The 144,179-nt window shown below is 39.1% G+C and overlaps 1 protein-coding gene and 1 long non-coding RNA gene across 3 annotated transcripts; both read right to left on the bottom strand.

The window, feature by feature from the left end:
- Positions 1-27,466: 27,466 nt before the first annotated feature.
- On the bottom strand, positions 27,467-31,946 carry LOC103099716 (uncharacterized). Its single transcript, XR_008914777.1, has 3 exons — positions 31,407-31,946; positions 31,204-31,295; positions 27,467-27,610 (listed from the first exon to the last, which is right to left on the bottom strand). It is a non-coding gene; the product is annotated as an uncharacterized LOC103099716 (long non-coding RNA).
- Positions 31,947-35,084: 3,138 nt separating this feature from the next.
- On the bottom strand, positions 35,085-113,094 carry LOC130453566 (casein kinase I-like). 2 transcript variants are annotated; one of them, XR_008914741.1, is made up of 2 exons: positions 112,919-113,094; positions 35,085-36,548 (listed from the first exon to the last, which is right to left on the bottom strand). XR_008914741.1 is itself a non-coding variant. In XM_056809724.1 (2 exons), the coding sequence occupies exon 1, from the start codon at positions 40,155-40,157 to the stop codon at positions 39,171-39,173; it is 987 nt and encodes a 328-aa protein (XP_056665702.1). In that variant the 5' UTR covers positions 40,158-40,753; the 3' UTR covers positions 35,085-36,548; positions 38,240-39,170. The 2 variants fall into 2 exon arrangements, 1 of the variants encoding a protein (XP_056665702.1); XM_056809724.1 differs by lacking the exon at positions 112,919-113,094 and adding an exon at positions 38,240-40,753.
- Positions 113,095-144,179: the final 31,085 nt, after the last annotated feature.

The raw sequence follows: 144,179 nt of genomic DNA, 5'->3' as shown, positions 1-144,179 counted from the left end.
TCAGTTTCCTCCTTTGCAAAATGATGGGGTTCAATTAGATCACTGGTTCTCAAAATGTGGTCTGGTGACTCTCAGTCTTTCTCAGAAGGTCTTCCAGGTCAAATGTCTTTTCATCATAATACTTAGACATTTGAATTTCCAATACAATAAATACCCATAGATATAACCCACAGAAATAGCAACCCTCCATATTTTTTAGAGTGTAAAGAAGTCCTGAGACCAAAAAGTTTAGGAACCACTGAACTAGATTTCTTTTTTTTAACCCTCACCTTCCATCTTGGAGTCAATACTGTATGTTGGCTCCAAGGCAGAAGAGTGGTCAGGGCTAGGCAATGGGGGTCAAGTGACTTGCCCAGGGTCACACAGCTGGGAAGTGTCTGAGGCCAGATTTGAACCTAGGACCTCCCGTCTCTAGGCCTGGCTCTCAATCCACTGAGCTACCCAGCTGCCCACTGAACTAGATTTCTAAGGTTCTTTCCAGGCTCAAATTCTTGATCCTATGAATTCCGACTCCGTGTTGCCTTACCCTGACTAAATGAGATACTATATAGAAAGTGTTGTGCAAACTTTGAGACTGAGCTATATAAATGTCAATTATTATTACAGATACTCAGCTAATATTGTATGATAAGCCATGGCAGATACTTTTTAAACATTATTTTTATCCTTGTAGCAAATATTCCATCCATTCCTGAAAAAAAAAAACGTATCACCCATCCAGGCAAAAAGGGTTTAGTTTCCTTCTAAGCCGTATTGTAAGTCTGTCACTCACTGAACATGAAATTTTGGTAAGCTAAGAGCTTATTTCATCTAGAGGTTAGCTTCAGACAGACAGTGAGGCATTGTTGCAAATTGCTCACCACCGAAGGAATTGCTTTGATACAAAATAATTGCTGGTGATTTATTTTTAAAGTGCTCATTTTGAGGCCCATTTCCCAGATTTTAGAGGCAACATTTTGCCACACTATATTAGCTACATGGTGCTGTGACACTTACTTATTAGCTGTGTGACCCTAGGAAAGTCATTTAACCTTTGTGCTTCAGAACATAATCTCAGAATTACCTTCCCTATTACAGAAGCAGCTGCTTTTGTGAAAGGAGTTGACACACTAGGAGTTCCCTTACTGAAGAAATCACTGGTTTTGTCCATACTCATGTGTTCACCAGTTATATAGCCAATCACTTACAACCATCCTAAGTCATTTGTACATACTAAGGTCACCGACTCCCATGTCTAGCTTTGGGTTTTTTCTATTCTAAATTAGCTGGTGTGACAGAAAAATAAAAGACTTGGGCCTTCAATACAATTAGACAAATATTTATAAGGCATCTGCCATGTAAGGCTATACTCAGCAAGATGAAACAAGGGGATGTCCTTCCTCTCAAGTTGCTTACGATTTACCAGGGGTAAATGTACTGAATACGTACAGGATGATTTGCATACATATTGCATATATATATATATATCGATAGGTACATATCTATAGACATATGTATCGAGGTTGTAATACCATAGTATAGCTTTCTATAAGCCATTTTCACACACTCACCCCTCACCGTATTTTATTTTAATGTTTATCAGACTTTCCAGTACAGGATATAATTACTGACTCTTTACTTTTTTGCTGAACTTATTTCCTAGTTTTTCTAAAAATCAAAACTTTTAGCAATTCAATCTTTCTCCTTTTACTTTTTCTGGATAGAATCCCTTTCTTTGCAATTCAGCATTTCAAGGAATAAGAGTAGTTGAGGGAGCTGATGCCAAAGTGGATAGAACACTGGACCTAGAGTAAGGTGTGTAATAAGAATTTTGTACCCTTGACCTATATTTCCCAGCATTCTTTTTTCATCCCCACATTACATCCTTATGTTTTGTAGATAAGAGTTTGTGTAGCTCCTCTCTCTCTCATTCTTTCTCTCTCCCTCTCCCTCCCCCCCCTCCCTCTGGGTCTTTCCCTCTCCCTCCCCTTCCCCTCTCCCTCTCCCTCTCTTCTCTCTCTTTCTCTTCCTCTCTCTTTCTCACTCCCTCTCTCTGTCTCTGTTTCTCTATCTCCCTCTTCTTCTCTCTCTCTGTTTCTCTGTCTCCCTCTCCCTCTTCTTCTCTCTCTCTGTTTCTCTCTGTCTCTCTGTCTGTCTCTCTTTCTCCTTCTCCTTCTCCTTCTCCTTCTCCTGCTTCTGCTTCTGCTTTAGTGGTCCCAGAAACTGCTCTTTACTGATGGTTTTTACTTTCCTCTACTTCAAGTGATTACAAATACATCTTATAAAATATAATACTCGGAGTGATTGGATATTAATTTTTAAGCTTACACAGGAAGACCTGAGTTCAAATGTAGCCTCAGATACTTTTTGGCTGTGCAACTCTGGGCAAGTCACTTAATCATTATCTTCCCTCAGTTTTCCCAACTGTTAAAATGAGGATAATAATAGCACCTCTCTCCTGGGGGTAGTTTTGAGGATAAAACAAGTCACCATGTGGAAAATGGTTGGCAAACTTGAAACCATTCAGTAAATACTAGCAAATATTATTACTATCTCTTTTGGTTAGCCTCTCAGAACCCAAGCCTATCTTTCATTTCTTTGTTTTTAAACCCTTACCTTCCATCTTGGAGTCAATACTGTGTATTGGTTCCAAGGCAGAAGAGTGGTAAGGGCTAGGCAATGGGGGTTAAGTGACTTGCCCAGGGTCACACAGCTGGGAAGTATCTGAGGCCAGATTTGAAACCAGGACTTCCCATCTCTAGGCCTGGCTCTCCATCCACTGAGATACCCAGCTGCCTTCCTATCTTTCATTTCTATTGGTGTGAGTAAACTGGTAATACCCTTTCTGGAAAACCAGCTTTTCTCAAGGAGAGGGAACCTTTCAATGTCTTCCTGAAAATGTGGCACCTAGAACATAGCACTCTAGAAGTAACCTGATTGGGGGTGGACAGAGAACAGAGGACCATCACTTCCATATTCCTGGAAGCTAGGCCTCTTTTAACAGAGCCCAAAACTGCATTAACATTCTTGGCAGCCATAACCACTGCTGACTCATATTGAGTTTGCAATGCATTAAAATCCCCAGATCTCTTTCAAATCTTTGTCCAGCTGCTCCTCCCTCCTCTCCCACTGGCCCCTCTGACTGTCAGAACTCAAGCATAAAACTGTACATTTATTCCTATATTGCATTTCACATTGTCCACCCTGGCCACTGCTCTAGCCCATTGCGGTTTTAGGGGATCTTGGCTCTGGCCACCATCCATTCTGTTCTCTCTTCCTCTTACTTTTGTGCCATCTGTAGATTTGGCAAGCATGCTAGGTACGAATTAGAACAAAGTCACATGAGTAGTAGGTGTCAGAGCTTTGACTTCAACCTTAGGTCTTCTATCTCCCAATGAGTGCTGGTCTTTCCACTTTGCTGAGAACCGGCTTATGTATGACTCTGTTCCCTTTATAAAAGAAATGGGTTTTTATGCTTCTGCCATTTGGACATCCAATAGTAACCCAGATAATATACATAAATACTCTGCAAACTGCAAAGTGCAGTATAATCAGCTGTTATTATTATTCTTTATCATTTAAGGGGGAAACCCAAACATTTGAACAGCCATTTGTTTCTACTGGCAAGCTGTGCCTCCCCCATCTCATCCTGGCCAAGTTGATCTTCAGAACTAATTCATAAGACTTTTCCTTTATTCCTGTGGCATTTCATTAAATTCAATTGGGCCATCATTTTAGCCATTCTAGAATGAATAAGTGAAAAAAATGAATGAGAGAATTTTTAAAAAGTTAAGTGCTGGGGGCAGCTGGGTAGTTCAGTGGATTGAGAGCCAGGTCTAGAGATGGGAGGTCCTCTGTTCCAATCTGGCCTCAGACACTTCCCAGCTGTGTGACCCTGGGCAAGTCACTTCACCCCCATTGCCTAGCCCTTACTGCTCCTCTGTCTTAGAACCAATACCCAGTATTGATTTTAAGGCAGAAGGTAAGGATTTAAATAAAATAAAATAAAAAGTTAAATGCTTACCATGTGCCAGTTGGAGACAAAAGTGAAATAAAACATATAGCGAACCTAAAATCTCAAAGTGAAACAGTTCTGGCTCTCAAGGAACTTTTTTTAAACCCTTACCTTCCGTCTTGGAATCAATACTGTGTGTTGGTTCCAAGGCAGAAGAGTGGTAAAGGCTAGGCAATGGGAGTCAAGTGACTTTCCCAAGGTCACACAGCTGGGAAGTGTCTGAAGCCAAATTGGAACCCAGGATCTTCTGTCTCTAGGCCTGGCTCTCAATCCACTGAGCTACCCAGCTGCCCCATCTCAAGACGTTTCTAACAAGGGCATTCAACACGTGTAGGAGAGTGGTAGCCTGGGAATGAAGGAGGCTTTGGCTGGGGGGAACACAGTGCTGTTGAATCGCCCAATCCATAGGGCAGTCCAGTGCTTTCCAGAAGCAGTGGAAATATTGATTATTGGACCCAAAGCAAAAGGAAGAATGATGGGAGGGCATTTCCTCTGTGCTATGGAAGATGGTCACATGGCTGGGGTATATGACATGATCTGTCCAGCGCTGGCTACTGATGATGTACTAGGTGAGTTTGCACTCACTCTCTAACTTAGTTACTAACTCCCTGACAGCTGAGCCCTGGGCAGGAGTTCCAAAGTTGGCTTGATGGACTCCTCTGGGTACTGGGGATATGGTTTCCCAAGTGCCCTGCTAGGCTTTGTTGCTATACTTCTGCTAATGGATTGTAAAAGATGTAAGCAAACATTTCGAACTTGTATTTACTGTTTTCATGGGGAAAGGTAACGCCGACACATACGCACCATAATAAAATCTTCACGTACAATGAGACGAGGCCTATAGCAACAAACCAAAACCAAAAATGCAGGCACGAAACAAAATAAACAGTTGAGTGAGAAGTTAACTTTGCAAAAGGTAATTAACACACTGCTTGATAGAAGCCAATAAAATCCAAGCTTTTCACACTTGAATAACTTTAATGGTGTTTTCAGTGTGACTCACAAGGAAGTTAAAAAGAGGATAGAGAGCGAGAGAGAGAGAGCGAGAGAGAGACAGAGAGGGAAGGAGAGAGAGAGATCTTTGCTCAAGTAGAGGATCTGTGTTTTCTGCCACAGTCATGACAAAAATAGATTAAAGGAAGCTGGAGAATGGAGGCAATTATATTATTTAAGTAATTCAGGCAGAAATGGGTCATTTGCAGGTTATTGCTGTTGTTTTTTGCCTGAATTGTCCAAATGATTGCATCTATTCTCCTCCACCCTCTGGCATAAGAAGCCCCCCAACCAAAATGGGAGCCTGCCTCTCTGAGGGCTGGGAGTGTTGTTATTCGAGCTTGATACTGTGGTCAGGCCAGAGGAGGCCAATTACAATGGAGAATTCAGGCAAAAGCAATTTTGATATGAATTATCCAGATAATTGCCTTCCACTTTAGTGACTTGGCCTTGAAGCATAGCAGGAGTGTTGGAAAAGAAGGAAATGATGGGAAACAAGCTGTTAGGAGAACAAAAGGAGCCACCAAGCCACAAAAGATATCCACCAAGTATAAGGGAGAGAGCTACTGAGGGCCATGCATGCATCCAGCACTGAATACCTTGTTCAGATGGATTTTTCTGCTATTCTGGCATCCAAGCTGCTTTCCCATTGGCCTCTGGCAATTGGATTTTGTTTTGACATGTTGCAGTCTGGAGAAAAACGTGTTCCCATGACACGGGTGTTGATTGCAGCTGTTTCATGATTGTTACAAGTTCATCTCAATGTTCTCTCACAAATGTCTCTGATGCTGCCAGCTCTCCAGCTTTTCTGTTCAATATAGCTATTCATTGGTTAAATGTTCTTCCATCTGACATAGCAGGGCTGAGGAAATTTGTTAGAGGCGGCCAAGAGTCTGCCATGTGGTCATCAGATTTCTGCAAGAAACTTCCAGGATGGCTATCCAGATCCCTCTGGCCTTCAGGGCAGCCATATTGCCAAGATCTTCACCACATGGAATTGGTACAATCACTCAATGGCACATGGGTTTGTCTTGAGCAGGGGAACTGCATCCCTACCCCCTTCACCATCACCATCACCATCACCATCACCAAATAGCTCTGCTGTAATGTACCAGGGCTCCAACAGCAGAAAAAAAATCAAGGCAAGAAGAAAACATTTTAGAAGATTTTCCCATTTTAGAAACCAATTATTCAGGGCCCAGGGACACTCACGTATCTCAGGGCACCAAGTGATAGCATATTTTTTTAAAGAAACGTCGCCAAAAATGAATTCCAATTAAAATGGGCTTTCACCCTTATTTTATAAACATTTGGGGAAAACCTCCTTGTCAACTGTCATTTCACACATGCAAAAAAATGTACCCACATTCAACTGTTTTGTTTGTTACAAAAGTTCCAGATTCAAACCTTTTCCAAACAGATGGCTCTTGCTTTGAAAGTGGATAAATTATGGCTTTGACAAACCCTAACACTTGGGATGGCTGCCACCAAAAAGAATCAACTCTTTTTAGAAAACTAAAAGAATGCAGAGAACAACACAACACATTAAATATTAAAACTAAATTTTTGGCCCTCTGTTACCTTATGAAAAAAACGACTGAAAAAAATAAAAAACCTCGCTTTGCTCTTTCTTATCTTGGCTTCCTGGCTTTGGGTTGGCAAGCCCCATGTTTCTGAGTTTTAATTGTCCATCAACGGTATGTTTCCAAATTTAATCTATGATTTGGCAGTAGAAGCAACAAAACATTTGTTCTCTTTCTTCTGGATGCAGTTGCAATCAATTGGATGCACAAATGGCAAGAAGCATGCTACAGGGAATCTCTGTCCCATCATGAGAAAGCATTGGGTGTTTTGACAAGGGCATGGTAGGTTTTACAGAATCAAAACAAAACAACCCAGGAAAAAATCACAGCCAGAATTTCCACAAGCATGAAGTTGGTGATGCATTAAAAAAATGCCCTCCTAATTCCCATTTCCCATTTATTCTGGATATAGCCAGGCCAAAGGGATAGCCAGGGATGTTAGACCTAAAGGCGAAATAGATAGGCAGGTGGAGAGAACTGAGATTTCTTACAAGGCATCATTATGGTCTATTGGAAGTAACAGCAGGAGTATAATCAAAGGACCTGGATTCTAGTCCCAACTCTCTAGTCATTGGCGATGCTGGCCATTAGTATTTCATTCTGTGTCTCAGTATCCTCTACAAAATGGAGGTGGACCATATAGGATGTAAGATATAACACCAACCAGCTCTAATACTCTATGAATCGGTATGTATTTTCTGATTTTCCCAGCAACTATGTATGGTACAAAGGTTAGGAACCTCAGAGCCAGCATGAGACTCAAAATCATAGACTGACAGTAGGCTCAGATTCATTAACCACTTCAAACGGTGTTTCCAAATATACTTAGTTCTTCACTGGTAGCATGGTCTCAACAATGTAATCACTCCATCCAACAATGTAGATTACAACTTATGCATTCTTGCCCATCCTTTGTAATTCTTGTCCATGTCCTTCAATAAATCCACAACAGAAAGATATCCCAGCATGTTGGGGGCCTTCCTCTATATCTCTTGACCCTACATGAATACCAATTGAATCATTTGGACCATCCTTTGGTTATCTCTGTTCTTAGTGTATGACCCTATGACCAACCCATTCTTTTTTCTGGTCATAAATTTATCTGATGACAACTCTAACTCTACTTCTATAAAATCCCTCAACTGGAACGTGTTGTAGCCTTCTCACAGCCCACCATCCACTTTTCCATTGCACTTTGTGCAATCTACAGTTTCAATTATTTAGAGACTGATATTCCATTACAGCCCCACAATGTCAAAGGAGCACTGTTGCTTTTCATCCTTCAAGACATTGGGCAAAACCCCCAAATATACTTGATAATATGGTCTATAATGAGGTCATGCTGAAATCCTCTCTAACATGGAATGAAAAAAGTCAAAATCAAACCTTTAACAGATTTGGGGGAGTTCTCCAATAGACAAGTAGTAGAATAATTATATAGTTGAGGACAAGGCAATGAAAGAAAAGTATTCTGAAGCTTGTCTACATAGTTGTTCCAGATAAACTATTTTACTAGACTTGGCCAGTCAATTCAGTAACAGAAATAGACTCACTTATTTCTGTACTGAATTTCCCTAGAGCTAAAGAAGAAGAGACTAAAGCAGCAAGCTGTCTGTCAGTGCATATAATATATGCATATATATGCATACATATTCATCTGTAGCTACAGAAATTTCCTATACTGACTAGAGACATGCTTTTATTGTATGTAATGACTTCTTTTGTGTATCATGTGTATGATGTATACATATATCATGTGTATAAAATGTACATATGTGAGGGTGTAATGGAGGGATTGACACATGACTAGATTATCCAAGATGGTGTCACTCATGTGGAAGACACTATCCTATGTGGTCCACTCATGAGTCAAACCCCATCTGCCACATATCTCTACTATGTACATACATAAAAAATATCCTAATAAGCAGCTACCACATCTTGGTAGGTTATCCTAGATAGACTGTGTACTCTACTGGCAACATCTTAAGAATTTAGGGTCACCTCCATACAATAATGAGGCATCAGAATAGGATCTTAGTGGAGAAGGCATTCAAGGCATACTTTAAGAAAAATTTTAAACGATTACCTTTCATCTTGAAATCAATACTAAGTACTAGTTCCAAGACAGAAGAATGGTAAGGGCTAGGCAACTGGGGTTAAGTGATTTGCTCAGGGTCATATAGCTAAAAAGGTGTGAAGATAGATTTGAACTCAGGACCTTCTGTCTCTAGGCCTCAGGCTTACTTTTAATCCATAGACTGATCATAAAAAGTGGTGTATAGACTCTGGAGTACCTTTTTCCTCCAGAGTCTATACACCACTTTTTATGATCAGTTTTTTTTTTCCATGGAATAGTGGAAGAAAAAGTGTGGGCATTAATTTGACTATATAAGACTAGCCTATAATTTTACAGAAGGAATGAAGACCTCACCCTGTACAAGTAACAGAGAATCAATACCTTAGAGCTCTAATGAACCTTGGGGGTCATCTATTGTAATTCTCTCATCTTAAAGAGGAAAGGTAACTTTCTTAAGGTCTTGTAAGCTATAGAGTGACAGAAATAACCCTAGTGTAGTGGCATTATGATGTAATAGATAAGGGAGGCAGCCTCTAGGCCAGGAAGACCTACCTAGGTTTGAACCTTACCTCTGACATGTAGTCAATCCATTAATAAATAAACATTTATATAAGTACTTACTATATACCAGGTACTATGCTAAATGCTAGGGATACAAAAAGAAGCAAAAAATAATCCCTGCTTGCAAGGAGCTCAAAATTCTTATGGGGATATATATACACAAAATATAATACAAAGCAAGCTATATACAGGATAAATAAGAGATAATTAACAGAAGGCCCTAGAATTAAGAGGGTTTCAGGAAGGTTTCCTGTAGAAGGTGGGTTTTTAGTTGGGACTTAAAGGAAGCCAGGGAGGTCAGTAGCTGAATTGAAGAACATCAATAGTTAGACGGTAAAATCTGGAATAGAATCCAGCAAAGGAGACAGAAAAGTAGTCGTCATATAGGTAGGAAGACAACCAGGAAAGAGTGGCATCCCAAAAACCTAGAGAGAGGAAATTATACAAGAGGAGGATGTGATCAACAGTGTCAAAGAAGAATGAGGACTGAGAAAAAGCCACTGGATTTGACAACTAAGAGATCATTTCTAACTCTGGAGAAGAGTAATTTCAGTAGAAAGATGAAGTTGGAAGCTGGATGATAAGCGGTTAAGAAGGATGTGAGAGAAAAGAAAGTAGAGGATTCTAGAAAGCCTAAGCAAATCACATAACATCTCAGCATATAGAATGGAGGATTCAAACATAAAAGTCTACAGCCCACACACTCCTGAGTGAGGCCTGAACAGATGTAATTAGGACACCAAAATGTAACTGGGCAATACTTGACAAAATAAATTGAAGTTTAATAGATCATAGATAATGTTAGTGTGATTTTTTCAAGTCAATCTATGGCCTATAGTTACTTTTTCTATTTGAATTGGATACCATTGGTCTAGATGACTCTATAAGACTATAAGTTGAACAAAAGGTGCCCACTGGCACCCAAGATTTCCCTGAACATATATGTGTGTGAATAAAAATTTAATTTAATTCCCCTAAATTACATAGGAAAAAGTTTCCAAATACATCCCCCTACCCTCCATCCCTACTGAGATGGCAAACTATCTGATATAGATTTTACATGCACAATCATGTAAAATATTTTTCCATATTAATTGTTTTGCCGAAGAAAACTCAAACAAAAAGAATTAAGAAAGTGTCTATACGGGGGAAGGTTGCATTGGTCTGGATTCAAAGTCTATCAGTTCTTTCTCTGGAAGCACAAGGCATTTTTTTAATACCATGAGTCCTTTGGGATAGTTCCAGATCATTGTATTGCTGGGAATAGCTAAGTTATTCACAGTTTTTCATAATGTTCACAGTATTGTTATTGCTGTGTACAGTGTTCTCCTGGTTCTGATTATTTCTGCTTCAGTTTGTGTAAGTCTTTCCAGGTTTTTCTGAGCTCCTCCTACCTGTCATTTCTTACAGCACTATAGTATTCCATTACAATCATATTTTATAACTCACTAGACTATTCCTCAATTGATGGATATCCCGTTACATTCCAGTTCTTTGTTCCCACAAAAAGAACCTCTTTAATCATTTTTTGTACATATAGTTCCGTCCCTTTTTGCTTTTTATATCTTTGGGATAAAAACCTAGTAATGCTATTGATGGGTCAAAGGGTATGTTCTGTTTTGTAGTCCGTTGGACATAGGTCCAATTTTCTCAATTTGTGTCTCAATTTTCCCATATCCCCTCCACGTTTGGTCATTTTCCTTTTCTGTCATAAAAGCCAATCTGATAAGTATGATAAGCACCTTAGATTTGTATTAACTTACGTGTCTCTAATTAATAGTGTTTTAGAGCATTTTTGCATGACTATAGAGAGCTTTAATCACTTTGGGAATTGCCTGTTCATATCCTTTGACCATTTATTGATTGGGGAATGGCTTATATTTTTAAATACTCAACTCATTTCGTTATACATTTGCAAAATGAGGCCTGTATTAGAGAGACTTCTAAAAACTTTTTGCACTATTATGATTACTGTGTAATACTCTCCATCCAATTTCCCTCTGTTTAGTTTCTGATCACATTTGTTCTCTTTTCTATCAGTTCCACTTCCCTTCTCTTATCTCCTTCTCCTCCTACTTTTCTGTAAGGTAAGATAGATTTCTACACCCAAATGATTGTCTATGTTCTTCTCTCTCTGAGCCAATTCTGATGAGCGTAAGATTCACGTGCTCCCCTCTCCAACCACTCTAATCTCTCCCATCTTTTTCTGCACTGTAAAATCTCTATCATACCTCTTTTATGTAAAATAATTTACCCCATTCCATTTTCCCTTCCTCTTGCATTCTCCCAATGCATTCCTCTTTCTCATGACTTGATTTTATTTTTTAAATATAATCCCCTCTTATTCAATTCACACCCTTGCCCTCTGTCTATGCATTCTTTTTCTAACTGCTCTAATAATGATTAAGTTCTTAAGAGTTACAAGAATCATCTTCCCATGTAGGGATGTGAAATGTTTGACCTCATTCAAATGACTCTTGATTTCTTTTTACCTTTTTATGCTTCTCTTGAGCCTTGTATTTGAGAGTCTTAATTTTCCATTCAGCTTTTGTCTTTTTATCAGGAATGTTTGAAAGTTCTCTATTTCGTTGAATACCCTTTTTTTCTCTGAAGCATTAAGTTCATTTTTGCTGGGTGATTATTATTTTTTAAACCCTTATTTTACATCTTAGAATTAATACTGTGCATTGGTTCCAAGGCAGAAGAGTGGTAAGGGCTAGGCAATAGGGATTAAGTGACTTGCCCAGGATCAAGTATCTGAGACCCGATTTGAATGTAGGACCTCCCATATCTAGGCCTGGCTCTCAATCCACTGAGCTATCCAGCTTCCCCCAGGGTAACTGATCCTTGGTTGAAGTCCTAGCTCTGTTTTTGATCATGGCTTTCAGGTAGTCCAGTAATACTTCTTTAGATTCTCTTTCCTGGATTTATTTTCTAGGTCAGTAAATTTTCCAATTTTTACATTTTCTTATTTTTTTATCCTTTTGACTTTCTTTGATTTGTTTCTTGATGTTTCATGGAGTCATTAGTTTCCACTCATGCAGTTTTATTTTTGAAAATTTTATTTAGTCAATTTAGAACATTATTCCTTGGCTACAAGAATCATATTCTTTCCCTCCTTCCCCTGCCCTCACCCCTTCCTGTAGTTGACACACAATTCCACTGGGTATTACATGTGTCTTTGATCAGAATCTATTTCCATATTGTTGATATTTGCATTAGGGTGATCATTTAGTCTACATCCCCAATCATATCCCCATCAAACCACATAATCAAGCAATTGTTTTTCTTCTGTGTTTCTGCTCCCACAGTTTTTCCTCTGGATGTGGACAGTGTTCCTTCTCCTAAATCTCTCCGAGTTCTTCAGGATCACTGCATTGCCACTAATGGAGAAGTCCATTACATTTGATTGTACCACAGTGTATCAGTCTGTGTACAATGTTCTCCTGGTTTTGCTCCTCTCACTCTGCATCAATTTGTGGAGGTCATTCCAGTTCACATGGAATTCCTCCAGTTCATTATTCTTTTGAGCACAATAGTATCCCATTACCAACATATACCAGAGTTTGTTCAGCCATTCCCCAATCAGAAGGCATCCCCTCATTTTCCAATTTTTTTGCCACCAAAAAGGAGCGCAGCTATGAATATTCTTGTACAAGTCTTTTTCCTTATCTCTTTGGGGTACAAACCCTGCAGTGCTATGGCTGGATCAAAGGGCAGACAGTCTTTTAGCACCCTTTGGGCAGAGTTCCAAATTGCCCTCCACCATGAAGTTTTAATATTTTAGAGTTGCTTTTCTTGTGTGAGCTTTTGTATTTCCTTTTCCATTTGGCCAATTCGGCTTTTTAAGAAGTTCTCTTCAATTATTTTTTTTCTTCCTCTTTTACCAATTGGCTTATCCTATTTTTTTAAGATATTAATTTCTTTGGTATTTTTTGTGTCTCTTACTGAGCTATTGACTCTTTTTTTAATGATTTTCCTGTGTCACTTTCATTTCTTTCCCCAATTGTATTCTCCCTCTCATATTTTATTGTAAAAATCCTTTTTGGGCTCCTCCACTAATTCTTTGGGGTCTTGACAGCAATTAATATTTTTTGGAGGTTTGAGATACAGCAGTATTAACTTTGTTGTCTTCTTCTGAATTTATGTTTTGGTCTTACCTGTCACTAAAATAACTTTACATGTTGTTTCTTTTTTGTTGTTGTTATTTGCTAATTTTCTAGTCTTTTCCTTTTATTTAAATTTTTTTAATGGTTAAAGTCAGGTTCTATAACTATAATGAAGGGAGCACTGTTCCAAGCTTCCAGTTCTTTGTATAGCTGCCTTTCAGAGCTGACTCTGGGGATTTATCTGCTTTCAGTTTTTCCAAGGTGGTAATGATGTAAGGAGACATGTGTTTAATACTCTCCCAGCCTGTCCTCTGGGCTTTTGTGACCACAAGCACTCTTTCCTGCCTTGGACCTGTGACCAGGGTCCCCTGTTCCCTTGTGACTGCAAGAGCTGTTGTGTGGGGAGTGCTCTTCCTCACCCTGAGAATGCAACCCAGGACTGCAGTCTGGAACTGTGTATGAGCAATGAGACAAGAGTCTTGCAACAAAATCCAAGAAAAGGATCCTTGTAATATCCCTCTGAGTAGTTATCTGACCCTCTGACCCACTATGGCTAAGTGCTCTGGAAGACTTTGCTGCTGATTCAACCACCCCCAAGTCCAGTTGCCACAGTGGGGCCTGCCTTGGCATGTTGCTTTGTGTTGCACTTCCAACTAAGCCTTCTAAGTTGCTTTTGACTGACAAATCACTTTACTCCATCTTTTTGTGAGGTTTGCTGCTCCAAAATTCATAGTGAGCCATTATATCATAATTTTTTGGAGGATAATTTAATAGAGATTAGTTGGGTCTGTGTATCTTCTCCACCATCTTGACTCCCTCACCCTCTATTGAGATATGAATTACGTCAAATACTCTAAGATCTTATATATATATATATATATATATATATATATATTTATATTTGAAAAAATACTTATCTTTTTTTGTGGGGGGAGATTGTATCTCCCTATCTTATTCAAGCTAGAAGTGCTAATCTCACTGCTGATTGGGGCAGAATCTTTGACCTACTCTTTTCTTATTTGGGCTAGTTCTATCTTTCATGGTAGCCTGATCTTCCTCTCGCCCATCCTCCAGAGGCCATATTGGATTGCAGATTCCTACTTGGTTTTAGTTCATCTGTAGCTCTTAAGTCTTAAAGTAGTCCCCCACCTTAGCCTCTCTCATAGCAAGGGTTAGAAGCACATGCTACCAAGCGAGGCCTAATGTCATAACACAAGAGATCAATTGTCAGCCAATATGGGGCAAAAAGAAGATGTAGAGCCCAAAGGAATACATTTAAATATACTCTTCTGGAAGGTCTTCTCCATTACTGCCTAGGCACTGACTGAAACTATAATTTCTAAAAATGTTATGTTTCCTATCTTGTTCATGACTACTATCTGACTATTTTGATTGTCGTGAAGAAGAATAACATCTCATTCTTCATGATGGCAGAGGACTGTTGGAAGGATCAAATGAGATAATATATGTAACTTGTCTTGCAAACCTTGGAGTACTTTATGAATGTCAGTTATGATGCTAAATCGAGTAAGGTTATGAGCCAGAAGAACTGATGAATTTTCTTCAGGGAAGTCAGAGGCTCCAAAACGTCCCTTCCCCTCCCTTCTTCTCAGAGCTCTGCCTCTCAGATTTTAACCTTTTCCTCTCTCCCCAACCTTCAACACAGGCCCTCTCTCTTTCCTTTACAATGATGAGCATAACTGGCCTGAAACTGGAGAGCGATATCAGAGTTGAATTGATAGGGAAGCATTTAATGATTCTATAATATTTAATAATTCTAAACCTTCTTTGATTATATTATAATTGAATAAACAACTCAAGTGAAATCAATGATAAAGAAACAGTTTTTCCTTTATATGAACATTGTTCTTCTTGTTATTGTTTGGGGAAGAAAGTCTGGGCTTACGTGTTAGTTTGTTGCTAGGAGAAGGAGGGGGATTCCACTAATACAGTAACTTTCAGTAACTTTTTCATCAGTAGCTTTTTTTAACCCTCACCTTCCATCTTGGAATCAGTACTGTGTCTTGGTTCTAAGGCAGAAGAGTGGTAAGGGCTAGGCAATGGGAGTCAAGTGACTTGCCCAGGGTCACCCAGCTGGGAAATGTCTGAGGCCAAATTTGAACCTAGGACTTCCCGTCTCTAGGCCTGGCTCTCAATACACTGAGCCACCCAGCTGCCCCCTCATCAGTTACTTTTTAATACTGAGAGGTTAGAGGACTGGTCTGTGGTCATCCTGTTAAAGGCATTTTACTGAAGTCTTCCTGCATCCAAAGTTCTCCCTTTCCCCACTATGCCACGCTGTCTTGTAAATAGATATACATATACCCACCAAAAAACAGAGCGTTAGTTATGGCATAAAAGAACTACCCAAGAATTGAAGTGAAATGTTAATAAAACATTGCATTTTGTGAACTTTATCCACATTGCTGGGCTATTGTGGAAGGCTTGCCATCTTCTTAATTATAAACGACAGTATTTAGGGGGCAGGAAATCAGAAACTTGAATGGAAAATTCTCTCCAGACAAAACTTGGCATTCATTCTATCCCAGTAGCAAATGTTTTTACAAATCTTAAAATCAAATCAATTCAGCTCTTTTAGAACAGACAATAATGCACATTTGAATAGTAGCATTTATACTATTTGGGGATGAAAAGAAAAATATCCTGTGATTGGATGATGCCAGATCCACAGTTTTCTCTTGGAGAAACAATAGGGTGAAAGCCTGGTATACCACTATTTCTATCCATGTGACTTTTTTAAAAACATAGGATTCAGAGCTAAAAGGAATCTTCGGAGGCTAGGCCCTCATTTAACAGAGGGAGAAACTGATTCCCAGGAGAGTAAAATGATCTTCCCAATACCACCTCCCAAAGGTGGCAAAGCCAGGATTTGATCATAGATACTCCAAGTCTTCTTCTAAATCTAGGACTTCAGCTTTTCCACATACACAATGGAATGAACAGTAATATTTTGTATACTTCTATTACTTGACTCCACTGGCACAATAAATATGCAGTAATTGTGATAAGTACATTGGAGCGGCACAAAATGCTATCTGCAGTCTAACAGGGAAAAGGTTATTAACACGTGGGATAAAAGAAGACTGGCTAGAAACAAGCCCTTGCTGAAGAATCCGGCTATTTCATGGAAGGAGCCCATTTCAGGCCTACAGTCCATAGTAAAAATATAGTAAATGCAAAATTCAAAGGATATCCAAGGGACAGAGAGCTAGTTGGTTTGGCTGCAACAATACATATATGGAGGGCTAAGATATATGATAAGTGGGAAGTTAAGATGACAATATATTATAGAGTACCTTGAATGCCAGACAATGAAATTTGTAATTTACTTGGTAAGCGATAGATTTTTGAGCAAAAGTATCAGACAAACAAATCTATAAATAAGGAAGATCCTTATTAACAAACCTGATTTTGGTCTCAAATGTCTGAATAATTCAAACAGAAGCCATAAAACCAGCATTTCCCCAATAAGTGCCTATATTTCCCTCTTCACGCTGGATAGAGAGGAGCCATGACCCATGTCCCCCAACCCCCCCCAAAATGGATATTACCCATATGAAGTAAATGGGTGCTTTCAACATTAATATAAAATTGCTGGATTTAGGTTCAAATTCCAACTTTGCTACTTGTGACTTGCTAATTATGATCAAAGATGAGTAAGTCTCTTAATCTCATTGGGCCCTCATTAAAAATTAAGAGTGCACTAAATGATTTCTTGGGTCTTTTCATCTTTAAAGCTACGATGTTATGACAGACACGAGATCTCAAAAGGCAGCACAATTTGACCCCAAAGATTACAAAATAACCATATCTCAATCATTCAAGCAAAATCTTACCTCAGGCATCCAAGAAATTTGGGCAAAAACAAGATGTATTCAATTATCCAAGTAATCGTAGGGATTTGTTCAATGTAGGGAAAAACCTTTTAATAATTAACTAACTCATGACACAAGTAATGAGTTCCTCATCAGTGGAGGACATCAAACCAAAGCTGAATGGCCATTTATAGAGCATGTTACTGAGGGACTGGCTGACCTGTGAGGTCCTTTCCAACTCTGAGATTTGGAGATTCTACTATCTATCTACTCCAAAGATGGCTACAGGCAATATTTCAATTATCTTACAACATTACTCACTATAGATTCAATTCCATAATCCTTGCTTTTAAAAAAATCTCAAATGAGTAAACTTATAGCACATTGTTGTAAATCATGTGATGTGCTATCACTAGGGGTATACTGAGGCTAATGATTTGAATTTGGTCTCTAATTTTCCTTAAATCTATTAACAGGGGGCAGCTGTGTGGCTCAGTGGGTTGAGAGCCAGGCCTAGAAATGGGAGGTTCTGGGTTCAAATCTGGTCTCAGACACTTCCCAGCTGTGTGACCCTGAGCAAGTCACTCACCCCCATTGCCTAGCCCTTACCACTCTTCTGCCTTGGAACCAATACACAGTATTGATTCTAAGACAGAAGGTAAGGGCTATAAAAAAATCTATTAACAACAAGAAAGCCTTCCCTTCATCCAGGTTTAATTTTCAAAATTTCACATCAGAAATCTAGCCATGAAGATTCCTGCGCAATGGGAATAGTGAAGATAAACACATTTCCTCTGAGGGGCCAGGCTTACATTTCAGCCTTTGAATGGGTAGTGCTTAAGCAATCCTCTCCCATGAATTTTATTTGCTACCATTTCCTACCTTCTCCTCATTTTCCTTTTGTTCCTGAGACCCATAATCCAAGGCGACGGTGAGCTACACCCAAGTTCCTTTCTTGCAAATGTCAATGAACTAAGAAGATGTGCAGATTGAGCTGCAAAAGTAAATGAGATGTTAAGAGCAACAATTTCTTTAATTAATGAAATGTTCAGTGCAGGGTGCTTATAGTATAGTAAGAATTATTTCAACAATTAGCAGATTTTATACATTTAACCACAGGTGCTATATATTAAATACATTTTATTACCAGAGTAGGTGACTTTAATTAATAAGAAAAACAAAGGGTGGGATGTATTAATAATTAATTCATTATGAACAATGATCAAAATAAATAACAATTATAAATAAAGTTAATAAATCCCAGACCCCAAAGTAACTTATCAGCATAATAACTTCCTATAATATTTTGGCTCCTGCCTTCTCCAAGAAGGTTCCTTTGTTGGTTTTACTTACTATTAGCAATTATACATTATTGAAATATACAATTATTGCTATACATAAAGTATTCCATGGTGAGTCAGTAAGTGGTGGCACAAGTAATTTATTAAAGGAATGAAGGGAATAGTTGAGGGTGCCATAAGAGGCAATGCGACACCATAAATTTGTTCTCATCTTGAGCATACTCCATTGTTCAGACTGATTCTCCTTTAAGGACTCTAAAGGGCAAAGCTGAGGAGGGGAGAACACTCTTCGTTCCCTCTCCTTATGCTGAATTTGAAGAAAGAATCAATGAAATAAAGCCAGCAGCCTATTGAAGCTGCCAAATCGTACACTTGCTTGTGTGCTCCTGGCACATATACATAAAAAAATGGAATAGAAAAGATTCTTCTTTCCTAGTGAATTCCAGGGAGAGTGTAGGAATCTCCTCTTGTCATGTGGGAAAATGGGCTATTCCATGTCTGCAGGAGGCAGTCTGGTATTTTCTGGCTCCCGTCAGAAATGTGCCTTTTCTGCTTTGCAAACCAACACTATTAATATTCATCCTTTTCTTCTGGGGGAACACTCTATTTTCATATGCTTTGGTAAAGACCTTCACCCCAGGAAATTCAACTGAAGTGTTTTTCTAGTTTCACAAAAAAGCCTCAGTGTTTTGGGTTCTCTATCCTTTTTTGCCAGTGTAGCCACATAATTGCATACGTGTCCTCTAAAAGAGCAGATACAGTCACAACTCTCTTGTACTCTTCTTTCTTTGGGGTTTTTGATACTATATTGCTTGCTTGATCCCTCCCCGCCCAAGCCAATCCACAGAGTAGCTATGCTAACCCCACACTGAACATCTCGATGAAAATTGGAAGAGTCAATCTTTTGTCTAGGTGTATACACATACCTATATAATCAGTATGCTATAAATCACACATCTGGATGAGAGGCTGACAATTTTACTCTTCATTGAAAGAAAGATATATTTAGACACAACTAGGATAATGCCACCAGGATTAAATGGATAAGTGTTAAACTAAGCATTCAATTTTATTGCATTTAAAATATGATTACAATCTTCCATTCTAATCTATGCAAACAATTTCTCATCGATGAAACCCTAGGAAGGGAGAACCTACTAGCTCCCAAGGAATCCCTTGAACATATCTAATTATTAGGGAGTTTTTCCCTACTTGAAACCCCAAATGGTCCCTTTGCAATGGCTACTCATTGTAATATTGTCATAGCAGGAAGGGGCTCCTATCTGATCTAACCTGTACCTTACCAAGAATCCCCTCACCAACATCTTTAGTAAGTGACTATGCTGAGGACCCACTTAAAAATCTCCACTCGGAAGAATAAAGCAGCAAAAAGGACTTGAGCCCATAAATGGTGTATACAACTATCAGTGTAAAGGGAACAGTGGAAACAGCAAGGAAGGAATCAAAATGGGACTTCTGTAGGTAGAGACCTCTCTCAGAATTGGGGCAAAATCAGCCAGTCTCATATGTCACAAAAATAGATCCCAGAGAAAGGATCCATGTGCAGAAGGCATGGTGGATCTTCTCAACACCAGAGAATGATCACGTCTAAATATAAAGAACCTTTTCTCTTTTTTAATTCCTCAACATTTAAATTAATTGGTATTATGGCCTTCAGCATAGTTCTCTAGAAGACCAAGTTCCTTCCTTTCTAGTGTTAAGGAGACTCTCAGCAACCAGCAAGGTCTCCTCAGGTTACTAGTCCCAAAGCAGTGTCATCAAAAAGTTGAAGATGACTCTGGCACTTGGCACCGAGTGAGTGTCAATGTTCTTTTGTTCTCATTCAAGGTTTCTTCATCAGGTCAGAAGTGACAAATTTTTTCAGCCCAATATTTCTTTTGTCTAGCATCACACTCCTTTTCCATCGCTTCATTTTGTAATTATGACACTCTAGGGCATAATTATGTCATGGATAATGACAATAATGTACTGTTCAAGAGTAAGATGAAGCCTATCTTTCTGACTTAAACTGTAGAGTCTTATTGCTTTATTAAAAGTGAGTAATGTTACACCTTGTCAACCGAATACTCTAAATCAATGCCTTGCCATGACCCTTGTCGTGTTTTCATTTCCCATAATATTTACTTCATGATTACTGTAAATCACATGAGGCAATGGATTCCTAATGGTTGCTCAGAAAACCTCTGGAGGATCAAGTCACTGGGCTCTTGGCTTCCTGCCACCTGACATGTCATGTCTCTCCCAGAAACAAGCTGCTAGGTCAGTTGTGGGTTTTTTGCTCCGCAATGTTTATTCTCCAAAAAGAATGACTTTTCAAAAGATCATGTACTAGAGAATCAAAGTGCAGGATCTACAGAAACTGGGGTGGTGTGGTTGTTGTTGTCGCTGTTGTCATCTATTTGGGTGGAAAAGATCCAACTTAATCCCTCTCAGATCCTCATTTCTGCTACCACCCTGTTTGACAGAATGATGAGCTGAGAAAATAATTTACCCAGACAAATAAACTCATAAGACCCAACTCATTTCTAGAGCATCACTTGTTAGCATCCGCCTTATCAGAACAAAAATTATGGGAGGAAGATGTGATGGCATATCATGTGGAGAAAGCTTACACAGTAATTATTAGGGTTTTCCCCATATATATAGTCAAGCTGCTTGGTAGAGCACACCTGGTTGAGTAGAAACAGGAAACAGATTACTGGACTTCAGGAAAAATGGTAATGGAAGTTTGAAAGCAAAATAGGCAACTTAGAGAGGCGACTGAAGAGGGTAGGTAGGGTTGGGCTAAGGGATGAGGGGATGAACACTTTTTTGGCCTGGGCTTTATTCTCTCTTTAAATCATGCTTCCCTGGCTAAAGGCATCTTTAGGCCTTACCCCATTTTTTCCCTATACAGTTTTTCCCTTCAAAGTTTAGATGAGAAAAGGAAGAGATAAAGGATGATAGTCTACAAATCTAGCGAAAGGGTTTTTTTTTTTCTTTTTTAAATATGGGAGAGACTTAGCCATGTCTGAAGCAGGAGGAAGAGGAAAAACCACAGAGGCAGGGGGAGAGGGGAGGCAGCAATCTATAGGAGAAGATTGTGTTAGAGGCAAGATTTGATCTCAAGTCTACCTGTACTTAAGAGGACCAAAATAAGACAAATGAGTAGTTCAGTTATTTAAGTAATTTAAATGCTCTGACCATATGCACCATTAATCAATTCAGTCTATATCATGGAAACCTACCATTCCTTTTGTTTCCAAATTTTCGTTTCTATTAATGTATGTCCTGATTGGCTATCAATGATTCCTGAATTCAAAGATAAAAGCACATTTGGTTTCAAAGGCAGGTTGTCAATGAATCATGTTTATCCCCTGAGATATCTTTTCAGCCTCCTTAAATACATTACTCCTAGAATCATCCAGGTAAAAAGGAGAACTCCATCCCTCCTGGTTTCAAGCCCAACCACTCTTTACTTACTTCTTTTCCTGGCTCAAGTTTCTACCTTGATCACATTCCCCCACTTCTCCAGAACTCCAAATCCTTAATAACGAGTTCTCTGGTTTTCTAATGAACTATCCTGAATCTGGACAAAGACGTAATCTCATAACACCCCAATTACAGGGACTAAGGTACAAAGTCTTAAACTTGCTTCCATTGTCATTGTTCATTTGTTTCAGTCATGTCCAACTCTTTATGATTCCATTAGAGATTTTCTTTTGGGGGGGATTTTATTTAATTAGTTAATTTAGAATATTTTTCCATGGTTACAAGAGTTATCTTCTTTCCCTCCCCCTCCCCTCAACCCCTTCCTGTAGCCGACACGCAACTCTACTGGTTTTTACATGTGTCCTTGATCAAGACCTAGTTCCCTATTATTGATATTTGCAGTAGAGTGATCGTTTAAGAGTCTCCATTCATTAGGGGTTTTCTTGGCAAAGATAATGAAGTGGTTTGCCATTTCCTTCTCCAGTTCATTTTAGAGAGGAAGAAAGAGAGGCAAAAAGGGTGAAGTGACTTGCCTGGGGTCACACAGCTAGGAAGCATGGAGGGGCCAGTGAAGACTCCCAAAGAAGAGTCTTTGTAACTTCAGTCCTGGAGCTGTATCTACTGCACCACCTAGCTGCCTCCCTTAACCATTTGTGCCTATCAATCATCTCTAACTTAGTCAAACCCAGTTAAGTGTGGCTAGTATGCTCTGTTTACCTTCATGTAAGTTTATTGGATTATATATTTCAAGCGAGAAGGAAACTTAGAGGCTGCCCAATCCGTGTCCTTAGTTTTCAGAGGAGGAAACAGGTCCAGAGGAATGGTTTCCTCAAGGTCACACAGGCGACAGAGGGAGGATTCAAACCTCAGTCCAGCCCTTTTCTCTTTTTATTTCTTTCCCATATACGTGGCCTAATGACAGACATGATGATAATATGGCTTGTTTGGGGCTGGCAGAGAACAAACAGCTTTCAAACAGTAAAATGCTTTTCTAAGAAAGATCTGACAGGAAATTCTAGTTAAAAGCAGCCAGATCATCTAATGTAAATTCAGCACTCCAGTATGCGGGGAGCTGGATAACTAATTTGCATTGTACAAGAGGCCTTAAAGAATAACTAGTAGTGATGAAAATAAATGAGGAGGGTAAGTAAATGAGAGCATTATTATGCAGACATTTATGAACCATTAAGCATAACCATAGCTAGGGAAATAGCTTTCTGTTTGCTAGAGATAACCACTTTGAACTCTGATACATAATACCATCAATGAGGGATACAAGAATGTTTACACAATAAGTAGAATTAAATGTGATATCTAGTTCTCTCGCTCTGGTAGAAGAAGCTAAAGAATACGATCTATTACCAGTGTTCTCCAGATCGATCAAAGGGAAAATGAGTTGAGTAATAATCTTCTCACAGAGATGTGCAAAGCACAATTTATTTTGACAAAGGGGCTTCCACTGAAAAGTTCTCTCAGATGCCACTCTTGCTATGCACTTCAAAAGCCAATGTTGAATCTAGCCAAGTCATCAAAGTGTAGATGCTGTCATCATTCCACATACCAAACTCCCACTGACTTCAATCAGGAACGTCATAGTCAAAACCCCAGCAGGATGTGACCCCAATTTTTTTTCCTTGACACCAAATTCAATGACTCTACTCCAAAAGGGGCAGATAATTCTACTTTTCTCATGGACATTTTAATGCTGGCAGCTTATAAAGGAACTTTGGGAAGTGTATTACTGTGACCTATGGCTCTTGGCCTCTGTTCACACCAATGCACTTACAAATATTACACGATTAAGCGTTTTTTCCCCAATGTGAGGGGTATCACCATGTATTTCCTAGGGTGACAGAACTCAAAGCAGCAGGAGTCCTTGGAAAAATTACTTCCAGAAGTCGAATAAGACCATTAGAAACCACTCCCATTCTTTTCCTTTTTCAGAAAGCAATGGCTATTATTCTCTGTGGTGAGAAGATTACTTTGGACTTTTCCCCCCAATAGCTTCTCACCAATGATGCCATTATTATATGTCTAACAGTACCACTGATAATAGGGACGTTTTGCCTCCTTAGAAAGAAACAGATGAAGCTGCTGATCCCCACAGTGCAAAATTCTAGAATCTAAGAGCTGGTTGGGGCCTCTGAGGCTACCGTGTTCCAAATGACAGCCAAATAACATCCCAGGCTTGTACTTATCTAGTCCTTGCCTATTTATGAACGCATACTGAGAGTATTTTTAGTCTTGCCATCGTCGCCAATATGGATCCTAGTTGAACAGGCTTCTCTTCCCTTTGGGCACCAGAGTAAATCTAACAAGAGGCCTTGTTCAATCGTAAACCCTGCAGAAATTGGTGAAGTTAAACTCGGGCTGCCTCAAAGTTTGCCGGCTGACCCTCGATATTTTTGCTCCAGCAGTATCAACCTCTGCACTCAGCCCTTAATCATCTAAATTCTCTGTGCCTTGGGTTTCCATGCACCTACCTTACAGAGTTTCCAGGGCCCCTAGTGTCTTTCCTGAAGCCCATTTTCTCCAGTGCCAACTGTGTGATGGACATTTGGAACTGTGTGTTCCTTAAGCAACTCTAGCATGGTATGAACAAAACAGAGCTTGTTACTTTTCTTTGAAAGCACCCCCCTTCCAAATCTCCCAGCTTCTCCTTTTGAGTCTGTCACTAAGTTGCTATATGATCTTAAATAGGTCATGTCTACATTCTGTGCCTTGAGTTTCTTATCTGTAAAACTTTGAGGATTAGGCTAGATACCTTTTATTAACATTGAAGTACTTTAGATATGCCATTCATTATTATCACTCTTACTATTACCCCTATATTATGGTCTTTCTTCGATGCTTTATCATGTAGAAGGAACGTAGGGGGTTCTTGAAGGCCATTCTAGGACAGTTCAAACTATGACAGGTTTGACCAATTTGAGAAGGCTTCCCTTGTTCGAATTTAATAATACCTAGCATGTATATATAGCACTTGTAGATTTTCAAAGCACCATAAAAAATATTCTCATTAGATCCTCACATCTATAGGAGGCAGGAGTTATTATTATCTCCATTTTACAGAGAAGGCAACTCACACAGCTAGCAAGCAACTGAGGCAGAATTCAGGCTCAGGCTTTCCTTACTCCAGTTCCAACAAGATTTAGCTACTGCCCCACTGAGCTGCTCTGCCTTGTGATATCCGATGTGCCTCTTTTCAAGCACCAGCCTAGATCATCCTGGAAAGGCTCATCTCTAGGCTTGCTAAAGGGTGATAAATGTTTTGGCCACAGTTACTTTTGAAGGTCTTCTACTAAGTTGTGCTGGGGTGGCCATCTGTATTCACGGAAGGCAGTTCACCATCAGAAAATCACGGTTTCTTGTTGTCCTAAGGAAGAGAAGGCTGATAACTGTTATCATTCTAAGATTCTCTAAAAGGGAATTCTGGGTGAGAATGGTAGGGAAAGCAATGAGGCCAGCGTGAGTGTGATCTATCCCTATAAAAATGAAGAGCTCGGCGGCAGCAGAATCCAGCAAATACAACACTAGACATTTGACTTCAAATCCTGCTCATGACACTTGCTGGTTGGATAACCTTATGCGGGTCACTTCAGATCTGTGAACCTCAGTTTCTTCATCTGTAAAACAGATAAAGCAATGGCTCCTAATTTACGGGGTAGTTCTGAGGATCAAAGGGCGTAAGGTCTAGAGATAGCACTTTGCAAACTAAATGCTAGCTATTCTGATTATTCTTAATAAAATATCTACACAGATGCCCTTTTTCTTTTCATGGTGCTGAGATACATTTCTGATTTTTGAAATAAAGTTTTTGATATGAAAAACAAAATTTCCCCTAAGACTCTCTCTCTTCATTTGCCAATTTATTTATTTGCTTATTAATGTCTACTAGGTACAAAGTTGTTTTTTTTTTTACTTAAAATCTCATTTCATATTACTTATCTAAGCTGATGTCTACTTACTTAGCTCACCATGCTCATTATTTTTCAAATTCATACTTACAACAATGCACAAGTGAAAAGGGCCCTGACCTAGAGGACTTGGGTCCTAATCCTAGTTCTAACTAGCTATGGATGTGAACTTTAAGTCTTTAGCTCTCAGGGACATATGTATATTAATATCACTGAGAAGACAGAGCAATGAACTTGGAGTCAGGAGAACTGAGTTCAAATTTCACCTCAGGCACTTACTAGCCATGTGAGATCATGGGCAAATCACCTAATCTCTCTATGCCTCAGTTTCCTCGTGTGTAAAAAGAGAGATTAGACTCAATGATTTCTGAGGTTTCTCTTAGCTCTAGCTCTGTGATACTTTGATCTTCAAATTAGGGATATGAATTATTAGAGACTGAGCTATAAATCTATGATTTTGTGACCCTAACATGAAACCTGGGTCCTCTGGGAGCCCACCTACCTTGTAATAAAACAGGACAATTGGACAGTCTCATCTGCAAGTCCAGTTGTCATCTTTGGCAATGAGCCCTTAAGAATGGCAGTTTAAAACTGTATAACTATCGTTCAGTTGTGCCCAACTCTTGGTGACCCCATTTGGGGTTTTCTTGGCAAAGATTCCAGAGTGGTTGGCTATTTTCTTCTCTATATAATGATGGAGCTTAACTAGAATGTCTGAATTTTCTGCTCATAGAACACCAAACCCTATGCTGAAGGAATGAAAACACTGTGCCCATCATAAGCAAGTCCTTGCCCATGAAGTTCAATGAAAAGGGAGTCTTTTACTAAGGGGTGACAGTGCTAGTAAGTTCTACTTGGCTCACAATGCAAGCCCAGGACAAATAAGGTTAATGAGAAAGAGCAAACCCAGACGTTGGCTCTACTGTCCTAACTGGTGACTATCTCACTTCACCCCCTCCCCAACTCTCTGGCCTTCCCTCCTACCCCTTCCAGCTCTGGAGCCAAAATCATATCAGTTTTCCCATGATCCTGAATGGGGTTTTAATACACTCTCACATAGTCCCAATTACTTGCTCTGTAATCAAAGTGTGCTCTCCCTGTCCCCCCCCCATATGTGTTTATCTCCCTGCGGGCAGGGATTATACTTGCTTTTATATCTGTATTTATATTTTAATTTATTGTATTGCTTTTATTTGCATTTGTATTGCTTTTATATTTGGATTTATATTAGTTAAGTTCCCAAGACTTAGTATAATGTTTGTTTAATAATAAACAAATGGTTAATAAATGCTTTTAAATTCATTTATTTATTTACTTTCAAAAGTAATCTCAAAGCAAAGAGGAAGAGAAGAGAAAAGAGGAGAGAGAGAGACAGAGACAGAGAGACAGAGAGAGACAGAGAGAGAGAGAGAGAGAGAGAGAGAGAGAGAGAGAGAGAGAGAGAGAGAGAGAGAGAGACAAAGAGAGAGACAGACAGACAGACAGGCAGACAGAGAGAGAGACGGGGGAGAGAGAGAGACAGACAGAGAGAGAGAGAGAGAGAGAGAGAGAGAGAGAGAGAGAGAGAGAGAGAGAGAGAGAGAGAGAGAGAGAGACCATAAAAAGTTTTACAGAATCTTGACCAACCAGACCTTGTATATAAAGAAAGCTGGTAGGAATTTCACTTCTTCCAAATTCAGAAAATGCTGTAATGTTTGGCGTAAAAATCCTTCAGGTCAAGACCAGTTGACCAGTTGAGTTATTCCTATGGAGAAGAAAGTGTCGCAATCAACATGCAATAACAGTAATTATGTAAAAGACTATTCTTTAAATAGTAAGAAGACAAAGAAAGGGACAATAACTGTACTATAAGATGCAATAGGCTCTATGCAATTCTTAGGCCTTTGGCTTCTAAATCAATATTTCAGTGGCCAATTGCAGATATAATGGCACATTACAATGTCACAGTAAAACCACATGACATATTGCCAATAAAAATGGCTTGTAAAAAAGCAAAATGCACAGAAACAGTGAATAACAATATTTACTGTTTGCAAATCTTTCCAGCCAAGATGATAAGACAGCAACACTTAGATGATACAAAATGATAGACAATTCATTGGTGAAATAAAAGTGCTAGTTTTCAGCAAACGTGTTGCTCTAGAAGTTGGTTTGGGGTTTTTTGAATCATCGAAGTTCTTTATCTTCAAAAATAAGAAAGCCCTATCACCCTTGAACTCAGTCTTGGTTTTGCTAAGAGTTCTATCATCCCTTCAGCCTGTCTCCACCATCCTTCCAACTTCTCCTACCTGCGTCACATCCTCCCATCTAACCAGAGTTAAGAGCCATTCATAGAAAGTCAATTGATTAAGCAAAAAACACTTTGATCACCCTGAATCAAAATGGCAAGTCATTCTTTGCCATATTACAGATAAACTCCTTATAGCTGAGTCACTTTGCAAACCCTCTTCATTGTCACAAAAAACTATTTTTGTCCATGATCTGGTATTGGTGCATTACCAGAAGCTCACTTCCCTTTGCTCACAAAAGCATAAAAACTCAGTGTCATACGTCAGCCATCTGAATTAGAAATTATGGAACATTCCTTAAACTTGCTTTGTAACAATTGTGTTCCCAGCCCAGCTCTGCCACTAAGAAATGTATGACTTTGGGCAAGGCATTCGGGGCTTCAGTCTTATCTGTGAAATAAGAGAGTTGGACTAGACAACCTCTAGGATCCCTTCTAGTTCTAAATCTAGGAATGTATAAAGGGTTTTTTTGTCTCCTCTATAATCTTGGTACCCCACACCATTTGTGCTCTGACTTCTGTCCAGTTGGCATCCTCTTTTACAAAAAAATAACATGGCTCAAGCAGACTATGTGGAACAATATAAATGCAAAACAGATTGATCCTGAAGGCAGCATATTACAGGATATGGCTAGAGCACTAGATCTGTTGTCAGGAAGACACAAGTTCAAATCTGGCCTCAAGACATTCAATAGCTATTTGACTCTGAGTGAGTCACAACCTCTGCTTGCCTTAGTTTTATCATATAAAATGCAGATGATAATAGCACTTAACCTCCCACGGTTGCTGTGAGGCTCAAGTAATATTTGTAAGCCACTTTAAAAACCTTAAAGTGCTACATAAATGCTAGCTATTATATAACTGTTTTTAAAAATCCTTACATTCAGTCTTAGAATCATTACTAAGTATCAGTTCCAAGGCAGATCAAGTTTTAGTTAGTTGCTCAGGGTCACAAAGTGTGCAAATGTGTGTGTGGCCACATTTGAATTTAGGTCCCCCTGAATCTAGTCCTGGCCCTCAATCCACTGCACCACATAGAGTTATCCTACTATTATAACTATTATTGAGAATTAAAAAGTACAAATCTTAATTGCATGTAAGAGGAAACTTCTTGTGTGTTCTTTTCCCTGGATGTCATTCTGCACGTGATCATGGTGGTTAGAGGACCCCGACAGCCAGGAATATGAAGGGGCACCAAAGAGAAGATACTCTTTTATCTGTTTCTTTTTAAAAAAAAAACTCTTACTTTCCGTTTTAGAATCAACTTCATAACTATATTGTTGCCTAATCATTTGTCACATTAGCCCAATCTTAGCTTATCACTTATTACTCCTTTCATCAGGGAAGCTTCGAATCATGGCATCTCTACTTGGGAAGAGACTTGGGTATTCACCTGGTCTAAACCCCACCTGACCAAGGATCCTCTTCATAACTGCCCCCTAAAGTAGTCATCCAGACCTTTCTTTATATCTCCAGGGACCAGAAACCCACACTCCAGGGCTGGGCAGCTCTAATTGCTGAGAAAAGTTTCCTTACATGACTGCTTCCTTTGTCTTTTTGTAACTTCTACTTATCAATCCTAGATTTATCCAACAAGTCTAATGACTCTTCCACTTTATGGCTCTTGAAATAAGTCAAGACAACTGATCAATCTCCTCCTGTTCCCTCTACCTCCACCCCACTCCTGCCTCCAGGCTAAAACAAATCAATTATTCTATAAGACATGACCTTCAGACAACTCCTCCCCATCCCACTTGCCCTATGGGCACTCTTAAGCTTACCAAAATACTTCCTAAAATGGGATGCTTAGCCCTGGGCAGAATATTCCATCCTAATATGTTCTTTCTTAAATATAACATATCTCAAAAGGTTTAGTGCAGTCTTGACGTAGTCTGCTATCAAGATAGAGCACACCAATACTTTTACTATCCACTCATTACCATTCCTGAAAACGATGCAGGTCCAAATTCACACAAGGCTTTTGTGGGCTGCCACATTGCCTCTGTGACTTCTGTCATGCTTACAGTCCACTAAAATTCCCACATCTTTTTTCAGACAAACTGCTTTCTAACCTTCACTTGCCTATATCGTACTTGGAAAACTGATTTTTTGAACCCAAGTCCAGGACTTTACAGTTTCTTTTTTTGGCCTGTCATTTAATTATTGTAGGGAATTACCAATGAGGAACCTCACCCCTCCAATGTAGAGGTATGACTGGGGCACTAGAAAGTTAAGTGCCTTTTCCAGGATCACACAGCCACTATGGAGCACAGGCAGAATTTGAACTCTGGTTTTACTGGCTGCACTTTAAGCCAAAAGATTTGCTGAATAGATTTCCAGCTTTGGACCCAGGAAGATCCAAGTTCCAAGTCTTTCTCTGAACCCTCCTGACAGTATGACTTGGGACTAAAATCATATAACCTAACCTCTCAGTGCCTCCAGGCAACTCTATAAAGCTAGAAATTATTGAATCAAGAACCACATGCACTAGTGGGAGCTTCCTTCTCTGGAAGGAATTCTCTTTACCAATGAGGTTTCAGGTTTAGTCCTTCTGTTCTATCCTCTATTCCTTGTGATGCTAAAACCTCAAGTATTTAACCCAGCATTCTGCCTTAAATTTGGGGTATCCCAAAAGTTCACCTGCAGTTCCCTTTTTTTTTTTTAATTCTCAACTTCCATCTTGGAAAAATACTGTGTATTGGCTCCAGGGAAGAAGAGTGGTAAGGGCTAGGCAATGGGGGTCAAGTGACTTGCCCAGGGTCACACAGCTGGGAAGTGTCTGAGGCCAGATTGGAACCCAGAACCTCCCATCTCTAGGCCTGGCTCTCAATCCACTGAGCCACCCAGCTGCCCCCACCTGCAGTTTCTTAATAGTTAAAAACTGAACTAAGACTTTGAGAATAATCTATATGTCTCTATATTTTTGTTCCTCTTTACAAATGTTGAGCTAGTGCTAATTTTTCTAAAACTATGCTAAGCATTTTATAAAGTACATTACCCTATAGATTACTAACTATATTTATAGGTAATTCAATTTAAGCAATACTTACCAAGGAGCCACTGTGGTCCACATGCTGTGCCAAGTGTTTCAGGTGACAGAGATATGAGTAAGATGCAACCTTGTCCACGTGAAGTTCAGAACCTGTTAGAAAAGATAGAAATAATCATAATCCAGTGGAGAATGTGAAACAAGGGACCATTATGGCAGGAGATAGGAGGCATCATTTAGAAACATGAAACTTGAAAGACTTACCTTTGTACCCAGCATTCCTTTCGCCATGTCTTCCTTTTTGGGGACCAGATTCATATTTTATCAGCTACCTCTCTGCACGTAAACTAACTATGATTCAGGTACACATGAACAAATGGGGCCTTAACTTTGGAGTTTCATCCTCGGCCCAATTTCCCATTGCCTGTATTCTAGTGGAAGGCTGAATGAATTGAGAAAAAATTGCTAAACTGTCCCTCTCAATTCTCCGGCCTGGCTGCATGCTGCCTGCAAGGCAGACTTGCTCCACTAGTTGGTTTCTTATGCAATCTAACGCTTACCATCCAATTCTCAGACTGGATCCAGTCCTTCACCCTCAAGCCAATTTTCAATCCTTGTGACGACTACTTTATCCAAATCAATATGTGAAAAGTGTCAAATAAAACGATTTTCACTTGCCAGAATAGCACGAAGGCATGTGATGAAAAGAAGGAGAGACTCAGCAATAAAAGATTAATACAGAGAAAAGTAATGAGCTTTAAAATGACACATTGTGAACTAACTCTGTGAAGTTGGCCGATTGCCACTTTGAAGACTAATACACTGTATACCAAACGGAGTGCTTCTGAGTCACTCCAAAGTTTACTACAGAACACTCAAATATTTCATTTACTTCAGCTTTTTACTCCTTAATTTTTCCCAAGGTTTTCTTAAGTATGTTCTCATCAATCAAACTTAAGGTGTCTTCCTTTAATGTGTCAAGTTAATACACCAATCATAAATTACATTTCTATAACACTGTCTAACTGTATTACCAGCTCAGCTTAATGCAAATTTAGTATAAATTTAGGCCTTTGGGGTGTATTATTTAACACTAAACCTTTCCCTTGAAAAGGAGGGGGGATGCTGGGGATATTGTGTATGCTTCTGGCCCACAGGGAATCTTTCCCTTGACTGCATTTCATTTCCCAGATCGTACATAAATTAGGACTGAGAAAAAGGGTTGATTTGTGTCTAGGTAAGGCTTTCTATCTATTTGGAAGGAAAAGTCTCTAGAAATATAAAGCTCTTAAGGAGCTTTACAATCATCATGTGAAAATCTCCACATTTTTCACCAGGCTAGGAAGAGTGAGAGGCAGGGATGTTAACTGTTAATGCCCCTTTCCATTTAATACCATCTTCTTTAATTTAATCTAGGGCCAAATATTTGAGATGCCTTAAGGTTCCCAATTATTTTACTAGTTAAGATTCTTGTCCATTCCATGAATTTCACAAGTATTAAAATGCCTTAAAATATGACAACTTCTGCTTTAAAAAAATAAACATTTATAGACCCTCTGCTTTGGCCATCTTACAGCTCATTGGAAACCCTTTTAACTGCAGAGGGTTTTGCTTGTATAACTGCTCAAAGTTCATCCCCCTTTTGGCTCTTCTATTTGGAATTAATCTCTGTGAAAGTCCTATGTTGATCACTCAGCATGGCACACATGAGGCATACGGGTTGTTAAAGTTTCTGTAATGCTGGAAAGGATTTCAGTATGGATCTGTAAAGACTACATAAGCTTGTAGGACCAGCATAAATACAAATACAAAAAGGTTCAATATTAGGCTGGTCACTTGGCGATGAATTTTTTTGCCCATGGCAACCCATATAATAAAGAGAATACAAAAAGGTACTCAGTCCTGTATGTCCTCCACTGGCTTCTACATGGATGGAGAGGGTAGTGATGTAAAAGGGGACAGCCAATGCTAACTCTAAAAACTATCTACAAATATTAATTTAACTTCTGAAATTATGAGATTCTTGCCCAGACACACTACTAGAAAAACTGAAGTTCAGTCTTGACCTCACTATAAATGAAACAGGGAAATTAGACAACGGGATGTTGTATCTAAACGAAAGACTGACTCCCACATTCTTCTTGGAGAGGCAACTGAAGGAGTTGGCAGAGTGAATTCAAGAGGGAACTGGATAAGATGGAAGTGAGCTCATCAACTTGCATGGATTTAATTTTCCACTTTTATGCTGATGATTCTCACATCTATTAATCTAGCCAAAACCTTTTCCCTAACTTCCAGTCTGGCATCTCTACCTTTCAGATATTTAGAACTAGATGCCGAGTAGACATCTTAAACTCAACATGTTCAAAATATAACTTGTGATCTTTCCTCTTAAACCCTTACCCCCACCATCCCTATTACTATAGAGGGCAACACCATCCTCCCAGCCCCTTAGACTCAGACTGGACTCCTTCACTAGCTCTCACCCCTCTCCATCCCCACTCTGATTTCTTATAGAAGATATTGCCAAGGCCTTTCAAATTCACCTGTGCGACATCCCTGGAATATAACCCCCTTTCTCCTTTGATCTCGCTAGCCTGCTGGTGCAGGCCCTCATCATCCCAGACCTGGATTGTTTCAATAGCCTGCTGGTGTGGCTGCCAGGCTCAAGTCCCACCTCCCTACCTCCAGACTCCAATCCATCATCCATTCAGCCACTAAAGTGATTTTTCTAAAGCAGAAATCTGACCATGCCACCTCCCTTCTCAAAAATCTCCAGTGGATCCCTATTGCCTCTAGGATCAAACATAAAATATTGTTTGGCTTTCATAGCCCTGTCATAAACTACTCTCCACCCCTTCCCTCCACACACACACACACACACACACACACACACACACACACCTTTCTATTTTTACCTCTTATACCATCCCATTTATTTTTCAGTTCTCAAACAAGACACCCCATCTTCCAGCTTTAGGCATTCTCATTGGCTACCCGCAGGCTTAGAATGTTCTTTCTCCTCATCTCCGCCTCCTGCTTTCCTTCAAGTTCCAAATAAAAACATTTCTTATAAGAAATCTTTCCTAGTCCTCCTTAATTCAAGTGCCTTCTCCACTATTCCTACTTATCTATTTTTATATAGCTTATTTGTACATAGTTTGTTGTCTCTCCCATTAGTCTGTGACCTCAGTGAGGGCAGGGACTGGCTTTTGCCTTTTTTTTGTATCCCCAGAACTTAGCACAGTGCCTGGCCCATAGTAGGTGCTTAATATTTATAGACTAAGTTACTGTTAGGACAAGAAATATTTCATGAGGTATTTGATTATCTCATGTTGCATTTGTAAGAAGACTACCATGAAAATAATTGTAACTAATGCTCTAAGAGCTGTTGTAGAAGAGAATTAGACACACTTTTGAAAAATGCAGTAAGTGTACAAATTCAATCAACCCATACTTTGATAGGCATGGAACTGTACACAGTAGGAGTGTAAAAGGCAACATTAGGGAGATGTTCCCCTGGAAAAGGTGGCCTCGGCATTTATCAAGAAGAGAGATAATCAGGGTACATATAGCCCATGTGCTTGACTGGGATCCCTGAATGTCAAGAAAATGAGAAAAGGCCTCCAAAGCATTTAGCTGATATAACCCCTTACATGTTCCCTCCCCACCGCATCCCCCCAAATTTAGATATGGGGAAGGAACATGATAAGAAAGCACGGAGAGATTGTAAGCTGTAATGATAGAGGGCATACCCATTTGGTGAAGTTAGACATGTAAAAGAGTAAAATACTTAAAATTCAACTGTTATAGATTTCTTATCCCTGTTCAATTTTTTTTAAGTTATTAAGAAACCCCAAAGCCCAAACTAGCAGTTTTTAGAATGACCTCCTCACAACCTATGAAAAACTGACTCTTCAAATAACACAATTGACCACTGGCTGTTTTGTTACCATGGATACTTTAATGAATTTGTCATTGATTTTCCTTACAGACAAATTTACATTGTATTTTGTCAATACAAGGCTTTTTATCTTAATTTACTTAAAGTTGCAGAGTTTTACACAATGATGACATAATGCTGACATAATGATGGAACCACAGCATTTAAAATAGGTGTTTGTCACAGCTGGAGTCTGATAGTTCGACTCATCTCATCTAAATATTGAAATATGCTTACATACGATTGCTTAGGTATACATGAGAGAAGGCAAAACAGGCATTTGATGTAATATGTTGGCCTGAGTTCAAAGAGCCTTCCCAAAGTTGTGGTTAACACTTAAACATTTTCTTTTTTTTCTTTTTTTCTTTAAACATTTTTCTTTTTTTTTCTTTTTTCTTTAAACATTTTTTTCTTTTTTCTTTAAACATTTTTTCTTTTTTTTTCTTTTTTTTTTCTTTAAACATTTTAAAACATTGAACAGTTTCTATATAACTTGAGTTTCCCAAAGGTAAGGTAGGCATGGTACTCCTATCAGCTACACTCCCTGTCTTAGTTCTATGTTCAGGGATAGGCTCTTTTCAGGACTTTAATAATAAAAGGCACTATTGGATTGCTCCAATCTACTATTCATTCTTATATTAACGGCACTCCTAAATATGCATAACAGGACAGATGTCTATGCTGGGCATGGGCTGGGGGACAGATGACAACATAGAAAAATGGTCCAGACAAGTCACTTGGGGTCTTGGCAACAGATTAGAGGTTACTATATCTGCACAGAGACTGAAGCAATCTATTAGCAAATGGAAGGCACAGTACTAGTGGAGCCTTTCGGCCATAAAATGGACAGTTTCATTGCTTGCCAAATCTTATTCCCAGAGAGAACTTTTACAGCTTTGAGAATTCAACTACTTACACACTTGAAATCAGAAAAATGAAAACAAGAAACCCCATGACAAAGAAATAAAGCTGAATCCTCAGCTCATTCCTCTACACCTTTTTCTTAGTGGGTGGCAAATCAAAAAACAAATGATACCTTTTCAATGCATGTGGAAATCATTAGAACATTGGTGCACTAAGACAAGAAAATTAAACAAACTTCTGGTTAAGGTTAAACTTGCATGGCTTGTTTTGTTTTTCCAAAGAGACATTCAAATGAGTTAGAAAGGCAAATTCCCCTCATTAAAAAAGGCCCTCCCCTCCATTGGGTAGAAACAGTAATAATTCTCCTAAATCCCTCCCTCCATCATGTCCCTGGTTACTCTAGAATTCAGCAAAATAAGCCACAGCACGTGTCCAAATAACCCAGTTCTAGTGTGCTGGATCGTCAGGCAGAACCATCATTTTCTGGAAAGATGTTGTCCAAAAGGCCTTCTTCTCCAGTCACCAAATTTCTGATTCTTCTCTGGTCAAAGCGAAGAGAAGGCACGATGACTCAACGATGAATGGGATTCAACCTGTAACTGCCACAAAAAAGCAACAACTTCAGATGTGTATCTGCATGTTGCTTTAAAATGTTACAGTCTTAAATCCCAAACTTTGACTACACCACAACTTTTGTTTCAAATTGTAACTCCCCCAACCCCTCACCCCAACCCCTCTACCCCCCCACTTCCACTACCACCTGCACCCCTACCACCCCCACGCAAGAAGAGAATTATATTTCAGAAAAGGCATATCATCTAAATGCACGGCAAATGAAAGTAAAAGCCCTGGAAAATTATTTTTCTAAATATTACCAGAGTCAAACCTTTTTTTGTTCCTTTTACACAAACCATACATAAAACACCTTTTGGGAGCTAATTTCCTACTTAAGAACCAAACCAATTAATACTTTAAGCAACCAGAAAGGGCATGAAAAAGAAACAGAAATCCCTAAAAATGCTGTCTATCCCCAGGAGCTCATTAATTTATTAATAGTGGAGTTCTGACATAAATCTTAAAGGACTGAATATAGCAATCATTAAATTATCATTGAGACAATTTTTCAAATAATATAATATAAAATAAAGAAATACCAAACACATCTTCACATATGTCAGGATTCCACAAAGTTAATGCCCAGAATTCTACATTTACACATCTGAGTAGAATTTTCAGAAAGCAAAGGGTTTTTTTTGGTGGTTGTTGTTTGGGTTTTTTTTTCTTTTACATTAATACTGACATGCTATAAATGAATAGGTTGATCTGTTCAATGTAGTACCAGCCATCAGAATTGTGGGCTTCTTTTGTCCCTCTTTCTGATGGGTCACAGATAAAGGAAGAGAAAAAGATTAAGAGCACTCATACAGACAGCCTGGAGGGACTGGGGGTAACAATTATGTGAACACCACACAGAGAGAAGCTAAGAACTCCTATCATTCTGATCATAGCCATTTCACAAAGATGTTGAAATCTCCTTTGTTAAAAAGCCTTTCAACACTTCCGTTCTAATTTTCTAAAAGACCATAACAAATCAGTAGAGCTGTTCATTCAGTAGCAAAACTGAAACTGCCTGCATCAAATCCTGACAGGTACAGTACTAGGCAGTGAGATGCAGCAAGACCTATTCATATACACACACATACACATATTGTGTGTGTATATATATATGTACACACACATATTTTAAAGCGTGCTCCCAAAGTTAAGAGTAACAACACTAAATCAAAAATGATCTGCAAAGGAAAATAATCCATGTCCCTAAAACAATCTACTAAAAATTATGGAAACGTTCATCCTCTCTTATACTGGCAAAACCTATTTTTCTTTCCTTTGGAAAATTAATTTTTACATTAACTTTTAAAAGTTTTCATTTAAGTAAAAATATGTTCAGAAATGACATTTACCAAGCATCTTATAGTTCAATAATATGATATTTAGCATATTTCTATAAGTTACTTTTCTATTGTATATCCATGACATAGACACACATTTTAAAGAAATTATACCTTCTCCACTGAGGCAGAAAAAAATGCCCCTCCCAAAGGAAAAGAGTAACAACACTAAATCTAAAATAATGTGCAAAGAACATGATCAGTGTCCCTTGCTGATCCTCTTATAAATTAGCAAGCTATTATTTTTTCTTACAGAAAATTAATTTTTAAACTATTTTTTAAAAAGCTTCTATTTAAGATAATTTTTTTGCAGAGATTATATTCACTAAACAACTTACATAATGCTTCACCTGTATGATGTTCAGTAAATTTCGGTGGCAAATATGCTGTTTTTCTACTGTATACCAGGGATGTTGTAGTTGATGGAATTCTAAGAGGTCATCTAGCAGTCAACAAGTTCTTTTATTAAATCTTCATCTAAGGTGATGTTTTTGTAGTGGACAGTCTTTCAGATCCACCCCCCCCAAAAAAAAAAATCCCAAATGGCTTCTCTTGCTGCTGACTAGCAGGTATAATTGATCAAGTTTAAGAAGGTTTTGGTTTACCATTTCCAAACTTCAGGTAGAGGGGGGAAAGTGTCCAATTGCAGGTATGAGGTTAAAGATTGTTTATACAGTTCTTTTGAATTAGGTCTCAAAGCAGAATAGTTCCAAAATGACCTTTGCCAATCACTCAGGAAACTTGGAAAAAATACAAAAGAAAACTAGACATCACATGTCCACTTCAGGATACCCAGTGCCAGTTAATACAAATATTAAGTTGTAAAAATTTGCCCTAACCATTTGAAAAAGTCCATAATGTTCTTATATTTCTAGAACCAAAGAATAACTTGCTTTACTATCTTCCTTGCTGTTTCAATGCAAGTTTAGAAAACTGATGGAGTTTGGGCCCATAAGATCTTGTTTACTATACTTCAGGTTACTCAGGAAAGTTTGTACTGAAATTAAGTTCTTTTTTTGTTGATTTTTCTTTTTTTCTTTTTTTTTCTTTTTTTCTTTTTTTTTTTTTTGCTCTTGGGGAAAATGAAGTTTTTTTCCTAAGTTCTTATTTTGCTTTCTGAAATTAAGCTGTTTTTTTTTTTTGCTTTTGAATGAAAAGTTCTTAAGTCAAAAAACAGTTGCCAACAAGTTGTAAATGTCCCTATTAAAAAAAAATTAGAACTAGAATAACAATTTCTTCTCTGATGTTAGTTTTGTTTGTTCTATCTGCTTAGAAATCCATAGAGAAGTGACCCTGAGCAAAGAGCCCAGCAGGGAGACCGGCCATCTGAGATCTGTGCTTCAGAATGGTCCAGTCAAAAGTATAGTCACCCTGCTGGTGTGGCTGGGCCAGTGATCTGAAAAGGATTCTGAATAGCTGTCTCAGATAGGAATAATCTGGAGTCTCGTCAAAGCGCAGAGCGCGGCAGTAATTTAAATATGCAGCAAATTCTGGTGGAAAGCCCTTGCATAAGACTTCCACAGGTGTGGCCATCTTTTTTTCACTAATCTTTTCGTATTTCTCCATCTTGTTTGTTGCCCCCCTTAATCCTTGCCAGGGAAGGGTCGTCCTGTTAAAATACATCAGCACATACCCAAGAGACTCCAGATCATCTCTGCGGCTCTGCTCTATCCCAAGGTGGGCATTAATGCTGGCATACCGAGCAGTGCCGGTTAGATTTTTATCTTCCCGGTATTGGATATGCTCTTTGGTTTTACCATCTCTATATTTTTTGGCTAAACCAAAATCAATGAGAAACAGCTTATTGCGGTGCCGGCCGGTACCCATCAGGAAGTTATCAGGTTTAATATCTCTATGTATGAAATTCTTACTATGCATATATTCGATTCTGGTAATCATCTGGTCAGCTAACATCAGGACCGTCTTCAAAGTGAATTTACGAGAGCAGTAATTGAAAAGATCTTCTAAGCTGGGCCCCAGTAAATCCATAACAAGAGCATTGTAATTTTTCTCTTGCCCAAACCAGCGAATGTGGGGGATACCCAACCCACCCTGAAGGATCATATACACCTTGCTCTCATACAACAACTGTGGGTGCTTGGTTTTCCGAGATTCAAGTTTCACCGCTACATCCTGGCCCGTTTGTATATTAGTTGCCAAAAAGATTTCTCCAAAAGCACCGGACCCAATTTTTCTTATTATCCGGTATTTCTCTCCCACAATAAACTCATCCCTCATTAAAGTGCTACAAGCCATGACAAAAATCTCCTCAGGACTAACAGCTTCTAGAAATTAAGAAGGCAGATGTGGAGTGGTCAGAGGTGAGGGGGGGAGGGGGGTATAGGAATTGAGAAGTTAAAAGGTTGCCTTTGGTTTTTTCTATTTTTTGAGGTAAAATAAGAGAAAAAAATTTACGAGACCAGCCGAAGACCGAGATCCGAGGTCGACCCAGCACCGCCCCAGCAGCTCTGCCTCGAAGTGAACGACTGCCCGCCCTTAAATAAGATTGGTTTGCGTCAAAGTGCGTGCCTGCGTCACAATGGGCGGCCTTAGCCTAAGCCCCGCCCACCACAGCCATTCTGTGCCCGCCAATATAGCATTCTTGAACTTTTTACTACTATAGGCTACAATGAAACCACTATTAATTGTAGAAAAAAAGTCTCTAGGGAAACCAATTTCCTGACCCCGCACTGTCAAGGTGAGAAAGCTTTAAGGAACACACCAAAAAAGCAGAGTAAGACTTAAAAAAACCAGAAATCGGTGAAAAGAGGGTAAATAGGGTGGGAGAATAGACCAAAGAGGTACAAAACGCATACTAAACTCATTTTTCACCCCATCTCTCCTCCAAGCAAAATAAATATTGAATGGGCAGAGAATAAGAAAGGAAAGTGGACATATTTATCTAAGATAAATGAGGTGATCTGGGATTTGTACAGAATGTGCATCAACAAGCTGGGGATAAAATACATCCCGGGAACCAAAATAATAATTAACATTTAAAGGTTTATATAATAACGTAGGTGATTTAGTCCTTGAAACAAAATTGTGAATAAGGGGCCATTTTGGTTACATTTTAAAGTAGAACAGAGAGGATTTGAGGTATGATTCCTGTATGTGATCTGATTTTTATCCCAGAAGTACTCTGAGGAAGGTATCCCTGTTGTAATGTCCATTTTATAAATGAGGAAACAAACATTAAAGTATTTTTCATACATTATCCTATTTTTGCCTCACAACAGCTTGTTAAAGGAGGGGCCACTGTAAAGTACTACGCCACAAAAGACAATGAATCTCTCATATTTTTCATATGTTAACATATTTCAACCACATAAATACTCTGAGAGAAGGACCTGTGTGGCCATATTCATTTTGTTAACTTGAAAAATGAAAACGAGAAAGTGAATTCATATTTTAGTTCACTAAAAACTCACTGTCAGTTTTGCCAAGGGAGAAGATAAAAGTTCTGAAGGACTTTTTTTTATATCACCTCATGTTACCTCACAAAGAGCCTTTGAGGGAAAGACTTGCTCACTGGGTCATTTTCTTGTGAAGAAACCAATTGCCAATATTACCACACTTTTAACCTCATAAAAATCTAAGGAGGGAAGGGTTCATTATTTTCCTGTCCAATTTTCAAAAGAGTAAACTGAAGTACTGAGGTAATTTTTATGTTATCTCATTTTCACTTCACAAAAACACCTTGAGGTTGGGATGATGCTTGTGGCCTCCACTACTAAAATGTACAGAAGCACTTTGGATAGATCCTTCACATTTTTTATGTCAAATGTTACCTCACAAAAATACCTCTGGGGAAGAGCCATTGTTGACAAGTCCATTTGACAAATAGGTAATGAATGTACTTGAGGTATATTTAAAAGATGGTTTTATTTTATTGCTTCCTCCAAGACATCCTATCTGATCTTCTATCAAGAAACTATCTCTTCTTCTGTCTAGTGTATAATCAAGAAAAATAAATTAATAAGGTATTTTTATATAGTACCTCATTTTTTACCTGAGATCAATTCCACCTATCCAACATGAAGGAATGATCATTGTTTTTTCATTTCAGCTTAATAAATGGAAAAGATATAGTTCTTAGGTACTTTTCACATGAGGAAAGGGTCCATGGAAACTATTTTCCATTATTACCTTATTTTTACCTCACTAATGTCCTATAAGACTTCACTATTTTCATAACTACTTTTTAAAAGAGGACAAAGAAGCACTTGAGGCACTTTCATAGATTTCCCCATTTTTACCTCACAAAGAAATATCTGAGGAAGGCTTATTGACCTTCTGTTTCTTTTAGAGTAGGAGAAAATAAACTTCTTTCATCCCTTACCTTTTTATTTAACTCACATCACTTCCAACTTTTGTATGTGAGTGAACAACCATTGCTTCGATATCAATTTTTGCAAAGAACAAAGACAAAAATTCTGAAGGACTTTGTTTCGTATCACCTCATGTTACCTCACAAAGTCATGAGGGGAAGTCTTTCTCACTGGGTCATTTTCTTGTGAAGAAACTAATTGCCAATATTACCACACTTTTAACCTCATAAAAATCTAAGGGGGGAAGGGTTCATTATTTTCCTGTCCAATTTTCAATAGTGGAAACTGAAGTACCGAGGTAATTTTTGTTACCTCATTTTCACTTCACAAAAACACGCTGAGGTAGGAATGATGGTGGAAAATCTTAGATCACAAAAATAGTTCTGGGGATGGGCCTTTGTTGCCATGTCCATTTGACAAAGAGTAAATTAATGTGTTTGAGGTATTTTTTAAAGATGTTATTTTCATCTCCCCTCCAAAAGATATCCTGTATAATCTTCTATCATGAAATGATCTATTCTGTCTACTGTATAATCAAAGAATATAAACTTCTAAGATATTTTCACATATTCCCTCAGAGTAATTCTACTATTCCAGCGTGAATGAATGACAATGTTTTTTTTTTTTCATTTCAGGTACACAAAAGGAAAAGATAAATGTTCTAAGGTAATTTTCACATGAGGAAATGATTCATGGAAACTGTTTTCCAATGTTACCTCATTTTTACCTCACCAATGTCCATTGAATAATGGTCCTCTATTTTCATAACTATTTTATAAAAGAGGACACAGCAGCACTTAAGTTACTTTTCATAGATTTCCCCATTTTTACCTCAAAAAAAAACTATCCAAGGAAAGCTGCTTGTCCTTCTTTCTGTTTCAGAGCAAAAGAAAATAAACTTCTTTTATACCTTACCTTATTTTTACCTCACAGAACTTCTAACATTTCTATATTAGTGACCAATCATTGCTTTGATATCAGTTTTGCAAGTCAAAGAAGATAAAGTTCTGAAAGTCTTTTTTTTCCACATCACCCCATGATACTTCACAAAGAGTTTCTGAGGGGAAGGCTTTCTCATGGGTCACTTTCTTGTGAAGAAACCAATTCTGAATATCACCACAGCTTTTACCTCATAAAAATCAGAGGAGGAAGGGTTCATTATTTTCCTGTCCAATTTTCAAAAGTAGAAACTGAATTATTGAGGTGGTTTTTGTGCTATCTCATTTTTACTTCACAAGAACACAGTGAAGAAAAGATGGCGCTTACTGTCTCCACTATTAAAATGTATGGAAGTGCTTGGACAGATCATGCACATTTTTTACCTCAAATGTTACCTCAGAAAAAAACCTCTGGAGATGGGCCATTGTTGCCATGTCCATTTGACAAAGAGGAAACTAATGTAATTGAGGTATTTTTTTTAAGATAATTTATTTTTACTCCACTCCAAGAAAACCTAGCTGTTCTTCTTCTAACAAAAACAATCTATTCTTCTGTCTACTTTATAATCAAGGAAAATAAACTTCCAAGACATTTTCACATATTATCTCGGAGTAATTCTACCCTTCCAACATGAAAGAATGACCAACATTTTTTTTTGTTTGAGGTTTATTAAAGGAGAAGATAAAGTTCTATGGTACTTTTAACAGGAGGAAAGGGTCTATGGAAAATGTTTTCCAATATCACTTATTTTTTCACAAAAGTACTTGGATTAAGGGTCCTCTATTTTCATAATTATTTAATAACAGAGGTCACAGAAGCCCTTGATATACTTTTTATAGATTTCTCCATTTTTACCTCAAAAAACTAGCTGAGGAAGCCTTATTGACCTGTTTCTTTTAGAGTCTAAGAAAATAACCTTATTTCATACCTTACCTTATTTATACCTCACAATACTTCCAACTTCTGTATATGAGTGACCAATCCTTGCTATGATATCAGTTTTGCAAAAGACAAAAAGATAAAGTTCTGAAGGCTTTTTTTTTCATACCACCTCATGTTACCTCACAAAAAGTGTGTGAGAGGAAGTTTTTTCTCACTGGGTTGCTTGAAGAAAGCAACCTTGAATATTACCATAGCTTTTACTTCATAAAAATCTGAAGAGGAAGAGTTCATTATTTTCTTCTCCAATTTTTAAAAGTCAAAACTGAAGTACTAAGGACATTTTTATGTTACTTCTTTTTTACTTCACAAAAACACTCTGAGGAATGAATGATGCCTCTTGTCTCTACTTCTAGAATATATGGAAGCTCTTGGATAGATCCTTCACATTTTTTACCTCAAGTGTTATCTCACAAAAATACCTCTGGAGAATGGCCATTGTTTCCATGTCTATCTGACAAAAAGAGGAAGCTATTCAACTTGAGGTATTTTTTAAAGATTACTTTATTTTTATCCCCCCCCAAGAAACCATATCTAATCTCCTTCTATTATGAAACTATCTATTCTTCTGTCTACTGTATAATCAAGGAAAATAAACTTCTAAGATATTTTCACATATTACCTCAGAGAAATTCTACCATTCTAATGTGAAGGAATGAGCACTGTTTTTTTTATCTGAGGTTCATTAAATGTGAAGATAAAGTTCTGAGGTACTTTTCATATGAGGATAGGGTCCATGGAAACTTTTCCAATATTACCTTATCTTTACCTCACCAAAGTTCTGTAAGGGTCCTCTTTTTTCTTAACTATTTTATAAAAGAGGACACAGAATCACTTGAGGTACTTTTCATAGGTTTATCCATTTTTTTCCATAAAAAACTATCTATGGAATGCTTATTGTCTTTCTGTCTGTTTTACAGTAGAAGAAAATAAGCTTCTTTGATACCTTACCTTATTTTTACCTCACAGACTTCCAACCTTTCTATATGAGTGACTAACCCTTGCTTCGATATCAGTTTTGCAAAAGATGAAAAGATAAAGTTCTGAAGGACTTTTTAAAATATCACCCCATTTTACCTCACAAAGAGTCTCTGAGGGGAAGTTTTGCTTACTGGATCACTTTCTTGTGAAGAAACCAATTCTAAATTCATATGTTCGTTTTTTACTTCAGAGTAATTCGACCCTTCCAACGTGAAAGAATGAGCACTGTTTTTCGTTTGATTTACTAAAGGAGAATATAAAGTTCTGAGGTACTTTTCATATGAGGATAGGGCTCATGGATCAATGTTTTCCAATATTACCTTATTTTGATCTCACTAATGTCCTTTGAGTAACAATCCACTACTTTCATAAATAATTTATAAAAAAAAAGGAGACAGAAACACGAGATACTTTTCATAGATTTCCCCTCAAAAAACTATCTGAGGAAAGCTCATTGTTTTCTGTCCACTTTACAGTAAAAAAAACTTCTTTCATATCTTACTTTAGTTTTAGGTCTCAGCACTACCAACCCTTCTATATGAATGACCAACCCTTGCTTCTATATCTATTTTGCAATAGAGAGAACGATAAAGTTCTGAAGCATTTTTTCTTATCACCTCACTTTCCCTCACAAAGAATCTCTGAGGGGAAGGCTTGCCCACTGGGTGACTTTCTTTTCAAGAAACCAATTGCCAATATCACCACACCTTTTACCATATAAAAATCTGAGGAGAAAGGATTCATAATTGTCCTGTCCAATTTTCAAAAGTTGAAACTGAAGTAATCAGGTAATTTTTGTTAACTATTGTATAAAAGAGGACACAGAAGCACTTGAGGTACTTTTCATAGATTTCCCTATTTTTGCCTCAAAAAATCTATCTGAGGAAACCTTATTGTCTCTGTTTTAGAGGAGAAGAAAATAAACTTCTTTCATACTTTACAATGCATTTGCCTCACAGCACATCCAAATTTTCTGCATGAGTGCCCAACCATTGCTTTAATATCAGTTTTGCAAAAGTCAAAAATATAAAATTCTGACTTTTCTTCATATCACCTCATTTTACTTCACAAAAAGTCTCTAAGGGGAAGGCTTTCTCACTGCATCACTTTCTTGTGAAGAAACCAGCTTCCAATATTACCACACTTTTTACCTCAAAAAAATCTCAGGAGGAAGGGTTCATTACTTTCCTGTCCAATTTTCAAAAGTAGAAACTGAAGTACCAAAGTAATTTTTACATTAACTCAATTTTACTTTAGAAAAACATGTTGAAGAAGGGATGGTGCTTGTTGTGTCCACTTCAAGAATGTACGAAAGCTCTTGGATAGATCCTTCACATCTTTTACCTCAAGTGTCATCTCACAAAAATACATCTGGGGAAGAGCCACTGTTGCCATGTTTATTTTACAAAGAGAAAACTAATGTACTTGTGGCATTTTAAAAAGATGACTTTATTTTCATCCCCTTCAAAAAAACCTCTCTTCTTCTTCTATTCAAAAACTATCTATTTTTTTGCCTCATTTCCCCACACCAATATCCTTTGAGTAAGAGTCCACTATTTTCATAATTATTTTGTAGAAGGGGACACAAAATCACTTGTGGTACTCTTCATAGATTTCTCCATTTTTTCCTCACAAAAACTATCTGAGGAAGGCTTATTGTCCTTCTGTCTGTTTTACAATAGAAGAAAATAACCTTCTTTCCTACCTTACCTTATTTTTACCTAACAGTACTTATAACATTTTTACATGCTTGACCAACTATTGCTTCAATATGAATTTTACAAAAGACAAAGAAGAAAAGGTTCTGAAGGACTTTTCAAATATTACTTCACTGCTTTCACATGTCACTTCTAAAAAAACATTCACTGAGCTATTCTCCTTTTATTAAAGAGGAAACTAATGCTCTTGAGTTACTCTTAAAATCCTTTTAGGGAGGGTCTATTTTTCAATAGAGAAAACTTATTTTTATCATACTTTATTGTTGTCAGGATGTGCCATTTTTGTCTTGTCATTTCTTCTAACAAGAAAAACCAATTCATCAGGTACTATTCATGTTTTGTCCTTCTCACTTGACAAAAATCTCTCTGATGTGACCACTGTTGTCATCTACATTTATGGAAAAACTAAACTGAAATTCTGGAGTACTCTCCAGTTTTAACTGAAGACAATCTTGTTAAGTCAACCATTACTATCCTATTTTCCCAAAGAGTAATTAATTTTCCTCTGGTATTTTTCATATATTATACCTCATTTATGCCACCCAGAGACTCTCTGAGGAAGGGTCCACTGTTGTCATCTGCATCTATAAAGCCCAGAATATGAACTGCTGAGGTACTTTTTTCTTTATTATGCCATTTATACCTTAGAGAATTCCCGAAACTATTTCCATGTGTGTGTAAAAGAAGAAGAAATTAAAATTCTGTAGTACTATTCATAAATTAACTCATTTTCCTTTCACAAAAACTCTAAGAAATGGCCACTGTTCTTTTTTACAAGTTAGACAGATGAAGCTCTGTTATTTTCATAATTGTTTCGTTTTTGTCTCAGAGCTATCCTGTTATGACCTGTCTATATTGTCATGTCTCTTTTTACAGAGGAGTAAACAAAGTTTGAATTATTTTCCATATATTAACCCACTTTTGTCTGGGGACAACCATATGAGGAAGGGGCCATTTCTGTCATGTCCATTGGAAACTAATGTTCTAAAGTTTATTTCATACATTTCCTCCTTGAATGACCACCAGAACTCTGTGCAAGGACCATTTTAGCTATTTCCTTTCTAAGATGGAAAAAAATGATGCTTTAAGGTCATTTCTATATATTACCTCATTTTTTTTTACTTCTGAAGAAGTGCCCACTGTTGTCACATCAATTTTACAAAAGGGGAAACTGAGGCTCTAAGTTACTATGCATATCTTACCTCATTTTTACCTCAGAAAAATTCTCAGGGTTTGTGTTCTTTGGCCCATTTTCAGAAGGGAGGGATAAAACTCTTTAGTATTTTTGAATACAGTATTACATCATTTTTACCTCACTGCAGCTCTCTGAGGAAGAGGTCACTGCTGTCATGTATGTTTTAGGAAAGAGTCAACTGAATCTCTGAAGTATTTTCCATTTTGTCATCATTTTGCCTCATAATAATTCAGTTCTGAAGGTGCCTTTTTGTCATTTTCATTTTTCAAAAACAAACTGAAGTTATAATGTACTATTCATATATTATATCATTTGTCCTTCACATTATCTGAGGAAGGTCATTTCTTTTTAAAGAAAGAGGAATCTATGAGCTGAATCATGTCCCATATCACAACATTACAGTGAGGAGGGGGTTACTATTACAACATATAATTTTCAAAACTGAAAACGGGTGTTTGAAGGTACTCTTTACACATTCACTCATGGCTCACAAACTGGCTTTGGAGTCATTCTCTTTTAGAAGGAAACTTATACTCTGAGGTTATTTCTGTATAGTATTATTTTTACCTCACAAAAATTCTCTTGAGAGGAAGGGGACATTTGCTGTTATGTCCACTCTACGAAAGAGGAAACTGAGCTTTGGATGTACTTGTCATCTATTACCTCATTTTTATCTTACAACATTCAGGCTAAGAAAGGGACATCATTTTCTCTTTTATAAAATGGACAACAAAACAGATTTGAAATAAAAAATACTTATTTCGATACTCCCATATACCTAACCTGTGAAGGGATTACTGTTGTCCGGTCCATTTTTACAAAAGTGGGAAACTGAGGCATTGATGTTCTTTTTACACATTTTATTTTTGTGACAGAAATGCTCTCTGAGGCAGAGCCTTTTGTTTTGTCTGGTTCACAAAAGAGGAGAAAAAAGCTCTGCAGCATTTTCATCTATTACCTCATTTTTACTTCACAATAATCTGGTCTACTTGGACCTTGAAGTCTTGGACCTTGACAGTAGCGTGCCTACCTTCTAGAAGGCACTATTTTCCTATCCGAGTCAAAACTTCCCTGTTTCCAATTCTTTTTGTGCTTAGTAACATTTAGTTCATTTGATAAATTATTCCATGCTGTGGTATATTCATCCCCAAATGTAATGGAATCACATTTTAACAGAAGCCTTCAAGATATATGGTATACAACACAAAAGAGCAACTTCAGTCTTGATGATAAGGCCAGTGGGGTAAATATTTCAAGGGCAAGAACCCTTGGAAATGCATCAACACATATCACATAATTGACTCTTTCTGATAACGTGTGTGATTGGGCCTTAAAGCTACTTCCCTTTTCTCAAGAGGAATGGCATTTTGAAAATACTAACAACATGGCAATGGGTTCGAATCAAGAACACATGTGTTACCCAGTGGAATCACACGTCAGCTATGCGGGGTGGGGGGCGAGGAAAAGAAAATGATCTTTGTCTTTAATGAATAATGCTTGGAAATGATCAAATAAAATATTATTTAAAAAAAGAGGCATGGCATTTTGATAGTGCTTTTTAGCTTGCAAAATGCTTTCTATATAATACCCCTTGAGAGCTACCAAATCTATAAAATAGGTACTAATGGTATTCTCACTCTCATTTTACAAATGAAGAAATGGGCTCAAACATGCTAAGGGGTTTATCCCTGGACACAATGAACAAACATTAAAGTCAGGATCCAAACCCACATCTCTCATGACTTGAAGTCAAGTGTTCATTCCACTGGCGTATGAGCACAAACTTTTTTCTCTTGTATTCTTAGTGCTTAGCCTGACACATAGTAGGTGCTTAATAAAAAAACCTAAGTGCAGATTTTTTCTTTTTTGCCTAGAAACAAAGACAAAGAAAACATCCTACTGTTTAATTATTCAGATATGTCTCAGACATCTTTTTGTATGCAGGGAAAATGCATAGGTTTCTGTGGGTGTTAGTATTCAGAACAGAATTGTGAAGCTGTTCGAGTGTTTACATGCCAGCTAAAATGGTTATTAAATACCATAGCAACATGTGCTAGAAACGGCATATGAAAATATCCTAATTTATATGCATTAATTTACCCAGAGTGCATTAACTCCAGAGAGCTGTGTGGTGTTGGAGTTTTAGATTTTAACTTTATTTTAAAGATTATATGTATATACACACACATGCGTGTATATATATATATATATATATATTGGTGTGTGCATACATATATAAATACACATACATATCTATCTATCTGTCTATTTTAAGGTTGGCAAAGGGCTTTCCTTCATGTCATGTGAGACTCTCAACATACCTGTTATAATCCTCATTTTAGAGATGATGAAACTAAGCACTGGACAGGCCACGTAAGTTAGCTAATGGCCACATACCCAACAGGTATTTGAGGCAGGATTTGAAGTCAAATATTCCTGAGTCCAGGTTCAAAACTTTTGCCACTATAGCTTTGTACTCACTAACGGGCTTGTTTGATTAACAGGCTACACTGGTTCTCTCACTAAATCTCTCTTCCAAGACAGTTTCTTGCACCTTCTACATGAAACCGTTTCTGATCCTTCCAATCTCTATCATCCTCCCTCCCTCCCTCCCTTGTATGTATATATTCTATTGCTATTTGTTCTGTATATACTTACATAATGGGAGTTTTAAAAGCGACTGGTATCTTGGCCTTTGTAGTTTTCAGGGAAAAACCATTCCTTTTAGCCTTCACAGGAATTTGGGGTTCTGAAGTCCTTTGGGGCAAAAGGAATCGGTGCCTTCTTTTGAAGACAAAGCTACACCAGCTAGTCCCTTGATAGGTTTCATTAGTTGCCTGGGCCCAGGAAAGTTCCCAGTGACTGCTTCACTCACTCCTTGTCTAATAATCAGAACTGCCTTCGGGTCCAAGGCCCTGGTGCATTTTATCCTCCTTTTCTCCTACAATAGAGCCCATTTATTCAGGACCAAAATACAATCCATACAAGGTTAGGCTCCAGGGAAGCCTGAACATCTGGAAGGAAGATCACAGTCCTTTCTCAGACTCTTGACTCGTTATACCATGTCCACCCTAACCCCTCACCTCAGTGCCCCAGGAAGATTTATAGTTCTGTACAAGCTTTATTATATTTCTCATATACCTTATAATACTAATAAAGGATACTTCTATAGCACTTTAAGGCGTTAGAAGTCCCCTTTCCCAGAAGACCTTCAGGAGAAATTCTCTTCGGACTGGAACAGTTTATGCGTAGGGTTGGGTCTAGAAAAGGGGATGGGAATAGGAGATAGATTTTTTTTTCCTGCACTGCAGTCTCTTATTTCAGCTGTGTATATTACATCAAATTAAAAGAGCATCTTTGCAAACAGGTCTTCAACCTTTCCTTCTCTCCCAAGGGTATGATTTGTTAAATCTTGTGAAAATAGCCATGAGTTCTACCACCCAAACAGCTTTTCGGTATGCACACAATGGGAAAGGGATCCTACTAAACTTCATTTGTAAGACTTTTCCATAGTGATTGTACATGGTTACACCATTAAACCACTTTCATTTTTTGAATGCTCTTGAACAAGTACATCCCAAACTAGTAACAAGGGTTTCTTGTACTGCACAAATATGACATCTTAAAGACATGTAGATGTGTTCGCTGCTCTATTCCTCAAAGAGAGCACTAAATGGCTTGTATCTTTCCCATCTCCGTTTTGTGGAGTAAGAGACTACTGTGTTTTGAACATTTTGGGCACATTTACATATGAACTGAAAATTCTTGGCATTATATATGTAGTTGGGGCCAAACCACAGAACCTGAAGGAGATATTCTTATGTTCTCACCCCTTCCAACAGGCCACGTGCCCTTCTTGCCTATTTGTAATATCAATTCTACTTCTGATATTTGGATTCAGCTCTAAATTGGTCAATTCCATTGCTCTCTCCTTTTTTCCTTTTATCTTTGTGACATTTTGATTCTCAGTGGTGACTAAACAACTCTAGGCTTTTAAAAAATCAATTTTACATTGCGTTTACTACTAAATCACTCTCATTCTAAGAGTCTTTCTATTTTCTTGTTTTATATCAGTTTGATTCAATAGGCCTCTCTTTTACCTATCCTTCTTATTTCCATAAGAGTACTTATGCCAATTTCTACAGTGAAATGGGAAATTTCATGAATGAAGGTAGCCTGGAAATTCACCTAGGCCTCAATTGGGTCTTTTGTATTATACCACAAAATTACCTAATCTATGTTTAACATCTATTTTACTCAAATGGAGATTTTCTGTTTGTTGTCTCTGGAAGTCTAGACTGTGTAAAAAAAAGAGAATCACATTTTCTTTGTTGTGTAGTCCTTTTGGGCACTTCATGTAGTCCCCTTGCTCTGGATCTCCTAACACGTCCACCCTGATCTGTGATTTCCCCAAGCTTCGTGTGGTCAGCTCAACCCATCTATAACTCAGGAGATAAATTTTATTGGAAAGATGACTGAGGCTCATAGAACTTTGGAATTGTCCATGGCCACTTAACTAGTATAGGTCAAAGGCAGAATTGGAACCTGGGGCTTATGTAATGTAAAATCAAACAGACTATCTACTATGCAACATTACCTTTGATTTCCTTTTAAAGAACAGGGAACAGAGGTTAGACTTGTGATTTCAATGGTTTACAGAATTCTCAGATGGGGAAATTCACTCTATCAATTCAGATTTACACCTCAGCAATTTATAGTCCCAAGAGTCACGTAGAATACTGAAATATTAAGGGACTTTCCAGTCTGTGTCAAAGGTAGTTCACTGAGATCTTGCTGGCTCAGGGACTAGCTCTCTATTTGACAGCTGCCTTTCTTAGTAGGAATCATAAAACCCTAAAGTCCATGCCTAATTTTAGTGATCCTTTTTTATTCTTTCAATTCTAGAATATTCCTCCTCTTTTTCTAAACTGAGCTGAAGCAGTCCTTTTATACTACAGATAGCATCAACAGAACCTTATTTTGGTCTTGAGTGATTCCTTTGGACCACCTCAATTTCTATTTCTTAAGACATAGTATTTGTTGTTTTATGTGTTGCTAAGGAATCTTTTGAAATTTTGATGGCTTTATCCATTGTTAACCAAGTTTTTCCTCAGATTAAATTCTGTGTACTATATGGCCCAAAGGGCATATTTAATTTTCTTGGATTTTCTGTAACTCCTGTCTTTATCACTTTATACTCCCCTATAGTGAATTCCATTCGTCACTTGTCTGCCCATATTCATCATCTACCGAAGTAATGCTCAAATTTTTCTGTAGGGTACACAGTGCCTACAGAGCTTTGGGTAACATGAAACATGGAAGCTGAATTTATTTAACTGAAAAACTAAGAGATTAGGGATAGAGGCTGAAGCTATAGTTTCACTGGTAAAAGGGAACTCAGAGATGTGGAAACCACATCTACCAAAATAAGTCTGTAACTTCTCTGTAATTCTGAGAAAATAACAAAACCAAATGTGGGCTTTGATAATATTGGTTCTATACTTTTCTCCTGGCGGCTTCTATCTAAGTAACAGAAACAGTGTCATCCATCTCCATAATGATACAATCAAGATACTGCTGCACTCCAGATTTCACAAAAACATACCAGTGCTCAGGACACTTATGGGTGAGGCTTTGGCCTTGTTCTTTATTGGCAAATATGTGATTCTGAAGGCTGCTCTTTGCCTTATGGCTAGAGCTTCTGACACAGTGTCACAGTCTAGGGTTCTTTGATACAAAAAAGAAAAACAGAAACATTTTGGCAATTATTTGTATATTTGGTCATTGGTTAAAATATCAAAGAGCTGGCTATTTATAGAGCATTCAACATCAAAAGATTTAGAACTACAGGAATCAGTTAGCTGTTTGGTGTCATATCTTAACTTTGCTTCACACTGAGAGTTGGTGTTTTGTAGATGTCACTGTGTGCCCGAATGCAGAATCCAATTCCTGCAAAGTTCTAAGCCTTTCCTCCCAGTGGATCCTTCTTATTTGCTGCTCTCTTTTAGTCCCCCACAGTAAGATGTCACCATCTGCATTTTGCTGCAGTGCATCAGGCCACAGAGGCGATGCCCCTTCTTTCATGCTGCAGTCTTGCTGCTTGCCCTTCAATTGGTCCACGGCTTTATGTTGAAGAAAACTTGGGCAAGACCAAAGGCCTCATTTCCATGACTGCAAAGGTGATGCAAAGTGAGTGACAAAGCTCTCCTTCCTTCTATTTGCTGGATTAAAATGTGCCATGTCCTGTGCCCATTCAAATGTTCTTCCCCCACTCCATTTGTTTCTTTGAGCTTCTTGCAGGACCAAGGACCCTTCCAGTTTGGGCAGATTCAGGTCACATCTAAGCCTGATCCAATCCTGATTATTCACAAATAAATTATCCTCAAAACGAAGAAAAAAAGCAACACAATCCTCCTACAGCATTAAATTTGTAATCACACAAGACAAGTCATGAAATTCCGGATTACGGTTCCCACGGTAACCCTACAGTGTATGGCCCACATCACTGTCTTTGCATTTCAAATATTTACTTCCACCAGATTCCAACCCTTGGCATTATCATCTTGCAGCAGAAGTCCTATTAAGCATTCACCTTACCAGATGAACAATGATTTGTTAATTTTTGAACTCAACACTAAGAAATGAATCAATCAAAATCGCTAAGAGGCACCCAGGGAAAGGGTGGGGAGAGGCTCATGTTATGACTGATTCTATTAATCCAACTTGTATTTCCTAATTTAACCACTAGTTGTCATCTAATGGTTGAGGAACTGTCCCCTAAGGGGGAGAAATCTCATAAGCTTATGGGAAATGAAATCCGATTATCTTTTATTTCTGAAATCCTTTGTGACATCAGAGCATAGCTACTGAATGTTTTCCCTTCTATTAAAGGAGACTTTTTAGAGTCATCTGAGTTTCAACTGTTAGCCATTATACCAAAAGATTTAGCTACCTTACCCCAAAGTGTTTAGGATCAGAAAAAATAATTTTGAAATCAAAAATTATAAAGTTACCAGTGTGCACTGTGAAACAGAATGAAGAAAATGTATAAGAGGAGTTAGGAAATGTTATCCTGCTCCTACCCCAAACTGGCTCCTCTTCCAAGTTTTCCTATCAGCATCAGTAACATCAATCACCATTGTTCACTTCTAGAGACTCAGGCTTATAAGTGTCATGTAAGAACTTCCCAATCAGTCGAGACCTTTTAATTGCCTCTGTCAGGAAAGCAGCCTACCTATAAAGCTTCTAAACCTCCATCAGGCCATAACGACAAAGCTGTGGGTGGGCTCAGAGTTAACCAGGCCTAGCCAGAAATCTAAAAAATGCAAAGAGCAGAGGCTGCCCTACTGAGCATCAGATTCACTACAGTTTTTCTGCTTCATGGTGCTGCTCTCGCAAAATATCAGGCCTCCTAAGCTAGGAATATTGGTTTGATTTCCTCCTCAAGACCTGCCTAAAGTCTTTTAGGGCTTCTTCAACTCTACTCATTGCCTCTTCCTACATATTTAGTGTTTCCTAATGTCTTTAGACCTGATTATTCTTATCTTAGATAATTTGATCCTACATACTATATCTATGTTCCTGGATTTCTAGGACCAACCCTACCTCTAGATCCTTGCCCAACTGCTAGTTCCCTGGCATGTTACCTCCAGTAATTTTCAACAGTTTTTCTCTCTTGTGTTTCCTTTATTGCCTTCCCTCCTCTCCCCCAAATGTAGCATGGCATGCTGGAAAGAAGGATAAACAAGGAGTTAGGAGACAATGATTTGAATACTGCCTCAAATATTTATTAGTGAAGTGATAACAGAGTGGCTGGCAGAAAGTATATTCTGATATAACCCTCTCAGAGCCTCAGTTTTCTTATCTGTAAAATGGAGAAAGACAGTAATACTTGGGATTGTGAAATGGGGTTTGGATTGCCGTGTGGTACAATGGAATAATCCCCGCTTCTTGATTCAGGAGACATGGGTTAAAATTTTGCTGCCTAGATTTCCTATGTATGTGACCCTGGCCAAATTACATAATCTCCCTGGGCCTCACTTTCCTCATCTGTAAAATGAAGGATGTGGACAAGATGATCTCTGAGTTTCCTTCCAATCTATGATATGGATTATTTTTATTTTGTCTCACACATCCGATACATTGTCAAATATTTCTCTCTCCTCCATAGTGTTTTGTGGATTCACCCTTTATTTTCCATCCCTATGAGCACCTACTTCACCTTTTCCACTTCATGCCTAGATTATTACGACAGCACAAAGAAGTTCCTTTTTCCAACACAGTGACAGGGGCCATAAAATTTATCCCTAAAGGACCGCTTACTTCCTAATGGAAATCGAGATGTTAAGAATTCTTTTCTTCCTCTACAGAGGCCAGAGTCTGGTTTATTAGAGAATGAACAGACAGCAATCCTTGAGATTCTGGAAAAAGACAGGAGATCAAATATCACAGAACTTCTTGGATCTGAGAGAAAATGCTGCCCTCAAAAAGCACCTAAAAAGGACCTTTCCCTTCAAAACAATCTATGGTACCCTTGTACTGCGGGAGAGACCAAAGCAAACCACCTTTAGAAATTCTTTGCCAGCATTTCACTTCTCTTTTTAAATGTAAATACTTCCATGAGGAATAGCTTATATTAAGTCAAGTCACTAGCGCCTTAGATAGGTTATAATAAGATCAATAATCATTACAACTTGTACGACACTTTTCACCAACACTATAAGGTTTACACACCATCTTCCTTATAATAACCAACAACAATGCCTCAGCTGGCAGTAGAAGAAGAGTTATCACCATCTTCTAGATCTAGATGATGAAAGTGAGGCTTACAGAGAAAAGGTCTGTTTGAGGTAGAAGGAAAGTATGGAGTGCTTGGAGGAAGGAGGGTGGAAGAAGGAGTTCTGATAGATGTAGCCATGTAAAGGGGAGAACACAAAATGGGAAGGTTGGAGAGGAGGAAGAATGCCAGAGATAAACTTCACAATTTTGCCTCTGATGATTACTTTTGCCCTCTAAATGATTACCAATTCAGTCTATGTTGTTAGCACCTGTTCTGTGGATTTCTAATTGCAAGCTCCATGGGCAAGAACTATATCTCCTCTTTAACTTATACATCTAGGTTTTTTTTCCCTAAAATAAACAAGGAAACCCAATATGAAGCCTGCCTGATAGTGAACAAGGCCTCGTACTGTGCCAAAAATATGATTAGCACTATAAATTCAGAATTTGTATTTACTCCTCAAATTTGCACTGGTTCTACACATGTTTTCTTTCAAGACCACTCTCCTAATCGCCAACCCTTCCTTTTACTGCCCCCTCTTGTTTAAGGCCCCACTTTGTTAAAGCTGCATGAGGGAATTCCTGTAGTGGAAGCATCTGTGAGTTCACGTATAAACAAAAGGGTTCATGAAGAGGAGAATTGGTCTGAATCATTATATTTTTTTTTAGACTACTTCTCCTCTATAAATTGGCAGTGACTTGTTTTCAGGATTATTCAAGTATGCTCAATAAATTAAGGCGTAAATGGGTAACCAAGTTTTCAAAATGAAAAAATGCTGTGAATCTATTTCCATATTTTCTCTTTGGGGGTCACTATCTGGGAAGATCATGCTGCTGCTTTCTTGAGACCTCAAATGTGAATGCTGAAGGACTAGGGAAATGTGCCTGTTTACAATGATGATTTTCCTTCCTTGGAAAAAGGCTTAAGTCAGAAGCTGGTAATCTTGGTTGACAAATAATGAAGAATTCAGATGACTGGTTAGCTGCCCTAGAATGTGGCTATTCTTTTTGCAGGATGCATCAAGTGTGCTGTTCTTCAGAACCACTGGTGCTTCTGCCTGCATTGTCATTGATATGGCAACAGCCCATGAAGGGTTCCCAGAAAAATATAAATTTCCTATCTTAACCTGCCAGAATCTGCAGCACCAGGGCCCCGGGGATGACAGGTATAATATTTCTAGAAAAATACTCATCAGATTTTACTTCCTAATGCCTTCACTCCTGGTATATGGGACCTCGTTTTTGAGAGGGAGCTGTGCTTGGTTAAATCAAGAACTGAGGAGCCAGAATCTCAGGGTTATTTTCAGACCTTTGCATGTCCTGTTGTACATCTTTGGTTGAGTTAGATAGCATCATTGTGATTGATCAGTCTGCTCAGCTATAAAATAGCTATCATAGTATCCATTTCCCAGGTATACAGGAGGTTAATTTCCTGGGGTGTTTGTGAAAAAAGTATTATGATTTCTATCTTCACTGGTCCCCAACTACATGCTGATACATTCCTGCATCCCATCAACTCTTCCATCCCACTCATGAGAATATGTCTCCCATGTTAGCACTAGAGAGATGAAACCAGAAAGGATTCAAGGTCATGACTACCCACCATGCTCATCATATATGAAGCATAATTTCATCCCCTTTTATAAACCACCTCCTTTTTCCCCGAAGCCTTATTATCTTTACAGTCCCCTAAGACCATGTTGCTGTGCCCCATCTCCATGCTGTATTAGTCATTCTCAGCAACCTACCAAAATATTAAGTGGGTTGTAAATTTACCATGCGACTACAGTGTGTGTTTACCTACACAGTTTGTCATCTCTCCGGAGTCTCTGTATCCTCACCTCTTCTTTGCAGTTTCCATCTGCTGCTGCTCCTTAAACACCAGCTGCTTCAACTTAATGGGGTCTCAAAAGCCTCATCAATGAAGACCCATGTGTTTGTATGTTGTGGGTCTTAGAAAGTTCCTACCATATCAATTCTTTTTTCTTCCAAACCCTTAAAGTCAGTGTTACTTGCTTTCTTCAAATGGGAACGTCAGCACACAGAGCTTGCAGGGGGCTAGCTTGTAGAGGCAGAGATCATAATTCTCAAGGACTATGAAGGACCAATAATAAATCATGGCTCCGAGACGCAAGTGGAACTTTGACCTCATCAGTGTGGCCGAGCAAATTGCAACCCTTCCACACCTTCTTCTCCTCAGTGATTCTTGTCTACATTTTTTCGTAAATCACTGAATCATTCATTTCAAGCAGGAAGACATTTGAGAGGTCACCTGATCCAACCTTCTCATTTTACAAAGCAGAAAATTAAGGACCAGAGAGGCTAAATGACTTGCCTAAGGTCACAAAAGTAGTAAACAACAGAGCTGGAGTTTGAGTCCAAGACTTCTGAATCCAAACCAATAGTGGGTTCTACATTCTACCAGCCACTAAATTTAAAAGGCATTTATTAAACATCTGCTATGTATCAATAAGGCAATAGGCTAAACTCTGAGCACACAGAGGGAAAAGGAAGTCACTGTCCTCAAGGAACTCGGTCTAATGGGAGAGACATTCAGATATGTACAAACAAGCTAAAAACCAGATAAATTGGAGCTAATCAACAGGGAGAAGGCACTACAATTAAGAGACCTTGGGAAAGGTCTACTGTAGAGGGTAGGCTTCTATCTGGGATTGGAAAGAACAGAAGCCAAGAACTGAATGTAAATAGGTAAAGCATTCAAGACATGGGGACCAGTCAGAGAAAGACCCAGAGTTGAGCATCTTGGTCATGGAATAGCTAGGAGGCCAACAGTACCAAATACTACATTGCCTCTGTCATCACATAAGATCTGCCCCAAATACTAGAGACCTTTCCTCTGCCCCGTCTCTCTTACTACATAGCACCCCATCGTCTTTCCTAGCCTTTATGCCACTTCTCATGCATGTCATTGTTTGTCATTTATCTAAGTCTACTTATATCCATCATCCTTGGGTCAACTGCAATTTTTATTTTTCTGAAATGACTATGCTCCATTATTCAGAGCCATATAGCATTACAAGAATACTAGTGTTAAAGATATGAGCTGTTGATGACTGGGATCACTGAAAACAGTATGCAACTTCCTAAATGCAATTGAGCCTTGTCTTTTCCTATTAAATTCTAGGCCCAGGTCATTGGATAGCTGCACCCTCTGTACAAGATGTGAATATTGATGGACTAACCCAATTGCCTGCTCATGGAACTGAATGTTGCAATCCAGACAATACGTGTTTCTCATCCACTTTTTTGCCAGCATGGATAGTTAGTTTAATTTCTTTTAAAGCACTAAATATTTTGCGGAAGAGGCAATGCAGTGTTCTGGTGCATGATTCAGTTAGTACAATATTCTCAGTGAAAGGAGGCATTTAAAGAACTTTGCCTTCTTCGAATTGAACTCTAAACAGGCCATCAGTCAATAAGCATTCATTAAGTACCCACTATGTGCCAGGCACTGTGCAATGAAATGGAGATACAAAGACAAGGATGAAAGTGCCCCTGCTTTCAAGGAGTATTCTTGCCTTTCTGTCATTTCATACGCTTCATAACCCCGATGGGGGTTTTCTTGGCAAAGATACTGAAGTAGTTTGGAATTTCTTTCTCCAGCTGATTTGACAGATGAGGAGACTGAGGCAAAGAGCATTAGGTGACTGTCCAGGGTCACACAGCTAATAAGTGTCTGAGGCGGCATTTGAATTCAGATCTTCCTGATTCCAGGCCTTGTTTCATTGTTCCACCTAGCTGCCCTCAAGGAGTTTATATTCTGTTAACAAACTCTGATAATACTGGCAAAAACCTAGATGAGCATTTCTCTACCCCTTTTTTAATCTCTTGATGGTGATATTCAGTGGATCATTGAACAAAAGTTAGGTCTGTGGTTGCATCTATTGAATATCATGTGATGCATCTCGAGAATCTTGTTTCACAGTTAAGTTTAAGAGCACATTTTCTTTTACTAAGTCAAATCCTTGGGGGGTGGGGGGTGGGAGGGAGGAATGGACAAAAAGTAGATGTTTTAAGATCTTAATTTCTCTGTGTGACTCTGTCAATCATGTGATTGTAAAGATGTGGTTGATTATGGAAATTATCTACAGATTCCTTCTTCCCTTCTCAGGTCTGTATTAAGGATTCTTTCAACACCTGCAGAGATTTATCATAAAGGTTTTAAGAGAGAATAGAAAGTAAGAATATGACTCTAAAGCTACTAATTCCTTCTCATTCACCCCTTTCTGGTGAAATCATCATCCTATGATTATTTCCATTCTTTGGGACTCTTTTTCTTTTGAAAAAGACTGAAAACCGAACTCTATACTTTTACAGTTGTGTCACCTCCAATCTGGACATCTTATAAATGGGGGGGTCTTGACCTTGGGTCTAGTATGTCTTTCTGACTTAATCTTTGGAATCTGATATTGAGGTGATCAAATCCAAATATAATAGTTCTATGATTATCATTGATGGGGAGAGATCACTAGACAAAGGCTACTTGGCTTGATCCACTTTTCTCTATTAAAGTCCTTCTCCCAGGTCTCATCATGGCCTGGAAGCAACCCTGAGTCTTTGGAAGGTTATGCCAAAGAAGCTCAAGCTGAGCTTTCTGCAGACTGGTTTTCTTCTCAATTGATCTTGAGATATTGGTAAAGCGCTTAGTTCAGTGCCTGCCTGGTAAACAGTAAGCACTTATAAACAAATACTTGTTCGTTTTCCTTTCCCATCCCCTTGGGTCTACAGCACCTTTTGCCTTCTTTATATCACTTTGCCACCATCACCGTGTAAATGAAAGGAGGTCAACGGAATCAGTGGTAGAGGCAAAGGAGTTTGGCTCCCCTAAACTACAGCCTCAGGAACATTGTGAAATTCCTAAACTTCTGAAGAGAGACAAAAGGAACAAAGCACCCTAAGATAAAACACTACCACTGCTACCATGGAGGTTGAGTGAACAGAAAAGAAACAACTCCAAGACAACACGGTCAGTGCCCTCTAAATATCCTGCCTTTGGATAAAAGTCTAGTTGTCTCTCCCTAGTCCTAGTTCCCTTTGGGAAAACTGAGGAAGAATCATATTCTTCACTAATTACACCAAAACACGGATGCCATATAACCCAAATATTCTGACCTATCCAGATAAGTGATCCAAGAATCTGGGCTCACTTAAATAGATAATAATCATAAAATATCCCTCAATGGATCTGCCCTAAATCATGTTTTATTAGGGTCTCCATAATAAGTGTGCATAAAGCATGGGTGGAATAACTGGAGACATTCCTGGAGTAAGCATTAAGTATTGAGAGTGCTCAATTCAATGGTGGCTGGCACGCTTGGTCTACTCTGTGCATGCCTACGGTCTTCACCGTATTCCCAACCCCAATCTCCACTGCTGTTTCCTCTACTTTCCATGGATGTCTATTCCTTGAAACAGATAAAAGGAAAATTGTGAGAGATCATAACATGATTTCCCCCTGCTATTTCTCTGTTTTCACATTTGTCCTAAATGAAATTCATATGTATATGAAATCGCATGCAGATTACCAACATTTTAGAAACCCATTCCCAAATATACATATGCCTCCCCTCTCCCTGTAGGCACAGAACATTTATCTAACAAAGTTGGTATCACAACTGACAATCAAATTGAAAGCTTGTTAAGTTAAAAAAAAAGAGCCCATTAACTTCATTGCTTTTTATGTCTTTGCCCCCAAATTTACAGAAAGATTATTAAAGGAGGCTTACTTTTGTGCTACATGAATTCGGATTCCTTGCTAAAGTAAATGTGAGGAGATTTGGGGAGGGAGGATGTATGGAGAGGGGTAAATGGTAATTTTTGTCTCTCTTCTTGTTTAAAACATCTTCATGTACTGAAAAGCTTAAGCGTTTTCCCTTTATTATGAGTAACTTGTTATTTAAAATGGAAAGGAAAATACAAACTCTTAAGAAAGCACCTTCCTTCATCAGCTTCCAAATGATAAATTCCAGTCTCTGGAGAGAAATCACCTCCTGGTGAAATTCAATCAAATGCTTTCATTCCCTATAGTGGTTTTATTCCCCCAAACATTCTTAAAATCCCTTTTTGTAATTATGCAACTTTTGTCAAATAATATCTAGATTCATTTAAAACAGAGGAATCACCTATCATCTGTTAGCCCTTCCCTATCATGCATGGCCAATAATGAAGTTTGGGGTATAGGTTTTGGTCTGTTTGTTTCTTTTTAGCAGGCCAATTATCGATTGTCTCCATTGCAATCCAGAACTACAAGGAGCAACTTCACTGCTTGCAGGCTCACACTGAGCTCCTGCAAACTGAAGAGAACCTATGGTAATTCATTATCTTTTCTGCCTTGACAGCTGAGGATGGGTCAAAGGTTTGCATTCGCATCTACCTGTCAACTTTTCCTGATAAAAACAAGGATGAAATATCTGAATGGGTTATGAGTCTGTGACTAGGCTCAGGCTCAGAGCTCCATACTGACAATGGTACCCTTCCTGTACCTTTTTTATTTTGAAACGGTCCAAAATCTCTGCCATTCTTTTTCTTCTCCCTAAAATCTGGTCATATAGGATCCAACAGCTAATGTCTGCATACACATTCTCTAGTGATGTGTTTGTCAGAAATGCATTCTTTTGATTATCCCTTGGACTCTTGGTCTTTTTCTAAGAACATCACAGTCTTCTAGAAAGGCATTTTCCACTAGGAATTATCTTTGCTTAAACATTCTACGTATCCATATCATGATGCTTTTCAGCTTGTGGGAAGGGAAAAAGGGCAACCAATTGATGAGGGGTTCTTAATTCCATTTCTGTGAGAGATCAGAATGGTTCCAAAACAATTCCAGCCATAATTTTGGGGAGTGAACCAAATAGGCAAGAATCCATCTACACAGTGGTATCCAGTGCCTACAACTGTGCTACTGTGTAGAAAGGCCACGCTGATGAAACTGGACAAAAATCATGGTTATATCTATTTCAGAATTGGAGTCATGAAATAGCCAGAGCACAATGACTTCTTAGAATCTGGTCTCCATCCACATTGGCCTTGAAAAAAGAAGAGCAAATGCGCCTTCCTTTCATTTTACAGAGTTGAGGGACTACAGGTGGGAAACATCTTGTATACCATCAGCCACATGTGTCAGATAGTTTTGTTGCACTGCTTTTTCTTCCTTTTTTTTCAAATAAGGATAGCTCTCGGAGGAAGAGGGGGGAAGGATATATTTTAAAACAAAGGTGATATAAAAAGCAAAAGCTACTGATTAAAAAGAAAAATTAAGGAAGAATTCTCATGTGGAGTGCTTCTGGGATCTGCACTTAGGCTTGAGGTATTGAACACTTTCATCAATGACTGGAATAAATGCATAGGTGGCATGCTTATCAGATCTGCAGATGCGTCATGGCTAGAAAGGTTAGCTATCATGCTGACTGACAATGAGGATTCAGAAAGACTCCTTAGAACATGGCCAAATCTATTACGATGAAATTCAGTGAGAATAAATATAAAGTCTTATCCTTGGATTAAAAAATCAGTGGTATAATTACAAGATGAGAGAGGCAAGGGATATTGCAGATTTTTTTAAGGCTTACCTTCTGTCTTAGAATCTATAGTAAGTGCAGTTTCCAAGAGAAGAGTGGTAACGGCTAGGCAATAGGGGTGACTTGTCCTAGGTCACATAATTAGAAGTGTATATGGCCACATTTGAACCCAGGACCTCTCCAGTCCTGGTGCTTTCTCCACTGTGGTACCTGACTGCCCCAGGGTGTTGTAGATAGCAAGCTTAATAAAATCTTGACCCTTGGGAGGGGCAGTCCTTCCAGGACTGGATCACAGGTGGAAAACTGTTTTTAGCTAATGGTGGCTATATTTGAAGAATGACAATGAGAAGCTGGAGAGGCACTCCGGCATAGTGGATAGAGAGCTAACTTTTAAAGACCAGAAGAGCTGGGTGCAATTGGTCATGTGACCTTAGGCAAGCCACTTTACTTTTCAGTACCCTAGACAGCTCCAAGAAAATGCTGACCTACACTGGTTGAAGGAGTTGACCCAACACAAAGAACCAATGAAATCACAAGTTCAACCCTTATCCCTTCCAATAAGGTAGATCAATTTATGTGGTAAACGGCCTTGAGCTAACACCATACAAAAATTTGGGGAAGGAAGTAGGAGCATTTAACCTGGAGAAGAAAAGCCTTAGTTGGGGAACATGAGAGCTAGATCCAAGAGAAGTAAGGGTTCTGGGGTTTACGCTCTCAAGTCTCATTTTTACTGACAAGTTGCTTCCTCAAAGTTGAGCTATTTCTTTTCCCCAGAGAGTCGTAAGGGTAACCCAAAAGGGTTCTTGCTTTTTTTCCTAATGTTATGGCTCACAAGCACAGTATATGTGCTTCTTGCCCCAACTCCTCCAACCTCCATTAGCAGATTTGATTAGCTTTAGAAACAGGCAGTGCAGACAGCACAAATGCATTTCCCTCAGACCAGAGGCACATTCTCTCACGTGTACACAAAAACCAAAAGTAAGTGGGGTCATGAGAACTTGAGAGCACATATGGCAAAAGGGTGGGTAACTCACAGCTCCTGGAAGCCCTTTTCTCCCCTCCTTGGGGCTCTCTTGGAGCTCCCCCTTAGGTGTTATTGGGTATAGCTTTTTGCTGGATTCCTTGTAAGGTCATGAAGCTGCCTTTCCTGAATATATCTAGCTTGTCCCCTGTTCCCAGAGTAGATACAGCTATGAGCTGTTCCAAGCATTTGCTAGGATGCTGATGAGAAGTCCAAGTTCTCTGAACTTTTGGCGATCACGAAGTCCTCTGCTGATCAAGGGGGATAGATGGCCAAACATTTACCTATTTTTCCCACCCTGACCCAAGTGGTTCCTTCCGGGTCTTGGCTGGAACTGATCTCTCCCACTTTACCCCTGGAATATTGAAATCTGAACTGGCTTTCTATTTTATAGACAATCTACAGGGGGTACATTAGTTTAATGCTTTTTTTTGATTGATTAATTGATTGATTCACTAGAGATGTTCTCACCTGATAAAAGTATCTGGGCTAGGGTATCTTATTTGTTACTTTAAGTAGGGTGGAATGATTGATTGATGACTCAATCAACGAGCACTCTACACAAGTATTTGAAGGGCTGTCTGGTGGAAGAGAAATTAGACTTATTATATGTATCCCCAGAAGGCAGAACAAGAGCCATGGGTGGAAGCCAGAAAGCAACAAATTGAGACTTCATGTTAGGGCAAACTTCCCAATAATCAGAACTATGCAAAAGAAGAATGAGCTGACTCAGGCCAACAGTGGGTAACAGTCTGGACTTGGAGCCAAGAAACTGTGGTTTCCACTCCTGCTTCTGTAACCATAGATAAGTCACTTCACCTTCTTAACCTCAGTGTTCTCATCTGTATAATGAGGGTACAGGACAAGATGGCTTCTAAAGGCTCTTCCAGCTCTAAATATATTAGTGCTCCTCCTCATTGAAGAAGGTCTTCAACCAGAGAATGAATAAGCACTTGTGAGGTTGTTGTAGAAGGAAATCTCTTCATGCATGGTTGGACTAAATAGTTGCTGAAGTCCATTCCAGCTCTGTAATTCTGTGTGATTCTTTCTGTTCTGTTGCCATGCCTAATAAATTATGTTGTACTTTGCTGCCATTAAACAAAAATTCACAAGTTCTATACTCTGTTCTTGGAACAAAGATCAGTACTAAAAAACTTCCTCATTAAGAGCTATTCAAAAAGAGCTATGTAAAATCTGCATCAGATTGCTTGTCATAATTGTGGGGAGGGGAGAGGAAAAGGGAGGGGGAAAAGGATCAGAAGAAGGGGGAGAATTTAGAATTCAAAATTCTTTAAAAACGAATGTAAAATTGTTTTCACGTGTAATGGGGAAAAATAAAAAAATGTTTTTAAAAAGAGTTGTGCTAGTTTCCCTGTTTATTAATCTTGTAAAGCATCAATTTTCTATTTATTTCTATATGTGACTTAGTAGGCTTCATGGAAATAATAAAGATATCATTTCTGTAGCATTTTGATGTTGCCAAAGGCTTTACATATGTTGTATATACATACAAAGACACTGTGGATTCAGTGTTATGGTTACTCCCATTTTACAGAAAAGGAAACTGAGTGAGTCTGAGACAGATGAACCGACTCTCCCAAGATCGTAAACTATTAAGTGTCTGGGGCAGCTTTAAACTCAGGTATTCCTAACTCTTAAGTCCAGAGTTCTATCTATTATAGCACACTGGGTTTCTATAAGCTTTTCAATTTTTCCAATTCTGATGCATCTAGAGAGATAGAATTGTCATGTGCCAATGTAACACTACTGTGTATGGCATATAGATGATCAAAAAAAATTGCAGGGTTTGTCAAACATGAATTCTTCTAAGAGTCCCATCCACATACAAAACTCAACCCTCGCTTTATTTGCTGCAGTGTCAAGAAATGAAATCAAATGAAAATGACTTGTGCTAAGCACAGTGGGGATCAGCAAAGTCTCGAAATGAAAAAAAACAAACAAACCAACCCTCTGCCCAAGCACAAGCTCCTCCATTTGTCCATCTCACAAACCCAAACATGATCCTTTTCTTGTATCTCTGCCATTGAATTCACAAGAGCAAGTTCGAACAGTAGGATTAATACTTCAGCTATTAAGGGCTCATTACTGAACCTGAATCTCTTCTCTAATATGTCTTAGCTAGAACGAGACATCCATAATTATGTACATCCCCTTGCAGATAAAGCAAAAGAATCTGAACAGTTTGAAAAGGGCCTTTTTTAAAATACAGTAGCCTACATTAAAAAATAGAAAGCACCATGCTGCTCCTTCATCAGGATATAACTGATCACATTTGGGGAATCCATTTCCTAAAGGAAGAGTCTTTAGTTTTCATGGGGAAATTCCACATGATTTGTTCATCCTTCCTCCAAAACTTAAAAAAATCAAATATGGGAACAGAGAATACATATAAAGAAATAGAATCAAAGACAACAAATAGGCATAAACTAGCTCCTTAATAATGACTAGACTCAGGCCAAGTCTCAAACGCAGCTGTGGTGAATGTGAAAGGAGAGCTGAGGCATTTTGCTTCCTGCCTTTCCAGGATCCCTATTCTCCTTCACACCTCGTACCCAAACATTATGCTATGGTTGCTCAGGATCCCTCAAACAGCCTTGCCTTCTCCAGGCAATAGGCCTGTGCTAGAGATCTGTCTTTCCTTCTATCACAAAACAATTTGTTCTCTTGTTTTCTTGATGAAAAAGTTCTGATAAATTAAGCCACACTAAAGCAGAGGTGATTTACCAAGTCTTAAAAGAAATACTTCGGGAAATGGTCTTTATAGTCTATGGCAATCTTCATATGCCCAGATTGCATCAAATTCTGGTCTATCCTGATATATAAGATAGGAATGTCCAAATGACAGCGAGTGGACAAAAACAATGAAGTCTTCCGTAGATAAGGCAGGATGATATGAACTGTTTGACAAAGGCCCTTGCTTGGCCCCAGAGAGCAGAAATTAGAGCAATAGGTGGAAGCTAGGAAGAGACACATTTAGGTTCCCAATAAGGGAAAAACTTCCTAACAACTAGTACTGTCCATAAATGGAAGGGATGGTGGCCTTGGGAAGTAGTAGGTTCTCAGCCCTCAATGAAATCTTCTGGCAGAGGCTACATACCATTTGTGGGAAATGATGACGGGCAGGCCTAGAATGGCCTCTGAAATGCCTTCGAGTGCCGAGAGTCCAGGATTCTGGGATAGGGTTCACCCTCTCAGGGGACCTTGCATCTTAACAGTATCTGAAGCCAATGTCCAAACAAGACTTTAAGTACTATATTAGGAGGCCACTTAAGACACGTGGTCGAGGGAAGACCTTTTGCTACTCCTCAAATCACACAGAACTGCCTAATTTGTATATCCTCAAAATTCTCTTCCTGTAAGGACCCTCCTTGCTAGTCTTCTCCACTTATACACATGGATAAAATATCACCACAAGCATCTTTGAAGTCATCTATACCCATATGTGAAAATTAGAAATAGCCATAATGAAAAGCATTAGGTTAACCCATGGAACACATTCATTCATACACAAAGAATTTCAAAATGGAAATTTTAAAATTCCCCACATAGCCCAATCCAAAGTCAAAGCCAGTGGTCAACCTCATGTTATCTAGGGTTCTGGGCTAATTATGTGTCCCATGTTAGGGTTTTTTTTTTACAAAATTTTGAATATGGAAAAGTTTGTAAAATTTTCAGTTTAGAGACTCCTACTGAACAGCAGGTACCAGAAATTCCATTGCTCTCCTCCACATGAAGTAAACCTGCCAAGCTGCACATCACTCTAATTATCACCTTGTGCACTTCCAGAGAAAATTAAAAGTAATTCCAACTTAATCAGGCTCCTGGCAATAAAATGGTCAAAAGAACCTGACATTTAAAAGCTAGCATTGAAGGACTCTCTTTTAGTTAAGATTTCCCTCAGTAATAGTAGGGGAGTACGTCCATTTAAATGCTTTTCATTATGCTGTCAATCCAGTCTGTTACTGCTACTTGAAATGTCTTCCTTCACCTCACTCCTGTTTGGCCATGGGTTTGAGAAACATTAGCTCCCAGCAGGGCAAACCAGAAAGTTTTTCCTACTGGCCAAGGCCCCATGCAGTTTTTTTCGGGGGGCTGCTGGTGGTGATGCTGTCGTATTTTTTTTTGCCGTAATTATTATAGCACCGAGTCCTGGAGATGGAGCTGAGTCACTTATCTGGATTGCCAGCTGGTCTAACTAGGACACCTATGAGAGTTAACCCTGAAGAGGTCCCCATCCCCAAATGGTAGAATCAACTGGTGCTTTTAAGTGTAATCTGAGATACTGTTCTGGGTGCTGTTAACACCCAAGGGATCTTCTCCTCACAATCCAAATTGTATGTGTACTTCAAGGTTACCTCAGCACTGGACAATGCTATAACTAGGTCAGAGAGATAGAGGCTTTGCTCCTAGGCAGATCAGAAAAGGGCGAGATTTGAAACAGGGAGACCAATTAGGAGACTATGGCAATAGGCCTGGGGAGAGGGGATGAGGGCCTGAACTAAGGGAGTAGCAATGTGACTACAGAAAAGGGAACAGATGTGAGAGCTGCGCCATGTCTGTAGACATTATAGTTTCTAATGATTAGGGCAGGGGCTGGGGAAAGGGCTAAGGTGCTCTCTTGCTGGCACCAATCAGGGCCTGGTATTGAGGTGGTCCTGGGCACAGGAACATAAAGAGGGGAAGTGCTGTATATCTAGATACCTTAGAATGCAAGGAAGAAGCACAGGACATGGCAGTGAGGATAGAAGTCGCTTTCCTAAGGTCAGCAGCCTTGTCCATAACCACCATGCTGGGAGATGAGAGCTGAAGTGACTGCAGTAACAGCTGCCCAAGCTCAAAAGGCCAAGGAACAACCGAAACTGGAAATAGGTAGGTTGGGGTGGATGCAAGAACACCATGGTCTGCTCTTCCTAGGAAGACCTAATTCTTTATGCCAGGGATTACATTCATGAATAAATATCTCTGTCTCTTTTTTTACAATACAGTTCTTGAAAGCCTTTGCTTCTCACATGAGATCAGGGTGTCTGAACAATAAGTATCAAAGCTGACAGATTCATTGCTCACCATGAAGTCAAAGTATAAAACAGAGCTGACCCGCATCATCCCCTTAGCCTGATGTGGGCACACCTGGAGGCATGCCCATAACATGAAAAATGCATGGAGACAATTTTAGCAACATGCAAGGGAAAGACGCCCCCCTACTGGGCCTCACTTCCATGTATGTTGCCGCTATGTCACTCCATTTAGCTTTCTACAATATGTCACCAATTCTTGGCCATTGCACTACATTCTATCCCAGCCCTAAAGGCCAGAGTTTGGATTTGTCTTTTTCATTGATGATGACTCATTTTAGATTGAGATGTCTGGATTTTAGACATGGAAAGATGTTACCTCACCCAGGCTCAGTGGGTAGAGTCAGGCCTGGAGCTGGGGTTCAAATCTGACCTTAGACAATTGCTAGCTGTGTTGTCCAGGGCAAGTCACTTCACCCCCATTGCCTAATTGTTACCATTCTTCTGCCTTAGAAATAATACTTAGTACAAACTTTAAGACAGAAAGTAAGAGAGAGACAGAGAAACAGACAGACAGACAGAAAATCTGGGTGACTAACCAAAACAGCCCCAGGATGTAGCCTTTGAATGAAAATAAAAGTTTACCTGAAATCTTAGAAGGCCACTGCAAGTTACTCTTGAAAGCCCATTTATCAGATTATAATGTATTAATAGTGGAATAAGAATTCATGTTTATGAGAACTTCAGGATTAAGAAAACATTTCACATGAATAATTTCATATGGTCCTTGCAATGAACACAAGAAGTGGGTGCTATAATGATTACTAATTTGTACTGATAAAACTCAGGTTCAGAGAGGTCAGGTGACTTGTCCTGCATGACAGCCCTATGTTCTCTCTCTTGTCTGGGGACTTTTACTCTATAATGGTTCAAATCCTTTCCCCTCTGCCTACCTCTGAATTACACAGAGATTCACACAAAAAACCAATGACCAATATATTCGATAGCAGGTATCCAAAATGAAAAGAGAAAAACCCAAGCCCTAAACCAGGTATGTTTAGACCACACTGACAGACATTTGACCTCTTCTACTTTTCATCCAGATCCTTTGGTAGCACACAGGCCTGACAAAATTGGAAACCTTGGCTTGGAAAAAGAATTAAGGTCCAACCTTGTTAAAAGTGAGAAGCCTGTGTCACTAACTTGCGGGGAAGGCCGAAGGAGGAGGGTTGGTTCCATCTTTAATACTGACTACTCTTTCCTACTCCCAGCCAGGGAATGACAATACAGGACACAAGCCAAGTCCAAAGCCTTCTGCCCACAGGAGAGCCCGACAATATCTCTTCACTTCCCTTTTACACTGGACAAAGTAACCAAGGCCCTGTGCTTCTGGCCTTTCTACGGTAGCAACACCCCTTTAAGACCATGAGCATTATAATTCATTTGCTGCCCATTACTATTCCTACAGCTAGCCAACTATCATCTGTTATTCTCCCTGTTTCCATATTTTTCAATCATTGGGCATCATTGGGCACCTGGTAAATTATCCTCAATGACCAATTTCCATTGTTTAATCCTACCCGACTTAACCTGATCCAACTCATGTCCTATTTCAATGTTGTCCACACCTTCCCCAATGCCTTCTGGAATTCTGCTTCCATAATAAATGGCTTTTCCTTCATTTGGAACCTCTAGATGTCCCATTCTTTCCATCTCTTATCCTTCACTGGAACCAGGCTTCTCCTTGAATTCACTGCCTCCCTGGCAATCCTTCTCCAGCACTCGCTGTATTAGTAACTCTCCTCCATCCCTGACACACTTTTCTGGAGGCAGAGTAAGAATATGCCCTGATTTCTACAGCCATTTCTGGAATTTCCTTTTGCTATCATACTATTTATTTATTATTCAACAAACTTCTTTGGGTGTTCATTGTATCTACTCACTCCCACATGGCAAGAGAGTACCTGAGGCAGCAGAGGCTGTCCAGGCCAGGCCGCTTGGCAGTGGCAGAGAAGCAGCAGAGCAGAGACTAGACCATTACCCAAAACAATGGGGGAACTAGTAGCACAGGATGCTGAATAGAGCTGGACAAAAAGACTGCTTACATCCCCAGAGTAAGCCAGCAAGGCCACCTCTTCAACAGACACAGCATGAGGAACAAGGGTATCTGGGTCTACCCCGAGAACCAGAGAAGAGGACTCTGCAAGCTTGGAAAAGTGTGCGCACTGCCCCAAGAAGAGTCTAGCCTCAAAAGAAGTATAAGGTAATAAGAAAAAAAAAACTAGAAAAATGAGCAAAATATAAACACATACATAAAACCTTGACCTTAGAAAGTTATTCAATGACAGGGAAGACCAAAATACAAATAGGAGAAGACAACAGTGCCAAAAAGTTAACAAGAATCCTCAAAGGAAAGTGTGAAAAGATGGTAGGCCAAAGAAGAACTGCTAGAAGAACTTGAAAAGTTAAAAAACCAAATAATAAAAGAATTCACAGAAAAACATCTTGGAACAGGAAAGGCTAAAAAGGAAAGAGAGAAGTGTAAATGGGGAAAATAAGATAGAGGGAAACATACAATTTGTAATCATTGCTGGGAATGTGAATGAGATTAATTTACCCAAAAAACAGAAAGGGAAAGGAGAGTGGATTAAGAACCAGAATCCCACAATACACTGGCTTCAAGAAACACATAGAAAACAGAGTCATAGACATTGTAAAAATAAGAGGCTGGAGCAGAATCTACTATGCCTCAACAAAATTTTAAAAAAGGGAGAGTAATCATGATCTGAGACAAAGCAAAAGTAAAAAATTGATCTAATCAAAAGATTTAAAGAGATAAGGAAAGATTGTGATAAAAGGCATCATAGACAATCATTATTAAACATATATGTACCAAAATCAAGGGAGAGATTAATAAAATTGAAAGTAAGACATGGAGAACATATAAGAAATGAAATGGATCATTTTGGTTACATTAGAAGATTTTGTATAAATGAAACCAATACAACTAATATTAGAAGGGAAACAAAAAATGTAGGAAAAATTTTAACATCAAGCATCTCTGAAAAAAAACTATTTCTCACATATATAGAGAACTGAGTCAAATTTATAAGAACACGCAGCATTTTCTGTTTTTAAAATAGTCAAAGGGTATGAACAGGCAGTTCTCAGAGAAAGAAATTAAAACTATCTGTAGTCATATGAAAAAATGCTCCAAATCACCATTGATTAGAGAATTGCAATTAAAACAACTCTGAGATAACATCTCACACTTAGCAGATTGACCAAAATGATCAAAAAGGAAAATGACAAATGTTGGAAGGTATGTGGGAAATTCAGGACACTAATACACTGCTTGCTGTAAACAAAACCAAATGCAACCAAGATTAGAAAGGAAATAACCAATTTGGAAAAAAAGCTTATACCAAGTATCTCTCTATCTATGACAAAGTCTCAACTATAGAGAGAACTGAGTCAAATCTATAACAATACAAAGTATCCCCCAAATGAAAAATAACCAAAAGATATAAACAGATAGTTTTCAGAGGAATAGGTACTCCAAATCATTATTGATTAGAAAAATGAAAATTAAAGCAACTCTGAGATACCAGCTCACACCTACTAGATTAACTGACATGACTTTTTAAAGCTTTAAGGTTTACAAAGCAATTCACATACATCAACTTACTTGATCCTCACAACAACCTTGCAAGATAGATGCCATTATTATGCCCATTTTAGAGATCAAAAAATTGAGACGAAAAGAGGCAAATAGACTTGTCTGGAGTCACACAGCTAACAAGTGTCCAAAACAGCATTTGAATCTCAATGTTCTTGGCACCATGTCCAAGGTTATAACATACCTGCTTTTTATCTTAGAGATCTTCATTTTACTGATGAGGAAACTGAGACCTAGGAAGTTCAAGGTCAAATCCAACACAAGAAGTGGAATAGACAAGATCTGAATCCAATTATCCAGGTTCAAAATCCTCCATCATTCTTTGTGCCACAAATACCTTTGCGTATATTCCTACACAGTCCTCATATGGCTATCATACATATGCTCTTCTCTCTTCAAAACTCCTACCCCACCCTCTCAGAAGAGACTCTTGCATCCATCAATGAATAAGCCACCATAAAGGGCCTATTATGTGCCAGACACTATGTTCAGAATAGATTTTCCCCCTATAATTTAGTTTTTGTATTAAAACACCTTCATATACTCAAAATGTGATATATTTTTCCTTTGCTTTTAAGTAACCTATTTTTAAAACTGGAAAAAATATAAAGTCTAATATAAGGAAATGCATTCGTTTCCAAAGCACAAATTCTAGTCTCTGGACAGAAATCACCTCCTGGCGGAATTCAATAAAAATGTGTTTGTCTCCTTTGGAAGAGACTAGTGAAATCAAATTCCTTAGGGTTTACTGATTAAAATACAAACCATCAGGAGTACACATGAAAAGGAGGCAACAGAGGCTGTGCCCTTCAGCTCTGCCAGCCAACTCTTCCAATTTCTTAACAGTCTCCCCTGGTCGCTGTGGGAAAAGGGGGCACCATCTGGCCAGACTATATCATTCCACCACCTGACTGATGCTCCATACACACAGGTACGGCCACTGACCTTTTTTTCCTCATGAAACGTACTGGTTGTTAAAATAAGCAGAACTCAAGAATTCTGACCAGTATCTAAAATGAAGGGGCCAAACATGAGGCTGGCCTCAAAAACAGACTAAAAAGCAATCAGGAAATATTTCACAGAAACAGACAGACAAAAATACAAAAGGCCATGTGGTTTTCTAAGATAATCAATGAGAATCCCACCCTCCCCTTATGAGAAGGGAGTTCAGCAGCCATGACTGGTCAGTGGACATCAATGGACAATACTGTTACTCAGATGCCAAGCCCCCTCATGCCCCTACGTTAAGAGGTCTACTTCTCTTGTTGGGTATAATGTCGAGATAACACATCGTGGGAGGCCTAAATCCCATTAGGTCTGTGTTTCTACTGTTTCCTTCCAGATTCAAGTCAACAAATACTTGAGACACATTTACTAAGCATGAGGTTTTGTGTTAGCTGCTGAGCTTATAAGGATCAGAGTAAACCTGTCTCTGCCCTCAAGAAGTTTCCATGCATCTGGCGTAAATACACCAGCCAAACAAATGAGCACACTATAAATTGTGAAAAAAATGAAGAGGTAGAGAGTATCAACTAGTGGGGAGATCTGGGAAGACTTCTCAGAGGGGGTGACAAGTAGGTTGAAACTGAAAGGAAGACAAGGGTTCCAGTGAATGGTCTGTGCAAACATACGGGGCAAGAGATGCAGTAAGTTCAATGACAGGCAAGGAAGACAGTTTGGTCTGCATGAAGAGAAAGAGAAGGGGAGCAGGATGAAACAAGTTCAGAAAAGTAGGCTGGAGCTTCTCTGTGTTGGATTTTAAGTACTAAGTTAAGAAACTATATGGTACCATCAAGGTATAGGTATGTATTAATAGAAAGTTTTTCATTATTTCACAATAAATAGATGGTCAAAGGATATGAAGAAACCATTCTCAAAAGAATTTCAAACTGTAGGCAACCCCACGAAGAATACTCCAAATCACAAATCAAAAGAGAAACGCAGAAAATAATGTTGAAGTTTCCCTCTTACTCAGCCAGATTGATAAAGATGACAAAGAATGGGAATAGTCAATCTTAGGAGGGGTTTTGGCAAGATAGACACACCCATGCATTGGTGGAGGAACTGTGAATTAGACCAGGCATTTTAGAAAACAGTTTGGAACTAGACTAAGAAAATGCACATACCTTTTGACCTAGAGATTCCACTAGTAAGGATAAATCCCAAGGGAGCCATAGATAAAAAGAGTCTCCACATATCCACAAATTGTTATAGTTACATTTTTGTTGTAGCAAAGAAATGGAAACGAAGTAGACGCTCATATATTAAGGAATGGCTAAATAAATTCTGGTACTTGGTTATATGTAATGGCATATTACTGTACTGTAAGAAACAATGAATATGATGAAAAGACATATGAATTGATGCAAAGTAAAACAAGTAGAGCCAAGAAAATAATATATACAATGACCAAAACAAAACATATTGAAAGAATGACGATGACAGAACAAATGAAAATGAATCTTACAAAAATATAAAGGACAAGTTCAGCTGTAAAGAAGAGATGTGAGAAGATACTTTTCAGTCCTTAGTGAAGAGGAAGCGGAGGGGATCCACTTATGCAGAACACTATGGGGAATGTTAGATTTTTTCAAGGTGTTGATTTTGCTGAATTTCTTTCTCCTCCGCTATTTTAAACAATTATTTGTTATAGGTAATGGATCTCTGAGAAGGAAAGAGGGAATGAAGGGGAGCAGATCTGGATGCAATAAATCAGTAACAAATTTACTTCTTAAAAAAGTGGTCTCTGATGCCCACATAGATAATTGGTCACGTCAATGATGAATGAGTGAATGAACAAATGAATGAATGAAAAAAATATTTATTATTGTTGTTGTTCAGTGATTTTAGTTGTATCCTATTCTTCCTGACACCATTTGGGGTTTTCTTGGCAAAGACAATGGAGTGGTTTGTTATTTTCTTCACCAATTCATTCTAAAGACAGGGAAACTGAAGCAAACAGGGTGAAGTGAGTTGCCCAGGGTTATACAGATAGTGTCTAAGGGCAGATTTGAACTCATGTCTTCCTGACTCCAAGCCCAACACACTACTCACTGCAATATCTAGCTGTAATATATTATATATGTACTGATCACATTATTTTGAGAATCTCCGGACTGACTCTTCCCAGAGTCTTAAAACAAAGACTACCAGCCATCTTAACCTCCCGCTACTGCTTCTTTCCCAAGATTTTGTTAACGCAAGTACCTTGGTACTTGCACCCGCCTCCTTTTAAAACATTTTAAGAATCTCTTTTTCTGTAGTTCAGTGGAAGTCCCAGTACTATGGTTCTGTGAGTCTTCTAAGATTACAGAATCTGTATGTTTGATTATATGATTATATACTATTATATATTATATATTATTATATTATATATGTATATATATAATATAATATATAATATTAACTATTATAACTACTTTGGTAGTTTTGCATTTTTTCAGGTCAACAATATGATAGTTCTAAGAGGCAGATGTGGGTAGGGAGTGAATTCCAGAGACTGAAGATAGGTTGTGTCAGCCACACAGAGATGGCAGATGGTACAATGCATAGGAAAAACAAAACCCTTCATTTTGTAGTTCTGCGAAAACCCCACGCCTGAGGTTCTGTGTGGCTTCTCAGATTGATCATCTACCTCAATTAAAGACCTTTATCATAACTACTTTGGGAGTTCTGTCATTTTTTAGGTTAAAATAAGTCAGGAGATCTCTGTGATCATAGGGGCTGTAACAGGACCCTACGATAATAGTTGGTACATAAGAATAGTTTGGGCATATGACTGGAATTAGTGTCATATGACCTGTTGCATTCAACATACATGTTCATGTGATTCACACTGAGGTCATCTGACCTGACCTCCACAGTTCATGTGGTCACATGATCTGCATTAAAGTCAACATGGTCATATGACTTACACTGACATCATCTGACCTGATCCCCATAGGTCATGTGGTCACATGATCTGCATTAAAGTTAAGATGGTCATATGACTTACACTGATGTCATCTGACCTGATCCCCATAGGTCATGTGGTCACATGATCTACCTTAAAGTCATATGACTTGTTGTATTCAGGACATAGTCATGTGACTTACAGTGAGGACATGTGATCTGACCCCCACAGTTCATGTGGTCACATGATCTGCATTCAAGTCAACATGGTCATATGACTTACACTGAGGTCATCTGACCTGACCCCCACAGTTCATGAGGTCACATGATCTGCATTAAAGTTGTTTGACCTGCTGCATTCAGAACACATGGTCCTGTGAGCTGCATTAAGGTCATGTGAGCAGATATAATCAGAGGTTAAGGTCATTTCAGGCCCAAAAGGTCATACAACAAAGTAGCCTAGCTGAAAGGTAGGGTAGTTGAAAACTTCTAAAGACATTCTAGAGCAAGCTTAGAATAGGAGATTCCTCCTGAGAACCATCACCTCCTCCCTCTACCCAGTTAATTTAGATACCTTTTTTTCTGACTAGTTACTTCCTTTTGAGGAAAACCATATGTTTTTTGAACTTAGAACAAATGATTTAAGAGGTTAGTTTTATTAAACACAAACATAAATTAATGAGGTTTTCTAAATGAAAATCAATGCAATATATTATTCTTTTATTTAATTTAAACTTAATTCAGTTTTAGTATAATATTTAATGGAAATGATTAAGCACAATAGCAGAGTAATTTATCATATCCTACTTCAGAGGACCTCCAGTTGCAGGGGCGACCTAGGAAGACTACTAAAACATCCCTCAAGTAGGCAGTAAGGGAAAAAAAGTCCCAGGGGGAGCCTCAGTGGGGAGATGAGAGATTGATGAGGAAGGTGGTGGAGAATGAAGTTCAACCAAATGCTGACTGCAACATCCAAATGTTCCTTCTCAGCATTCCACTGGTGAAGTCTGTGCCAGGCCCTGCTGCTCCACCCATTCTCTGGGCAATAATCCTAGCTCTGGCAATTTAGAACTTTCAGATTCTTAAACATGTACAATTAATCTGTTGGGCTGACAACTGTTAAGGGTTTCGTGTGTGTGTGTGTGTGTGTGTGTGTGTGTACACACAAACAAGTATCAGGTAGAAATCCCTTGAGTACCCAGATATAGAGATTTAGATCTGAAGCCACCCACCCAATACTCGTAAATAATGTGACTTTTGCTTATCGTTTTCTTTTTAAAATTAAGGTAAGTTCCAGCATTGTGAATATCATTATTAAAGTGGAAAGCAGAGAAGAGGAAGGAAGGCAAGCTGAACAAACTACTGAAAGCTTAGAACAAGAGACAAAAGAAAATACATGACTAACTCCAATATTCCAAGAATTGACCTAGGTCTCCCAACAAGCTAAACCTGGCGCTGAGTGTACTCAGTCCATCTCAGAAAGGTTGCCCTAGACTTGGAAGTGTCTTCAAAGGGAAGATATCACCATCTGTGCAACAAGAAAAGGGAAAAGAGAACACATTGAAGGATGCCCTTCATATTTTCCCTGTGGATAATGAAGCAAATGGAAGTTGAGAGATTCAGTAATTACATCTGGAACATGAATCACAAACAAGGTTGTGTCTCTCTGAATTATTCCATTCCAGGTGTGTTAATCTTTAAAAGGCCCTTTCTTCTCTTAGCTAGATGTGTCTATCAGATCTACAAGAAGCACACAGCAGAATGGATGAACTCAGAACAGGCTTAGTGTCCCCCCACCCCAGTTGCCTAGGTGGTTGAATGAATGAACTGAGCTAACCTATAATTCTAGCATAACACTAAAAAGGGGGTGTTGGTGAACAAGAAAAAGTTTGTGTGAACTTATGCAAGTCACATAACCTTTCTGAGTTTCATCTATAAAATTCAGGGTATAGACTAGATGGTCCCTGCCATTTCTAGGTCCTCTGAAACACCTCTGCTTCAAGGGGAAGAGTGTCTTTTGAGTCAGGATTTCTGGGTTAAATTCATCAGAAGTCAGTACTAGGAGATCTCTCATCTGTAAAACAAATAAGTTGGAAAGGATGACTTCTAAGATCCTCCCAAACTCTAAGTCAGGTAACTTGGAACTACTTCATGCAATGCAATTCTAAGAAATATGGAATAATCTAAAACCAACCAAATTCTATTTTCATATAAATCAAAATGATCACTTATGGATCAATTCGTATACTTAAAAAGGAAACATGAGAGTTCCGTTGTGCCTTGAAAGACAAGATCAGGAATGTGCTGGTAAATACTTAACATGCTTTTAAGTTTAATGCAAATAATTAACATTTTCTCCATCAGTTTCTTAACCCCAACAATCAACAAAACAGTAAAGTAAGCCCTGATTTGAAGCACTAACCCATTTCCGGGGTAGAAATGTTCACATGGGAAATTTAACAACTCGCTGGGTTCAAGCTGGCTCCAGCACACCCATGAACAAGATATAATAAAAAAGACAAACTGTCACTAAATGTTCTTAAAAATTCATCAGTGGGCTTATAGGATCTGCCTTTTCCCCAGAGTAAGAGGTAACAATTATAGCAGATAATTATATGAGTCTTTATGGTTTGCAAAATTGTTTGCATTTATTATCTCACTTGATTTTCAAAACAAAGATTGAAAGATAGGAGCTATTACTATCCAGGGTCCCACATTTACTTTCTGAGAGAAACCTGAGAAGACTTTTGTGAACTGATGCAGGGTGAAGTGAGAAGCAACAGGAGACGCATTAATACAAAAGCAACAACATTGTAAAGATTGTGAAAGATTGAATAATACATAGAATTACCAACTAGAATTTTTGAGGGCCAAGGATGATGAATGAGCCCACCCACCTCTTGACAGAGAGCTCATGGATTCAGGGTGTCCACAGACATTTTTGGATGTGACCAATGTGAGAATTTGTTTTGCTTGGTTGATAATGCATATTCATTGAAAGGTATTTTTACCCCTTTTCTTTTCAATTGGAGGCAGTGAAGTTAGGAAGATGATAGCTGTTTAAATGAATATTTTTAATATAAAACCAAGCAGCATGAGATAGCGAATATCTTAGACTTGGTGTCTGTCAGGAAGACTTCCAGTCAAATCCTGCCTCTGATGCTAACTACTTTTGTGATGACAAGCAACTCTGGCAAATCATTTGAGGGCCTCCAACCAATTCCCTGAGCCTTAGCTTCTAAATTATAGGAATTGTCATTTGTTTTGGGGTAGGATATTCCTACATGAAGTGACTGGCATGCAAATAAAACCTAGCCCTGTAACAAGTACTGGACCACTGAAAAAGAAACAGTCACAGAAATGGGACTACCTTTGTCTTGGCTCTCACTATCCTCCAAAGGGTCCCAAGAATTGGAGAACTGGAATGCACCCCTGAGGCCTTCTAGGCTAACCCAGACCTGAACAGCAACCTGACAGGTAGGCATCCAGCTTCTGTTTGCCAGCCTTCAGTGAGGGGATGATCCCCAAGGTGACCTAAGTCCCTATGAGACAGCTGGGACTGGGAAGAAGGTTTTCCTGACATCTCACCCTCCTGGTAGAAAGCTCACTCCCATCTAAGGAAATAGAAAGTGGCTCAGAAATGCAAGGGAAAAGAATGGAGCCCTTGGGTTCCAAACCAAAGTGGAAATGGGTCTTTTGGCTTTTTGTGTTGCAAAAGAGCCATCTCTTCCACATCTCTCCTTCCTAGGGGATTAACGACTTCCTCTTTATTTCCTTCTGGGTTGTGAGATAGATTAGTGTGCTTCTGACTCATTAAACACAAACATTAAACTCTGAAATGCATTCTCAACTTCTCTCCCGAAGAGTGGGAACCAAATTGGATGATCTTTATTGAAGGACATTAATGCATTGCAGAAAAGAAGATTTACTTGTACAAACAAAGAACTTCCCCCTTCTCTGTCAATAAATCCTGAGGCCTTGCTTATTGTTGTGCTCCTGGGGAGATGCAAGTTAAAAGGCAGAAAGACAGTCTCCTCCTTAATGAAAGCAGCTTGAAACAGAGGGGCAGTATGGTCAAAAATGATTGCAAAGGAGTTCAGAATAGATATGTCAATATATAAGGAGGGTCCCGAAAGTCTCTGGAAAGTTTTAGACTTTAAGAGCTTAAAGGCAAGGACCCAGGGCCCTACAGGTATGGAGGACATACTTTTCAAAAGCTCAGAGGCGGGAGATGAAATGTTTTGAACAGGGGACATCAAATAGGCCAGTTTGCCTGGAATGTAGTGCCTGAAGGGAAGGGCTAAGAAATAAGAACAGAAAGATAGGATGGAGGCAAACTGTCTGGGGTTCTAAGTGCCCAATGAGAAGCTTATGTTTTATTCCTATAAACAATGGGGAGCCACTGAAACTTCTTGAGTAGTTGAGCTGAATGGGACTTAATAAGTGCTTGACAAGGAATGAAAGAATGAATGAAACTAGAAAAAGTTCTTTGAGACCTCAGGACATAATGTAAGTTCTGACTCATTTGGTATCTCCGGAAATAGATCCAGGCACGAAGTAAATCAGATCCACAAGGAATACCTTGTTCCTGGAAAATCTGGGGCCAATAACAGTTTTGATAATGAACCTCACTTGAGCTAAGTGCCCACAATGGCAAGGTAGGTGTCCTGTTGGTGATCTGTGGATTGACTGATATGTCCCTGATTTTTCATTAGGAACAGTGCAAGCCTTTTTGAGTGAGATCCCTAAAGCCCAAGGGGCAACCATTATACAAAGCTCACTGTCCAGCAGAATCATTTGCTTGTGGCAAAACCCGACAGAGGAGGATATGAGTGGCCACATCAGTATGTCTGACGCTTGCAAGCCAGGCTGCTTTGTCTGGCACTGAGATGAAATGAGCCTCCTATCCATGGAACCACATTATACAAGAGCTTTTGATGAGGGAAATCTAAGCAGAGCTTCATGATCAAAAGCAGCCGCCACCTGCAGCCTCAGGGTTCCGAGTACACAGCTCTTGTACAAATCCAAGAATCCTTTAACACCAAAACCCCTACTCGGGAAAACCTGGGCCTCATTTCAAAGCACAACATTTGATCCACTTTCCATGTGACTTTGTGCAAAGGGGGTTTTATTTTTTAAATTGCAGAATCCAAACTTAAAGATAGAAAAGTAATTTAAGAACTTCTTCATTTGATACATGGTAAAAAAAATCTCATTTATCAGAGTGCCTTTGCCAAAGGAAGAAGAGTGCCAGCCATGGGAATTAGGAACCAGAGCCCCGACTAGGAAGGTTCCTTTCAGGGCTGGGAAAAGACACATTTTCCTGGAAAGAGATTAAGCCTGTGTTTATATACTATGCTTCTTCCAAAATACACCAAACCAATGGGCATTTTTCAGGACAAGAAAACGAAAATAAAGGCAACATGAAAATGGGAAGCATTTGGACAATCAACTGTGGAATAAAGGCCAAGGTAGTACGGTGGGAATAAAGGGTGGATTTGGAATCAAGGAGAAATGGATTCAAATCATGCCTCTATTACTCACTATCTGTGTGACCTTGGATAAGTTTCTTCCCCTCTCTGGCCCTTGGTTTCTTCATGAGACTCAAGCAGATGATAGAAATACTACTAACCTATTTATTTCACTTGAGCCTCAAACCTACCCTGTGAGGGAGGGACTCTTTCCCTCATTTTACAGAAGAGAAACCTGAGGCTCAAAGAAGTGACTTGCACATAGTCACACAGCTAGGACTTGTCAGAAGCAAACTTTAAACCAAGTTCTTCCTGGCTCTAAATCTAATACTCTTTCTGCTCTGTCACACAAACCAAAGACTGTTTATGTCCCACTCAGGGTTCTGTTACTGCATTCATTTTTATGTTTCGATAGCATTGTGAAATCAGAGGCCCACAGGGAAATAGCTGTTATATGAGGGTAATACCAGAGATAAACTTTGCCTGACTTGGCTGGCAAGAGAGGCAGAGGAGGCAATTAAGAGACAATTCAGTTGGTTCATATTCATCAAGCCAAATTCTTCATGGGCTTTCAGAATCAGCTACTGCCCACACATTCCTTAAAATAGCACCACTTTCAGAGTTCATAATTCTGTCACTTATTTGAAGAGCTTTTACCATTATTTACCCTCAATAAGGGCATCAGACTGTCTTTGAATTTCTAGTCTAAAATATGTCTAGCCACAAACTGTATAGAAGATTTCTTTGGGTAGAATATTGTAGGTCATCCATCATTCTGCATACAATTGCATCTCGGGGCTGATGGTGTTCCTCACCACTCAGCGATGGACACATCAACAGTGATGAGGTTGCGGGTGTTGTTTTTCATCTGGAGGACAAAATGCTTTTCAAAGCAGCTGTCCACTAGACTTAACCAAAATTCATGGGAAGAGAAGCTACATTATCAATACTTGTGCAGTAGCTCTTTAGTGACAGAAACAACTGGGTGAAAAGCCCCATGAGAAAGATGGGTACTGGGCTCAAATCTAGCCTCAAACACTGAGACCCTGGGCAAGTCACTTAACCCTAACTACATAGCTCTTTTGCCTCTGAATGGATATTTAGCATCAATTCTAAGATAGGCTAAGACTTTTAAAAATGGGCATAATCAATCCATAAGCACTGATTAATCAATAACTATGCCCCAAGCACTATGCTAAGAGGAAGAGCTACAAAAAGAGGCAAAAGAGACAATCCATCTCTGCCCCTAAGGAACTCGCAACTGAATGTGGGAGACAAACAAATATGTACAAACAAGTGACATACAGGATAAATAGGAAATAATTAAGACTAAGAGAAGTTGGATAAAGATTACTGTAAAGATGACGTTTTAATTGGGACTTAAATAAAGCCAGCAGGCAGAGATGAAGAGGAAGAGCTTTCCAGACATGGAGGATAGACACTCAGGGAAAATTCCCAGAGCCAAAAGATGGAGTATCTTGTTTGTGAACCAGCCAGGAGGTCAGTGTTACTGAAACTAAGGGGTCCTAAAGTACCTTTCAAATAAAAAGTTTCCTTTGTGGCCTAGCAAAGTTGTTTCCCCTTAAGAATTTCCTCAGTGAAAACAGTGTCAGATTATGGGTCTCACAGTACTTACTACTCTTCCATAACAAAGGCTAGAAGAGTATAGCATGTAGCTAGCATGGCTGATTAGTGAAAATAAGAAATGGCTAGATGGCAGGCTGGCATGAAACCTTGTCCCCAAGTTAACAGGGCTGTCCTTCTGGGGTAGCCTTACCTTGGTGTTCTAAGGACTCAATCTTACCTCGAGAGGGCACTCTTCCCAATGAAATGGGAATGCTCAAATGAAATAACCCTTGAGGCCTAGCTCAACTCAGGATCTAAGATCCTCTCAGTCACCAAAGAAATATGATCTTCAGAGGGGAAACAATTGGTCCCACTGTCAAAATCTCAGCTCCTTTACATATCTGCCTCAATTTTAGGCAGTATATACACACACACAACCTAGTTCCAATTAAGTTTTGTAAAAACGTTCAACTCTAGAAGCCTTCTCGTTAAGATGAGGAGTGAAAGCAAGGATGCCTATTATTGCCACTAGTATTCAACTTTATACTAGAAATGCTAGTTACAGCAATGAGAGAAGAGATGGAAAAAATTAGAATAGGCAATGAAGAAATAAAGCTATCACTCCTTGCAGATGATATGATGGCATACTTACAGAATCAATCAAAACAATTATTGAAACAACAACTTTAGCAAAATTGCAGGATATAAAATAAACCCATATAAATCAACAGCATTTCTCTATAATACCAATAAAGCCCCAAAGCAAGAGAGAGAAAGAGAAATCTCATTTAAAGTAACTGTAGGCATTATAAAATACCTGGAAGTCTCCCTGCCAAGACAAGCCCATGATCACAATTACAAAACAATTTTCACCCAAAATATCTAAACAACTGGAAAAACATGAACTGCTCCTGGGTACATCAAGCCAATATAATAAAAATGACAATTTAACCTAAATTAATTTACCTATTCAATGCTATAACAACCAAACTACCCCAAAATTATTTCATAGATCCAGAAAAAAAGTAGTAATCAAATTCTTCTGGAAGAACAAGAAACCTAAAATATCAATGGAATTAATTAAAAAAATATGAAGAAAAGTGAGTTGGCTGTACAGGAACTCAAACTATATTATAAAGTGGCAATCATCAAAACAATCTGGTACTGGCTAAGAAATATAGGAGGACCAATGAAATAGTTTAGGCATTCAACACACAATGGTACATGGCCATAGTAACCTCGTGTTTGACAAACCCAAAGATCTAAGCTTTTGGAAGAACTCAGTATATGACAAAACTGCTGGGAAAACTGGAAATCCATATGGCAGAAATTAGGCATAGACCTACACCTCACACCATATACCAAAGTAAAGTCAAAATGGATACATGATATAGAAATAAAAGGGGATACCATAAACAAATTAGGGGAGAAAGGAAGAATTTATGTCCAAACACAACAGAGAGAACACTATGAAAAATAAAATAAATAACTGACTACATTAAATTAAAAAGGTTTTACACAAACAAGACTTACACAACCAACATTAGAAGGGAAACAACAAACTGGGAAAACATTTATATCACTTCATATCTTGGGGAAAAGGTGTCATTTCTCAGATACATAGAAAATGGAGTCAAATTTATAAGAATACAAAGTATTCCCCAACTGACAAATGGCTAAATGATATGAAAAGGCAATTCTCAGATGAAGAAATTAAAACTATAGTCATATAATGAAATGATGCAAATCACTAATAACTGAAGAAATGCAAATAAAACAACTTCCCCGTGACACTCACTTTGCTCATCTATAAAATGAAAGGGTTAAACTAGAAGATCTCAAAGGCCCTTTCCAAGTGCCAGATCTATGACCCTATGATCTTTCATTTAAGCAATGTGACACCAAATCAATGGTTAGACCGAACGGTTCCTTTTCCAGCAAGATTTTTTTCTGATACACAGCAAGATCTTCAAGCATGGCTTTTTCAATCAGTCAGTGTATTCAAATCATCATCTTCCAATATCCAAATTCATTTCATTGCATTCAGTTTTACTTGGGGGGGGGGTGGGGGGAGATGAATGATGGCTACATTTTTCTACAAGCTGATTTGCCCAGCCAAAGTATAGAGACCTGTCGTGTTCCTTTATCTCCATCAATCATGATAAAGCTGCTTTGCATTCCAATTGTTGTATGTGCTCATAGGAAAATTAATCTCTAGTTAGGCTGTATAAGTTTACATATATATGCTCTTAAGTTTATATACTCATCTGAGTAAACACAAAGGGTGTCACTCCCTTAAATGCTTTTCATTCATCCAAGCAGGGGCCATGTTGACAGTTAGGCAATCATTTATCTGAACTGTAAAAATCTTCCATTAAAACATTCACAGCTTTGCCACACAGTAGAAATTATGAGAATATCATCCATCAAAATACTGATATTAATGGTTTTGTTTTCATACATAGCAAATGAAATGTTCTTTTAGGTCCCACACTTCATTTTCTCTTTTAAAGGTTGTACTGCTGGGTCATTGGCTGTTAGCTGCTGTGTTTATTTAGACAAAATAACCTTCATTTCCTAAGGTGCTTTCTTTCTTTGACTGCTATCACTGGGAAGATTATAACCTCCTTGATTTAAACTTGTCTAAATTAAATAATTGTCTATGTATTGAACTGGGCTGCCTGGAAAGGGAATAGGATCCCTTTCATCAGGAGCCTTCAAGGAGGCGAGCTGGGTCCTAGGTCTGTTACTCAAATGTTGACTTTTTGCCTCTCACCCCAGCAATAATGATTGAATTGATGGATTGCTACCCACCTCACGAGATCCAGCCATGCCTGCCCTGCTATATTGTACTTGTAAAGTTGGTATTTTTGGACCTCAGTATAAGATTTGCCATTTATCTGTCACTGATTTCACCTCATTAGACTCAGTCCAATGTTCTTGCCTATTAGGACTTTGGGGATCTGGATTCAGTTATCCTATGTGTTAGTCATATCTTCCAGCCTAATGTCATCTGCACATTTGATAAGGATGCCAGCTATGACTCTTTCCAAGTCAATTAAAAAGGTTAAATAGCACAGAATCTCTGGGGCACTCCACAAGAGATCTGCTCATTAATTAATGCAAAATCATTAAGGCAGGTCTATAGTGCTGGCCCTGTTGTCAAGAAGATCTGAGTTCAAATCCAAGCCCAGATATTTATAAACTGTGTAGCCACACCAGGTAAATCTCTTAATTTTTCTCAGCCTCAGTGTGCTCTTCTGTAAATGGGGATATTTATAGTGCCAATCTTACAGAGTTAATAGGAGGATCAAATGAAATAACATTTGCAATGCAACTGTCTGGCACATAGTAGGTGTGACATAAATACTTTTAGCAGCAGCATCATTCATTGTACCCATTATACCTAGGTCGCCTGTGGCTCATAATGAATCCCTTTCCAGATGATGACCCTTCCAAGAAAGGGATCTGTCATGCCCCACCCCAACTTTCTCTTCTCCGGGCTAAACTTCTCGAGTTCTTTCAATGGATTCTCATATGCCAATCTCAAGGCCTCAAGGCAAGCTTAAAAATACAATCTAAATGCTAGCAATTATTATAATAATTAGTATTATTACATGGTGTTTGAAAAAACAACTGGGGATTAAAGCTTCTGTATTTTATAAAAATCTGACAGAAATTAGGCTTAAAACAATAGTTAATGCCATCTTCCATAATAAACACCAAATGGATACATGGCCTGTATATAAAATATCACCTCAAAAAATAGTAGAAGAGGATGGAAGGAAGAGATATCTAATAATAATAATAGTTAGCATTTCTATAGCACCCATGATGTTCCAGGTACTATGCTAAGCACTTTACAAATATTACCACCTCATCTGATTCTTACAACTACTCTTGGAGGTGTGTTATAATTATCTCTATTTTAAAGATGAGGAAACTGAGGCAAACATCAGAGGCTGGATTTGAACTTGGGTTTTCCTGAATTCAAGTCCAAAATCCATCCACTGAGCCACCTAGCTGCCTCTAATAATTATTGGGAAGGGGAAGAGAATAAGCATTTATTAAACCCCTGCTATGTGGCAAGCAGTGTGCTGAATGATTCACAAATATTATCTTATGTGATCCTCAAAATGATATGTGAAGCAGCTGCTATTTTTATCCCAATTTTACAGTAGATAGATGTTGAGTGACTTGCCCAGGGTCACTAAGTTCCCAAGACTGGATTGGAACTTGGATCTTCCTGACTTCAGGCCCAGTGTACTACTTTGCTCCTCCCTCAAAGGCTAGACAAAATCAAAAGATTTTGCACAAACTCCATCAATGCAGTTAGAAGGGAAAATGTTAACTGGGGAAAATGCAGCAAATCTATGCTAAAGACCTGACATACGAAACACAAATAGAATTTAATACAAATATATAACACTAGCCATTTGGGATATGAACAAGTAATTCTCAAGGCAAGAAATCTGAACGATTAAGAAAATACACCAAATCACTAAAAATAAAAGAAATGCAAATTAAAGCAGCTCTGAGGTTCCACTTCACATCCATCAAGTTGGTAAAGATGGCAAAAAAAAAAGTAAATTGTTGGAGATTTTGTGGGAGGATGACAGGCAGTGAACACACTGTTGATGAAGCTGTGAATTGTTCTAATCATTCTGGAAAGCAATTTGGAAGGATCTCTCAAATTCGCTAAAACTCGGGAATACTTTCCCTAAGTTCTACTAGACATAGAGGGTGATATGAAGCATGCTTCTCGCCTCTAAAGAGAGAGGTGACAGACTAGTGATGTGAACGAGACAAACATTTTCAGACAGGGCCAATGTAGGGATCGGCTTAATGTTATGAGAGAAGGCTTTTATGGGGAACAGGAGGTATACAAGGAATAATAACAATGATGCCAAAAGAAAAAAGTATCCAAAAAATTTTTACTAAACAAGAAAGAGCATAAAGAAGTTCAGAAGAGGATACAAAAAAGTAGGTAAACATTGATACTACCAGGGTAAATTGTTTATATGTAAATATACATTCTTCAGGCCATTAAGTCCTATCTGACTCTTTGGGACCACCGTAGCTGGCCAGTGTTATCCATGGGGTTTTCTTGGCAAAAAAACTACTTGGACTAGTTTGCCATTTCTTTCTTTAGTGAATTAAGGCAAACAGATGTTAAGTGACTTGTCCAGGCTCACATAGCTAATTGAGTGTCTGAAGTCAAATTTGAACTCTGTCTTTCTGACTTTAGGCCCAGTACTCTATATACTGAGCCTCATAGCTGCCTCTGTATTTCTTCCTACTCTCATTCATCTCAGAAAAACAAGACATAATATGAACCCCAGTTTCATATATAGTCCTTTTTGTGGCCTTCCTTATCCTCTCATATCACCACTTCCTATACCTTCCTCAACCCAAAGATCACTATGGTGTTATTTAAACAACTACTTCAGATCACAGAGCCTGTCATTATGAGGGTATCTACTCCACTTTATAGGTTCCTGGCTTCTTTTTTTGTCCCAGGATCTCTGAGTAGGAACTGACAGAGTGGTCATATAATCAAACACATACCTGAAGAATTTTCCCCATACCATTGCTCCTAGAGGGGTCTGAATGCAGCACCTGGTGATTTTAAATGAGAAGATTTCCATTTTGTCAAACCTGCTGCTGCAGGAGGGTCTTAAAATAAGTTTAAGAATGATACCAACTGCTAGTCTAGTTAGAGTACTTTGCCCGTTAACTTGATTGTCAGAATGTGGGAGGAACAATACAGGAGCATAAAAGCTCCTCCTGTCAGAACTGAAGAAGGCAAAAGAGAGGATGCTTGGTGAATTTTCTAAAATCTTTCTTTTCTGGGGACTTGTAATCCTTGGAGTAAGATTTCATGGATCTTGTTCTAACATCTAAGCTGAAAAGGGTTGCAAAATCAAATACAGATTTTTCTGGTCAGCGCCAAGCCATGATGGTGGCTTGTGCAATGTGATCTCCTCCACCATTATTTGGGGCTCTCTTCCCAGGGGCCTTGGAATCTGGCTGGTGAGCTTTCACCTTATCTGGCCCAGTCCAGGCCCATTTCCTGGTTATACCTAAGCCATCCAGAGTACCTTTGAGGGTTTTCTAATAACAATACATTTTAGTCCTTGTTCCTGGTGAATGCCTTTAATTATTCGCGCATAGAATAGTTATTTTTGTATGAATTGAGTGGTGGCAGTTTGAGGCAGCTTCCCATGTTCAGTAGCCTGAGAAGCCAATGAGGTCATCATTCAACAATCGTTTCCTAGGCGCCTATTATGTGTTAGGCATTGAAGATAGAAAGCCAGAGGTAGAACATTGTACTGGAATAGTTGAGAGAATATTAGATTTGTTGAAGAGGCAGCAGAATTCTTTGTATGTACACACAAATTCTTAGAGAGTCACGAGAGAGTAAAAATATATGGAGTGTGTGTGCATGTATATATACGTAATTTATTGGTTTGTTTGTGGCTTGCCATAATTTATATCCTATCATCTCTATGGGGGGAAAGGAAGGCAAATTTCTTCATGTATGGGTAAAAGGGATCTCTGAAATCATCTTGTTCAGCCCCTAATTTTGTACATGAAGAAACTAAGACTAGAGAGGCTAAATGAGCTTCCCAATATCATCACACAGGTAGGGTTTGAAGAAGGATTTGAACTCAAGTCCACAGGCAATAAATTTGACGTCTATTCTACTATGCTAGGCTTCCTCGTTTCAGAGCAGACAATGTTATATGGCATTCACTCAGCATCTGTGCACAGACTGATGCTACACAATGTTCTAAAGGAAAACAAGAACAACAAACCTTGTTGTTTACTGGCCCAGGGCTGAGAGTGAAGTCAGAATCTGAAGTTTGCATTCTAAAGACCCGGCTCTCCACAGTATTCCCAAATCAAATCAGTGAAACCAGGTTGCTCCCTAATAAAGCAAAGACTTGCCAGCCTTTGGTTATTTGGATGATGTTGAGAAGTCTAATAAATTTGGAAGACGTCCATTCATCCATTCCAGAGCAACCAAATTAATCCTTCTTTAATGCCTCAGGACACTACAGGGTCCAAAGGCTCCAAAGTTAATCAATGAGAATCATCGAATCATAGAATTGTAGATGGGGGATAAAAACATACATACATACACACATACATACATACATACAAACTATTCTACCAATTGTTCTGTGGCCTCCAGGAAGCAAAAAGGACACCCAATTCCTTCTTCTGGCAGAAACAGCACCCACACTTGGATACCTTTGCTAATTACATAGGAAATGTTAGCTACCTGGACCAGCACCGCCCTAATGATCCACGTTCTCTGAGGTTGCATTCTCTTGGGCCTTTAATCTCTGATCTTCAGAATGAGATGAATCCAGGATCCACTGGAGGGGGCTTCAAGTATTCTCCAAGCAAGGTAAGGTAAAGAAAGGCAAAGCAGATGAACTTTCACTAAGGCTCCTCTGCTGAGGCTCCTTTCTCTTTCTTTCAAAATGATTTCTTCTGAGGAGTCCCAGCTCTCATCTAAAGGATTATTTAAGGAGCTCGGCTGAATATCACAAACATCTCAACTCACGATTTCTCAAGCTTCTATCAACAGACAAAACCCTGATTTGGAGGTGCCAGGGAAAGAATGTCAATTCTGTTGTGTGCTTTTCCTTTAAGGAGACTCAGAACAGCTAAAAAGGGTTTTTACAAAACTGGCAGCTGCCATCATCACAACTTTAAAGTTACATAACAAAGAGAGCTCCCTGGCAGCCCAAAGGGACCCAGTTAGCCCCTTTTCTTGCCTTAACCTCCTTCCTACTCAGCGAAATCTATGCCTTGCAGACAGAGAAGAGGAGAGACAGACAGAGAGAAAGAATACCCATGGATGATGATTTCCAATATGTAGTCACAATATTTACAGTGATTGATAGAAAATACTGACACCAGTGGGGTCTAAAGCACGAGTGACCCCACAGAATCTCAAGGATGAAAAGGGATCTCAGAGGCAACCTAGACATCTAGTCTTTGCTTGAACAGCTCTGGTGATGGGAGATAACCACTCTTATCCGAGAAGACAGCACATTCCACTTTGGTTATTATAAATAACTGAAGAAGACACTAGTTAGAATGAGATGTGGGGGGGGGGGCAGCTGGGTAGCTCAGTGGATTGAGAGCCAGGCCTAGAGACGGGAGGTCTTGGGTTCAAATCTGACCTCAGACACTTCCCAGTTGGGTGACCCTGGGCAAGTCACTTGACCCCCATTGCCTAGCCCTTACCACTCTTCTGCCTTGGAACCAATACATACAATTGATTCCAAGATGGAAGGTGAGGGTTTAAAACAAAGAATGACATATTGGCAGAGTTTATATTTGGGAATGGCAGGTCGTCAGACATTTGAAACGTGCACAACTGAGGTCTATAACTAGAAGCAAAAAATATCTCGGATAAAAACCGGGACACTAAATTATGTAGCTTGAGACTGATCAACTGAACAAGGTAACCATTGAAGTCCTCCCTTCACCGTGCCTTGGTGGGATAGCCTTAACTGAACTGAGCCACTCTTCCCCCAATTCAATAAGGTGGCTCCAAACTCCATACATTCCTATGAGAAGTTGCCCATGCAGTCCTCCTCATATCTGCCTTTCTAAAGCCTGATCTTCCTTCAGAGAGGTATTTTCTCCAAGTTGCTTTACTTGGTTAGCCTAGCAAAATGGGCCCTCCCTTCCCAAGTATTCCTTGAGGCCTTTGTCTTGATATTTCCTTTGACCCTATCATTTTTTAAAACCTTTACCTTCTCTCTTAGAATTGATACTATCCGTTCCAAGGCAGAAAAGGGGTAAGGACTAGCTAACTGGAGTTAAGTGACTTGCTCACAATCACATAGGTAGGAAGTATTTGAGGCCAGATTTGAATCCAGGCTCTCCATATCTCCAGGCCTGGCTCTCTATCCACTGACTCACTAGCTGCCCCTCTATGACTTACTTCTCTGTGAGTGGTAATCACCCATGTACTGTTATTACTCTGCCCCACTCCTGACAAAAGGGAAGCACCTTAAGGGAAGGGATTCTTCTTCTTCTTATTATTCTGTCTCTATGATTCTGGTTCTTTTCACATTTGTTACTTTGGGGTCTTACGTCCGGCTTTCTGACCCTGTTTTGGAGTTTTCTTGGCAAATATAATAAACCACTTTATCATTTTCTTCTCCAGCTCATTTCACAGATGACAAAACAGAAACAAACAGGGTTAAGTGGCTTACCTAGGGTCACAGAGCTAGTGTCTGAAGCTGAATCTGAACTCAGCAAGATGAGGCTTCGGGACTCCAGGCCTGGTGGTCTATCCACCATATCAACACCTAGCTGCCCTCTTTTCACAAAGTAGAGGATGAATGTTTGTTGAATTGAATGAGTTGCTTCCTGTGGGCATGCCCAGGCTTCAGCTCCCCCTCCTCCGTATATTGCCTCTAGTTATGTTTTTAGGTGAGAGACTTTTAGGAGGGAGTGATATAGAGCAGAGAGGGCTGAATATTGAATCGGAAACTTCACCTCCGACTGCCTGTTTCCTCATCAATGAAAGAGAAATAGTTAATTGCCGAGCATTTACTGAGTGCCTTCTGTGTGCTAGGCACAGTACTATATCCTGGGTTTAATAACAGCATGAACCTCACAGAGCTATTATGAAGTACAAATGACATGCTTCTAGCTTCATCCAAAAGGCATTGGACTTGGGTTTGGGAAAACCTGAGTTCAGTTCCTGCCTCATAGTTACTAACTGTTTCAAGCCAACGAAGTCACCAAACCTCTCTGTGTCTCAGTTTCTCCATCCTGAAAACACAGTTGGATGACTTGATGGTTTTCCAGCTCTAAATGGAAGATCCTATGACATTTCAAAAGAACTTCTCCAAAATCAGGCCTACCATTCCTATGTAGATTCACTCACCTCTTTATTCCACACCAGGAGGGCCTGTTGCCCAAGGGGAGATAAGAATGAAGCTTCCACTCTGTGGATGCTAAAAAGAAGCAAGGCTAGGGGAAAATGGGCTCAATTTACAATCTTTCAATCCATGGATTATAAAAGAGGCACCTCTTTCTAAAGATGGACAACAAGTTATTTTTCTAGAAAGACAGCTAGATCAAGAAGCTATCTTTTTTCTATTTATTCATTTCTTTAATTTCATTTCATGCTTTTGCAGACAGAAAACTGGCTCAAACTCTATGTGCTTCTGTGACTTGTTTATTCCATTGCCTGGGAAGACAGACTTTTGTTCCAATGATTTTTTGTCATAGAGAGTGATGGGTTAGCAAAATGAGAGTCATGTTGCTTGAATTAACTACATAAGTGGCCTGGGACTCATGACATTTGGAGTACCTTCGAGGGTTTTCTAATAACAATACACTTTAGTCCTTGTTGCTGGTGAATGAATGAATGCTCTTTGTTATTTTCCATTATTTTCTTCTACTAGCTATCAATAAAGTGAAACAGTAGAAAACCACAGTGCTGTAGTTTAGAACACTTCTTGGATAGTAGATGGCACTAGTATCCATTAAAATCCCACTTGGATCCCTCAGCATGTTGTGGAATTTGATATGCGGTTCTGGAAGGCAGGGAACCTTCCAAGATGGAAGGTCTGAAAATAGGGGGTCTATAAATGGACTCCACATACAGGCCTGTCATTTGTCGAGAAGCCTAGGCAAGTTTGGAAAGGCTTATTACCAGCCTCGTGGTAATTGATTTGGGCCATAGATATTCGGATGAGAGAGAGGAGCAACAGGCCTTACAGTCAGCCCTCCTCAAGCCTTTATCATCAGTAGTCTCCTGGAACTGTCAGTTTAGTTATTTAAGTAACCCAAGTGCCTCTGGGGTCATGAAGAGTCAAGCATGACAGAAATAACTGAACAATGGAAAGTGCCTCTGGGTCTTGACATGTTTGCTCCCCTCTCTTTCCCCTGCCAATTCTTGGGATATTTTAAAAATCCTTTTCTTATGTCTTAGAATGGATACTAAATGTTGATTCCAAGTCAGAAGAGCAGTAAAGGCTAGGCAACTGGGGTTAAATGACTTGCCTAGGGTTATATGGCTAGGAAGTACCCGAGGCCAGATTTGAACCCAGGCATGGTTCTATCTACTGAGCCACGTAGCTGCCCCTACTGTTGGGACTTCTGGGCCTTGCCATCTTCTTTATATGTTGTCTAATCTGTTTGGAGTATGAATTCCTTGAGAGTAAGGATTATCTCAATTTTTCTATGTATATACAGAGTTTAGTACAGTAATTGGCACACGTTCCTTAATAAATGCTTTTGTTTTCATTCATTTACCAGGTTCCTAGGCTCTAAGAATTACCTTGGAATCATTTCTCTTCCAACATCCAGTCTACCAATTCTTCTTCCATAACATCTCTTGCACTGCATATAAAAATATATTTAGAGCAAGCACTTGACTTACTTTCGCTTACTCAATGTCTAAGTCTTATACCCAAACTATAATGACAACCAATTTCCTTATCTCTAAAGCTCTCCTCTCCAGTCTGCTCCAAACAGAAAAGGTTTCTGGAGTCCCTAACCTGGCTCTGAGTACTGCTTCTCTGGCCTCTGAAATCCCAAGATATTCATGTGGCTCTCCAAAGTCGCCAAAAGTACATCCGCCATTGAACACATGCCTCCCACTGGCCTGCTTTCCTTTTTCAACACTTCAGTGGTCCTGAAACAGGGCTATGGTCCTAAAAAACTATGTGTGTGAACTTCTTCATGCTGAGTTACCTGACAGTACCACCACTCCCTACATCATCACCGTTCTCCAAAATGTTCAGATTCTCCCCTGTGTTTGGTTCTTTCAAGCGAGCGGACTGAGGTTGAGGGGGAAAAACCCTAGCTATGATAAGTGAGCTAACTAAACCAATCGAATCAGTGGAGAGACAGAAAGATGCAGAATCCTCTGCTTTTCATGGACCTCTATGATGTTTTACAAAGACTCAACTTGGTAGAACATCCCCAGGATGGTAGATATGCAAATTTTGGTTCCAAGCACATCCTCACATCAAATACAATAGGCGGTGAATGCTAGAGCTTTTGCAAAAATTAACTCAATGGAATTCACAGTTAAGCCTGAATTTGGCCACATCACACAATAAAGGCAGAGCAAATTAAAAGATTAATTCACGTGGCTGTTCTTTGTGCCTAGCCATCATGGGACATATGATAGGTTTGCTTACAACTTAACAATGCACTTCCTTCTGAGCTTCCCTGAGAATTGAGCCCTTTCCTTGAGCACTGTCCAGTAGCATTTTCAAAGTTATCCTAAATCCTCAAAAGGCTTTTGTTCTTCAGATAAAGAAAATATTTCGAGCCTTTCAGGGTGTCAGATTTTCTGAAGCTGGAAATTGGTTTTTGAAAGGAATCCAAACATTAGGGACATTTTAGAAAGGAAAAAAAGACTAAGGGGGGAGGTTTCTTTATTTCTAAGGGTAATTGGTAGACCTTTATCTGTTTTGCTAATAACATACACTGAGAGTATTAATTAAAATATGAGCCAAGGCTTTCTCCTTCTTGGACATGCTAGGGAGTGGGATGGTCTTTGTTAATTCTGCTCTGCTGATAGAAGACAGCCATTGATTTGGCAGGTATTAATTTTTCTTCTTCCTACCGCTTCCAGGGCTTGACGTATTATTTGTCAGAAGCTCTTTGAAAGATCTGCAAAGTATTATTAAAGTACTTGATCTCTTCTCAGCACAGCACAGCTTTTGTCTAATTTACTTTTTCTCTGTGCAATCGACATTATAGCTCCATTGATAAAGGCAAGCTTACAACTCTATCGTTTAGCCTGATTTACTTGCTGTCATGACCAGTGTTTTCTAACTAATATCTTGAAGTGTCCATGCAATCAACAATTCCATGAAAGGAAACACAATATGTCTTTGTCAAACACTAAGGATGTGCAGGGAGGCAGTGGATTTGGGATTTTAAGAAGTGCACCCTCATATAAACAACTTGAACCTTTAAAAACCTTCAGCAGGGAGAAAGGCTTGACTTCCATCATAGACTCCAATACTTATGAGCTTACGTCAGGAAAGTCACTTGTCTTCCTGGGGACTCAGTTTCCCTGACTGTCAAATGAGGGGGTGGAACTAGATCACCACTCAGTTTCCTTCCAGCTTGAAGTCTCTGACGCTGTGATATCTTCCTTCTCCCGGAGGTTATTGCTTTCAGTCACAGATCCATCACACGATCACCTCTGTGGGATCCCAATTTCTCCTTGAGATCGTTCTAAATTTTATATATCTGATGCACTGGCTATTATCTACCCCCACAGTATCCATAAAAAAATACAAAACAGGAAGAAACAGATGATTGGACTCTAGCAGGATCTATCTTCTGATTCCTGAGCTCTAGCACCGTGGGGATGGACATACTCATGACTTTTAGCTGAGAAACAGGTGCTTCAGTTTGCCAGGGGGATATGGCAAATCATTATGTGTCAAAGAGGATGGGTGATTAAACCTTACAGGGCCAGATTCTTAGGGGAAATCATTCTTTCTCACTTCCAGTAGCGTATAAGAGTAGTAAAAGAGCTCTGTCCTCCACGCTTCTTCAGGCCATCCTCTCCCAGGAAAGATTTAGTGACAGCTCCCCTTTGGACTCTCTCCTCCCTACCCTAGGAATGATGATAGCTTTAATCTGAACATACAGCAAAAAGAACATGGGCCTATCTACGTGAGGCGGAGACTACACTTAAGTCCCTGGCTGCCCCTTCTTTTTGATGGTTCTTTATCTAAGGCCAAGTCACCAAACAGCCATCCTGAGAAACAGACATCTCCAGTCTTATTGGTAACTTCATGAATGTAAGGAAAAGAGGTTGAAAGTTCTTGACTTGGTGCCAGCTGTCTAACAGAAGATTCTTGTGGAATTATATCACCTCTCTGAGAAGATGATTTCTGACAGAAACATCTGGAACCTGATGGGACTAAAGAATTCGCCATCAAATATGGTCTTGTGAGGAGAAGAAATAATACAAATCAGTGATGAATAGGAAATAACTGTTTGACAATTTAATAAAGTTGTCTTTATCTCCTAAAAGCCTATAACAGATATAAGGAAACAGGGGCAGTTAAGCTTAATACTCTCTCTGTGGGGGAAGCAAGAAAATTCGGACTCTATGTGAGTCCATACAGGAATTTCCTTTACTTGGAAAGGATCTTCTAGGTTTTAAGTCACAAGATCAAAAGTTATGGCTTGGAAGGGGTCTTAGAAGTCACCTAATTCAAATCTCCCCACACTTGCTCTACAAGTGCAGAAAGTGAAACCCCAAATGGTAAGCAACTTGCTTAAGGTCAGCGAGAGAAGAGGAAGGATGTGAATCTGAGTCTTCTGACTCCCAATCCAGGAATTTGCCCAGCTATACCCACAAGAAAACTAGATTGGCTAGATTGGATCCAAGGAAGAACACGGTTACTATATTGATTGGTCCTCTAACATACAAACTGTCCATTTAAAAAATCTGAATGATGTTATTACCTAATCAATACCGGGACTCAGGTCACTGATTGAAAAGAGTTGTATCTCTGCATTGCCCAGGACACCATCTGCCTTATTTCTAAGTATTCCCCACATCCCCAATCCCTTTCATTTGACCTTTAGGTAACAAATCACCTCTCTGAGACATGACTTTTTTCTGCTCTTTTGAATGGTCTCTTAAGGCAGGCTGCAGTGTAATAGATATTGACAAATGGTGTGGCTATGCATCACTGAGGATGACCTGAGAATTTTAAACATCTTGAAGGTATTGAGTTTACTCAGCCATATAATAATAATTATACTTGGGCGGTGTAATAGACTACTCTGGGAATCAGCAAACTGTAAAGAGCAAGTTCAGTTTTGAGTCTACTCCCCTGCCTCCGCATTTTTGCTATGGCACAGAGACTGCAGCTGGTTTCTCTTTCTTTTCCTTTTTCCTAATTTCGAGGGCTTTACTGGACTTCATCCTCAGGCTTCAGTGCCTTCTTACAGCCTTTTCTTCCTTGAAAAAAAAACAAACTTTCTCCTCTTCCTACCATATTGACTTATATTTGTGTTAGCACTTTCCTATCAGCTAACCACCATTCTTGGTTTTCTTTGGCTTTTCCCTCTTTCTTTATCCCTCATTCTCCCATTAGTGAAATTCTATTGAATCTCCCTTCTCTTTGGGATGTCTTAGTCCAGGTCCCAATCTCCCCATGCCTGAACTTTGTAAGAACCCAACTGGTTTCTCTATCTCCAATATCTTCTCCCACCAAGCAAGCATAGTACGACCAAAGTAATTTTCCTGTATTTTCATTCCATCATGCCAGCACACCCATGTTCAAAAGGCTCTCAAATGCACCAAAGGATAAAACCCAGGAATCAGGAATCCCAAAATCCTTATCCTGGCACTCAAACTTATAACAGTCTGGCTCCTATCTATGTGACAACATTCCAACACAAATCTTTTAAGCCTAAGTCCCCAAACTTTTTACACAGGGGGCCAGTTCACTGTCCCTCAGACCACTGGAGGGACGGACTATAAAAAAAAACTATGAACAAATGTGTATAGCGCTGTCTGGGATAGCAGAGGCTGCAGCCCTGGCTGGGATGGGCCTGTCACACCTTGCATAGGCCCATCACCGCCACCACTATACCGGGTAGCAGTCTACACAGTGCGGAATCCCCTACCCTAGATCACAGCTCACCAGGCTGACACCTTCCATTGTGCAGCCACATAATCCTTTGCACAGTGCCTCATTCAGTTACTCTCAGAACAAGGCGCCATGGAAGGATTATGTCACCGGAAGTAGTACTGTACGTGAGTGATGCCATGCTTTGCAGCGCCACCACATACAGTGCTCCTCTCACTGACCACCAACGAAAGAGGTGCCCCTTCTGGAAGTGAGGTGGGGCCGGATACATGGCCTCAGGGTGCTGCATGTGGCCTGCAGGCTGTAGTTTGGAGACCCCTGCTCTAAGGAGAGAGTTTTATTCATGCTTTCCCTCATATACTCCATTTCCACCTCAATGAGTTTCTTTAGGATGTCCTCCATATTCACCAACAAACCCTGTCCTTCCTGGCATGCCATACCCTCCCTCCATTCCCACTTTCCAAATTCTTTTCATATTTTCAGGCTCAAGAGAGATCTCCTCTATGAAGAACTTTCTACCCAATCAAAATCCACACAGTCCAAGGAACCACAAAATGTTAGATTTGAAAGAAGTCTTCGAGATCATCTAGTTCAAGCCTCTCATTTTATAGACAAAGTCTGAGGCCTAGAAAAGCTAAGTGATTTGCCCAAGACCATGGGGACAGGAAATGCCCAAGAGAAGGTATGAATCCAGGTCCTCTGGCTCTAGATCCATGATTTCATGTAGGCCATCTTCTCAAGTTTTAGAGTAGAAATCTTGAGGACTGCAGAAATTAAATGAGCCATCTGCAGTTTCACATACAATTCTCTTTTTCTGCTCTATTATGTACATGGAAATGTTCATTTTATTCGGTGTTTGTTAAAGTCAGAATAAACACATTTTAAAATGCTTTAAGGAAAAAATAAAAGTTAAAGGATATCTTTTGATTTCTCTTAGTGGTAATATGATACAGTGGAGAGGCTTTGGACTAAAATAACCTGGGTTCTAATCCTACCTCTTCCATGTACTAACAATGTGACCTTGGTAAAGTCCCTCCCCATGACTCAGTTAAAATTAGAGGGTTGGAGTAGAGAAACTCTAACTTCCCTCCTAACTTCAAGTCTATAATCCTCAGAGTCAAAAGGCATACAGATACTTATTCACAAAGCTAGAATGAGCGTCCAAATCTCCTGTCTCTGACTAGATAACATTCCATATTGCTCTACTAACTTTTGTTCACCAAACTCTAGTTCTTATTAATTCTGTGATATGTGAACAGGTCACGATTCCTCATTCTTCCTATCTATAAAATAGGGAGAAGAATGCTTGTACAGAGTGGAGATGAGGATCTAAGAAGATCATTACTGGAACTTGTTTCTGTGAGCCAAAAAGCTCCGAAGAAAGGTGAGCTCAAGATCTTCTTGAGCTCTTTGGGTACCTTCAAGAGTAGCCTCTGTACTGAAGACCCGAGTGCCAGCTACCCCCAAGCATTTGGTCAAGGGAAAGCTGGAATCACAGCCCTAGATGACTGATAATGATGCTGATCAAGTTTGTTATCTTAGCAGAGAAGCCAAGGACTAGAGACAAAGAAGAAGACATACATTCTTAAGATACTGCCAAGGTGTGAATTTGTTTTGCTATATGCATATATATTAGGAAGGGTTTCTATTTATCTAGTGGGAAGGGGAGTTAGGTAGTGAAAGATACATTCAAAATAGCAAATGAAACATATATTTAAAATGCACAAGGGGCAGCTAGATGACCCAGTGGATTGAGAACCATGCCCAGAGATGGAGGTTCTGGGTTCAAATTTGGCTTCACACTCTTCTTAGCTTTGTAGCCCTGGGCAAGTCACTTAACTCTCATTGCCTAGGCCTTTTAGCCTTTCTTCTTGGAACCAAATATACAGCATTAATTCTAAGATGGAAGTTTACGGTTTAAAATAAATGGTTTTAAAATAAAAATAAATAAAAGATAAAACGCACAGAAAAAAACAAAAAAAGGAAGAATAAAAATAAATTAAATAAATAAAAATTAAAAAGCAAAAAAGAAATATAAATAAAATAATGTTGCTACCTTATAAAATTGTAGAATGTATGTGCATATATCCTTTTTTAAAGTATGTAACAAAAGCTTATGTTCTTATACAATCCTCTTTCTTGTTTTTCTTTGTATAATGAATTGCTTATTTTTTCTTGATGATTATGTTCATAATAAAAATGAAATAATATTTTAAGGAACAGTGCAAGATGGCTTCTAGACCTTCTCTTATTCAACTTGAACCCTATAATTGGATAGCATCTTCAAATTCATTCTTCATCGAAAATCATAATTACCTTTCTTATAAATAAATCTGCTCAGAACACCTGGGTCCTGGCACTTACACCTGGGTGAGCTTCAGTTTTCTGTTCTGAAAATCTAGTTAAACTAGACGACTTCTGTGCTAGAACCACTCAAACTGGACTAAGAGTGGCTGTGCAGACTGTTAAATTTACACATAAGGGCAGCTAAGCGGCTATGTGGATATATGGTGGGTCTAGAGTCAGGAAGACTGAAGTTCAAATCCAGCTTCCATACTTACTAAAACTGACTAGTCATGTGACTAGGAAATGGCAAACTACTCTCGTATCTTTCAAGAAAACCCCCCAAAAGGAGTGGAAACCACTAATCAACCTAACAACATTTACACCTTAGAAATTTAGCAAAAAATTGCATATCAGGGCTTGATTTATTAATTGTCTACACTTCAGAAAGTTATGGAGAAAATGTTAATAATACAGATTAAACTCAAAAGTGTGCAGTGCATACTTGTTTTGGAGAGCCAGTTTATCTACCCATTCTTGCCTCTAAGGGTCCCTTAAAGTTCTAAATCCATGGCTTTAATGAAGATAATTAATTTTAAGTGGGTTGGAAGATCAATGGGGTCTCGCCCATACATGACCCTGTCTTTTATGAATCCCTACAGTACTCATCTGGCACTCAGGATGTGCAGCCAAGCATTGGTTTGATTTTTTATATTGTTGACAGTCAGTCAACAAGCATTTATTAAATGCCTATAATGTACCAGATACTGAGGTTACAAAGAAAGGTAAAGAAAAACAGTACCTGATCTCAAGGAACTCGCAATATAATGAGGGAGAGAGCATGCAAACTAGATACAAACAAGCTCTAGACAAGACAAATTGGAAATAATCCTAATGGGAGGGCACTAGGAAAGGTTCTTGCAAAATGGCAGAACTTTAGCTGAGATATGAAGGAAGCCAGGAAAGCTCAGAAATAGAGATGAAGATAGAGGAGTTCCAGGGATGGCGGACAGCCAGTGCAAATGCTGGGAGGTGAGAAATGGAGTGAATGTCTTGTTTGAGAAACAACCAGGAAGCCATTGGCACTGAATATGTGAAGGGAAATAAGGTGTAAGGAGGCTAGAATGTAGAATGGGTACAAGTTATAGAAAGCTTTAAAAGCCAAAAAGAGGGGTTTATATTTGAATCTGGAGACTATATGAGTCAATAAAGTTCACTGAATGGAGTATGGAATGGGGAAATCGCACAGGAATTTGAGGGTTTGGCAATTTGACTCCAAATAGGATCACAAAGAATCTGACAAGACTGAAACAATTGAACAAAAACAACAAAGACTAGACATTACAGTCACTTAGCCATAGTTGGCTTGGTATTTGTCACCGGATTGCCAACATGTCTTGTTACCTCAGTAAGACTGCATGCTTTTCAGGGCAAATGTCAAGCCTCCTCTTCTGCTTTGTCCCTTGATGCGGATCATCTAACATAGTGCCATTAGCTGGTAGGTGCTCACTGACCTATTGGTAGTTACAGCCCTAACTGTTGAACAAATTCCAACCATAAATTCTGTCCCATGTAGATTAACCATTGGGGTGGGGGTGGGGTTCTGGAAGATGGAAATGAATGAAAATGAGGAGTCTGCAGCAAGTTATAGCAATGCAATGTCTAGGAGCCACTCCCCTCACTTCTCAATTTGTCCTTCCCAGATATAGATGTAAATGGTCTTTGTTCACCTAAAGGGAGAGGAGTTGGGGAGGGAAAAGTTGGAGAATTGTAGCCCTTTGTTTTCCACAGTTTAAATCCAGAAGGTCCTGGCACTTTGTTTTATGGGAATAACTACCACCAAGTGTGAGTAAGAATGGATGCCAGCCATTACACTGTCTCTTTTTCAGTTGGATTCAAATCACTATGAGCATATTTAAGGAGATTAACAGCATCTCAGTTCTCTTGGATTCAAAACTGCAGAGCATAACAGAGTCAGAAAAGAGTGTCTAGGCTAGAGCCCTGTTCTACGGCAAAGCCATGGGCTTTCTGTTAGGTTCCTCTACAAGATATCATTGTCCACAACAAACCTGAAAACCATCATCTGAGATAACCATGGTAACAACCAAACCTTTCCTCTATGTGGTGCTTTTAACTTGTCAAAGTGTTTTGACATTTCCATTCCTCTTATTTGATCACAAATAGTTATAACAAATAATCATCTTTCTTGCCTTCCCCTAAAAACATCACAGGATTTCCCTCTGATAAAAAGTTAAATACCTTCACTCCGACAGGAAAAAAAAGATTTGGTATTCCATTGAAGAAGCGAAAAGGGAAGAATGTAGAATTACAGAGTCCTGAAAGGAGACAGTAACCTTGCAAGAGGGGTGATTCCATCCCCTGACCTTCAAGAGAATATCAACCTGTTCTAATATTTTTTCAGTGTCCCACAGAGAAGGGGGCTCTGCTTCAGAGTGTTCATTGAAACTCAACATCTCCATGTCTTTGCAGTGCATTCTCTCTGTAACTTAAGCAGTCTAGCCTTCTTTCCCCCAACTCCACCCAGTCATGAAAAACTGTCAAAAGACCTGGATTTGAATTCTGCTTCTGATACTTAGTACCTATGTGACTAACCATGGGCAAGCCACTTAAACTCTCTAAGACTCACTGTCACCATCTGTAAAACAGGGACAATAACAGCCCCATCTCACAGGGATGTAATGAAGTTTAAATGAGCCAAGACATTTAAGGAATTTTGTAAACTTTAAAGGTCAGCTTTAGGAGGGGCTTCTCTTCTCTGCCCCACTGGTTCTGTTCCTTTAGTTTTGGGGATTCGATCACACCAGTTTCATTTCAAAGGAATATTTACTTAAAAGGCAGAGTAAGAAGAAACAGAAACATTTTCCTCAACAGCTAGAGGGGCATAATCTTCCTCTTATACCACCCTGGATTCTAGGGAGGGGAGAGGGATGAGGTTTGGCCCCTGACCTGTAAATGGATATGTCTAGTTTGGTTTGCATTTCTTAGATTTCTATCAAGAATATAAATCACAGGATAAATAGTCAAGGTTCAAGGAAATCGTTATTAGCCAAGCATATAGTCTGATCCTAGCAATCAGGAGAGGCTGGCTATGCTATCCTCAGTCCTGGTTCCATCCACTGCTCATCAATCAGTCAAAAACCATTTATTAAGTGCTGACTAGGTACCAGGTATTGGGGAAACAAAAAAGAGGCAAGAACAAAGTCCCTGCCTTCAAGGATGGGAGACAACATGAAAACAAATTTGTATTATCCAGATGTATCCAGGGTAAACTAGAGGCCATTTTAAAGAAAAGACAATGACATCATGCAGGACTAGGAAAGGTGAAATTTGAGCTGAGAATTGAAGAAAGCCAAGAAGAGGTGAGAAAGGAGAGCATTCTAGGCATGGACGAGAGCCAGGGAAAGCATCCTGAGTAAGAAAATGGAGTCTTATATGCAAGGAACAGCTAGAACACAGAATATTGTTGTTCACTTCTTTCAGTCTGACCCTTCATAATTCCATTTGGGGTTATGAGTGGTTTGCTATTCCTCATTTTCAGTTCTTTTTCCAGATGAGGAAAACGAGGCAAACATGGTTAAGTGACTTACCCAGGGTCACACGGCCATTAAGTGTCTGAGGCCAGATTTGAACTGAACAAGATGAGTTTTCCTGATTTCAAGACCAGAGTACATGGAGGAAAGTATGGTCCCAAGTGGAAGTCAAAACAGATCACTTATACTCCAGTCTTGGTACTAATGACGGAAGCACTGTAGCATCACTGAACAGTCATCAGTGATATAATTAAGTTGCAAAATGGTCTGTCCCATGTTCCTATACAATTTCTAACTAGGTTACATTAGAGTTACATCATGCCTAGTTTGCATCAATCATAATGGTTTCCAAATATGAATTTTAACCAATCCCAAAGCTTATTTCCTAATACTTTCTTTGCACAGTGATCACTTTTCAAAGGCTTCGTTTGTCTGCCTATGCAGGTCACCCTCCTGATGAACACATCTGAGTAGAATCCAGTATTTGCCAGGCCATTCCTAACAAGGCTTAGAAAGTACAATTTATTTTTTTTAGAAAGCAAGAGACTAACACAAGTAATATAACTAGCATCTGGGATGGAATTTTAACCACATTTTCTTGACTTCAAGTCCGGTGATCTATCCACTATGCCATATTGAGCCTAGTCTGTGTCTGAAATGTCCAGAAGATGGGTGGAATATCCAGAGAGATTTGGAAGTCATCTGTGTAAGGATAATCATTGAACCTATGGAAAGTGATGAGTCTACCAAAAGAGAATTTGGAGAGAGAAAGGAGAAAAGTTCCCATCCAGGGCCTTGGGGGTCCTGCCCTCTTGCTCACAGATACCCACATTGAAGGCACGAGCTTGGTTAACTACTATTTCCCCTCAGAGAAACCAAGTTTCCCATAATTCCTTCATAACTAGAATTCTCCATCTGGCTAGAGAGCAGACATTAGTGATCAGAAGCCTCACTCAGACTCCAGAGTATCTTGATCACAACAACTATTCTTCCTTTCTTCTCTTTTAGAATTTTCCTAGATACCTCCTGATCTTTGGAACCTTGATGCAGAGCCATTCTATCCCTTTCGAATCCAGAACCATGAGAAGACCAGCTTGCCCAGAAAAATCTTTGCAAGGCTAACCATGTCCCTTATGCAGTTCTTTTTGATGCCCTACCAAGACAGGCCTCGTACCCTTCTGAGACAGACATTTTGCAAGTTGTCTCTGTTCTTGTCCTCGCTTCTCATTTGCTGCACTGGCTTTTTACCACACTCTGTATGCCCAAACCTGTGACTGGATCATTGCTTGGGAGTTTAATTTTAGTCTTCTTGGAAAGTAGACTGTACCTGAACCCAGATATGGCAGTTCATCTGGTAGGGCTCTAGCCCCTTACCCAGCATGTCCCACAAGACTGTCATTACCTCATACCTGCCTTGTATCCTGGCATTTCTCCCTGCCTTCATTCTTTCCCATTTCAATCCGCCCTGCACAGTTCTTCCTAATCTTCCTAAATTGCTTTGGCAATTCACCATGTCAAAAAAATATTTTATGAATTTCTAGGCAGCTAGGTGGTGCAGTGGAAAAAATGTTGAACATGGCATCAGGAAAATTTGACTTCAAATCTGATCTCAGATACTCAATAGTTGTGTGACCCTGGGCAAGTCACTTAACCCTGTCTGCTTCATTTTCTAATCCATAAAATGGGGATACACTGGAGAAGGAACTGGCAAACCACTCCAGTATCTTTGCCAAGAAAACTCCACAGACAAAGTCCAGGAGGTCATGTAGAGCTCGATGTGACTGAACAACAGCAACAAAAGTGCCATCGGATAAAGTCTAAACCTGTCATCTAAGCATGCAAAGCTCAGTAAGATATGGCTCTTAAGGGCAACTTTATTTACAACTGCTTCCAAACCCAAACCCTCTGCTTCAGGCAATTGGGTCTCTTCTTTATCTCCTCACCAGACCACATTCATTTTCACCTCTGAAACTTTGCCAAGGCAATCCTTCCCCGCCTCCCTACCCCAGGATGTTTTCTTTGCCAAGACAAATCCTATATACTGTTCAAAACCTATTTCCTCCAAGTCCTGGCCTCATCCCTATGAGTCAACGAGTACTCCTCTATTCCTTTTCTTGCTTAAATCTCCTATAGCATCCGAATAATGCTACCCTGTATATGTCATATCTTACGGATCCTCCTCACCCCCTCCCCACAAAAAAAGATTTAAGCTTCTTAGGACAGGATGGGTTATAGTGCCTAGCACAGTGCTCCCCAAAGATCAGAAGCACAAAAAGTATTTGCTGGATTGAAGGTTTTTTCCAAATCGCCTTTCTTAACCATTTCAGTCTGTAAACAATTCATATTATCCAGAACTTCTTCCTTAGCACTATTCTGTATTAAGAACTACTACTTCAGGGAGTTGGAAGGATCTGTGATTCTTTAATAGAGGTCTTCAGCTGCTCTTTTATCACGCACCCACCCATTCAAGCATTTTCCCCTGATGCCGGGATGTGGAGAGGGAATTCTTCAATGGTGCTTGTGCAGCTGCTGCTATGAGTACTGGGATAATGGCTGAATATTAACTATTTTGAAGGGCTGACAAGAGTTTCAAAAGGTCAAAGCTTTAGACCTTGCATTGCTGTAAATTGGAGAGGGAAGGCATTTGGCTGTAAATGAGTGAAGGGAAGGTGCCAGAATTAGTGAGTTGCACACTCACTCTATCTTCATTTATATAATGATTTTTCATCTTCATGTACTAAGATGCCACTGATGGATTTAAAATTGTTCCCACCTGGGAAAATGTGGAGGAAAGGACATACAGATAAAAAGGGCATATTTGGAGGGATATCATAAAGGAGGAGGCCTACAGAGACAAAGGGATCATTATTTTTAAAACTACTTTATTGCCTAGAGCCAAATCTGTGCAATGGGTTACTTTTCTTTAAGTCTAGGCTCTAGAATTCTCTAGATCAATGGTGGCAAACTTTGGTACATATGCCAGAGGAGACCCTCAGAACCCTCTCTGTGGGCACACACACTGTCACCCCAGCACAGAGTTTGCCAGAGTGCATTACTAAAAAAACAGAGGGACACTGGGCTGGGCTGCTCCCCTCCCCCTCTCCACAGGTGCCTGAGGATATTTCTCATATCATCTGCCCCTTTAAAAGGTTTGTATCACTGCTCTAGATCATTCTCTCAGATATCAGTGTTGGGATATTTCTAAGAGATGGCCTTTCTGCTTTCCAGAGACAACTATATTCTCTAGTTTCGTCCAGCAGATAATTAAAGCCAAGACAGTCCAGTGGAAACAGTGAGACTCCCTGGGGGAGAGATAGGAGTTCAGATGTGCCAGGAAAGTTGGATTACTGCTGCCTTGATTATCCTCCTCCCTAGAATCCTGTTGGAGACAGTTCAGAACTCTGAGCCCAGGAACCTTGGGAAAAACTGTAGCTCTTAAGCCACCATAACTGCTTCCAACCCAGCTCCTCTAGCCACCAGTGAGGAAATAAACCATTGTGGAGAGGGAACCTACTTCTTCACTATCACCTACAACAACTACTGACCATTTGTCACCAATGCACAAATGGGCACAAGATCCTGGGAATGGTAACATACTTGAAGCCATCAGTGCTGCTCTGAGCCCAATCCTGACGGCAGGTATGTTCTTCAGTTGTGACTCCTGGTGAACCCTTTGGGGTTTCCTTAGCAAAGGCATTTGAGTGACTTATCATTTCCTTCTGCAACTCATTTTCCAGATGAGGAAATTGAGTCAAAAAGGGTGAAGTGACTTTCAAAGGTCACACTGCTTGTAAGTTTCTGAGGTCAGATTTGAACTCAAGAAGATAGATGACAAAGCCAAGAGAGCAACGTAATAGCATTCAAAGCTGGAACTGCTCTGAGAATCCTCTCAAACCAACCTTAAAATAGCACCTCAAAACAACAGGAGTCACAAAACTAATAAGGAGATGGAGTCAGGGAATTCCCTTATGGAAAACAATTTGAAAGGCAGGCACAAGAGTTGATTTTCATGGGATAAGGGAGACCTGAAAGGAAGACTGCACAAAGAGGAATGTGGGCTGACCACCCCCCACCTACTGTGCCAGGTTCCAAACCTGGATGTAGGCCAGGGATTACAGGACCCTGCCTTAGCCAACAGCACTCCAAACCCACTCATTGAAGTCCAAAGCCTTGGCAGTGGCCCATAGTGAGTTTCCAAAGTCTTGGCCCTTTCAAGCCTGTAGTGAAGCCTCTAAGCCCCAGGGCAAAATAACTTATAGTACTCTGAGTCCTGCAAACTCTCAGCAGAGAAAATAGAACCAGGAATTTTCAGAATGCCTAGTCTACAGGGGAAAAAACTGGGAAAATGAGCAAATAGCAAAAGAAACATCTAACCACAGAAAACGGAGACTCAAGAACAAGTTACAGATTCAGGAAGGGACAGCGAAAGCGAAGCAACCAAATACAAAACTTCAAAGAAAAATAAGAATTAATTTCGGGCACTGGGAGAACTCAAAAAGGAATTCAAAGCAAATAAGAGAGGTGAAAGAAAAATGAGGAAAAGAAATGGAAGTAATCCAAAAAGAAAACAACTTAAAAAGCAAAAATGGTCAAGTGGAAAAAGAAGCACAAAAATCCAATGATGAAAAGAGTTTTCTAAAAAACAGAATTAACCTATTGGAAAAAGAGGCAAAAAAAAGAAAGAAGAAGAGTGCCATGAAAACCAGAATGGAACAAAGAGAAAAGGTCATGGAAGAAAATCATTCTTTAAAAATTAGAATAGGGCAAATAGAAGCAAATGACTATGAGACACCAAAAAATCCCAAACAAATAAAAAACAATAAAATCAAATGAAAAGAAGGGGGAGGGGAATAGAAAAAAATATGAAATATCTCATTAAAAACAACTGTACTGGAAAATAGATCCAGGAGAGGCAGTCTAAGAATTACTGGATTACCTGAAAGTTGTGATAAAAAAGGCCTAAACATGTTACAAGAAATTATTAAAGAAAACTGCCCTGATATTATTGAATAAGGAGAAAAAATAAAAGAACCCACTTCCTGCAATAAATCCCCAAATGACAATACCCAGTAATGTTAGAACCAAATTCAAGAGCTCCCAGCCCAAGGAGAAAATACTACAAGCAGCCAGAAAGAAGAAATTCAAATATCATGGAGTCCCAATCAGGATTACACAGAATCTGGCAGCTTCTACACTGAAAGACTGAAAGGCTTGAAATATGATATTTTGGAAGGTGAGGGAATTGGGTTTACAACCATGAATCACCTACCCATCAAAAGTGACTATAGTCTTTCAAGGGCATTTCATAAAATAGATTTCCAATGATTTCTGAAGAAATGAACTCAGGAAGATGTTTTCCTGACTCTAGTTCCAGCACTCTATCCACTGTGCTACCTACCTAGCTGCCCTTCTAGGCCACCCTTCCTGCTTCACTTCCAATACTGACAACATTATGGGGACAAATCATTCCTGTGGAGATGGGCCAGTCACCCCCACCAACTGTCCACACATGGGGCAAGCAAACTAACCTAGTTGAAGCAGCCAGAAAATCTGAGGGAGAAAGAAGCAGGATACAGCAGGTACATCAGACCACCATCTCTCATAACCGAATCTAAAAATCCCAGGATCTAAATTACAGTAGCTTTCTGTTTGCTCTCCCAGCCTCAACTCCCTCCTCACTTTAATCCAGCACCCAGTCAGTGGCCCACTTTCCTAAAGTATAAGTCTAAGCAACAGCCACCCCCTTTCCCCTAATAAACCCCAGTAGCTCTCTACTTCATGTTGTCTTTTTCTCCCACCAGAAGAGTAGGTCCCTGAGGTTGGGGGTCATGTTTTGGCCTTTTCTCTGTATCCCCCAGTCCTTACCACAGGGTAAGGAATACAATAACCACTTAATGCCTCCAAAAGATCAAAGACCCATGTCAAATTCAGCTCAGATACCAGAAAAGGATTGCTGGTGTGATTAGCCTAACTCTGAAATATCCTTGACTCAGCCTAACTGTTAATATGTGTGTGTGTATGGTCTATACACATATATGTACTTAAACACATTGGTATTTTTAAAGCTCATCAGGCTAGTCTGAAACACCTCCATACACACAAGCTTGATCCTTCCAAATTCAGACCAAATGTTCATTCTCTGAACTTAGAAATAGAAAGCCTGCCAATGCCTAGCGCCCAGGAATTAAACACAAGTGCACACACATGCGGCCCTCTTATCTGTGCCTAACAGATTCCACGTCTTGAAGAGGAGAAGCCCTTAGCCATGCTGCTCCCTCTGCCCTCTGCCCGGTTCCCCTCTTGCCAACAAGCAGGAGTCTGGCCCATCCCGCTTCAGGCCTTTGCTGGTTGGCAGAAAGGGTTTCTCCAACTCAAGTGTGGGGTCATTTTGTGACCTCCTCCCATATCCTCCTCCGCCACCAAAGTCCCAGCAAGCACACAAGCAGCCAGGGTGCAACAGACAGAGAGCAATACCTTCTTTTCTTTTCTACAGCGAGACTGGGTCCCTGGGCGCCAAAAGTACAACCTCCAAGGAGCAGAACGCCCAGCAGCCTAGGATGACACAGCTAAATGTGACCCTAAAGTCATTTATTCACTCTCAGCCAATCCTAGGCGAGAAAGCTGCTCCGCCCACTAACCACAAAGGAGAGAAGACGGAGGTCCCCACCTCCCTCCAAGGCTTTTAACTGGCTGAGAGCTGCACCCAGTCACATACCCCCCCCCCACAGGCAAGCCCTGGTCTAGACTCTTCCCTCCCCCTCCCTCCCGACCCCTCCCCAGAACGGGAAGTTGGAGGGTCAAAGGAACTATACAGGTGTCCTGGGCAGCTTTTTAGCACTTTCGTGGCTGGTCTGTGAGCTGACCCACTGTATGGGTACTTTGGCACCGCTCTCTTTCCTCCTCTACTCCCCACCCTTAATATTCTTCCTTCTGTATCCTCAACCATGGGAGGGGGAAGGCCAGTTATTTATTCGCTATAAGTGCACGCGGCCTGAAAGGGAAGATGGGGGGGGGGGGGGAAGAGCATAAATGGGTAGGGTTGCCTGTTTTGGCCTCATGTGGTGGGGAGGGGCTAAAGGGCCCAGAAAGGAGTGAATAGGACTTGAGGGGAAGCTGGGAGTTGTCCAGAGGACAGTCGAGTCAACGAATATTCCGAGGCAGAGAAAAAATACTTGATTCTTCTATTACTTTATTATTTTTCCCCTTAACTACCCCTCCTTCCCCCCCCCTCCGTCCGTGGTTTTGAACTAGCAAGGTGAAGGGGAGACCACAGGGTCATCACAGCTGGGGGAGGGCAGAGCCCCCCAAAACACAGGGAAATGCTCCAGATACTCAGCCCACCACAGGCAAGCCCCAGTCTAGACTCTTCTCTCCCCCTCCGTCCTCCGCCCCTCCCCCAGAACCGGAACCGGAAGTTAGGGCAGAGCCAAAGCGCATGCCCTGGGCGGCTAGTGCACACACTTTCCTGTCTGGTTTGGGAGCTGACTGGTTGCGCGCTCTCTCCCCCTCCCAATATTTTTTCTCCTGTAACCTAAATTTTGGGAGTTGGTGGGCTGCAGTTATTTATTTGTTGCAAGTTCACACTGTCTGAACGGAAGATTAGGGTGGGGAACACAAATGGGTGAGGTTGTAGTTCTCGCCTCATGGAGGTTGGAAATTGAAAGGGAATGGAAAAGGAGGTGAATGGGACTGAAGAGAAACTGGGGGTTGTCTAGAGACTCTCCTTTAAATCAAATCAACAAATACTCTCTGCAGAAGTAAGCGGAGGAAAAAAATACTTGATCTTGACTTTTCTTTATCACTTTCCCTTTACTCCACCCCCCTCCCTAAGAATAAGGACCTAGGCAGTGAGCCCAGTGTCTGAAACCCAAAGGATGGCCAGGGAAAGTGGAGCCCATTGGGGAAAATAAATTAGTGCCATTAATGGGGGAAGAGGCGTTGGGCATGAGCGTGGGGAGGGGAGAGGGGCAGATGAGGTGGCACAGGAAAGGGGTGGGAATTGGAGAGGTAGAGAGGATGCCTGGATAAGAGTACTGCAGAGAAGAAAGTGAAGGGGTCCATAACTACCATTTATAGTTACATATTTTTCAAAGGCCGTCATAGAAAAATATGACTTAAAGTGTAGTGGGGAAGGGAATACAATGCGTCTGAAGCTTCGGATAGCCACTGTTCCCGCGTCACCTTAAAAGGTCTTTAGTAAATTGGATGAGGCACAGAATCTGTCCTTAATTTCTCACTTGAGAAAATGTTCATTCTCTAATGCCCCAGCCTGGGCCGGTGTGTGTGGGTGTATGTGGGTGGGTGGGGTTGGGGGGGTGAATGGGTAACTTTGAAGGTGAGTGGAGACCTCTGTAGCTATTATAGAATTAGTGGGCACCCAGAGGCCCTCACAAAGGCAATCACTACTAAATGCCCATCTTCCATGTCTCCTTTGTCTCCTTTGACCTACAAGAATGGCAAACTACCAAAGCTAAGGTTAGAGTAAAGCCCTTTTAGGATGATGCACAGAAAATAAGAAAGCTGTTCAGCAGCTTAACATTTGCTTTTGTTTGCAACTCACAGAAGCAGCTGCTTTCTGGGATGATAATAAATTGAACTGGGTGCCCTCTGCCTTTTTCAGTCAATCCAAGTTTCTAGGGAGGATTGGTATGGATTATACAGTAAAAAGCCTGGCGTTGCATACGCTTTGAAGTGGGTTTCCTGGAGTAAAGTTAACTGGGAAAGCTGATGCTAGAGATCTCTCTGTGATTCATTTTGCTTACTTCTGAGAATCATCCTTAGCAAATGCTTCAAGTCCTTCCCATTTTTGCTGTGGTCATTTTTCAGAAGGAATAACCAGTGGCCCAGAAACAAGAAGTGGTCTGATGTGATGTTCAACTCTTTCTATTGACTTTTAAATCAATATTGCAGTGAGCTGACTTAGAAAAGATAGTAGTCAGGGAGCAACTCCAACCAAAAGCAAGTGGGCACAGGTCATAAAATGGAATAATCTGCAAGAATTCCTTAGGGATTATTCCTAACCACTCAAAATCCTTCTAGAATAATGCAGATTTCCCGAGTCCTGTTAACAAATCCTATTTAAAATATCAGTATTGCACCTTTAATCTCATAAACTAAAACACACACTTTGGGTATCATTGAATTGCATGGGAAATTCCTTGGCAGTACTTAAAAACAATATTTTTTACATGCTCAATATTTCTAGATCTGACAATGCAGTTTTTTGTTCTTATTAATGATGGAAATTAGCCAAATCCTTGGGAAGCAAATGATCATTGTTTTGTGCCTGCAGCTGTTTGGTCCATTATGATTATCAAAATAATTTAGAGAGCATTTACCTATAAGGGGTAAGGATGGACTAAATGCAATCTCTGGGACCTAAGAGCAGAAAGGCAGTATAGTATTGTGGATAGAGTGCTGAGTTTGTAGTTGGGAGACATGAGTTTAAATTCTACCATCAGACACTTAAGGGCACTTATATTTGCTTCATCATGAGATAATGGCCAACTCACTAAACTCCTCTAAACTTCATCTGTGAAATGGGAGTAATAACAGAAGTACCTACATCGGGGCTCTGAGGAACAGCTAAGAGCTATGAGGCATTTTGGAAATTCTTAAAATACCATAAAAATGGCACTTATTTTCACAACATGCTGTGATTGGGGATTCAGCCCACCTCAGTAACACTACAGAGCAAAAGATTTTCAGAATCATAGTTCTCTTTTAAGGCCGGAGTTTTAACAAGCCAACCGTTACGTTTTGATCTTGTTTCAGAGGCACAAATCCCTGAATAATTGTTCTTGTAAAGTAGTCATTATGATTTCCTAAATGAAAGAAATGAAATGTGATCTGCAAAGCTACTGCATATATAGACTCTAATAATCACAGAAAATTGTCTTCCAACTTGGGCACGGCCAAAAAAAATCAGAATTCTTGGCATGCGATGAAATATAGCCACTGTTGACCCCTGGCATTTAAATAATTGATTCAAAGAAACTTTGATTCCTTCATTATTTCCATCATATTTTACACTGAGGAGAATTATCATCATCATCAATAGTTAAGAAAATAAATGTAAAAAACGACTGCTGATGTGCAGCCTGGTTGTAATGGTTGAAGAAAACTTTCCTTGATTTTCAGATTCTCCCCCCAAACAAAGAAAGGTAATTATTAATTTTTGTTGGGAGGGAAAAGCATGTTTATGTCACTGGAGAAGGACTTTCCCCTTTAAAGTTTATTTAGGAAAAAACCAAGAGGGTTTTTCACTTTAGGGAAAGTTACTTCCCTAATTGGGCAGGACAGCCCTCCTGATTTTCCTTTCAAATTTTATGAAGATCTCAGGACCCTAGATTGATTTTTCCTGAGTGAAAACTGAGCACATTTTTTTTCTTCTAATGTAGTTAAGTCTGAAAGATATGGCTGTACATAAATAGGAAACCTTTAAATCCAAGATGGTCCCAAATCCGCTTCCCTGGAAATATACCTACTTTTTCTTGGACCTCTTGAGTCAAAATTTCCTGGCCTATTTCATGAGAAGTTGATGATGAGAAATTATAGCTAAAAAACAAGAACTTTTTTCTCCCTCTACTTACCTATAGTTTGCTTTTCTGTTAACCAAATAGGGTTAGACTAGATGACCTCATTAAGGTTCCTTCTAATTTTATAGCTACGATATTTTGGAAGGCCAAAGTAGCAATCCATGTCTGCACTGTTTAACTATTGGCACTCCTCAGTGATAGCATTCTTCAACAAGGTTACTGCGATCTCCTAATTTCCAAGTTACCATGCTAAAATGGGTCATTTCAGAGAAGCAAAGTCCCTACCCTAATTACTTTGTAAATCTAAGTCTGATTAACCTTTGATGAGTAAATTAAACTCTAAAATCAAGTAAACATCAGCTTTAATCAGGATTAATACTTAGCAGAGATTATATTTCTACAGGCTGGTGACAAACACCACATGTTGTACATAGCATAGTAACCAGTTGTGAGAACGAGTCAAAGCAGAGGGAGCACAGGACACTTGAGGAAGTTAGTTATGAGATCAGCATTGAGCAGACTAGCCAGACATAAACTAAGCTTGCAATTCTTTTTGTTGAATGCAATCTAGAACTTCATTTTGCCTTTGTGTTTTTTTTTGCTGGGCTTTCATGGAATAAATAACCCTGTGCTAGAATTGGTGCTGAGCCCCACTCCTCTTGTCTTGGAAATTAATCTGATTACAATATGCACAGCATAACTGAGGTTCTTGTAAGGGGTGGTGACTTGGCTAGATGGTAATAAGGGGAGGGAAATGACACAAGAGTTAAGATCTTAGGAACCTTATACTAGTTATGTAGGATCTTTGTTGATTAGAATAATAAAAAGAAATCTGTCATCTCTACAAAGTTCAGGGGATTGGTTCAATTGAACGTTCTTTGTGTACCACACAAGCCAATCTCCCCCAATTCCTGTGGCAGCCATTAAAAGAGATAAATGGCCCCAAATGAGGGAGAGGAGGAAGGGGCAATGAAAATCATTAAGATGAAGCCTGATTTCTAATGTGCATCCATTCACGTTCTTTAATGCTATAAAGAGCTATTGTGAATTAATTGCTTTAAAGTTTATCAAATGTTCAAATTACTTGCAAAAGAATTTTATCTCTGCTGCCTCACAATTACACTTGGAAAATTACAACCGAAAAATGACAATTGTCCCTTGGTATTTTGCTATAGACTCAAAATAGATTGCTGAGTGAGAAATTGAACCTGATTCTGTTTATGAAAGAACTGTCATTATCTGGGAAAGGTTTCAAACTTGTCAGTTGTATTTCCTCTAAGCATATCTGATGAATGACTACTGGGAGTGGTAGCTTAGCTTTGTCTAAGTCCACAGTGACTCCAAAAGCTAAGGGCAACTCTGCATTCTAGGCATATAGACAGTCAAACTAAAGCTTTACTATCAGTAATTAAGGCAAAGAAACAAAGGATCCTAATGAGGTTTTATCTAAATTATTTACAAGTTCCTTTTGAGGATGGCTCACAGATTGCTTTGTATTTTGATCTCACCTTCTGACAGGCCAACTATTTCAGCTTGGGACCACTGAAATTGCTAACAAATGTGGAACAGATAAGGGCCAAGCATAGACTCTTGTAGCAGTCCACTACAGACTTTGTTACAGATTCCCATCAGGCAACGCTCTTAGAATGCGACTGTTCAACCAGCTTTGAATCCACTCTTGTGAAAATGTGCCAGAAAACTAAAAATGAAGTCATTTTTAAGATAACCTTAAACCAGCTCAAATGAGAAAACAACTGTAAAAAGTGCTTGGCACAGTGCCTGGCACATAGTGGGCAGTACATAAATGTTCATTCCTTCCTTTCCTCTCTGTAAACAGATCACTCCACCAGCATTTATTCAACACAAAAATACTTACGGGGGAAATGTGGTGAATCAGCCACATAATTAATGACATTTTTAACTTCTATTTGGGTATCTTGTAAGAAATGCAATATTCTATTCCCAATATCCAGTTGGATCCATTCCAAAACTGGGAATTTGAAAAAATGTTTTGACATGACTAATATGGAAATGTTTTGCATGATTACACATATATAGTCTTTATCAGATTGCTTGCCTTCTTGAGGGGGGAAGGGAGGGCAGGAAAGAATTTGGAATTCAAGTGTGAAAAACAAAGGTTAAAAATGGCATTTTTATGTAATTGAAAAAAGGACATTTAAGTAATACAAATCTAATAACAAAATAATGAATAAAATATGATTTTAAAAGTTTTGCATGCCTACTGTGCAGAAAAAACCAATGGGTAAAGCTGCAAAGAAGCAAATGTAGGCTTTCATGTCAAGGATAACTTCCTGGTCAGTAGAAGTATTGGGAGACGGTGAAATGGGTTGCCTCAGGAGATAGTGTGTTTCTCTATTTCTTTTTCAACTCTATTTTTAAAAAAAATAAGCATTTATTTTCTCTCCCTGTGATTCTGTGCAGATATGGCCCCTACCCTTTATGGGGGCAATAAGGTAGATGACACATGATACGGAGGACATTGTGGTATGAATCAGGAAAGGTACAGGCAAAGTCCTTTGGAGAGACACAAAGGAGGTTACTTTTGGTAGAGGGAAATGAGACCACACAGACTTCATGGAAGGGTTCGACGTACAAATGGCATAGCTTGTTCCTAACCACACTATACTAAGATGAATGTCTCCTTTCCGTACCATGGATCTCACTTCCTTCTGTTATAGATCTGAAGAAGTTTTAAAATTTGCATGTTGCTTACACTTTCCACACTGCATGTGGTAGACTCCCCATGGAGTCCACTGACTACCTAGTGCTGATGTACTTTACATAGTATTGGGGGTGGACACACCGGGCACTGTGACACAATGCCATCTGCCACTGGCTCCCTGCTTTCTTGTTCCGTGGCACCGCCGCCAAAGTCACTTCTAGCAAAGTTAATTAATTTTGTAAAGGAACAAAGAAAAATATGTTTTGTTTTGCCATTTTCCTTAATGACATAGCCCCAGCTGATGATTTCCCCTGTATAGTGTTGACAGCTTAAGTCAATTTAGCTTTCAAAAAGTAAATTCAAAAAGGAACCTCTAATTCAGTTGTACATATTGGTGTTTAGGCCCAATATGGCATTGCTTATGTTGAATTTTAACAGCTGCACACCCGTCAGTCCATGCTTCCATACCTCACATCTTCATTGAGTGAAGTAAAGAGAGTGGGCTCTCTCAGAGCCCACTGACACAGGCTAACCTAACCCCCCCCCCCAATGCCCACAACAAAATGAGGAAAAGAATGAGAAGGGAAAGATGGCCCCTACAGTCTCTCTCACGTCAGATACCAGAGTACAAGAGACTCACACAACTAAGTTTAAACACACACTGGGTCAGCATCACAGAGACTTGAATTCTTTGGAAGAAGGCCCTACTCTTCATTTTAAAATGGCCACAGATATTACTGGTACCTCTGTTGATAAAACTAAATGAGAAGCATTTCTACAATAGAACCACCTTATAACCAAGTGGAAAAGATGGAAACTAGATGTTAGTGGGGCTGACAGAGGTCTGACAAAAAGACGTACCATTCTAATTAGAACCCCAGGGTTTTTTGTTAGAGTGAAGGAAGTTGATCCTTATCACCGCCAACAAAATCTCAATCTCATTTGAACTTGTCTAGGCAAGATGAAATTCTGCTCTTCCACTGATGATCTGTCCATCTACATTAATCTGAGGAAGGAAGTGGAGGTAGGGCAGATACCGATAAGGGGTCATCCAAGCAATTCCCATCCTGGGCCAAATTAGATGATTCCCAAACTACAAACTTTATTCCTTCTTAGTTTGTATTTTACATATGCTCTATGTTAAATTTCAGTAGAAAGACTTCATTTTCAATAAAATACATGGTTTGTAAATGTATAAACCGGATATCTACATAAGTCTTATGTAAAGATGTGAATTTTATATAAGTATAGTTTTCAACAAAATATTTCAGGCTACCTTAGCCTAAATGCAATTTTAAGGTCTCATCTGGGCCCTATACTCTTATCACATTCACAAGAAGTTTGTTGCTGACAGACTACACTTGCCACTATCTTTTCTCTTATTCATCTGCAAACTTCGCTTTTTTGTATACTGAGCTATAACAGTCCACCTCTAATACTACCACAGTCACAGTGAACTAGGCCCTGATTTGGTCCATTCCATCTGTTGTCCCTCATACCTCTGTCCAGGCACATTTCAGAAATATGGAAAAATTCTGCCTGCTGGTTTTTCTTTGTTCAAAAATGTGGTTTCATTTGGAAGTAAGGAAATATCCCTCCAAAGCAAATCAACAATTAAATCCTATACTTCAGAATCTTATGAAACTCATCTGGATTTTCCTCCAAGATTACTTCCTTGTTACTCTGTGTGTGTGTGTGTGTGTGTGTGTGTGTGTGTGTGTGTGTGTATGTATATATATGTACTATAACTGAGGAAACAAAGGTTCAAACTTCCTAACATATCAATTTATTAAGCAGTGCATGCCAACTGCCTAATAAAAGAGACTAGACGCCTTCCTCTGCTTTGGCACCAGACTTTTAATACAGGAAGAGACATTTCTGGGTTAAGAACAACTAATAAAATAAGAACAATTAATAAAAAGGAAATAACAGCATTCAATAATTCATTGTCTAGGTGGAGAAAAAATTATAGTCTTTCCAAGTAGTTGGCGGGGCAGAAAGCAAACAGGTGCAATTTCCTGAATTCAGAAAAAGCTGTGTCCCACTCTCCCCTCAGTGTCTATTCACAATAAAAGGAACATAGAAACAATAACTGATTGATCAGTATGGGGCCAGTTTTCAGATAAGACATGTGAGTTGTTTGAAACATATAACTAAGAAAACTCACTGCCTTTGGATCAGTAATTACTGGGTTTCTGGGCAGCATAACCTAGGTCCCAACTCTCTAAGCAGCAGGCAGAAATGGTCCACTTTCCCAGCCACACGAAAAGTTCAAACAATCCGTTAAGGTTTTCACCCAGTTCCCACAATCGAATCAAGTTTTCTCTCAGGACAGAAATTGGACTAGATCCATAAATGAGTACAAAGGAAACTGAGCTATCTCCAGAACTGCCACAAGATGGAATAAATGTGGGTCACTCAACTCTTAACAACTAGAGGACAGGGACTGGATTTTGCCTCCCTTTGTATCTCCAGCCCTTAATACATGCTTGCTGACTAGGAAAGCTTGTTGTTCAGGGATTTTTCCAGAGGCCATATGTTTTAGAGACAGAACTTGACCCCAAGTCTTCCCAACTCTGAAGACAAATCTTTTCATTATACCAAAATATCTCTCAGTTCCAGCCAACTACATAGAATTAAGTTTACCCCCAATGAATTAAACAGCCTGGTCAAACGTACTCAACCACAGATTTTCCCAAACTCACCTCTGATTCTTTTTTTTTTTTTAATTTGGTTTTAATTGGTTAATCTGAAACTTGATTAATTTACTTCTACTCAGAATTTGTAATAATCCAAGTTCAGGTGAGACTGGCTTTTACCTATGGACCCTTTAAAATGGGTTCATTATGTGAAACAAAGATGGGAATGAGAAGGGAAGGGGGATTTCAGCTACTTTGAATTTTACTAAGTACATAGTCTGTCTTTTTCACGGACTTGGGGATGAAATGATATTGAGTCTTCTTTCCATGTGCTTTCCTGGCTCCATTCATTGTTTTGAGTATGGCAGTTCTACAAATTCAAGTCAAGTCTTTTAGTCAATCTCCCCTGTTGGTTCTACGTTGGCCATTGAGTTTGATTGTTAGTACAATGTTCAATCCTTCATCAAAAATGAGACAGTTTGACCAATGAATAAACGAACTTTCTTCCAATCATTGTGGGGAGGCTGACAATTCCCAAACCCTTTAATAGCACTCTAATCATTATGCTTCTCTATTACAACTTTTTAACTTGACTGCCCTACAAATAGCACACTGCCCCCACTTCTCCCCAAAGCTAAAATGACCACAAACACTCTCCAGGATTTGGTCATTTGCGATTGAGGTGTATGCGGGATCAAAAGAGAATTCAAAAGGAAATAGACCAAACAATATACACCCAGTCCCTTTATAATTTCTAGAATGGAATCAGACAAAGTTCAACCCACACCAGGAATTTCAATGCACTCACCCAAACAAAAATGGACAAGGGGGACCAGAGAGAGAGACAGGAAGGAATGCCATATTATTTTGTCCTGCCTGCTGTATTTTGCTTCAGGTTGCAAGTATGGATTCAAAAGGACTTTATCATCTACCATATTTGAAACTCTTAACTTAAAATACAATTGCTCAAAAAAGCTTCAAAATTACTGAGCCTTGTGTTTTTTTTAAAAAGGAAATAGGTTTTTAATTTGCAAGCCCTTTCCCATCTTTGCAACAATGGCCCCTGGAGCTGTAGTGATTGGACTATGTACCACACCAGTAAAAAAAGATACCTAGTAATATTTCATGCATGTTGGTCATTGCCAAGAATCACCCCTTTAAGGTTGCTCCATTTCTGTAGGTAAGCTGATTCACATCCCTACTGTGACTGCCAGAATTATTCTCTTATCATCATTTCTTATGCAATTAAAAAGACCCCTTGGAAAAAGCTGCAGTGCCTGAAGTTTACCAAACTAGCTGGCAGGACGAGTGAATCCTTTACCCTTTTGAAAATGAATTTACTGTTTAGGCATGGGATTACTGAGAGCTTGTTCCTCAAGTCTGCGTATTTGTTCACTTGTCCAGATTAGCATGCTTGTTCAATAGATCTGGGAGCTGAGACCTGGCGAATTTCTCTGTTTGCAGGGAAATAACCCTAGCATTGGATATCTTCTTCAAGAAGTCACCTCCATTAAGGGCAAGAAAACATGTTCAGTATCATTTTTAAGAACTAAGACTAATTTAGAGACAAAGAAATTCTTGAAAGTCTTCAAATACATACCTAACGCTTAATTTTTTGTTAATATTATCATGTTTCAAATGTTAGCTGAGAGCAAGTAAAAGGCGGCAAGTTTTCTATTTTCATGTGCGCTGGACCTTTCTAGATTTAAATGTATATGATTTTTGTTGTTTAATGTAATATGCAATTTGGGTTAAAAATGTGTCTTTAACTCCAGGGCTATAATCTCTTAGCCATTGGGGTGTAATCAAACACCTTTCCACACATCAAATTGCCAAGATGACTTGTTGAAAGATGTATAAGAAAGCACATTGCAATCAATGAAAAGAAAATTATTTGAACGAGGAATGGGTTGTGACATTGGTATTCTGTGTGATATTCATTGGGTTAGACTTTATAGAAAATTTAGTGATATACTATTTGTACTGTTTTCTTACTACAGCTGTTCTTACTTTTGTGGAAGTTCTTAACCTGTTTGTGACCCTGCAAGCTGTATGGTAGCTGGCAGTTCTCCCATTCAATTCAACATGCATTGACTGAACACTTGTTTTTCAATCAAATCTTAACTCTTCCTGACCCCATATGGGATTTTCTTGACAAAGATACTGGAGTAGTTTGCCATTTCACTTTCCAAATCATTTGACAGATGAGGAACCCGAGAGAAAGAGTGTTAAGTCAGTTGGCAATGGTTACATGATCAGTAAATAAGTATCTCAGGCTGGATTTAAACTCAGGTTCTCTATCCACACTGCCAACTTACCTGCGCCACTGAGCACTTGGAGAAAGCTAACTGTGTTTCCTCAGTGGAGAAGAGAATGAAAACGCTTTCTACTCTCCCAAAGATCACACTCTGCTGGAGATTTTTAAAATGGCAAATTTTACACTTACCTAAGATTGTGACAAAGAAGTATGAAAAGATAAGATGTAGGAAAAGACCCCACAGAATGTAGTAGCAGAGCCACACCCTGAAAGAAATATAAAAATTCTGAAGAGCTGGTGGGAAGTGAATCCAACTGCAAAAGCTGAAACATGGTAGAGAAATTACAGAAGTCTTAATTATTGGGGTATAGGAACACAATACACAATACATGAAGTTCATTTAGGGTACCAGTATTGGGAGTTCTGTTGAAGAATTCAAATCCTTAGGCTGCCATTACACAATGTGGATATGCTACTTACCCCTTTCCTGTGAACCAAGATAGTCTCCCCTTCTCCTCAACAACCCAATACATAACCAGCCCCAAATGGGACAAAAAGTCCTGCAGGAAAGTGCAACCTTGTAGAGAAATTGCACAGCTGTCATCTTCTACGTAGGAGAACTCATTACCTGACATTCCTATGGGCATCCAATCCTGAAACAGCATCTCTACTGACACCTTTCCACTGGTAGCCCCAGAGCTGTCTCTCTGAGGAAAATGGAAAACAACCTGGTCAGAAAGTGCAATTCTTCCTGAGAAAAGGGTGGTATGTCATGTCCCTATTATGGTATACCAGTAAGAGAGTTCCTGATTTTCAGCAGTTCTAAGAGCCCCCAAGACATTAGAGATCACTGGCTCTTGGATTGGATTGCCCATTTTCAAACTGAGGCAAAATCCTGAAAAGGGAGCAGAAACTGTCTACTCAAATTCCATATATAGGACTGAAACAGGGTAGCAAATTCCTATTACCTCCGCTGCAACTGTCATCCTCTGGGGATTCCACATTCTAATATTCTATGAGAGAGACAGAGAGACAGAGAGACAGAGACAGAGACAGCAACAGAGGGTCAGAGAGAAGGAGCTTTCTCTTTTCATCCCCAGCACTTAACCCCTTTCAAAATATGAATTACCAGAGTGGGGAAGAGAGGCTCCTTGCAAGCAACTCACAGGCCTAAAAGAGTGAGCCCTTTTCACTGCCCTGAATTTGGGATTGGATGGCTTGACAAAGTATCACCAAAAGTATGAGAGGCTTCTCTGTACCTCTGGTTTGGTATTGGGGCTGCCAGACTTGCCAAAATCGCCAAATAAACCAAAATGTGCAATAATTCTTTCAGTTCCTTCTTGTTCTTGGTCTAAAGACAGACTGACCAAGTGGATCCCAGCGAAACATTAGTGCTCAGTAAAATACCCATTCCCTTGGCATAAAAGGGAAATTCCTTCCCCAACATCCATCCTGATAAGGGGCTGCATAGCCTGTCGACATTGCGTGATGACAGCTTAAGCATCCTCATTCTCCAGCAGTACTTCCTATCTCCCTGAAATGTTCTACTTATATGCCTATTGCCTTGCCACTTCCCAGTTAAAACTAAATAAAAGAGGCAGAAGTTCTGGGGAACTCTTTCCAGATACAAGGAAGGCAGGGCAGCAAGTCCACATTGCCTATTGCCCTCTTGAACTTCCCTATCTCTCGAGAGCATCACCAAGAGTGAGACAGCCTCTGAGTCAGCCCCATGACTTTACCATCTCCATTCTTTGGCAAGAATCTTACCAAGGAAGCAGAAATGCTACAAACAGATTCCAGAGAAGCAAAAGACAATGTGCTATGTTCAGTGTGCCTGCCTTGTAACTGTCTTCCAGTTGGCTTTTGGTGCAATCAACCATTGCCTACAGAGGGGCAGAACCTTGCCCTCAAGCCCTCATGACTTTGTAGCTCCAGCAAAGTCAGAAAGCATACAAAATATGAGATGCTGGTAGCCTTTCATTAATTTCTTTGCATCTAAAATAGAGAGTAAGTTGAATCCTTTATCTCCCATGCAAAAGGGTTCCCTTTCTTGAAGCGGCAGCCACAAGAGTGGGACACAATTCTCTCATAGTAGTGCTGTAGTTTGGCCTTTTCCAAATATGATAGGAACCATCTTGTGATCCATGATTCCTAGCTCAAGGTATTTCCTTTGGAGAAAGGGCACAGTAGAATGTTTACTCTGTGCCATGGCTCCTTGAAGGTTTCGTTCATCCAGCAGTACTACCAATAGCTCATACCCAATGCTCTGTCCTTGACAAAATGACACAAAAAGATGCTCTGGTGGCTGCCACTGTGGCCACAAGTACAATAGGATGTGATGCTAGGTCAGCAAGTTCTTGTTCCCTCCCTTTCCCCTTTCTATCCAGAGCCTTTCCTCTGTGCCAGAAAGCTCCTCACTATTGATAGATCTTTCTTTTCAGCAACCCAATGCAAAACCAACCTCAAGAGGAGACAACAATCCTGCTGGAAAACCTCAAACAGTGAAGGGAAATTGCATAGTTCTCAACTCCAGGTAGAAGTCATTACCTGCATTCATTTGGGGTTCCAATCCTGAAACAGAATCTCTACTGACATCTTTCCACTGGTAGCCCCAGAGCTGTCTCTCTGAGGAAAATGGAAAAAAGCCTGGTCAGAAAGTACAATTCCTTCTGAGAAAAGGGTAGTGTGTCATGTCCCTATTATAGTATACCAGTAAGAAAGTTCCTGATTTTCAGCAGTTCTAAGAGCCCCCAAGACATTAGAGATCACTGGCTCTTGGATTACCCACCTTCTACGTTAGCCAAAATCCTAGCACATCCGCAGAAATTGTCTGCATAAATTCCACTTATAGGCCTGAAACAGGGTAGCATGTTCCCATTACCTTCACTGTAACTGTCATCCTCTGGGCATTCTATATTCCATTATCTTGAAACCAAGAATGACAGCTTTCTCTTACCATCCCCACAATATAGCCCCTTTTAGAATGGCATTTAATATAGTGAGGAAAATGGATTTCTTGTAATCTCTTTACAGGATTAAGACAATGAGACCCTTTCACTGCCACCCATTTATTTTTGAATACTCTCTAGTATCACCAGACAGTCTTCTCTGCACCTAAGGTTTTGGCGCTGCTATACTTGAAAAACGAGTCGATAAACCTAAATACCATATAAGTATTTCAGTTCCTTCTTTCCCTTTGTCTACTGATCAAATGATGAAGTAGATCCTAGTGAAACTTGTAGTGTGCCATGAAATGCTTGTTCCCCACATAGGAATAAAGGGCCAGATAAGCATGTGACTTTTTGTGGTGCCACAGTGATAGTTTGAATCCTAGCAGGGCTACAAATACCTAAGATTGTTCTACGTACATGCATCTGCTCTTGGTATTTCCAAATTGAGCCAAGAGCAATGAAAGATGGTCGAAAGTCTGGGGAAATCTTTAAGAGGGGTGGAGAACAGGTAGCAAGTTCACATTACTTATGGGCTTTTCAACTTTCCCTTCCCTCCTGAGCATTCACCAATAGTGAAGTAGCAGCCTCTATAGTGAAATTCCCTTCTTTCACTGTATTCCCATAGTTTGATTTTCTTCAACTAAAAACAACCTTTGGAGAAAGGTAAATTTCTTCCCATAATTCCCTTGCCCCAGGGTCCAGGCTAACATGTTTTTGTGGGATAGTTTCTTGCACGTCTCAGTCCTCCAGATGTGCTGCCAATACCTGAGACCCTCTTCCTCACTCACCCATGGCTTTGCCATTTGCAAAGTTTCCCCAAAAGTGACTAAGGTGGGTGAAACTCTTGTCACCAATTACATAGGCCCAAATGACCATGTCATGTCTAGCTGTCATCCACATTTTTTCTTAATTTACTATAGTCACCAATATTGATAGATCCTCCTCCTCAAAAAACCTGCATTGAGCAGCTTCAAATTTTGCAAAAATCTACTGATGAAGTTAGATGAATTTAAAGCAATTTCATAGGCTTCAAAACTGGATAATAAGAAAACATTATCTATCATTCACTTGGCATTCCACCTCCCAAAGCAGCTGCATCTGTATTAAGACACTTCCTGGGGTCCTTCCATCATCCTTTGTTGTCCACACTTGGAAAATAACCTGCTCTGAAGTGGCAACTTAGTATGTTCACATTTTGTGGTGCCTGCCTTCATCCTTCTGCAGTATTGCCACTACCCCACAAAATGCCTAACAGCGTACTACGGAGCCTGAACTTTTCGGACAAATTCTTTAGGCCTCAAAAAGTAATCAATCCACCTCATACTCTGTTTTTTGTTTGGTACACCTGGGTCCTGAGTGTTTGAGATCACATCACCTGACCATATTCAAATAGGCACTTTCATAGCTCTTCTTTCAGTTATCATTTCCTTTTTATTTTAGGTTAAGACCTCCATCTTCCCCACAAGTAGTTTGTTTAATCTGCTAGCTTCTCCCAAAATTTCCAGTCAATGTTAACACCATTTATTACCTTTTCCGTCCTTTCCTTTCTCTCGGGTAACAAATGATATTCAAAAGCAAGTTTTCCCCTGAGTACCCCAAAGAATAAAAGACCAACATTTCTTTCTGGGCCTCTTCTTCTCCATGCTTATAATGGATAAGGCATCTCTGTTGTATCTTATGTCTCCAACACCTATTTTCTCCCAACAGCTCTCTTGATCTCTAGGTGAAGGTGCTTTCTTTTTAGGTTGCATTGGTTCCTGGCACAGTGCCACCCCATCCCTGGTTTATGTTCTACTGTCTTCTAATGGAAACATGACAATCTCAACTCCAAATGATTTCCCCTTCAGTTCAGAAATTAAATTAGACATCTTCTGACCTCATGGAAGCCCTGTCCAGGTCTGAAGTGCTATGCCCTTCAAAATGATTTTTCAGCAATAATGGTGTAAGAGCTGCCTTCATATGTTTCTGGCTGTCATGGTGTAAGAAGCTTCAAGGTTTCCTGGATACTTATTTCCACATGGGAGGTTCCAGAGTTGTATTGAGAAGGACAGGGTTGGCTAAGAAGGGAAAGCACCTTTGACGGAAGGGGTTCTTACTTCAATTAATTTGGATGCCGTGTTGTCCTTTGGAACTCTTGTCATCTCTTTTAAGGAGTCTTGCATGTAAGTCTTCTCTGTACCTATAGTTTTAGGGCTGCACACTACGTCCTAGATCAAGTTCTTGGTCTCAATCTCAGTTTCCTAGTTGGTTTAACAATATTATCCTCTCTTTTTTCCTTCCTCCATACAGGGAAAGAAATGCGATTAATAGACTGAAGAGTCACTAGGGGAAAAAGACTAGCTCTTCTTTCAAGGAATCCTTTGCCCATGTATACTTAGCTGATAAGTCCTCTCTCTTTTTTCCTCATGGCTTCATCTACCTGTTTTCTCCATGGAGCTCATATCCTCCCTAAAAGTTAACAAGGACCAGCACTAGTGCTGTGCTGATTATTCTAGTTAGACAGCTAGAAAACTACAGAATTTATTGAACTAACTACACAATTTCTCAGTAGTTACTCCCGAGAGTGTACTCCTCTTCATTTTGTAGCTGGATTGCATCTCAGCCTTGCATTGTATTTTTAATCTCTGAGTTTCTGTCTCCTTGAATCTTCTCTAATGTCCTTTATGAACTATTTGGGGTTGTTGCATTGGACATAAAATTGAACCACTGATAGTTGGGAAAAGAGTGTAACAATTGATGAGGCTTGGGACATATGATGTACTAGGGGAGTATTTCTCTAAGGATCTTAATGCTAGATCTATTTGGAATTGAATGGCATTGTCAGTTTGGGCTTTAATTGCCACAAAACTGGAAAGAACTACAGGGGTTTCTGTCATCATCTGTTTGACTAATCAGAATACAATGGTCTTAGATTGTAAACCAGAGACAGACTATATGTATACATTGGCGTTGAATCCATAGCAATTTGGGACTATTGATTCCTGGGCCATGTTATAGTATTGGTCTAATTGTAAGGTGTTAGAATGGTTGCTTTTTTCCCCTAAGGTTTACTTATGTTACCCATTGGGACTTTATGACAAATGGGTATTTAAAACATACCATTGTTTAAAGTCCTTTGAATTTTGGATAAATGGATCAAATTCAATTCAGTGACTATTTTTCAAATGCCAAAATTTATGAAAAGTAAGGTATTGGTATTCCTTTCCACCTCCAACTTGAAAAGTGAGGATACCATCTTGTATGCAATACAGTGCATGAGGAGAGTATCTGAAAAAGACATCAGTGCCAAGAGAAAATCCCCAAGGTCACAATCACTGGAGATGTAAGTTTAACCTTGAATAGGGGTCTAATGAACTAGTTTAAATTGTAGTTTGTGATATATTTGAAATACCTACCTTGATAAGAATAGAGACTTGGGTAATACTATTGATATCACTTGGAGAAAGCCTATAATTGGATTTCCTCCTCAAAGACTTCGTGATTTGAAATATCTTAGACTTGGATTTGTAGAGTTGCATGTGGGACTTTGTTTATATCATACTTCTTTCTTCTCTCTGGATGTTACTTTTAGTGATTTCACTTTCATTTCTGAAAATTATACCCCAGCCATCTTATAATCTGTCATCCTTGTTGATACTGCTGCTGGTGTGCCCTCTGGACCACTGGACCTTATCTGAACACTACTTCAGAGCTCTCCTAGGGCTTCTTAAAACTCAGCTGTGGACCTTTGGACCACTAGTCTTAGGACTCCAGGCTTTCCTATGTCTGATGAGTGTGTAGCATAATCTACTCTTATCTGGTCAGTACCAGACACTTCTATTCAGCTTAATAGCTGTTCAGAAAGTGTATCCCCCCCCACACACACACCTGATCCCAACCAAATCAATATTGCTATTATTACTAGAAAGGATGTTAATCAACTGTTACTTTAGGTGCTAATCACCATCCTTTTAACTTCCCAGACCTCAGTTGGCAACTCTTCCGGGCCACCTCTGCCTTTTAAATGGTGTCTTCTTCATGTCCTTGAAGGCAAGAACTTGCCAGAATTAGTAGATTTGGCATGAGGTAGATCTGCTCAAATCTTAATGATTCCAGTTTTTGTACCAGTCTTTCTTATTGTCACCTACAAGTTGTCCAGAATGTACAGTATCTTTGGGTTCTTCTTTAAACTGGTCCTCTGACCCAGTCTTCCTCTTCTGAAGCATATTTCAGAGTCTTGGTTGGCCCTTATCTTCTTCATGGACCCCAGCAGATTGGAGACTTCTCTTCAAATAAGCACAATTGAAATCTATCCTCTATACTCTTTCCTTCTCTCTCTACTATGACAGGTATCTTCCCTAAACTTTTGTCATCATCTTTCCAAAAATATTGCGTACTATATCTCATTAGGATTATTGTGAAGGATTTAATTTTTATTACATAGAAGTCACTTTTGATAGATGACTCTCCCAGATCTATATGTGCTGAGAAATGAGCTCTCTTTCTTGAGCAAAATTGTGTACTTCTTTTGTAGGGTTCAGCCTGCAATATCCAGGGCCTAGGACCACATTGGCGAACCTATGGCACATGTGCCAAAGCATGCCAGAGGGGGCTTCTCCCTTCCCCCCCCTCTATATGTGCCTGAGGACATTTCTCACACCAACCACCCCTCTGCCTAGCAGCCCAATGGGAACATTTCCTCTCTTCCCTATCTGGGGTTAGGTCTTGCAGTTTGGGCATGTGGTCTCTAAAAGGTTCTCCATCACTGGCCTAGGAGATCTTGGGAGTCTGGGACTTCACTAGATTTGGGATGTTGTAGGTAAAAACAGTTGGTGGCACCAAGTCAGAGGCTATCTATCTGCTTGCATGCTCTATAATGTCACCCATTAATTTTGTACCAGATCTTTGAGGCCATGAGATTCCAAATTATACAACTACATTTCTTCTCATATTCTAATAGACTTCTTTTGAGAATGTAGACGATTAAAAGAAATATTGGAGAGTGCCTGCTTCCCTGGTCCTTGAGGTATAAATCATATTCAAATAACAATTTTAGTTTTGTGACTTAAGAGAGAGTGTTGCATAGTGGATAGAGAGCTGTCCTTGGAGCCAAGCAGGCTCATGTTTGCAATTTTTCCCATGTGATCCTGGGCAAATTGCTTAACATCTCATTGCTTTCTCATCTCACCAGGGAGTTTTTTATACCAATGAACTCTTGAGTTCAATATCTATCCCTCTTCCTTTTTTTAACTTTCTTTTTACTTTTTTTCCAATTACATGTAGAAACAATTTTTGACAATTGTTTTCTGATATTTTGCAATTCAGATTCCTTCCTTCTCTCTCCTCCCCTCCCCAGGATGGTAAATAGTTTGACACAAGTTATACCAGTGCTTTGATGCAATACATATTTCCATGTCCCCTAGCTGTGATAGAAGACACACCTCATACACATAATTTAAAAAGGCATCAAGGAAATAAAGTGAAAGACGGTGTGCTAACACATTCATACTCTAATAGTTCCTTCTTTGGCTGTGGACAGCATTTTTTATCTTCAGTTCCTTGGGGGTAATCTTAGGAGCTTTGTTGATAATACTTTAGTCCTTTACAATTGATTATCATATAGTATTTCTGTTCCTGTTCAAACTGTTTTCTTGATTCTGTTCACTCCATTTTGTACCAGTTCATATAAGTTTTTCCAGGTTTTCCTGAACTCATCCTATTTGCCATTTCTCATAGTACAATAGTATTCCATTTACTACCATATACCACAACTTTTCTAGTCATTACCCAATTGATGGACAAACATCCCTTCAATTTCTAATTCTTTGCCAATACAAAAAGATGCTAAAACTATTTTTGTTCAAAAAAGGTCCTTTTCCTCATCTATGCTCTCTTTGGGATATATTCCTCTTATTCCTTTCCATTCTGTATTACACATGTCTAGGGAAACCATTCAAGGGCCCTTCTTTCATCCTAGCCTTATTAAGTTGAATGGTTCAGCTCTACAAATTAAACAATTTAAATTTAAAGTTCAAGGACCTGGAGAAATGAGTCCAAAATGTTTTATTTACTATATGGTGGCTGGTTCCATTCTGAATCAACACCAGAATTGTTTCAATTCATGATTTTATGTCCATGAAAATTGGACTCTAGTAAGTCAAAGAAGTAATAGAAAACCTCAGCCCTCCAGAACTGTTTCCTGCATTCCCAGTTATCCCCATCAACATCCTCTACTAACAAGACAAGAGCCCTACTTATTTCTCTTCTGTCTCCTTGCTGCCTGACTCATATTTTTCACTCCTTCATTCTTGTCTCTCACATACAAACAACCATTTCCACAGAGCTTTCAGTAGGATTGCCCTTGAAAATATAGTTGTTTATTCTCTTATTAGAACAAACCTATATTTATAAGAGGATGACCTGGGAAAATGGCCCAAGACTGTTGTTTAAAACCCAATTGTCCAAGTCCTTCCTCCTCACCATTGTGTAATCCTAGAGCCTGCCTCAGTCACTTGCTCCTAGAACCCTGAACCTACAGTAAACAATGCAGCTTACATCTTGGTCCCACCAAGTCCCTTGGTACTCTGTATTCTTAGAAATCAATCACTGACTATAGATAAACTCTCTCTGTTAGCATTGACCTTAAGTGGAGACTGTCTGGTCACGACCTTTCCATGTTCCCCCCCAAAATTTTTTAAACCCATACCTTCTGTCTTGGAGTCAATACTGTGTATTGGCTTCAAGACAGAAGAGTGGTAAGGGCTAGGCAATGGGGGTCAAGTGACTTGCCCAGGGTCACACAACTGGGAAGTGTCTGAGGCCAGATTTGAACCTAGGACCTCCCGTCTCTAGGCCTGGCTCTCAATCCACTGAGCTACCCAGCTGCCCCCCCCCCATGTTCCCAAAATTTTGAAGAACTGGAAACTGCCTAGAGCAGCCAGACATGAATCATAAAAAGTAATTTACTGATTACTTTGTTTGTAGGGAAGCTAATTCTCCAATCCATTGGGGGTTTAAGTGGCTTGAAATCACCATGTCTAGTCGAACATTTGGAATGCAGTTACTTCTAGGGTTTCCCAAAGTCACTTACAAATAAGCAAGATATTTAAATACTACTTTTGGGTTAGGAACAAAAGATGTCATAAGTGTTACTCTAGGACAAACTGAGAGCTGTTCCTTTACAGGCTGATATTGAAATGAGCCCTTAGCAAAATGCTTCTATTTTTCCTTGTCTATGAGACAGTCGGCACTGATTTTTCTAAGAAGACTGTGAAGGATTACTAATAAGAATTCTAGTAAAGAACTTTCCAACTTAAAGTATAGCTTCTTAGTGAAATTAATATGGATGCTGAGTGATACCTTGGAAAAGGGGCTGACAAGGAAAAGTTAGATGTTGAGAGTAGTTTGGTCTTAATCAGTTCCTCCAGTTATTCTGACAAGAGGGCACAATGTGTGAGGGCAGACAACTCTCTGGCAAGGTTAAGGTTTCCCTGGCAACCGTCAGATGCATTGGTAATATCCCATAGGAAGTTTTTGGTCAAGAATAACTGAAGGAAGTTCTAGGAAACTATTTTTAAACTATCTTTTGAGTTAATTTTCTTCTCTTTTCAAAGTTCTTTTTTCCTGAAAAATTACTCTAATTGCTTAATTAATGGTTATTTGGTGAGGGTTATTGAACATCTTTTTGAAGGAAAGGTTTTGACTCCTGCTGTCAAATACAATTAAAAATGTCACCGAGCAGGGAGCTATTTGGAAAAGATGTGAGCAAACTCTTCTGTAAAGGAGGCACCAATCCATGAGATAGACACCAAAAATGAAAATTATGCATGTCTGTCTAGCATCAGTATTAAGTACTATTATAAAACCTTGATATTTGCAAATGTCTTAGTAATTCACTTGTATTAGTTATACTTTATCACCAATCTACTGAAAAGGGACTGCAATAAAAGTCCTCATTCCACAGCTGGGGAAAATGGGGCCAAGTCTGTGGAGCTAACCAGTGGGCTTTAATTATTTACAGATACAGAAATGTATTTTTTTTAAAGAGCTGGTTGACCAAGGCTACTTTTCATGATCCTTAGGGCAATTAATTAATGACCTCAGGAGTGATGAATCAGAAGCCTGGTCTTTGCTTTGCATCTCTTACCTTTAAGAATTATATGGCCTTAGACAAGTCATTTTAACCTCTCAGAGTCTCTGTTGTCCTCTGGAAAGAATGGACAAAGGAAGTGGAGGGAACATTCAATCTGATATCAGAATATCTGAGTTTGAATCTAAGTTCTTCTACTTTAACAGGTATGTGACATATTAGGCAAATTGCTATCTAGACCTCAGTTTCCTCATCTGTAAAATGAGGAGGGTGGATGAGATTACCTCTAACCCCCAGTTCTAGATCTGTGACCATATGATCCTAAAAGGACTGGCTTCTAATGATTCTTCTAGTTCAAAATCAAATCTCATAATAATATGAGACTTGCTTTTATAGGGTTGTTATAAAAACTAAAATAAATACATACAATGTGTCCAAATGCTTTGCATAAATTATAAAAACACTGGGAAAATGCTAGTTGCTAGTGAGTATCATTTACTAAAACAATGTAATGGTAAAAAAACCAAATTAATTATTGAGTCACTATGTAGATCCATCTTCAAAAAGGCACTCAAAGTGCCAAGAACCCTTTTAAAAATCTGTTCCCCAAAATGTTAGAATCTGCTCCCCCAAATGACTAGAAGTTAGAATCTGCTCCCCAAAATGACTAGAAGTTAGAATCTGCTCCCCAAAATGACTAGAAGATTTTTTGAAATGTAAATTTACTTATCCCAAATTGAGGATCATTTATATAATGAACTGGCAAGGCTTCATTTCAGTGTTAAATAATAATAATAATAATAATAATAATAATAATAATAATAATGTATCCATATGAAGTTTTAAGGTTTACAAAGTGTTTTATATAGATGTAGATTTTATATAGATATAGATTTGATATTTCAAAAAGAGTTATAATAAACAAATCCCATTTTCTCCACCTGGAGATTATCCAAGAAAGATAAGTGTAGATCTGCTAACTCCCAACTATGCTGAAGTGGATTCTGTTCCTGTGCATGCCACATAAAACTTTAGGGGATCCCCCAGGTGCACAGATGACATGATAGATTTCTTCAGAGGAGACTGCCTGATTTCTAGGTTCAGTGGTGGTTAGCTTTATGTGCCTTTCTGTTCTCAAACCTTCTGGAAATAGACAGTGACCTTGGAAAAACATACTTTAGACAAAATGTCCCACCTCATTTCTTGGGGATGTCAAAAATGGTCATTTTTGCCAACTGTTTGTTAACATGAGTTTTAACAGAGGACAGAGCCAACATGGCAACTTAGTAGTAGCAGAAGCTGAAAGAGGAAAATCAACTAAAAAGGTAGTTGAAATAATAACTTTAGCAGAGTAACAGGATATAAAATAAACCCACATAAATCATCAGCATTTCTATATATTTACAAAAAAATTAGCAGCAAGAGTTAGAAAGAGAAATTCCATCTAAAATCACTCTAGATAATATAAAATATTCAAATATCTATTTTCCAAAACAAACACAAGAATTCTATGAACAGAATTATAAAACACTTTCCACACAACAAAATTATATCTAAACAATTGGAAAAACATTAATTGCTTGTGATTATGATGAGATAATATAATAAAATGACAATCTACCTAAATTAATTTACTTATTCAGTGCCATATCTATCAAACTACCAAAAAACTTTTATAGAACTAGAAAAAATTACAACAAAATTCATCTGAAAGAACAAAAGGTCAAGAATATCAAGGGAAATAATGAAAAAAAATGTGATGGATGGTGGCCTAGCAGTACCAGATCTTAAACTGTACTATAAAGCAATAGTCATCAAAAGAATCTGGTACTGCCTAAGAAAGAGAAGGGGAAATCAATGGAATAGACATGGGGCAAATGATCTCACCAATGTAATGTTTGATAAATTCAAAGATCCTAGTTTTGGGGATAATATGTACTTACTATTTGACAAAAACTGCTGGGAAAATTGGAAAGCAGTATGGCAAAAATTAGGTTTAGATCAATATCTCACACCCTATACCATGATAAGGTCAAAATGAGTATGTCATTTAAACATAAAGAGTGATATGAGTAAATTAGGTGAACGTAAAATAGTTTACCTGTCGGAACTATGGAAAAGGGAAGAATTTAAGACCAAACAAGAGAAAGAAAACATTACAAGATGTAAAATGAATAATTTTGATTATATTAAATTAAAAAATTTTAACATTCAATGCAACCAAGATTGGAAAGGAAGCAACAAACTAGGGAAAACTTTTCATAACAAATTTCTCTGATAAAGGTTTCATTTCTCAAATATATAAAGAACTAAGTCAAATTTATAAGAAACCAAGTCATTCCCCAATTGATAAATGGTCAAAGGATATGAATAGGAAGTTTTCAGATGAAATCAAAGCTATCAATAACCATATGAAAAAAATGTTCTAAATCCCCTTTGATTAGAGGAATGCAAATTGAAACAACTCTAAGGTACCATCTTATACCTATCACATTGGCCAATATGACAGTAAAGGAAAATAATAAATATTGGAGGGGATGTGGCAAAATTGGAACACTAATACACTGCTGGTGGAGTTGTTCTGGAAGACAATTTGGAATTTGCTCAAAGGGCTTTGCATACCCTTTTGATCCAGCAATACCACTACTATGGCTGTATGCTAAAGAGATTTTAAAAAATGAGAAAGGGCCTGTTTGTACAAAAATATGTATAACTGCATTTTTTTGTGGTGGCAAAGAATTGGAAACTAAAGGGATGTCCCTCAATTGGGGAATGGCTGAACAAATTGTGGTATATGATGGTGATAGAATACTACTGTGCTATAAGGAATGATGGATTTCTATAAGAACTGGAAAGACCTCCATGAACTAATGCAGAATGAAATAAATAGAACCAGGAGGACATAATACACAGTAACTGAAATATTGTCGGACAATCAAACGTGTTAGACTTTGCCACTAATGGCAATACAATGATCAAAGACAATTCTTAGGGACTTATGAAAAAGAAATCCTCTGTACATCTAGAGAAAGAATTGTTGGAGCAGGAATGCAGATGAAAGTTTATGATTTATCACTTGTTTATTTGGGATTTTGGTTTTAAAAGATCGCTCTTACAAAAATGAATAATATGGAAATGGGTATTGAGTGATAATACATGTATAACGCAGTGGAATTTCTTGTCAGCTATGGGAGGGGGGAGGGAGGCAACATGAATCATATAATTGTGGAAACTTACGTATAAATTTGTTACTGACATGAAGAAAAATTTTAAAAAGTAAAATAGAATTTATAAAAACATGAGTTGTAACAGTAATTAACTGTTTAGCAAGAGAATTCTCAAAAGCACTATTGATTTGTAAAAAATTCCTCTAGTACAAAGACAATTATTTTAGAAAGATAATTGAGAAAGCAATATAGCAGATCTGGACTACTATCTCTGTCTTCGTGACAGGCACATAATACAAAAGAATGGAAATGAGTCATGAAGAGGCCTATGCATGAAGGGCATTGTATTTAGGCGACAAAAAGAAAAAAAAACCCTTTATTTAAATAGAGCTTCATCTCTGTCCCGTTTCCTTTATTACATGAATATGAAAATTATATACCTGCTTCCTGGACTATCATTCTGTTTCTTTTTGTGTCTACAAGTATATTTCCTTCCATTGACTATATGTAGTTGGATTTCTGACTCCAGAACCAGAAAGCATTCAAACTACTAACACTGTTTATTTTTAACTACAGCAAAATATGACTCTATGTTGGGTGTATGGAGTGAGAAATCTCATGAAGTTTATTTACTCTTTCCTGGGCAGAGCAAGAAAATGTTTTTTAAAAAGTTAGAGTGGAAGAACATACAGTAGACAGCGGAAGTGGGGTGGAGAGAGAGACTGCAAGAGGAAGAGGCTAGGAGAGTTGATTTGCCTTTAGAAAGACAGACTCCAACTGGAATAGTCTATTGCATACAGAGTGTGGCTGTTAGGTACTTTGCTTTTGGAATGATGGCCTCCGACTTAGGCTATTTGACAATTAATTTCATCTGTCTACGGCTAATTCTAGTGTACCTAGTGTGAAGTGAATGGATTGTAAAGTTTTGGCTGAGAAACTGATGTCATGTGACTAGAATCGAGCTGATCCTGTTGAAGACCACTCTAGAGAGCTAAGGCCCCCCTTGAGCCTGCATTTGGGATAATAGCCTGGGAAGGAGATAAGAAGCCACTTGGATGAAAATTAGCCTGGAAAAAGGACAATGCTCACATGGAGAGAGTGCACACAGGCACGTCAACTTGGAAGATTGCTTGTACTCACAGCTCTCATTGCTGACAGAAGCCAGCTGTGAGAGAGGATAAAAGGAGACTGCCCAGCATGGCCAGGGTACAATACTTCCAGAACCTTAAAAGGAGAGGCTGTGGCGGTCATCCTGACCACATTGGAAGGAAAGCTATCCAAGAGACAGATGGCATGGGCCTTCAGCACTGGGGTTGAGAATTTGAACTATTTTTCTCCCGCTGTGGCAGAGTAAGCAGCGATATTAAAGGGGAATGTGCATCATTCCCTGGAAGACTGAAAGATGACCACTATTTGAGAACTGTATACATTGTTTTGTTTTGTCTTTACTATTCTGTTGCTAATTACTCCCAACCCTGGACGATAACACTTTGGGTCCTGGGTAAAGAGGACTTCCTACCTGACTCATTGTTTTAATTTTGCCTTTTGTATGACTACCAAATAAATGTCTTTGACATTGAAAGTTCTGCATGATATTGTGTGTGTGTGTGTGTGTGTGTGTGTGTGTGTGTGTGTATTGATGATCTGGTTTAGAGATTAAATGATGGGGGCCTGGACCAAGGTTTCCAATAGCTTCATGAGCAAAACAGCATACTGAACCTCAGAAAGAACTTGGGGATGTAAGAATCCTGTAGGGTCCTGAGAGGGAATTGGGACTATTATAGTATTATAGTTACTGGAGAGATAATCTATTCCCAGAAGAACCGTGACTTACTGCACTGTCCTTTAGGTAATTATATCACATAGGTACATACCAGTAACCAAGTCCATGAATGTATCCACATAAGAACACAGAGTAGCACAGGAATGAGGATGCACATATATGTACACACAGAGCTCATCATTCTATAGCGGTTCACTTTTTTTATAAGAAGAACCCCTTTGGTAGTCTGGCAATTTTTATTCCCATCTAAATTCATGGACCCACTGAAATGTTTCCTCAAGGGATCTATAGATTCCACGTTGAGAACCTTTGGTTTTTAATAAGTCTTTCCAAGCTACAATTTATTCTCTTCTCTAAAATCTTTAGGCATTAGGCAGAGATTCCAACTGACCACAGACCTAAATATTGAGAGTTAAAAGCAGCAAATTGATGCAGATTTTAAATGTAAAAAAAAAGCTTAGTTGAAAACTTCCTATACGTAACAGAATCCAGAAACTTCTAAAAACAACTGACTCAGTCATAGCCTTCTTAACAATAAGAAGACAATTTAATACATCACAGCAACTACAACTATATTTGTATTTTTAGGTATTTTCCATTTTTAAAGTACCAAAGTAGCACTCAATTTGGAGTCACAAAACCTAAATTCAAAACTTCTGCTATTTATTATCTACATGCCTTTGGACATTGGTGTTTTGTTTTGTTTTAACTTTTCTGAATCAGTTTCCCCTTCTGTAAAATAAAGAAGTTATATCAGATAACCTCTGAGGGTCATTGCCGCCTCTGAAGTCTGCTCTGTTGAACCCTAAAGTAATTGTGTGTGTATGTGTGTGTGTGTGTGTGTGTGTGTGTGTGTGTGTGTGTGTGTGTGTGTGAAAGAGTGAAGTATTCACTTTTCCATAGTTACCACTGAACTTCCCTAGAAAATATCAAAGATTTCCACTTGGTTTACAGATTTTGAGCTAGAATGAAGAAAAATCTTCTGGACAAATTGTCTAATTTTATGGAGGAGAAAATGGGCTGAGAGTACAAGTGCCCATGGTCACAGATATAGGAAGCAGGAGTGCTAGGGGTTTGGCCCTGGGATTTCAGACTCACAATTCAATCTTCTTTCTCTATATCACATTGTCTAGTCAATGGCTCCTTATCTCACTTTCCCAATAGGTGACTGTTTAAAAAGAGGTAGAAGGCATTTTGGTGGTTTTATTCCCCACTAGGAAAGAATTCTCATCTATTTAGCATTATCTTTGCCAATAAATATGAATGTGTAAGGTCATTTTTAACAAAATATATTGACCATGCTACCATCTACCCTAGTGCTTCAATCTATAAGCAGCTCATTTTAATTAGGAAATCACTAGCTTGAAAGTTGGGGGTGGGTGGGAAGGGATAGCTATTTAACTCCTGTGCTTTTTGTCCAAGATCATAAAAGGTAACCGAGCAAAGTCTGGTGAACTCTTAAGTCAACTGAACCATTGGTATCCATTATATCATCTATAAAGCTCTATATTTCTTTAATATCAGGATCATAAGCAAATAGTTCTAAACTTTAATTTTCAAAAATGGAGGTGGATCACAAAAATGAGCCCTGGCTAGAGAGAGTTTTTCCTAATGAATCATTCTCTGATTCACACTGAGTTTGTTCAAACCAAATAACATCAGTCCTCAAAAGCTACCATATTATCTGATGAAAGGCAGGAAAATAAAATGAAAAGACAAATATATTCCAAGTCACGTAGTTGCAAAAGGGATGAAATGAAACCACTGCTGTACTAGTATATGGATTTAATGTTGCCTTTTGCTGTCAATTCTGGCAAACACTACATCAAATTTGTAGCTAGGGCTGATTCATGTTACTATGTTCACTCTCAGATTTTCATCTCCAGAAAACCTATTCTGCAGCTTTATGAAGCTGGCTAGACAAGAATTATGCATGTTTTCAGAAAAACTAAGAGGCATTACATTCACTGGTGTGGACCAATGGTCAAATGGTTAATTATAGGTTCATCACAGGAGAAAGGATATATTTCCACCTGGAGAGCTTCACCCTTCCTTATCAACCATGAATCTGGAAAGTTTGTACTGTTGTACATAAATAGATTTGAAAAGAACTATATTGCAATCAACCTCCTGCAAGCAAATATTGACAGATTTTACTATCTGAATTTAGAGCTTTAAAAAAAATAAAGTATAACTCCCCTAAAATCACAGATTCTATTCCAAATAAATGTCAAATGGAAGGAGAATGTATTGCCAAGCCTACATGTATAATAGCTAAGTATTAAAAAAAATAGTGTGGAAGGAAAGGTAGTATAACTTATGTAGAGTATTGTAAAAATTGGAAATACTTGGGGTTTTGAGATTTTAAAAATTATTTTTCTATGATTAAATATTTCCCAATTACATGTAAAAATATTTAGCAATCATTTAAAAAAACAAACTGGAGTTCCAAATTCTTCCCTTCCCCCCTCCTCCATAAGAAGGCAAGCAATTTGATATAGATAATACATGTGCAGTCATGCAAAACATTTCCACATTAGGCATGTTGTGAAAGAAAATAAACAAAATGAAATGAAAAGGAAGTACAAATAAGTATGCTTCAAACTACCTTTGGAGTTCCTCAGTTCTCTTTCTGAAGGTAGAGAGTATTTTCCATCCTGGGTCCTTTGAAATTGTCTTGGTTCATTCCCTTGATCAGAGGAACAAAGTCATTGATAGTTGATCATCCTTACAATATTGCTGCAACTATATACAATGTTTTCCTGGTTCTGATCACTTCATTTTGTATCAGTTCATCTAAGTTTTCCCATGTTTTTTAAACCATCATGCTTGTTATTTCTTATAACACAATAGTATTCCATCACAACCATATACAACCTGTTCATCCATCCTCCAAATGAAAGGTACCCTCTCAATTTCCAACTCTTTGCCACTACCAAAAAGCTGCTATGCGCAATTTTTGTACAAATAAGTCCTTTTCCCCTTGATTTCTTTGGGATACAAACTTAAATTATATTGCTGGGTCAAAGGATAAAACCCTTTGAGCATAGTTCCGAATTGTTCTCCAGAATGGTTGGACTAGTTCAAAACTCAACCAGTAGTTCAGTAATGTCCCAATTTTCTCATATCCTCACCAACATATCTGATTTTTCTTTTCTGTCATGTTCTGTCATCTCAGAATTGTTTTAATTTCCTTTTCTCTAATCAATAGTGCCTTAGATAATTTTTTCATGTGACTATTGGTAGCTTTGATTTCTTCTTCTGAAAATTGATTATTCATGTCATTTGGCCATTTATCACTTAGGAAAAAGCTCTTATTTTTATAGCTTGGTTCTCTATATATTTGATAATAAGACCTTTATCAGGGACACTTGTTTAAAAATGTTCCCCTCTTTCCTGTTTCCCTTTTAATTTTGTCTGCATTAGTTTTGTTTGTGCAAACACTTGAATTTCACATAATCAAAATTATTTTATTTCCCTTAATGTCCTCTATCTCTTATTTGGCCATTAGTAAACTCTTCCCTTATCCATAACAGATACATTTCCCATGTCCCCTTAATTTACTTATGATACCATGTTATATTCTAAATTATGTATCTGTTTTGACCTTATCTTGATATATGGTATGAAATATTGGTCCATGGCTAGT

This window comes from Monodelphis domestica, chromosome X (assembly GCF_027887165.1).
Source record: "Monodelphis domestica isolate mMonDom1 chromosome X, mMonDom1.pri, whole genome shotgun sequence".
Lineage (NCBI taxonomy): Eukaryota > Metazoa > Chordata > Mammalia > Didelphimorphia > Didelphidae > Monodelphis > Monodelphis domestica.
Note: the sequence above shows the minus strand (reverse complement) of the source record. Positions and strands in the feature narration are given on the sequence as shown.

Coding starts and splice junctions, on each gene's coding strand:
- LOC130453566 (XM_056809724.1), bottom strand. CDS start 40,157: ATGGCTTGTAGCACTTTAATGAGGGATGAGTTTATTGTGGGAGAGAAA.